Here is a 133,277-nt window from a genome sequence, read left to right as displayed (position 1 = left end):
GTTCCCTAAACTTTCTGCATTTCACCCAACCTTCCACCATCAGTAATGGCTGAACTTAAATTTTGCCTCCTACCTAAGAACAAAGAGTAAAGATTCAGGGTGGGGGGTGAACTTTCTTTTATGAAAAAAGAGTGGCTTGTGCAAGAAGAGAAATGCAATGGGTAGTGTTTCAAGTAAGTTTAGTTATTCTTATGCCATAGTCCTCCAAAGTTCCTAATGTTATTATTACAATTATTAGAGTCCAGTAATTTTCCCGGTAGAGATAGGATGAAGTTGTATATCAAATAGGTAGGCCACTTTGGCAACAAGCTATGTCTATGTCTGTGTCTATATCTAAATGTTTATATTCCCAATTCTATCAGCACCACCATAAAATAATTTATTTCAGTATGGTTATGTCTTGGGGCAATGTCTAGGTTATGTCTCAGGGATTTGAATTTGTCACCCTAACTTATCCAGGGTCTGGTGCACTAAATTATCCAACCTAATGGATGGTGTCAGTGTTATCAGCCCCAAATGACAGCGTTTGTGTTAAATTGGTGGAGGAACAAGTATCTAGTCGCTGTGAGTTTTACTATCAATTTGCTTACATGATTTCATGACCTATTTTACCATTATATACCTATGACTAAAGACTTCCCATTCCATGTCTTTTATTGTTTCTTCCTAATTTTTTTTAAATGTTTTTATTTATTTTTGAGACAGAGAGAGAGCATGAGCAGGGAAGGGGCAGAGAGACCAGATCGTGACCTGGCTGAAGTCGGACGCTTAACCGACTGCGCCACCCAGGCACCCTTTTATTGTTTCTTAATAACCAATTCTGAATACTGCACTTTTCTTAGGTAAATCTTGTCAAAACCCAGTCTAGTACCAACTTTGATGCTGATTAGGATTCTTTGATTGTGATCAATAAAATCTGACTCACAATTTATCAAATAATTTAAAAATTAAAAAAAAAAACTATCATGTTATGGACAGTATACTGGGTAGTGCCCAGAACCAAGAAAATGAGAAAAAAAATGTTTGATTCAGACATAAAATAAACCACAGTAACTCTGGCTATCTTAGAAATAGAGACTTTTTGGCAGTGTTTAATGTGCCATCATCTGACTGACACAGCTTCAAAATTGTTGGGATACTGCATTTCCAAACAAGATTCCAGCTGCGTAGATGAGAGCAAGGTTATAATACTACTACATTTGCCATTAATTGATTTGGCAGGAATTAACCAAATAAGATAATATGGGCCCCAAAACACTGTAAGCATTTTATACATCTTATCTCATTTAATATTCAAAATAACCTTAAGAGGCAAGTATCATTAATATCTTTATGTGACAGAAGAGTAAATTGGCCCAGGTCACAGAACTAGGAAGTAGTGAACAAAGATTCACACAAAAAGGGTCTCATTCAGCTTTGGGTTCCACCAGTCTTCTGTGTGACAAATTCACAGACCAGAACTGTACTTATGATTTTACAACTTTTATTTTTCTGCAGTAAAATAATTTTTCTCATTATTTAGGTTGAATCTTTCTTTTACAAAATTATAGATCTTTTCTTGTACCTACAAGAGTGTCAATTTTGCAAACACAACACTTTGAAAATTATGATAATTAAAGCAACAGATCCAAATTATAGGAACTCATTCAAAGCAAAGAAGTAAGTCTTTTACTTATCCGTTTCAAAGTTAGTGGTTTTATTGTGGGTCCTTAGATTATGATTTTCTAGTTTTTCACATTGAGGCTTGAAGGTGTTTCTTAAATGCTTAATTTTTGCAATTTATTAAAAATTTTTGTGACCTAAATTGTAAGAAACATATGAATTCCCCAAAGATATTTAGTTGGAAATAAAATTTCTCACATTGTAGGACAAGTCTTTCACATGGATCTGCTGAAAAAATTATGTATTAAACAAATCCTTTATATTTATTTATTTATGCTCTGACAAAGAGTAGGAAACGTCTCCACAATTATACAATTTCTGCTAATTTTTTTCATTATATATTTTGGCACTGTGCTTCTTACTATGTTTTTATATTCTTCGATATGTCTTGTGTGCTATTCAGATAACCCCTATTAGTCACTCACAGACATTTTTCACAAAAAAATCTTACTTTTCAGTTGCTATTTCTGTTCAACCCAGTTTCTTTATTTTTGAATTTTCCTGATAAAACTTTCTAAAATTGGAATTTAATTTTTCATTGTGTCTGTGTGTGTGTGTGTGTCTGTTTGTGTATGTATAAAATACTGAACTTGAAGTTGTAAAGCCTTGGAATATAATACAGAATTTCTAGATGAGTTGATATGGATGCTCATACTTATTTGATTTCATGCTTTCTATTTCTGAACCTTGATTTCTGTGGGTTTATTTTACTTTATTTTAATACAGATTTCATTTGCTTTTATTAATTTATTTTTGTAGTATTATTGGGAAGTATACATCCTTTAAAAATTCTTATCATTCTAAAAATAATTTTTAAATTAATTATAAAAGTCAATAATAAAATATTTTACCATGTACCACCAACATACATCATTCCTATAAAATGTTAAGATTAGTAATTTATATCCTTCCATATTCTTCTATATTATTCTGATTTGTGTAATACGCATTTAAGATTCTTCCATTTCTTTTCAGGGCTTAATAGTTCATTTCTTTTTAGCACTTGATAATATTCCATTGTCAGATATACCATAGTTTATCCATTCACCTACTGAGGGCATCTTCATTGCTTCTAACTTTTGACAGTTGTGAATAAAACTGCTATAAATATCTGTGTACAAGTTTTGTGTGAACATAAATTTTCAACCCCTTTGGGTAAATACCAGGGAGGGTGGTCACTGAATCTTATGGTGAGAAGTGTTTAGTTTTGTAAGAAACCACCAAACTGTCTACCAAAGTGACTGTGCCATTTTGCATTCCCACCAGCACGAATGAGAGTTCTATTGTTCTACATTCTTGCCAGCATTTGGTGTCCACAGTGTTTTGTATATTGACCATTCTAATATATGTGGTCTAATAGACCATTCTAATAGACCATTTTATTTTAATTTGCATTTTACTGAGGACATATGATGTGAAACATCTTTTCATATGTTTATTTGCCATCTGTATATCTTCTTTGGTGACATATCTTCCAAGATACTTGTCTTATTTTTGAATCAAGTTGTTGTCTTTTTTTCTTCACTTTTTATGTGCAGAATAAATATAATTTATTTTTAGAAGTAATGAGTCATTAACATATACTTACTTCAAGAGGTAATTAAAAGTAAATTGATAGGAGTTCACTGTAAGGCTCAGAGATTCCTTTTTTTGAGACATAATTGACATATGTCCTGACTTTACTGTCTCACGCATGAACAACTAACAACTATTTAAAAACAAAGCACCACTGAGAGAATGCTAGGACATGAAGCTGAGGCTGAAGCAATCCCCCATACCACAAAGATGAAGACAGACTGCATTAGGTGAATAAGAGAAGTAGCTACATATTGACTGCATTGCCGCTCCCAGTGCCAGCAGGGTACCACAGGAGAGGTCTTCCTCCAGTGAGAAATGAAAACCTAGGGAGGGCACAGTCAGCCCACCCAGCATTGTGGGTCACTTTGTGGGAGTCCCTATTATGATTTCACACCATGGGGATCTCACATCATAGGGCTCAACCACTGAGAATCTGATTATGACAGAAAAGGGAAGAGATGCTAGCCACAACCTGGATCTTGACAGACCAAACTCACACCTGCGGTGGCCAAGTAGTAACCTCAAACAGAGGTTTTGCTTATCTATAGAACCAAGTCAGAGGCTAATAACAACCAAAGAACTTGGTGAATTACAGATCCTCAAACAAGGAGCTTTGTTGGCCCTAGAGCTCAGTTTGCCCACACACAGGCAAGGAGCTACATAAAGTCCTGCCCACTGTGGAGAGTGTCTTCCAGCCCCATCTGACCAGAAGGACTGGCAGCAAATCCTGGAAACAGTGTGACCCAGCAATGCTTGAGCTAAAAGTTGGGAGACCAGTGATGAATCACCCCCAGAACAAAGCCAGTACGGAGTGTGGAGTATTCTCCTGATTTTCACAATCAGGGCAATTAATTCATAGCCAAGATTGAGGGTAGCTTCCAGCCTGTCCCAATTAGAGACCCTGTTTGGGAAATTGAGAGTAGTCTGAAGCACCCCTCCCACCAAGGCAAGTTTGCTGAGATATAGCCCCACCTGCATTGGAGAGTGTCTTCAAGCCCCCATGTGATCAGGAAGGCTGGCAACAACTTCTGGAAGCTGTGCTGCCCCAGTGGTGCTTGAACCGAGAGGAAGGCAGAGCATAGTTTGAGGCACAAAGACAGTGGTCCTGGTGGTCAGGGAACTTGGGGTGCAGATAGCTTGAATGAATACAGCAAAGAGCTTTGCTGGCTTTAGAACTGCTTCTTGCTCTGTACTTGGGCACGAATCTAATTTGTCGCCCTAATCATCACTGAATACAGCTTTCAGCCTGTCTGAGCAGAGAACCTAACCAGAGTACATGGGAAGCTGCATAGCCCATTTAGTAGCCCTGTGTACACTGGCACTTAAACGGAGGGTATAGCTCATCAGCAGAGCCAAACTGGGGGCATCAGCTGACCAGGGAATTCACTGCTCACTCTGGAATGATTTGGATCCTCAAAAACTGGGCTGTACAGGTTACTGTACCTGTACAGCTACCCTGCTAGGGCAGGTAAGCTAATTCATATCCCCCATGTCCAACTGAATATAATGCTGAGTCCTCACCATCTAGGAAGTCTGACTAGAGAATCCACGTGACTAAGAGCCCATCCTATAGCCTTCAATGGGGTAAGAACCAAGCCAGAAGGCTTATCCAAATGTTCTCAGCTGGTGGCACAACTCCCATCCCTATCCTCAGAGGTTGAACAGTTATCCCACACAAAGTTGATAATAGCAGGCCACACCTGCCCAAAGAGATCAGCAGTGGACCCACCTGGAAACCCCAACTGAGCTGACTGGTGAAAAACTGTCTCTGCCAAACCAAACCTGTAAAGTCTAGAAGAGAAGCCTAAATGACTCAAAGGCACAGATATCACCACAAAGAATCAAAGATTACAGTTTGATATCAGGTAAATATGATCCTGCCAAAGGAATCAAATAAATCTCTAATAACTGATCCTAAGGCAATGAAAATCTATGAACTGTCAAAGAATTCAGAATAACCCCCTTAAGGAAGTCTAGTTAACTTCAAGAAAATACAGACAATTAAACAAAATTAGGAAAACAGTGCAAGAACAAAGCAAACAGTTTGACAAAGAATAACCACCACCACCAATGATAACAACAACAGAAATCCTAGAGTTGAAAAATTCTAGAGTTGGAGAATTCAATAGAAACTTTCAAAAGTCTATTGGACCATGAAGAAGAAAAAATCAGTGACCTAGAGGATAGAACATAGAAAATTACCCAGTCAGAGGAGCAAAAAGAAAAGAAAAAAGAAAAAAAAAAAAGAATGAAAAAGACTAAACAAAACCTGTAGGAATTGTGGTACACAATGAAAAGGAATAATATTACATTACTGTGGGAATTCCAGACAGAAAAGAAAAAGAGAAATGGGTAGAAGTATATTTAAAGAAAATGATGGCTGAAAACTTCTGAAACCTGGGATGAAATGGATATCCATATCCTTAAGGCTGAAAGGACCCAAATTGGTTGAGTATGAGTAGGGCTATCCTGAGATATATTATAATTAAATTATCAAGATTTAAAGACAAAGAAAGAAAGACTTTTAAGAGCATCAAAAGAAAAGGTATATCCAAGAGAAATTCCCTAACACTTTTGGCAGATTTTGAGACAAATTTTTCAGGCCAGGAGAGAATGGGATCACATATTCAAAGTGTTGGCTCTATTTGCAGATGAAATGATTTATATATAGAATAAGACAGATAACTGTTAGATCTAATCAATAAATTCAGTAAAATTGCAGTATACAAAATTAGCATACAAACATCAGTAACATTTCTATACAATAACAGAACAGTTTCTGAGAAAGTAATTGATCACATTTATAATTAAAATAAAATACTAGAAATAAATTTAACTACAAGATGAAGAACCATTACTCTGAAAATTATAAGGCTCTGGTGAAAGAAATTGAAGAAGATACAAATAAACAATGGTACACTGTGCTCATGGATTGGAAGAATTAATATGATTAAAATGTCAGTAATACATGAAGCTCTCTATAGATTTAGTGCAATGCCTAACAAGATCCCAATGGAATTTTTTTACAGAAGTAGAAAAATAATCCTAAAATGTATATGAAACCACAAAACACCCCCCAAAACCAAGGAAATTTTAAAAAAGAACTAGAGGCATCACAATTCCTGATTTCAAGCTATATTATAAAGCTTTAGTCATCAAAAAAGTATGGTATTGGCATAAAAACAGACAACCCAATGGAACAGAACTGAGAGACCAGAAATAAACCGAAGCATATATGGTCAACTACTATTTGACAAGCGAGCCAAGAATACTTCATGGAGAAAAGACAGTCTCTACAATAAGTGGTGCTGGCATAATTGGATAGTCACATATTTTTAAAAAATAAAACTGGACTCAGACCTTACAACACTTACAAAAATTAATGCAAAAGGGACTACAGACTTGAATGTAAGTCCATAAACCATGAAAAACCTAGAAGAAATCATGGGAATAAAGCTCCTTGATCTAGGTATTACTAATGATTATTTGGATTTTCCACCTAAAGCACATGCAGTAAACCGAAAATAAGCTAGTGTGGGATCACATCAAATGAAATGGCTTCAGCATGAGAAAAGAATCCATCAACAAAGTGAAAAGACAACCTACATAATAAGAAAAAATTGCCAACAATATACCTCTTAAGTGGTTAATACCCAAAATATATAAAGAACACATACAACTCAATCAAAAAAACAAAACAAAAAACCCAATTTAAAAAAACAGCAAAGGACCTAAATAGACATTTCTTCAAAGAAGATATATAAAATGTCAACAGGTACATGAACAGAAGCTCAAAATCACTAACTATTAGGGGAATGCAAATTGAACCCAGCAAGAAATATCACTTCATGCCTCTTAGAATGGACATGATCAAAAAGACAAGAGATAATAAATGCTGCCATGGATGAATACAAAGGAGAACCTTTGTCCCACCAACAGAGTGGGACTGTAGATTCATGCAGTCACTATGGAAAACAGTATGGAGGACCGTGAAAAAAATAAAAATAGAACTACCATATGATCTAGCAATTTCATTTCTGGGAAGATACCCGAGGAAAATGAAAACCCTAACTTGATATCTGCACTCCGTGTTCATACCAGTGTTATTTACAATAGCCAAGACATGGAAACAACCTAAGTGTCCATCATTGGATGAATGGAGTAATAACTTTGTGGTTTATATACACAATGCAATGTTATTGAGCCATAAAAAATGAGGAAATCTTACCATTTGCAACAACATGGATAGACCTTTAAGGAATTATGCTAAGTGAAATAGGTCACACAGAGAAGAGAAATACCATATGACTTCATTTATATTGAAAGATAAAAACAAAAACAAAAACACCTCAGCAAAACAGATCAGACTTGTGGTTACCAGTGGGGATGGGGTAATTGGAGGGAGGTGGTCAGAAAGTGTAAACTCCCAGTTATGTGATAAATAAGTCCTAGGGATATAATTAATACACAACATTAGTATAGCTAACACTGCTATACAATATACAAGAAAAATTTTAAGAGTAAATCTTAAGAGTTCTCATGCCAAAATGAATTTTTTTTTTCTTTATGTCTCTTTTTTTATTGTATCTGTAGAAGGTGGATGCTATTGAATCTATCACGGTAATGATTTTACAATGTAAGTAAATCAAGTGCTCATGCTCTATGCCTTATACTTACACGGTGATGTATGTCAATTATTTTTCAGGAAAACTTGGGGGAAGGGGTTAGTCTCTTAAACTTTGAAGTACATAATACAGTTATTATTGACTGTAATAATAATTCTGTGCCTTAGAGCTCCAGAAATTATTCATCTTTTAGTTATAAGTTTGTATCCTTTAATAGCATCTTCCCAATTCCTCCAACTTCAGCCTTTGGTAACTACCATTCTACTCTCAGTTTCTAGGAGTTTAGCTTTTTTAGATGCCACATACTAGTGATAAGATACAGATTTGTCTTTCTTTCTCTGTCCTAACTTAGTGTAATGTCTTCAAGTACTATCCATATTTCACAAGTGGCAGAATTTCCTTCTTTCTCATGACTGAATAATATTGTATCTAAAACACATCTTTATTCATTCATCCACTGGCAGCACATGTTGTTAATGCTGCAATAAACATGAGAGTGCAGATATCTTTCTCATGTCCTGTTTTCATTTTCTTTGAATATATACCTGGAAGTGGGATTGCTGGATCATATGGTACCAGTAGTTTTTAATTAATTAATTAATTAATTAATTACCTTTTTTTTTGGTAATTTTTGAGGGAACTCCATACTGTTCTTCATAATAATGAGCCAATATACATTCCCACTAGCAATAAACAAGGATTACTTTATCTCCATATCCTCAACAATGCTTGTTACCTGGAAGCATCAATCTAAGGAACCTAAGTCCCCTTGTTTTTAGCCAGTCCCTTTGGCACCCCTACATCCAGAGAACACTAACTCCCTCCTTTGTCATTGGGGAAAATCTAACCTTTTAAAGGAACAAAAGATTTCCTCTGATGACATCCTCGTCCGGATGCAACAACCTATTAAGAATGCCCTTATGGTGTTTATAGACACCTCAGGGAAAACTCACAAGGCTTCTTGTCTTTGGAAAACTGGGAACATATATTATACACTGGACTGGCTCTAGCCAACATTCATAACTGCAAGCCATATTATTAGCTATAGAAACATTTTCCCAGCCCTTAAACATTGTCTCCGAAATGTCAAGGAGCAAAAACTACCCACTTTAGATTTCCCTACCAGTATTCCAGGTAAAAATTAACCATGGGGAACAAATAGTCTTAGGTGGACCCAAACGTAAGTTTGTTGGTTTGAAATAGGCCTGTTTATCAAAGGTCAAATAAGCTCATGTTATGATTTAAAGAAATTGTTAGCTTTGTCTCATAGTTTTCATGGGTAATTGTTACGATATCTTCCAAAGACTTTAGTAGCCTAAAAAGTTTTACTTGCGTGATAAATTGGGATTGAATTTATTGGGCATCTAGGCCTTTTCTAAATAGGATGGGATGGTAAAGCATTGCTTACTAAACAAGGCTTATCTGTTTTTGGCTTCTCATTTCAGAGAAACTAAGGATACTAGGGTCTGATGGTAAACATGCTTTGTGCTTTGTAAGTTTCTGAGGTTTTTTAAAACAAATTTCCCAATATTTAAATTGTAAATGAAGTCTTTTTGACCAATTAGGCTTCTTTGGTATGTTAAGTTACTCTGAAAGAACTGTCAAACAAATAACAAGCCTTAGGTTACATTTGAGTAAATGGTATAACTATTCTTGAGATTATATGCAATTTCTAGTTTTAATATTTTTTGGTATAAGGTCATCACTTGATATTCTGATCATTGAAGTGTTTTGTGCCACAGAAATAACTGAATTTCCTTGTCAATTGCATTAAATCTTTTAATCATGTCCATTTTTGAGTCTTTTTGTCATAGTTTTGTGACTCTTGTTGGAAGACTTCTTCATCAGTATAACTTCCAATAGATAGATGATTCTTTCAACTCAAGGAGTCTCCATTTCCCCTGAACTCTGTCTTTCCCTTTTGTAACTCCTCTATACCTACCCCAGCTGAGCAGTATTGACCCATAGGTAAGGACATTTCTATGCCCCTATTCAGCAGGAAGAAATTACAGAAGAGAAGAACATCCACCCTCAGCAACCTTAAAGATTTTAAGGGTCAGAATTGTTCAGGGGAGGATGATGTGGGAAACAAAGGCAAGGCAAGGGAATGGCAGATAAAATTAAATTTCCGTGTAATCCAGGATGCCAAGCAATTGTCGAAAAACCACATAATCAACCTTAAAATATGTTCAAAAAACAAAAAATGGGGAATTACCCATGACTGTCTACATTACAACCTCAACTTCTCCCCAGTTGTGCTATGATCGCTCTTACATTTTCAAATCTTGACCCGCAAGGACTAACTGCAGCTGAGCTACATTCTTCTTAATTAGGTAAACCCTCTTATCTTATGGTGCTGGGTCAAATTTCTCCCCTCGGGTCGAGGATATGCTTGTGTTCTTTCAGATTCCAGACCTCTGAGGATTCCCTTTCAGTTGGTGAAGCCATGACATGTCATGGTGGAGACCCCCAGAATATCTTCCAGTCAACCAGGACTTCCAGAGAATGACTCTGAATGAGTGAACACTGCTCCCATTTTTCAAGATGGAAGGAGCTCCATCATTGATTCCTCATCCTGAAGCCACTCCACAAACCCAAGTCCTTGCCCCTAATATAACATGGGGAATCCTTAAATGCCTATCTAACCAGTGTGACATCCTCTTACAACACAATGGTATTGCATATGCCCCTGATCTTCATCTCATGGTCATGATCTCTATCACTGGTATTCATTAACCAGGCAAAGGTTAATGATTAATAGGCTTTTTAATTGTGGGGATCCTAGTCACGAATCGCCCTCCAAACCACCCAACAGCAAAAAAAAAAAAATGGATCAGAAGCTTGTCATGATGGTCCTCACATGTAAACTTAAGAAGGCAAAGAAAAACAAAAAAGGGGGAACTGTGGGGAAATAGGTTCTACTTACATAAGTGGGTTAGAAAAAAGCTTAGGGTGGAAAGCCACCACCATGGGGTGAACACACCTGAGGTTAGCTAGCAAGACATTGTAATGCGATCATGAGTAACTTGTTATATCATCTGGAGGAAATTACTTTCCTTATGATGCCAATATGTTATCACAAACTCCACTTGCTTCCCAGATGCTTTGCTTCTTGAACACACAAGTTAATGATTACGATCTGATAGTTTTCTTCACGTTCATCACAGGTATAAGATCTTGTTTTCTTCACACTCTCCCTATGGGTAATATCTTGTGAGCTCAATAAATACGAACCTCCTGTTCAGGTCCCTTGTGCCCTTCTGAACATTAGCCTCTCTTGTATTCAGTTCTGCATCTGCTCTCTTGTTGGACAAGAGAGAACTCCAGACTCATGGTCAGTGACAATTGAACATCTTTTAATAATACTAATAATAATAATAATAATAATAATTTTAATATACCTTTTGGCCTTTTTGATGTCCTATTTGAAAAAAAAAAAAGTCTGTTCCTGTTCAGTTCCTCTGCCCATTTTTTAAATCAGACTGTTAGCTGTTGAGTTGAATGAGTTCTTTAATATTTTGGGTATTACCCCCCTATCCAATATATTTGCAAAAATTTTCACCTGTTTGTTACATTGCCTTTTCATTTCTTGAGGTTTTCTTTTGCTGTGCATAAGTTTTTAGTTTGATTTAGTCTCGTTCACTTTTGCTTTTGTTGCTTATGCTTTTTGTGTCATATCTGAAAAATCATTACTAAAGCACATGTCTTCGAACATCTTCCCCATGTTTTTTTGCTTTTTTTTGTTTTTTGTTTTTTGTTTTTTTCTAGAAGTTTTATGCTATCAGGAATTATGTTTAAGTTTTTAATCCATTTCAGGTTAATTTTAGTGAATGGTGTAAGATAGGCATCCAATTTCATTTTTCTGTGTGTGGTTATCCATTTTTTTCAGGTTTTTTATTGTTGTTGAAGAGTCTCCTTTTCATATTGAATATTGTTGACTCCCTTTTCAGATATGAGTTGACCATATATACCAGAGTTTATTTCTGGGCTTTCTCTTCTAATTCCATTGGTCTTGGTGTGCATTTTTAAAAAAAGAATTAATGTTTACTTCTTTTTGAGAATGAGAAAGAGAGCGAGAGAGAGTGGGAGGGAGGGAGGGAGGGAGGGAGAGGCAGAGAGGCAGAGAAAGAGGGAGATACAGATTCTAAAGCAGACTCCAGGCTCTGAGCTGTCAGCACAGAGCCCAATGCAGGGCTCGAACTTATAAACTATGAGATCATGACCTGAGTCAAAGTTGGACACTTAACTGACTGAGGCACCTAAGTGCCCCTCTTGATGTACATTTTAAGCTGGTGCCATACTGTTTTAATTACTATAGCTTTGTAACATAGTTTAAAATCAGGCAGCGTGATGTCTCCAGCTTTGTTTTTTAGTGGGATTTTTTGGATATTCAGGGTCTTATGAGGTTCCATACAAATTTTAGGATTTCTTTTCTATTTCTGTGAAAAATGCTATTGAAAGTTTGTTAGAGATTACATTGAACCTATAGATAGCTTTGGATAGAACATTTTAATATACGTTGGAACATTGATATTTTAGTGTACTTTGGGACATAATAGCTTTGGAATATTTTAATAATATTAATTATTCTAATAATGACCATAGTATATCTTTCCCACTTCTTTCTGTTGTCTTCAATTTCTGTCATTAAATTCTGGTAGTTTTTGGTGTAAAGGTTTTTTTCACATTGTTGGTTAAATGTATTCCTATTTTTTTGTTTTGTTTTGTTTTTGATGCTATGGTGAGTGAATAGTTTATTTCTTTTTCTGAGAAGTCATTGTTAATGTATAGAAATTCTGCATATTCATTTGATACCCTGCAGTTTTACTGAATTCATTGATAACTTCTAACAGTTTTTGGTTGAGTCTTTATGATTTTATATATTCAGTTCATCAACTTATGATGGTTAGACTTACAATTTCTTTCAACTTTATAGTGGTCTGGAAGCAATACACATTCAGTAGAAACCATTGTTCACATTTTGAATTTTCATCTTTTTCGAAGCTAGCAATATGCAGTATAGTACTCTCTCATGATGCTCTGCAGTGACAGTGAGATGCAACTCCCAGTCAACCTTTGCAATCTGGAAGGTTAACAACCAGCGCACTTACAACTGTTATATGCCTATACAACTATTCTCTTTTTCATTTTCAGTGCAATATTCAATGAATTACCTGAAATATTTAACACTTTGCTATATAAAATAGGCTTTACCTTAGATAATGTTGTCATCCATAGACTAATATAAGTTTTCTGAGCACATTTAAGGTCAGCTGGGCTAGTCTATATTATTTAGTAGGTTAGATGTATTAAATGTCTTTTTGACTTAACATTTTCAACTTACAATCAGTTCCTCAGTATGTAACCCCATAATAAGTCAAGGAATATCTGTATAAAATCATATAATCTGCAAATAACAACAATTTTACTTCCTCTTTCAGATCTGAGTATCTTTTATTTATAAATTTATCTTGTCTTATTGAACTAGCTAGTACTTCCAATGCTATGTTGATTAAGGTGCTAACAATGGGCACTCTATTGTATTATTTGTGACCTTAGAAAAATAGCTTTCAATCTTTCATCATTGAGTATAATGTTAGCTTTGAGTTTGTTGCATATAGCTTTTATTGTGTTGAGATATACTCCTTTTATACACAATTTGGTGAAGATTTTTATCATGAAAGCATGTTGTATTTTGTCAAATGTTTTCTGTGCATTTATTAGGATGACCATATGATTTTTTCTTTTATTCTCTTAATGTGGAGTATCACATTAATGTATGTTCAATGATTCTAACATCTCAGAAATGAACCCCATTTGGTCATGGTGTATGATCCTTTCATTGAATTGTTTGCTAATATTTTGTTGAGAATCTTTGCATCTATATCCATCAAGGGTATTGATCTATATATAGGTTTATTTTCTCATAATGTAGTGTTACCTGACTTTGTTATCAAGGTAATTATGGCCACATAAGATATATTTGGAAGTGTTACCCCCTCCTCAATTTTTTGGAACAGTTTGTGAAGGATTGGACTTAGTTATTTTTAAATGTCTGATGGGATTCACCAGTGAAACCACCTTCTGGGTTTTTGTGTGTTCAGAGATTTTTGATTATTGATTCAGTCTCTACTCATTATTGAACTGTTCAGATTTTCTATTTCTTCATGATTAAGTCCTTGTAGTTGTGTGTTTCTAGGATATATCTTCTAGGTTATTTAATTTTTGGCATATAATTGCTAACAGTAGTCTCTTATGATCCTATGTATTTCTGTGGCACCAGCTATAATGCCCCCTATTTCATTTCTTTTTTTATTCATTTGAGTCTTCTCTCTTTTATTCTTGGTCTAGCTAAAGGTTTGTCATTATTTTCTTTTTATCTTTTCAAATCACCAGTTCTTAGTTTCATTGATCTTTGCTATTGTTTTTCTCATCTGTATTTTGTTTTTACTTCTGCTCTGATCTTTATTATTTCTTTTCTTCTATTAATTTCTGGCTTAGTTTGTCCCTTTTTTGTAGCTCATTGAGGTGAAAAGTGATGTTCTTTGAGTTCTGTCTTGTTTCTTAATGCAGGCATTTATTGTTATAAACTTCCCTCTTAGAACTACTTTTGCATTGTTTCATAATGTTTTGATATTGTGTTTGTTCATTTCAAGATATTTCTTGATATTCTTCTAATATCTTCTTTGACCCATTGGTTGTTCAGAAGCATGTTTTTTAATGTACACATATTTGTGAACTTTGCAGTTTTCTCTTTCTTATTGATTTCTAGTTTTATACCATAAAGATTAGAAAAGATACATGGGAATTTGAATCTTCCTAGATCTTCTAAATCTTCTTAAATCTTAGAACTTCTTAAAACTTGTAAGATTTGTTTTGTGGCATATATGATCTCTGTTGGAGAATGTTTTGTTTGCATTTGAGAATAATGTGTATTCTGCTTATGTTGAATGGAACATTCTATAAATTTCTATTATGTCCATTTAGCCTTGTGTTTGATTCAAGGTCAGTTTTTCTGTGCTGATTTTCTATCTGAATGATCTATCCATTGAGGAAAATGGGTTATTGAAGTTTTCTACTAAATTTGTATTATCTATTTATCCCTCTTCAGATCTGTTAATATTTGCTTAATATATATAGGTATCTCAATGTTAGGTGTATATATTTTTGATTTTCATTATGTCTTTTTGATTAACTGACTCCTTTATCATTATATAATAATCTTTTTTGTCTCTCATTTTCATTTTTGGCATAAAGTCTACTTTGTCTGGTATAATTATCAGTATTCACATTTTCTTCTGTTTCCTTTTGTTTTTAAACAATTTTTAACGTTTATTTATTTTTGAGAGTGAGCATGTGAGTGGGGGAGGGGCAGAGAGAGGGAGAGAGAGAAACCCAAGCAGACTGTGTGCTATCAACACAGAGCCAAACATAGGGCAAGATCTTGACTTGAGCTGAAACCAAGGGTTGGATGCTCAATTGACTAAGCCACCCATGTACCCCATCATTTGCTTTTGTTTTCTATTTGCATGGAATATCTTTTTAATCTGTGAGATATTAGAAAAAAATATATTGGTCTTTGCCGCACGTTCTTGACACAGAGCTCCTGAAATCCTTCCAATTTACTGGGTAATTAGAATGTCTTTTGTTCTAATAAGATGATTCTGGATAGACTCCTAGATGGCTCTTGTTTGGGGTTTAGTCACCAGCAAGACTAAGCTTGGAGTTTTTGGTCCCCACTCACCCCCATTCTCTTGAGAAGATAGAAGAACTGAAAATTAAGTTAATGATCAATCTTGCCTATGTGATAAAGGCCCCATAAAAATCCTAATAGTATAAGGTTCAGAAATGTTCTGGATTGGTTAACACATCTATGTACTGGGAGAATGAAGCACCCCAACTCCATGGGGACAGAAGCTCTTGCATTTGGGACCCTCCCAGACTTTATCCTATGTATTTCTTTGTCTGGCTATTCATCTGTATCCTTCAGCATATCCTTCAATAAGATGATAGATGTCAATAAGTGTTTTCCTGAGTTCTGTGAGTTGTTCTACCAAGTTAAAGTAATCCAAAAGGGAAGAAAGTCATGGGAGACTCTATTATATAGCCAAGTCAGACAGAAGTTGTAGGTAGCCTGCAGACCTCCTGTTTGTGATTGGCATCTGAAGTGGGGGACAGTCTCATGGAACTGAGCCTTCCTATGAGACCTGATGGTATCTTCAGGTAGGTAATGTCAGAATTCACTTAATTGTAGGATGTCCAGCTGCTATTGCAGAGAATTGCTTTGTGTGGGAAAATTTCCACACATCTGATGTCAGAGGTATTGTTAGTATAGTAGTGTTCTGCATAAAAGTAGACACATAGGAGGAAGAGAACTGTAGGTCATCCAATACACCAGCCCTTCACTTTGAGTCCATGTGTGTTGTTAAAGCTGAAGCGAGTCTCTTGCAGACAGCATACAGTTGCTTTTTTTTTTAATCCTTTCAGGTATTCTGTGTCTTTTTATTGGTGAAGTCAGCCCATTTACATTTAGAGAAATTATTGGTACATAAGACATACTAATAACATCTTATTAATTACCTTCTGGCTGCTTTGTATTTATATTGATGTTGTTTTCCTTCTGTTTCTACCTACCTTTGTGAATTGGTGATTTTCTGTAGTAATATGATGGTTCATCTTTCTTTATCTTTGTGAATCTACCCTAGGTTTTTGCTTTGTGTTAATGTGAGGCTTACAAAAATCATCTTACAAATACAATAATCCATTTTAAGCATATAGCAACTTGATTGCAAAACCCCTACCCTTTTATTCCTTTCTTCATGTTTTTAATGTTACAATTTACCTCTTTTATATTGTGTATTCAGTAACAAAGTATAGTAGCTATAGTTATTTTCATACTATTTTTCTTAGACTGTTATACTACATATAGTTAAGTGTTTCACACACTTATATTGCAGAATTGGTTTTTAAAATATGACTGTATATTTACCTTTATATCCATGTTACTAATTAGCATCTTTTCATTTTTTCTGAAAAGCTTTGAGCATTTCTTGCAAGGCAGGTGTAGTGGTCATTAACTCTCCCCCCTTTTCTTTCTCTCTCTGTCTCTCTCTCTCTCTCTCTCTTTTCAGTCTAGAAAAGTCTTTATTCTGTATCCTATCTGAATGATAACATTGCTGGATAGAGTATTCTTGATTGGCTTTTTTTATTCTTTTGACACTTTAAATTTATTATTATACTGTCTCCTGGCCTGTGAGGTTTCTGCTGCAAAATTTACTGATAGACCAATGAGACTTCTTTTGTAGGTCACATTCCTTTTATTCTCTAGCTTGTTATTTTGATTCTATCTTTGAGTTTGGTTTTTGAACATTTCATTATAATGTGTCTTGAAAAAAGAGTATTTTTTGTTGTTTATTTTTTTAATGTTTATTTATTTATTTTGAGAGAGTGAGAGAGCATGTGTGCACTCACGTGTCAATGGTGGAGAGTCAGAGATAGAGGGAAAGAGAGAATCCCAAGTAGGCTCCATGGTATCAACACAGAGCCTGCTGTAGGGCTCCATCCCAAGAACCATGAGATTATGACCTGAGACAAAATCAAGAATTGGATGTTTAACTGACTGAGCCTCCCAGGTGCCCCTTGTTGTTTTGAAATGAGATAATAAGGTAATCTATACACTGTGTGAACTTGGGTGTCCAAATCTTTCTCCAGGTTTGGGATGTTATCAGCTATTATTTCTTTACAGAAGCTTTCTAACCTCTTGTCCCTCTATTCTGGAACTCCAGTTAATCTGGTATATGTACCTTTGATCATGTCCCATAGATTAGGTAGGCTTTTTTGTTTGTTTGTTCGTTTTGCTTATTCTTCATTATTTTTTCTTTGTTTTCCCACAACTAGGTTGTTCAGAATTCCTATCTTCTGACTCAATGATTCTGTCTTCTTTTTGGTCTGTTCTCATGTTGATGCTCTCTTGTTGCATTTATGTATGTATGTATGTATGTATGTATGTATGTATGTGTGTGTGTATTTGTTTTTTTATTTATTTATTTATTATTTATATTTCATTCATTGCATTCTTTATCTCCAGAATTTCTATATGGCTATTTTGTATGATTTTTGTATTTTTGATGAATTTCTTATTTTGTTGATGAAGTGTTCTTCTGATTTCATTGAATTATCTTTCTGTCTTTTCTGTAGCTTGTTAAGATTCTTCAAAACAGCTATTTTGAATTCTTTCTTAGCTAGTTTGAAAAGTCATGTCTTTGAGTTTGGGTACTAGAGGATTATTGTTATCTTTTACTGATTACCTATTACCTTCATTCTCCATTTTTCTCTTATTTTTTTATGTTGCAATTTTCACATTTCAAAATTACTCCTCCTATCTTTATTAATTATTAGTAATAATTAGTAATAGTTTACTAATTATTACTCCTCCTATCTGTACTTCTTGTCCTCCAGTGTTAGAGTTTTTTCATTGATCTTATATCTAGGATTTTTTCCAACTTTGTATCAATATACCTGCTCCCCACTTCCTTCTCCCCCTTGTGATTAAATTCTTAAGTCTGTATATTTTCCCTTGTTTTGGCAACTCAATAGGCTGGCTGCTGGAAAACTCTTATTTTCCAGAAAGTGGCACAGTAGTTCAAGTTCGTATTTTCTCCTTTACTTACAGACACTGCTTTGATTTTCTGAGCATATTTGATATGCAGGGAGCACTTTCCTGGTGCTGTATCATAAGCATTCACAAGGAGCCAGCTGCAGAGTGATCAGAGAAGTGTAGGTTTAGCACTAAGGTGTTGGGGGTACCCATGGGTGGGGGTGGGAGTTCTTGGGTGAGGTTCTCCCAGCAGCATTGGGCAGGCTTCTTGTGAGAGTCCTTAACAGTCAGCAGGAACTGCATCCCAGTGTTGCCTTTTGATATTCTTTTATGCCTCTTCCCTGATCCCCTCACTGCTCCCAGCCTTGGACATCCCGCTTCAGTATTCTGGGTGTTGCTGGAAAGCAGTGGGTTTCTCAGAATCCTACATAGCTGGAATATCAGGGTACTTACGCACTACTCTACTTTTCCTCTGTCAGAGAGGTCACTGCTAGCTAGTTCAGCTCTGTACTATGTGGTTCTGAAGGAGAGACAATGCTGGAAAAGTTCCTCCTACCCACTTCAGGATATCCAAACTCATGTTTGTTTATTTATTTTCTTCCAAGGGAGTATTAGAATCTCTCCTCAGGAAGACTAGACTTCTACAAAACCTCTCTTGTGTCTCAGTGGCCAAATCATCACTTTCTGGGTTATACCCTACCACGACCAAGAAGAAATGGTGTTAGTATGTGGCCTCTGCTGATTCCACAGACAGAACTCAGGTCTGTCTGCGTAAAACCCAATGTACAGATGGGCAAGTCTTCTTGTGAATCCTTTGGCATATGGTGCTGGATCCCACAATTCCTAGAGGTACTTTTGTTTGTGAATTTATGCTGATTTTTAGTAGTTGACAAAAGGTAGACAGGTTATATTGCCATGATGCTGACATCACCCTGATTTCTTATTGTTGAGTTTTAAGAGTTATTTGTATATTTTGGATATCAGTCCTTTATCAGAGGTATCTTTTGCAAATACTTTAACAATTAGTCTGTGGCTTGCCTTATTCTCTTGATGTTGTCTGAGCAGATAAGAATTTCTAATATTAATGAAGTCTAGTTTGTCAATGATTTCTTTCCTGGATAATGCCTTTGTTTTATCTAAGAAGTCATTATTGTATCCAAGATCATCTAAGGTTTTTATTTTTAGTTTTATTATTTTACATTAAAGGGTTAAAAAAAGAATATGCAGCGGCTACTTATGTGGCCTGTAATGTCTAAAATATTTACTACATTGCCTTTTATAGAAAATGTTTGCTGACCCTTTAATTACCCAACACTAATATGTAAGTGAAGTGTTCAGAGGTACACAGAAAATATTCAAAGGAAATACATAGTCTTGTATTTTTACATCAAAAGAACTTTATGCCCCAGGTAAAAACAGATAAAATAACATCAATCAATAAATGAAACATTTTAAAGGAAACTTGATATGTAACATTTTCAGTTTGAGGACCCTCAACTTATTTAGGTTTGATCAGTAGCAAGAGTATGTAAGTATGTAGTTATAATTACAATTGAGAAATATTAACTACAATGCAGAATTTTACATTATAGAAATTACACATCCAAAAAAAAACCCCGAGAAATAACACATCCATCTTTTTTATTTACGAGTATTTTGTGGGACATTTTATAAATGTTGGTTAGAACATCTATATGTATCTGTATTTTACTATGAAATTTTTGTCTGAAGGATCACTGGAAAAAGCCATGTCTTTAAACCTATGTTAAAAAGGATAATGATTAGTTTAAACATTTTTAAATCTTTTTAATGTTTATTTTTGAGAGAGAGAGAGAGAGAGAGAGAGAGAGAGAATGAATGAATGGGGGAGGGGCAGAGAGAGAGGGAGATAGAATTTGAAGCAGGCTGCAGACTCCGAGCCATCAGCACAGAGCTCGATGCGGGGTTGAACCCATGGACTGTGAGATCAAGACCTGAGCCGAAGTCGGACACTCAACCGACAGAGCCACACAGGTGCCCCTAAACATTTTTATTCCAAGATTTACCTACGGAAGTTGTTGAGGCTTAATCAGTTAGAATGAATTTTTCTCCAGTTCTCCCTTCTTATTTCATAATGTATCCTCACCTCTGATGATGGAAGATGTAGATGTTAGGCATTGACAATACGTTCTCTGCACAGGTTATAGTACTCTAGTGAGAATACAGATATTAAAGGGCACATTGCTCAAACCAGTAAGTTTAATGTAATTGTCAGAAAAAGCATCAACTTTATGTAAATACTTAATTGTCCTATTATTTGACTTACTTTTAATTCTATATATGTATTGATACCTATAAATGTCTCAGCTCAAATGATAATTAGGATTTTTAGCTTATTAAATTAAAACATTCAGCATATTTTATTGAGTTTTAGTTTTAAAGGGATGATAGAGGAATTCTTTCTTTCATGGAATAAATTAATATGAAATGTAAGTATCATTTAGAGCAAGTCTGGTCTAGGACAAGTTTAAGTGAGATGATACATTCAAGATAAGAGAGCCATGGATGCTAATTGTTTGATATTTTTTTATGTTTTTCTCCCTTCTCCATGTTTGATTTAGTACCAATATTTACCTGATGAGCACAGTATGATTTAATGTTTTAACACTTTTAGAGATTATGAAAAACAGTGGGCATTTTAATTACTGAATCTCCATATTGTTTTTCTTAGTAAAATTGTCTGATATTTAGTTTCTATAAAATCAAGTGGTAATATACCTTGTGACATCATCCTGGCCTTAACTGCATGGAAAATGATTACAGAATCTGAAGCCTTACTATTCTTACTGCTGCTACTAAGTGTATTGGGTTTTCTCTGCATTTGGTCAAAAAATTACCTAATTACTTGAATTATTTAAGGGATTTTCTGTACTTTGCAACTGAAGAAAAACATCAAAACACTAGGTCTTGAAGGCTCCTATGCACCCCCCAGAAATTCCACAATAAGCTGCTTGAAAAAATACAAGAAAGAAACTAATAATTCTAGCACTCTACATTCAGTGATGAATGAATATCTGACATATTCAATCTCCATTTTCATTAATAGATGATCCCACCCTTCCCTGGCTTTGGGGATTTTGAGGTCTTCCTCTCCCCATCCCTGATTGGAGAAGAATTCAGTAGTTCTGGTGAGTAATGGCTTGTCTACTATTTAATTTGTCATTCTTAACCACTTCCTTTATTTCCATTCAAAGAAAGTTTGCACTTATAATTTACTTCATTTTCTTTTTTAATTCACTTACAGTTCAGTTAAATTCATTCAGTTAAGACAATTTTTCTTACTTATGTACACATTACTTTTTTATCTTTTTATTTACCTTCTCTTTCAGTTTTTCTTTAGTTATTCCAAGAAGGTCTTTGTTGACCTATCCCTCTTTTATTTAACCTTTTATATTTATTCCATTTGTGGGTCAAAGAATGATCTCTCTTAAGCACAAAAACACAAAAGAAAGGTAATGGTAAATATATATCAAGGAAAACGAAAGTCATAAAATTTAAGTGAATTTAATCCTAAAGAAAAGCATGTGATGGGAGTGCCTAGGTGGCTCAGTCATTTAAGCATCTGACTTCGGCTCAGGTCATGATCTCGTGGTTTGTGATTTGGATCCCTGCTTTGGGCTCTGTGTTGACAGCTCAGAGCCTGGAGCCTGCTTCAGATTCTGTGTCTCCCTTTCTCTCTGCCCCTCCCCCACTCATACTCTGTCTCTCTCTCTCAAAAATAAATAAACATTAAAATTTTTTTTAAAAGAAACGCATGTGATATTAAACTTGATAAATATTGACATTGCTTAGAATTCCCCATATGGATCTCTTTTACTTCCATCTACCATCTTTTATTCCATCTACCTCTTTTCTGTCTACCTCTTTTATTCTCCTTTAGTGAAAACTCTTTATCCTTCAAGAGTTAGAATTCATATTAACATTTGAATCCCTATTCAATTTTCTGTTTATTTCTGCTATTTTTATATAGAAGACTTACTATACACTGACTTACATTAGAAATCTTAAGTTTCGGAGTGACATGTAATAAAACTGATATTTGTTTACTATACTCTGGAACATAATTAGCATTCAAAATACTGTTTCTATGAGCAGTCTGTTTGACTTTTAGAAAAAGATATTTAGTGAAAGTTGGAACCTCCCATTGTTTTGAAACACTGAATGAATTAACAAGAAACTGAAGTAAAGAGTTTAAAAACAATCTTTAAAATAGGTCAATAAAAAAAGACACCTGAAATTATGTGAGCTCAGTATTTCCATTGGTAGATCTTTTCTTGGGTAATCACCAGTTTGTTCATCAAAGTTAACATTTTACCAGCAGTGAACAAGTTTCCCCCATGATTAGAAGCATCTGAATCTGAGCAGCACTCTTTGGCATAACTCTAAATTATATGCCATTTATTTAGGCAGTTACTGTGTAATTAGTGTGTCTTAATTTGAGCATTAAAAATGTATTGAGTTCTACATGCAGCATTTATAATTACAAGATCAATTTGTGGTTAACTGATTTCACTGCTAAGATTTTTGTATCTGGAATATTTAAATGAATTTCCAAAATTGCCACAGTAGAAAATTTTGTATTGGAGAGTACTTCAGTAACAATAAATCATTTGTATTTTATGGTAGATTAAAATTGAAACATGCAAAGTGCAAAACCAATGAAAGAACCAATAATATAGTAGAAACAAACTATTACACACACACACACACACACACACACACACACACACACACACATACACACACAAAATATACATACAAGTACGGTCATTCCAGGTTAAAATGCCTTATTTAGGAAGAATAAAGCCTTCATTGAAGATTTTTTTCTGTTTTTCTGAAACCAGGCATTTTAACGTGTGTGATACTTTCTTAAATTTTGTTTTATGGCCTCCATAAGCAATGTTCTGAAAATATTCCTATTTGTATTTCTGTATTGCCAGAAAGATTTAGTCTCCTCATATCTATGCAAGTTCTTATGCCACTTAAACATCAAAGTGACACAAGCTTGACTTTCTCCCAAAATCAAGCATAAACATGATTGACTTAGTAGATTGTGTCATGATATAGACACGTTTATTCTTTGACTAAAGTTGATAAACTTATTTTACGAGGGAAAAAATGAAAGTTTCGGAATGCCATTACTTGGAGTTGCAGAACATTAAAGAGCTATTTAAGAGCGTACATCTGGAGCAAAGCACAGTCTGCTGTAGGAAAGCATAATTAGATATTTAGTTTGGTGTGCAAAATTTTGCATGAATGACCCTGTTAATTTTTCCTGTTAAATCAAAACAAAAAATACCCCAAAGGCTCATCTCAAAATTGCAGCTTCAGCAAAGTTGGTGTACAGTGCATTTGGGATTTTAAATGATGCACTGGGTTACCAATTTGGGCATTGAAGGAAGTATAAAAGAACAGAAAACATAAATTGGAAAGGAAAAGGAAGATTTAACTGGACAGTTTGAAAACAAAATCAAAATAATAAAGATATCTATTAAACAATAAAATATTTAATATTTACCACCAGGGGTATATTTTTGGCTTAATATAAAAATTGGAGGGGCACCTGGGTGCCCCAGACAGTTAAGTGTCTGGCTCTTGATTTTGGCTCTGGTCATGATCTCATGGTTCATGGGCCCCACGTCAGGCTCTTTGCTGACAGGGCAGAACCTGCTTGGGATTCTCTCTCTCCCTTTCTCTCTGCCCCTCTCCCACTCACACACCCTGTCTCTCTCTCTCTCTCTCTCTCTCTCTCAAAAAATAAGTAAATAAATAAGCATTTTAAAAAGTGGAAATTAATATCATTAATATATAATTTTGAAAATTAATATATTATACTTAATATAATTAATATACTTTAATATACTAATATAATTAATATAACAGAAAAGAAGTGACAAATCTGGAGAAGGTATTAAAAAAGGGTATAAATTTCACATGGCACTATCATATGTATTTAAGTTCCAGACCAGTTGCTTTGTCTGCAGAGTAGTCCCTTCACTCAATTTCACCCACCTAGTCTTAAAAATGTTACTGATTGGCCTCTACCCAAGGAAGTAGCCACTTCAAATTAAGCAATATTTTCTTTCTGGAATTGTTTCAGCATGGATACCTGCCACAAGCTAAGCTAATCCTATTCCCAATTCTAAGGGTTCCATGGAATGGAGGGAAAGAAAGAATGAGAGGCATGAAGAAAAGGAAGAGAAAAGGGAAAAAAGGAGGGAGGAAGGGAAGAAGAGGCAAGACAGAGGGAAGGGGAGAGATGGAGACAGAGAACCAGATACAGAGAAATGGATGAAAAAAAAGAAGTTTGTCTTTAGTGCCCGCAGTACATTTCATACCTCTGACTATTGTGCTATTTGTATTAACAAGTAGAAGATCCTTTCTGTAGGAAGAGTGAAGAATGAAGCAGAAATGTACCGAGAAAAAAAAATGAAAGAAACAATGTCTTGATGACATCTAAATATGTGGTTCCCAGTAGATTTTAATTTGAGTTATATCTTTGTCAGGTTCTTTGAGAAACACCAAACTCTCTTTTACTTAAGTTGGTTCAATGGACTTCTGTTACTTGCAACATAAAGAATCTTCATTTAGTGAAATACAATTATGAGAGAGAGAGAGAGTGATTGTAGAATAAATGTTTTAATAAGTAACTTAGGATTAAAGACTAAGTGAATAAAGCAACAGTTAATTAGAAAACAACATGTAATTATGGTTTAAATATATTCATGTAAATATTTCATATTAATAAAAGTTTTATCTGTAGAGGAAAACCCAAGGTAGAGTTCTGGACTAAGGCAATAAAGCTACAGCAGACAATTAGGTATGACAATTCAAAAATGTTTAGAATTTACGTTTTTTCATCCATCTATAATTTACCACAGAACACTCTTATGAGTAGAGTCACTGTTGCAAATTATGGCCTGTCAAGAATTGGATTAGTGAGATTCAGCATGTTTCAATCCATTTTCTCATAATGACATCCCATCCACTTCCAATTTCAATCTCTAAGTGCTATCTGTATTTGTTTTATATTAATGGCCTGGCACAATTTCTGTTGCAATAAAATTCTTTATTGATAACTTCTCCCAGAGAGCTTTTGGATAAGAATGCTATTTTGATTAATAAGAGCTCGGCTCTCTGTTAAATGTCCCTATTAATAATACACTAGAGGTGCTCTAAAGATGAATGTCAGTAGCCCTTTGTCAACACTTCATCTTCCAAATATCCCTTGCCTCAACACACAATACACAAACATCAGCTGAGCACCAAGACAGTAGTCAAATACCTGTACTTAGTGACTAGAGAACAATGATAACAAACATAGGCGGTTTTTAAAGACAACAGAGCTTGTCATATGATGAAGAAAACAGTATATCACTGATTAGGGTTTATCAGAAAAGCAATCAAAATAGCTCTTTAGTTTTTGCTGCATTTTTGTGCTTGGTTGGATGGGTAAGAAAAAGGACATCCAGTTTAATCTCTGTGCTGTTTTAAGCTTTTAGAAGGGAAACAGTCTAAATGCAAAATATTATCAGTTGCATTGTTTCTATAATTTAGAAGGAAAGAACAGTAGTCTCCTGTCACATAGTTAATTCCTCTTTCCTCTTGACATCCGTACTTCTTCCTTAGGTTCCATTTATAAAATATATCAGAGGATGAGCTTATCACTAAATGAATCTAAGAAATAGTGTGAGACTTTCATTGTAAGTTTTAAACTATTAACATAAATTGATTATCTCTGCTGTCTGGTTTCCTAACTCAGTTAAACATAATTCATCTTTGTTGAAAACATGTTTTAAGGTGAACTTTATACTCTATCAATGTCAGTAACACTGCATCAAATTAAAAGTATAAATATATTCTTTCCTTTTCTAGTTTTCCCCCATTTTTTTTTCATTCCATAGTGTGAGCATTACTGAATACTAGGCCCATCTACATTCCTTTTGGTATGCTTTCCCCAGAGAACTTATACCAAGCCTCCAACTATGCTATCAGTACGGATGACACAGATCTAGACCTAGAACCTACTTCTGATTTTAGTTTTCATTATAAAATTAGGGACATTCAACTTTCGGAATTACAAAACTATGAAACACCTCAGAGACCATATTCTTCACTTCTCTTATGTTATAAGAGAGTAAATTATGGTAAAATAACATTATGATGTGACAAAAGAGAAGCAGAACCAAACAGAAATTTATGCTTTTACACTGCTCATTTTAATTTTGGACATGATGTTACACTAAATCACAGACTAATCTTTTTTGAGTCTCAAATATTTAAAAGCAGTGAGGTTAAATATTTTTTTTAAGTTTTTAATCAAATGTCACCTCTTTAATTTACTCTTAGTGGTCTAACTTTGATGTAATTTTGTATTGTTATTGCTTAGAAATTATTTGTCAATATATAGGAACTTTCTAATGAAATCGGAACATACAGTTCTTGAGATTAGAAATAAATCTGAGCTTAGAAAAGAGTACTTCAAAAATCCATGGTAACAGCTACCAAAAACTAGATGAAAGAAATACTTTTAGAAAATTAGGGTTTAGGGGCGCCTGGGTGGCGCACTCGGTTAAGCGTCCGACTTCAGCCAGGTCACGATCTCGCGGTCCGTGAATTCGAGCCCCACGTCAGGCTCTGGGTTGATGGCTCGGAGCCTGGAGCCTGTTTCCGATTCTGTGTCTCCCTCTCTCTCTGCCCCTCCCCCTTTCATGCTTTGTCTCTCTCTGTCCCAAAAATAAATAAACGTTGAGAAAATTAGGGTTTAAGAACCCCTGAAAAAATAGAAAATCTAACAGAGAAGTAAGAAGGATGAAAGATACAATAAGCAACTTGAGACTTCCCAGAGAACTCTAGCCTCGGAAAAGTGCAGGGGTGATTTGAAGCTAAAATTTAACCCTTTCAAAGCATAAGCTGTTTTCATAGAGCCAGCAAATCACTAATGCAAAAATGTAACAAAAATAAATATTAAAAAATAAAAAAATGAATCTAATTATGGATGTTCAACTTTATTAAATATTAACAAATGTAATTAAACAACACAGTATAGACAATTGCAGTCACTCCAGAAAGGCAAGAACAGATTGTTCTAATTCCATTAATGCAATTCAACTTATTAATAGAGAGATAGAGAAAATGTAGTATGGAGGAAATTAACAAAGGAAAACAAAAACAATAAACACTATGGGGAAAAAAGGTAGGTAAGTGGACTTCTCTAGAAATCAGTGAAATATATATTTAAACAATAAAATGACATTTCACCCTCAATTTATCAATGATAAAATAAATTATAATTAGTGACATTAAGGACTCAGATAAACAAGTACTTTATTTTGAAATTTTTAGGGTAGTGTGTATTTTTATATTTTTAATAAGCATATTTTATATAGGAATTCTAGTGCTAGAAATACATCCTATGCAAATAATTATTAATATACTCAAATACTTAACTACAGTAATATCCAAAGCTTTTTAAAATACTACAGTGGAAAATTGGTTAAATAAACAAAGTTGATTACATATTTTATATAATTTAATGATGCTATTTAAGAATAATGCACTCATCATTATAATTTACTCACTGAAAAATAAAATCAACTTAGAAAGTAATATGCCTCCTGTCTCTAAGGCAAAGGGCTGTGTAACCCTGCACACACACACACACACACACACACACACACGGGAAAAATTATATATATGTGCATTATTATGGAAAGAAGTTCTATAAATTTCAACACATTTTCAAAGGCAATTATAATCTTCAAAAATTCAAGAAAACACTATGTGCTAATTAGGATGGTCTTGCAATTTAGAGAATACTGGTGATTTTTTCTTTTTACTTTATATTGAGTCAATTTTATTGTATTTACAATAAAATTATAATTATTAGATTGTTTACATAAACAATCCATACTCATTGATACCAAGTGGTTGTAAACTTTAGACTGATGCTAGAGGCCACTATAAAATTTCCCTCAGAATCCTCATGTGCTGTTGGTCGGAATGCAAATTGGTGTAGCCACTATGGAAAACAGAATGGAGGTTCCTCAAAATGTCAAAAATAGAGTTACCCTAAGATCCAGCAATTGCACTACTAAGTATTTACCCAAGGAATACAAAACTACTAATTCGAAGTGATACATGTACTCCAGTGTTTAGATCAGCATTATCTACAATAGCTGAGTTATGGAAAGAGCCCAAATGTCCATCACCTGAGGAAAAGATGAAGAAGATGTGGTGTATATATAATGGAATATTACTTAGTCATCAAAAAGAATGAAATCTTGCCATTTGCAATGATGTGTATAATGCTAGAGAGTATTATGCTAAATGAAGTTAAGTCAGTCAGAAAAAGACAAATACCATATGATTTTACTCATATGTGGAATTTAAGAAATAAAAGCGATGAACATAAGGGAGAAAAAAGAGACACAAGCCAGGAAACAGACTCTTAACTACAGACAGCAAACTGGGGGGGGGGGGGCGGGTACTAGCGGGGAGGTAGGCCAGAGGCTGTATGATGTGTATTTAAGGAGGGCAGTTGTGATGAGCACTGGGTGTTGTATGTAAGTGATGAGTCACTAAATTCTACACCTGAAACTAATATTACACTATATGTACACTTAGTGGAATTTAAATAAAAATCTAGAGAAAAAATTCAGTGCACATTCTTCTTTGCATTAACAAGTAAGTATTTTGAAATGCAATGAAAACTTTATAAAACACATTTGCTAATCTTTTTCTTGTGAATTTCCTTAGAAGTACTTCTGACTAGGCTTTGGTAATGATTAGCATAACTTAGTAGTACATGTGAGATCAAGCAAGTTGTGACCCAGTTTTCCTGAAAAATCAACACTAAGACATGATTAAATATATAAGGATTTTTTTTTAGAAAAAAATGGCTTTATGAGAGAAGGGGTCTGGACAGGCTGAGAAGACAATGCAAGTCTGACCCTGAGTGCAATAGAAAGAGAAACTGTAATACTGTGCAATCTAAGGCAGGTTTGGCGAAGCCTTTGGGAAGCCTTCAAGCCAAAGCCGGTAAGCAGAGAAGTTTGTTTATACCAGAAACAGATCTGTGTTAGTATCCCTGTTGCACTGGAATCTTGGCTGGGAGCAGCCCATCAGCTCTCTGTGCTTTCAAAAATGTTGTTAGGAATATTAAAGTACAGCAGCTGGATCACTCATTTATTATATTTTCAAGGCTGCCCCGATTAGTATATCTTAGTACTAACTTTCAAAAATATTAATACAAGTTTTTATTTTTTTATTTTTATAATTATTTGTTCTATATTTATGTTTATGACCTATGTATATATGTATGATGTATATCACACATACAAATACATAGAAACAATTATATAGTTAGAAATACATATATATATTCTTTTTAAATACATTTATTTCAGTGTTCTGCCTAAAGTTTTGGAAGAGCAATGTAATATTATCTATTAGTAATTAGAGGATTCAAAATATAAATACAGATTTTATATGCTGTATAAAGTTCAAAATAGATAAAAGCGTTTTCATCTCATGTACTTCAGGAATTTAAAGAACCTGTTAAGAAAGTAATGAGTATAAAGATCAACTGTATAAGAAATAGGAAAACACGTCCATTTTAGCATGTAGAAACATGGTAAATTGGGAGGAAAATCCTAAAATTATTTACAAAAATTAGTAGCTTGCAGGTCTGTGCAATATGTAACTTTCTATTATTCTTTCTCTGGTTTTGGCGTTACTTTTATAAGAAATGTATACATTTCAATTAATCAAATTTGTTAACACAAATTTATTAATATTGTATTTTAAACTCGATTGTATCAATAATTTTGACTTTTTTTGTTCTATACTTTTTCTTCATCAGTCTTGTCAAAACACAAAAATCTTGAACAATCTTCTCAACTACTTGTTCTTAAGTTTTTTTTTTAATGTGTTTATTGTTGGAAGGACAGAGAGAGTGCGAGCAGGGTAGGGGCACAGAGAGGGGGAATCTCAAGCAGCCTTTGTGCTGTCAGCCCAGAGCCCAAGGTGGGGCTTAAACTCATGAAACTGTGAGATTGTGACCTGAGCTGAAATTAAGAGTCGGACACTTAACTGACTGATCCACCCATGAGCCCCTCAACTACTTGTTTTCGTTTTTAAATCTTTGCTATTGATTTTTTTAAATTTTGTTATTTCTATCCTTATTTATTCTCTTATTTTTTTTTTATTTTACTCTGTTCTTTTTCCAGTTTCTTCAGGTGTTTTACCTTTCTTTTCTTTTACATTAAAAGCTAAGTTTTGTAAAAATTAACATTTGCAATTTTCATGTAATCAATATGTTTTTATGTTCACAGGCTGAAGTGGTAATAGAAAAATGTGTCTGGCTAAATATTAGGGAACATTTTTTAGTCTTTTAAGTAGACTGATGATAGAATGTGGCCCGTTGAACACTTTTTAGTGTTCTCTTACTGACCCCTCCCAAACTGTAAGCAGCAAGTCAGAGAAGGTGTATGTTTTTTATGGTACATTGGGACTGGATAATTTTTCATCATCATTGATGCAGTTGAGAGGTTAGTCTGTCCAGAGTGGATGCTGGGGTAATTAAGATCATTATCAACAGCAGTTTAGCATGCTCAGCATATACAGTCTAACCAGTGCATTCAGACCATTTCATATTTTCAAGGTGTTCAGATATATTTTCATATATGAATCATAATAATGGAAAAACTCTCCAATCTAGAGTAAAAGAAATATTCAGGTAATGAATTAAAAGTATTCATATTGGGGGTCTGGATCTATATTATATTGTCATAGAATGAAAACCCATTTCATGATTGTGACCTCACATTCTTATTTAGGTAGTAAAGGCAAATGTCTCTAAAATCAAGAGTTTATTGATTCATCTGGTGAAAATGCTACTGGCTCAGAAAAAAAAAAAAACACAACTCAGAGAAATTTTATTACTTATGGCAGTTTTTCCGTAAAACTTATTTCTTGACCTTAGTAATTTTCCTCTCATCCGGTGCTTCAAGGGGTCAATGCAACTGCACATGTGGTTGCCAGGATACTTGTACACATACCGCCTGATGCGAGCACAAAGTAGCGCTTGATTTGTGCTCAAAATGGAGAAATCTTGAGGGAAAAGGGATTTGCTAATGGCAACTAAAATTTCCAAATGCTGATTCTCCTATAAATTAACAAAACAAAGTTTGTAGTGAGTTGCTACCATGCACATGTGTATGAATGTGTTTTTGTATTTGTATACTGAAGTTTAGTTGTGAAGATGCATATTTCTAATGTGAATGCCACATGAAAAGAAATAATTTATAGTTGGTATGTGGTTAAGCGTTTGCATTTCTTGTTTAGGATCCGTAGACAATGAAACTGCATTATTTCTAATATTAGTTTGTCATACCTGCTTCTTCTTACAATGTAGTAACAATTGACTTATTTTTCCTAGTTAATGAACATTACCCTTACAGAATTTCCAGAAGAATCTTCAACCTACTATAACCTACTATAGCTGAATTTGCCATTTGCTATTTCTAAACCATTTCCCAAATAGACATCATTCTGAAAGACTATTAACTAAAGAGTGTCTCTAAATGAATTTCTGTGTTGTGAATGAACCGATTGCAAGGCTATTTGAAATGTCCAGTAGTTAGAGTTCTCAGGGAGATGGAGTTTTCTGTAGTCCTAAAAGATACTTAAATACTTGCATATCATTTCTCTATATAAGCAAGATATTTTAAATTTTTTGAATTGTTTTCAAAGCATTGACACTATACAGAAAAATTGTTTGTAATATACTAAAATATTTTCTCATTAGAACTTGATTAATTTTGTTGCTAGGATCCTTCTTAATTTTATGATTGTATGTAACTTTTTCTAACCTATTGACTTTTAATGGAATGAAAATGGTCAAAGATGACTGATATAAAGAGCTAAAAATGAAAGGGAAAAGAGATTCAACTTTTTTAGTGTACTGGGAAATTAAAATCATAAAGGAGATGTGAAGTGACTTATCTGTCATTTACTGTTAAAAAATCACAAACATTCTATAAATTAAATTCCCTCAGTGCTTCACCCTTTCTATGTTTTCAAAAGGAGCAAATACACAGATCTTATCTTTTCTAAAATAGAAATACTCTTAAAGGAATTTCCAGTTGTAAAGAATTTCTGTGTCAAAATCTTACATAACATATAGACATTTAATTGAGGATATTAATTTCTGTACTCTAGATGCTGACACATAACCATTTAGCATTCATGTCATTGACAGATATTTATTTCAACACCGCAAGCTATAACATATAAAAATTTAATTATGGATATTCATTTCCTTCTTTTAGCCTTGATGTATACCCATTTAACTATCACATCATTGATACAGATATTTTCACCAGTACAAGCTGTGAAATGTTAAACTGCAGGCATCTATTGCCTCGTTCTAGCTTCATACACATAAAAACTAGGCACCAAATTCTAGACAAACAAATATTTTATTGTCAAATACTTTTAATAAAATGTTATTTTCAATTATTAGTAAGTGAATATGTAATCTTTCAAAGAGGAACTGGCACTGTAAATTTGGATATGAGCGATTATCTAACATACAATATGAAACTGAAATAATTCAATACTTCAAAAATAAAACTTAAAATAGTTTGATTGAATTCTTTTGTAAAAATGAAGCATATGTGTTGTAAAATATCAAGCAATAGTGAATAATCACATAAAATTTAAAATTCAGACCAAAATTCTAACACTTGAAGATAGTTTCTGAGAAAATTCATTTACATTATAGAGACACTCTACTGCACATAAAAAGATACAAAGATGAAGATAATATAGGTTGATAAAGGTACACAAAGAGAATACTGTTTTAGAAAAAAATGATTAAAAGGCAACTGCATTTAAACAAAGGAGCTAAAAACAAAGTGCAGAAATTAATGAATTTCAGATAAATCTTGTTTTATCACAAGACATACAATTACCATAAACTCTATTTAAATTTAGGAAACATACTCAGAACTCTGTGGCTACACACTGGGTCGCCAGAGGGAACATTGTAAATCCTGATGCCTGAGCTTTCCCCTATAGGTTCTGATTTAATTGATGCAAGAGGGTGTGGCTGGATTATCAGGAGTTTTAAATATTCCTCTAGCATGAAACTAGAGTTGAGAGTAACTGATCTGAAGCAGGGAAAGTTAGAGTGATAAATCTTGAATTTTGTAATATATAAAGTTATAAAGTTGCTAATTTTAAACAGCTTGTAAGTTATAAAATACTGTAGCTTCATAAAAGAGGAAATAAGCAGATTTACACAGCTATTATTACTCTATTATTATTATTATTATTATTATTATTATTACTCACTTTGCTGACCAGGAATGAAATATATTTTAAGTAATCAAAGAATCCTCACAGTTGTTTAGTCTTAGTTATTTGAATTCATTCAGTGACTACAAATATCCTTTCAGTATGGTTTCCTCTTCCCCTTTGCTTTTAATCATATCTTGAATGGCTGAATTTAATGTTTTTTTTCCATCTATCTATCTATTCATTCAACCATTTATATATTTATTTTATGTATTTATGCTATAGTTTTTTTGGAATGGAGTTCTACGAAATAAAATTCTTTGTTTACATTGTTTTTTTATAAAACATTATAGGTATTACTTTACAGTTTACATTATAGCTCTTAAATATTGCTGTAGAGAAATATGAATTAAAGCAGAATTTTTCCTGCTTTAAATAACTTATTTTTTCCTTTTCATATGTTCATGAATCTTGTTTCTCTTTTACATTCTCTAACTTTAATCTCTTGATTTTTATCATTTTTTTCTGGTAAATGATACTTCATTATGACATATCTCAAGTCTTTATTGTCTTTTTAACTCCTCATGTTATGTGTGTGTTCTGTTTTGTTTTGCTTTCCGATATGACCAGTTATATACATAATGGATCTCATTTGCCTTCAATATCTATCGTATATAATAATGTGATTGTGAATTAAAGGATAAACAAAAAGAACTTACATGAAAAACTGAGAAATAGTGAGCAATAATTTTAAAAATTCTGTATCTTCTACTCAGGCCAATAAGTGGAATATTGTAGAATCTAAGAGGCCCCCTGAGAGCTTCCTTCTTATTCCCCCCACTGCAAAATAATTGTTATTCTGAATATTGTTTTCAATTCATTAAGTCTTTATAGGATTATTGCATATATCATTATTCCTAAGCACTATATAAAATTTTCAATAATATAAATAAATTCATGTCATACATTCATTTGTGACATGTTTCTTTTACTCAATGTTATATTTTTGAAGTGAAGAGAACACTGATAAGTATACCTTACAGTTCATACTTACAGTTCATGTAAGTATACCTTACATGGTGTTGTGCAGCAGTATGCCTCCCATAGTTACATATTTTAACAACACCGTTCCATATTTTTTCTTAGCCAACTGACTTGCTTTGGCCAATGGGATATTATCAAGCAGAGGTTTGATAAACACTTGTACATTGGAACTTGTCCTCTTGCAATGTTTCCTGTTGGATCCCAGCTGCCATACTATAAATTAGCTGGGCCAAGAATGATGAGAGGCCAAGTGGGGAGAGATTCTGATGGATGAACAGCCATCTAGGATGCTTCAGTCCCAGCTGGGCTTCCAACTAAGTCAAATTGCCTGATTGACTTTAGCTATACCATGTAGAACAAAAGAAGATTCCAGCTGAAGCCAGTTAACCCACAAAGTATAAAAAGTAGTACATTCTTGTTTTTCTAAACTAGCTTTAGGATGCTTTGTATGTCTTGGTAGGTTACTAAAATATCAGGTTTGTCTTATCAGACTTTTTATACTGTCTTTTGGTGATCAAATGATCTTAATTTTAATGTAGCTAAATACATCAAACTTTTTCTTCATGGTTTCTATTTTTTGTGTTCTGTTTAAGAAATATTTCAGGGGCGCCTAGGTGGCTCAGTCAGTTAAGCGTCTGACTTCAGCTCAGGTCATGATCTCACAGTCCGTGAGTTCAAGGCCCACATCAGGCTCTATGCTGACAGCTCAGAGCCTGGAGCCTGCTTCGGATTCTGTGTCTCCCTCTCTCTCTGGCCCTCCCCTGCTCATGCTCTGTCTCTCTCTGTCTCAGAAATAAATAAAAACATTAAAAAAAGAAATATTTCGTGAGGTCATAAGGATGCTGCATTATAATTAAAATCAATAATTTTATTTTTAAGTTAACCCGTGAGGAATCTGTGTGGTTTGTGTGGTCGTGCATGTGTATGTATGGTTGTAGTACAATTTTATTTCACTTTTGGGGGGTTACTAATTTTACTAAAATGGTCTTGTTTTATTTTGTTTTAAAAGACTGTTAAAAGACCACAACTTAACTGTTTCCATTGCAAATTAAATGTGTGTGTATGTGTGAGTTTATTTCTGGGTTTTCTATACTGTTGGCTTGGTGACTTTATAGCCCTGCATCAATAACAAATTTGTTAGAGTTATCCTTAGGTATTTATATTTTTAAGCATTTATACAAGTTAAAGGAAATAACCAGACTTGAATAAAATTATAAGGATTCCAGATCATTATTTGAGATGATAGGAATTTATTTGAGGGTTTTGAGGAGAGGAATGATCGTCTGATTTCAATTTTAAAACAAACACTGAGAATAGACTAAATCTCTTTTATCTAACTCACAATGTGAAACAGGAATTAAAGCAAGTCAAGAAAGAATGGAAAGCATGGAGTCTGTTTAAAAGCTTTTAAAATAATTTAGACATAAATATATAATTACCTCATGTTGGTGGAGACTCTGGGAATTTTTGAAAGAAAATAATTGAGGAAAGACTAAATTTTTCACTTATTTTTTCTTTCTCTATTTTTTTTTTTTTGCCCAAGTTATAGTGTTCAGTTACAGGGTGCCTGGGAGGCTCAGTTGGTTGAGCATCAGACTTGATTTCCTCTCAGATGATGATTTCACAGTTGAAGGGTTCAAGCGCCGCCTCAGGCTTCGTGCTGACAGCACAGGGATTCTGTCTCCCTCTCTCTCTGCCCCTCCCCTGCTAATGCTTTCTCTCTCAAAATAAATACACTTAGGAGGTGTGGAGGAGGGGTGGGGGGAGAAAACAAGTGTTCGGTTACCATTTTCTGGGATAAAAGAGAGTGTGTGAAAATAAGGTTGAAGTGGGGGAAATATAAGTTTAGTTTTGGATCTCTTAATTATGCAGTGTTTATTTTATAGACACACCACTATGTTGAGTAAACAGATATTTGATCCTGAAGTCTCTTGGATAAATAATACCCTAAAATATAAGCTAGGGAATCACCAGAAAATGAAAGGTTTTTAATACCCTGGGACAAATGAGATAACTAAAATAGAAAAGAAAATATATTTGAATGCAATTTTGGAACTCTTTTGCACTGATAGTTCAAGATAAGGAATAATCTTGAGTGATTGATTCATTCAGTGGAACTGAGTAGGAATACTCACAAGGCAAGAGAAGAACCAGGAGTATGTGATATCTTGTCTGACAAGAAAAGAAAGGGTTGCAACAGGGAAGGAAGGCTCTACCATGTTCCATATTGTTAAGTAACATTAAATCTGACAAGTGACCTTTGCATTTAACATCATACAGTTCATTGATATCATTATTACAGCTGTATTGGTGGCAGGAAAAGCCTGGTTAGAGTAAGAACAAGAGAAAATTGAAACAGAAAAGACAGAAAACATGCATAGAAAATTCTTGCATAGTAATGGTATGAAGGGGATGTAAGAAGGTGGATGTAAACTGGTGGGAAAATTAGGATCAAAAGAAGCTCTTAATTGTTTTTGTAGTTGTTGTTTATAACATGGTAGAAATGATCACATATTTGCTTGCTTATTGAAAATACAAAGAGAGAATCTGAAGATGCAGGAAATGGAGGGAATTACAAGAATGGTGGCTTGATTAGGCAAGAAGAGATGGAATGTAGTATGTAAGTATAGAGTTTGGCTTTTTCTAGTAATCGTCACCACTCATCCACAGTAACAGGGTACAGGCAGAATATGTGTATAAAGCAAGGAGATGTGAAGGTTAGAATTTGTAGAAATTATGTTCTTTTTATATCCCATTCTCTATCTAAAAGAAATAAATACTTCAGTTATAAGTGACAGTAGGGAAGAATATGTTGCCATAAAGAAAAAAAGTATATCAAACCATCACCTATGACACTAGAATAATTAATATTCCTCTCAAAATACATATGTCTTCTGGGAAACACTCAGGATTGTTTGAATCACCTCCTCTTCATTCTGTTGCCAAGAGAAGGATCCCTGCCCCCAAATAGTGTGAGATGGCTGAACACACAACAGATGACATGGGTTGGATGATATTAATAGCAGTTTTGTGAGGCACACATACTCACAGCCTGGGGAGGACAGGGAGCCATGCAGAGCCACACGGGGTTATACTCAGGAGCAGAGTAGACAAGCAGGGATTATGGGAGGCTGTCTTTATTGTAACTAGAGGGTGGGTGACACCTGGTTTCTGTAGGAGGATGTAACTGGCTTCTGTGAATAATTTCACAGGCTGATAAGTGAAACCTATTAGGTTGAGGACCTGGTGAAGTATAGCTGCTCTGGCTGATAGTGGAACTAGCTGAGTGGAGAGCCTTTTCTAATGGGGCATTTTTGGTGAAAAGTGGTAACTTATGTGTAGGTCATCGGGGTCCTATGATGTTCTAACATGTCAAGGTAGCACTTAATATTAAATCTTAATTTTAAACCTTACACTACAAGGGCCTACTAGTGGTTGGTAGTGAAATTAATATCATACTAGTCAAAATATTTGTGTGCTTTATATTCTGTCATCTATATTTATTTGCTTTATCTTGTCTTCTTTAAATGCCTATGACTATTTTTAAGGCTTTTTAAAACAAAAATTTTATCTATAATATCTGTGAACGTATCTATACCTTTTTCATTATAGTCTTTTTGTGTTTCTATGGATAATTTTTCCTCATTTCTTCCCTAATTCTTCTAACCCTGCCCATTCTCCTAGGCCACAAGGTGCTAGGTTTTGATTGGTATCCTGGAATGAGCTCTGTATACTTCATAAAATAGTGTTAGTTAGGAAGATGGAGAAAGCAGACTGTGATGGTCCACAGCCTCTGCTTTAGCATGTTGTTTCAAACACATACTCACCAAGTTTATTAGTGCTTTAAGGACATAGCTTCCCCTCCGTTTTTATGACTTTGCAAGTTTGTTTTACATCAATGAGCAGTATCTTACAGATCACAACCTTTTATGTAATAATGGCTCTCAATTGCTCATTCACCACATTTTTCACATAGGACAGAAATGAGGTAGAGATATCAGAGAACTCAATATAGTATAGTAAGTGTAGGGGTGCCTTGGTGATTCAGTTGGTTAAGCGTCTAACTCTGGATTTCAGCTCAGGTCATCATCCCAGGGTCATCAGATCAACCCCACATGGGGCTCCATGCTGCATGTGGAGTCTGCTTGAAATTCTCTCTCTCTCTCTCTCTCTCTCTCTCTCTCTCTGTCCCTCTCCCTCTCCCTCTCCCACTTCCTCTCCCTCAGCACCCCCTTCCCCGCTTATGGTCTCGAAAAGAAAACAAAAAAGAAAAGAAAAAAAGAAAAGAAAAGAAAAAAAGAAAAGAAAAAAAAAAGAAAAGAAAAAGAAAAAAGAAAAAAAATATAGTAAGCATAGATTCTCCTTTAGTTCCAACTCTGCTAAGTTGAATATTACTATATAGTGTGAATAGAGCCTATCGGCAGCCATGGAATTCTCATGTCTGGTTGACCTAGAAGTTTTGTACAAATAGGAAGTAAAGGCTAAGGCATAGTTGTCAACTGCCTGGCTGAGCATTAAAGGCATATCACAATACACATGTACAGCCCCTTGGCAGACAAGCATGGGTAGACTTTACTGGTTCTAGAAATTTAAGAAAATATCTGTCCCATCATTAGATGACCACTAAGCTACCCAAGCAGAGGCTTCAGGTCACACACAATAAATACTACAGACTTTACAAAATTAATTTAGAGAATCTGTGGTAATGAAACTACATGGTACTGACATAAAAACGACATACAAGTCAATGGAATAAAATCAAGAGTCTGTAAATAAACCCATAAACTCATGGTCAAGTGATTTTTGGCAATGGTGCCAAGAATATTGGTTGGGAGAAAGTATAGTCTTTCTAACAAATGATGCTGGAACAACAGGATATTCCCATACAAAATAAATAATCTGTACACCTACCTGACACTATAAAAATTTAACTCAAAATAGATAAAAGACCTAAATGTAAGAGATAAAACTATAAAAACCTTATAAGAAAACAAAACTGTAAATCTTCACAGATATAAATCTTCATGACTAAGAATAGGCATTAGTTTCTTAGATATGACACTAAAATACCAGCAACTGAAGAAGAAATAGATAAATTGGACTTCATCAAAATTAAAAAAAAAAAAAGAAACTTTTGTGCTATAGAGAACATTGTCAAGAAAGTAAAAACAAGACAACTCAAAAAATGGGGGAGATATGTGCAAATCTTACATCTGATGAGGGACTAGTATTTTGAAATGTATAAAGAATTGTTACAACACAATAAGATAACAACCTAATGTTTTAAGTACGTACAAAGGATTTGGATGGAAATTTCTCCAAATAAGTTGTACAAATGGTCAGTAAACACATGAAAAGATGCTTAACATCATTAAGAAAGTGCAAATTAGGGGCGCCTGGGTGGCTTAGTCGGTTAAGTGTCCAGCTTCAGCTTAGGTCATGATCTCACATTCCGTGAGTTCAAACCCCATGTCAGGCTCTGTGCTGACAGCTCAGAACGTGGAGCCTGCTCCAGATTCTGCGTCTTCCCCTCTCTCTGCCCCTCCTCTGCTCATGCTTTGTCTTGCTCTGTCTCAAAAATAAATAAAAACATTAAAAAAAATTAAAAAGAAAGTGCAAATCAACAAATAATAAACCAATCACATTCATTAGCATGGCTATGATCAAAAAGATATACAATAACAAGTGTTGAAGAGGATTTGGAGAAATTTGAATCCTGATTTATTATTTGAGATAGTATAAAATTATACAGTCACTTGGAAGTGACTTCTGTAAGTTCTTCAAACAGTTAAACATAGAGCTATCATATGACAAAACAATTCTACAAGTAGGTATATACCCCAAAATTGAAAACATATGCTCATAAAAATTGTATATGAATATACATAGCATTATTCATAACTAAAGAGTAGAAACAACTCAAATGTCTATCAACAGATCAATCAATATACGAAATGTGATATATCCATACAAGAAAATATTTGCCAGCCATAAAAGCGAATGAAGTACTTATACATGTTTCAACATGAATATTGTGCTAAGTGAGGGAGTCAGATGGGACATATTACATGTTTTATGATTCTGCTTTTATGAAATGTTCAGAATAGGCAGATTTATAGAGACTAAAACACATTAGAATAAACTGGAATTAGTGCTGATAGTTGCTCAACCCTGTGAACATACTAAAAACGTTTGGACTTTACACTTGAGAAGGTGAATTTTATGGCATTTGAATTACACCTCAGCACAAATAATGCAATAATGCACCTAGGTAAAAACATCAATGGCTATTAAAACTATTGGGTGAAGAGCTGATGAAAGAACTTCATGATAGATGAATCTGTATGACAACCCCTGAACGTTATTCAGAATGTTACAGACTTACATTAAGTGCTTTCTGATAATGATACACTAGGAAGAACTCATACCATTTAAGAAATATTATTTCTAGAATAATTTAAATTGAATTTATAAAGTCTATAACCACCAGTTTGCAGAAAATATGAAGCACAGAGAAAGGCATGTTAAATGATACTGTAAGAACACAAGAAATCAAATCAAGACTATGGGGAATTTTAGAGGAAAGTAATTCAGTTTTTTTTTTAAGTAAATGAGTTGAAGAAAAGTGGAAGAAATGGAAATATAAATTCAAAGTCACCTAAGACATAAAAGTTATAAAAATTTAAGGGTGCCTTGGTGGCTCAGTCAGTTGAGTGTCCAACTCTTGATATCCACTCAGGTCATGATCTCACAGTTTTGAGTTTGAGCTCCACATTGGACTCTGCACTGACAGCGCAGAGCCTGCTTGAGATTCTCTGTCTCCCTTTTTTTCTATCTCTGTCTCTCTCCAGAGTAAATGAATGAACTTTAAAAATTTTCTAAAAATTTAAACAAGAAAAAAGACAATTTTTAGGAAATCTAGGATAATGTACAGAGATTGGATACTAAAAGATATTAAGAAATTATCATACTACATAAAATTAACAATAACTTCTTAATATCTAATACTAAATTTGTGTAAATTTGCACATATTTTTGACTCTAGGTGATAATGGACACTTGGGATTCATAATACTATTTCTGCCCCTTTTGTGTATGTTTGAAAATTTCCATAATACAAGCATTTTTAAAAATAAAAGCATTCAGCAGCGATGGGTTAGTATTAATAAATTCATCTACGGATCTGGGATTGTTTCACTGGGGAAGGCATTATAGAGTCAATGGGAAGATCTTGGGCCTTGACATCAGAAAGGTCTGGGTTTGAATATAAGTCGGTTACTTTACAAGCATTATTTTTACCTTGGGCAATTACTTACTTTTCTAAATCAGTTTTCCCATCTGTGATAAAGGATAATGTTACCTACTGCAGAAGGTTTTTAGAGGCACGAGTGAGATGTTATAAATAAAGTGGGCATCACTTTATGTATATAGTGCCTGACATAGAATAAAATAAATGTCATAGGATAAAATAAATGCTCTATAAATGTCAGCTACCTAAAAACCTGCTTCTGAAAGTAGTAATTTCGATTGAATAAGATTTCTAAATAGTAAGCTATGTTTGTTTTCAATTCTAAGTTAATTCTCACAAAAGAAAGCCAATCAATATTGATTCCCTAACTCCTCATGCATCTCCATACTGTATTAGGGAAATCAAAATAGCCAACTCATAATATTTGAACATAAATGAATTCATGATGGTTCCTGATTTTGTAAAGAGGCTGCTTGATTAAAAAAAATGCCTATTTAGAACAAAATCATTAAAGTTAAAAAATACCAAGAAACTTATTTCTGAAGAAATAAACCACATATTTTATGATATTTGAGGGGAAATAACACCCAAATTATTATAGTCACTAATAGTAAATTCAATCCAGTTTTTTTCAATTTGGATTGAATTTTTTTCAAAATTTGGATGTCTTTTTTTCTGCATAGGATTAGCCATCTTTAAGCAAAATTCAAGATATTATACATAAATTTTGATTAACATTCTTATTTTACTTCAACTTCCTCATCCCCACCTTTGAATCACTTATCACATTGTTTCCAAGAGCCAGGAGCTATTCAGATAGTTTATATTCCAAAACTATGAGTAATTTTTATGTGTAGATTGTATTCCTCATTGTAGGGGATAAAGAGAAGCAACATGATTCCAAGACTCAAATTGTATAATCCCCTCTTCTTTATGACATGCCCTTATCTTTGTTAATGATTGTCACTCAGCTTTCTTCATGATGAGTGATAAATATAGTTTCGTGTTTCCCAGTTCTTTGCAGTTCTATTTCCATTTATTTTCATGTAATATTTGATAAGAAATTCGAGTGTATTCCTTATGGGGAGGAAAACGGCAGTCTTTGATAATCTATGTGTATACTTTCTTTATCTTTACATATTTGCCACCAATTGTCATGACTTTTGTAATTTCTCCAAGGAAAACTTTTTCCTGCTACTCTTTTGCTTCTCATATTTTGGGATCTTAACTGAATAAATCATAAGAGTTCAGTTCATGAACTGGGGAAACTAAATTGACTTAAGCATTCGATAAGTCCTTATCCCAACCTTGAAACTACTTAGCAATTAAATAGATTTAAATTAAATAAAGTTTTAAATCACCATTTGTATTTTATAAAATTGATAGAAGCTAATAGTAAAAAACGGAATAAAGTACTTTAGACTGAAAAGAAAAAAAGAGAATAAATACTATAATTGCCATATCAACTCACTGACCTTTTTCAATCATAAATTTGTGTATGTATGTATGTTAAAATTTTATTTTATTTTATTTTATTTTATTTTATTTTATTTTATTTTACTTTACTTTACTTTACTTTACTTTACTTTACTTTACTTTACTTTATTTTATTTTATTTTATTTTATTTTATTTTATTTTATTTTATTTTATGTTTATTCATTTTGGGAGGGGAGGAGCAGAGAGAGGATCCCAAGCAGGCTGCACACTGTCAGCATGGAGACTAATCCAGGGCTCATCCCATGAACCATGACATCATGACCTGAGCCAAAACCAAGAGTGAGACATTCAACTCACTGAGCCACCCAGATGCCCATAAAACAAAATACTGTACATGTTCTTGTGTCACCTGATTTCCAGTTAACAACATATTTTATGAAATTTTTATATCAGGAAAGATAGGTGTGAATCATTTGCTTTAAACCTTATATGGTATTTTAATTTAAACCTGTGCCATGGTTAATTTAATTAGTCCTATTTCAATAGATTTATTTTTATTTACAAATTGATGATATTGAAACAATGCTGCCATAAATATCCTTTCATTTACATCATGGCAAAGTAGTGCCCTTTCCTAGATTGGTGGATTACTAGTGTAACTGGTACATTTATTTCCAAATCAGCTTGCAAAATGTTGCCACAGTTGACGTGGACAACGTAAAGAATACCAGTGCCTAATTTCTAAGTAAACACTTGGTTTTACCAAATGTGTACAAAGTTTATTTTTCTCTGATAGGTAAAACATTGTACTTTGTGATTTTATTTCACATATTCTTCAGATTATGAGTAAGACAGCATTTTCCTATATTTAGAATAACTTCATTTTTATTTTGTTTAATTTTAGTATTTTTCTGTGTCCTGCCTATACATATACTTTTCTCATTTTTCCATTTAGTTATTTTTTTTTCTAATGGATTTATATAAAAATAAAATAGAAAGAATTAGTCTTCAGGAGGTATTGCAATTATTTTCTCATGGATCCTAAAAATAGGCACAGGAAAATCATTTGATAAAATCCAATACCCATTCATGATAAAACTGTCAGTAACTATGAATAGACAGGATCTTCCTCAACTTGGTAAAGAATATATACAGAAAATCTACAGCCAACATTATAGGTAATGGTGACAAACTTGAAATTTTCCCAATTAGATCGGGTACAAAACATCCTTGCCTCTTACCACTCATATCACCTCTTTTCAGTATTCCACTGGATGTTCTAGCTAATGCCACAGGAGAAAAAAAGTATATCTATGGGCAATGAAGACATAAAGCTATCATTGTTCATAGATGACATAATCACCTTGTACGTGATCCCCCCAAAAAATGAACAAAGAACTTCTGGTACTAATAAGTGATAGAGCAAGATTGCAGGATACAAAGTTAATATACAAAAGTCAAATATTATCCTATATATCAGTGACCAAGTAAAATTTGAAATTAAAAGCACAATATTGTTTACATTACTACTCCCCATAAATAAATACTTAAGTATAAATCTAACCAAAACGTGCGCAAAGTGTCTATAAGGAAAACTATAATCTTTTGATGAATTAAATCAAATAACTAAATAAATTGTGAGATATTTTATATTCATGGATTGAAAGACTCAACATTGTTAAGATAACATTTCTTCCAAACTTGATCAATAGATTCAGTGCAATCTCAGGAAGTTATTTTGTGGATATTGACAAACTATTGACAAATAGATTCTAAAGTTTATTTGGAGAGGCAAAGACCCAATATAACCAGTTCAGTACTGAGGGAGAAGAACAAAGTTGGGTAACTGACACTTCCCAGCTTCAAGATTTATTTTAAGGCTACAATAATCCATACAGTGCTGTGTTATTGCTAGAGTAAACATACAAATCAATGGAACAGAATAGAGAGCCTAGAAATAATATAGTCAACTGATATTTGACAAAGGGGCAAAAGTAATAAAATGGAACAAAGATAGTTTCTTCAACAAATGGGGGCTGAAACAACTAGATATTCACATGCAAACAATGACTCTAGACACAGACCCTACACCCTTCAGAAGAATTAAGTAAAAGTGGATCCAGACCTGGATTTAAAAGCAAAACTATGAAACCCCTCAAAGATAACATAGGAGAAAATGTACATGATCTTAAATATCATGATGACTATTTAGATACAACACTAAGAAAAATAATTGATAAACTGTACTTAATTAAAATTAAAAATTCCTCTCTGTTCTGCAAAAGCCAGAAACTGTGAAAAAGTATTTGCAAAAGACACTGATAGACTATTACCCAAAATAGGGAACTTTTAAAACTCAACAATAAGAAAACAACCAACCTGCTTTTAAACTAGGATGAAGACCTCAATATACAGCTCATCAAATAAGTTATACAGATGACAAATAAGCATAGGAAAAGATGATCCATATCCTATGTCATCAGGGAAATGTAAAGTGAAACAGCAATGACATACCACCGCACACCTATGAGAATGGCCAAAATTTGAAACGCTGTCTCCATCAAATGCTGGCAAGAATGTGGAGCAACAGGAACTCTCATTCATTGATGGTTAAAATGTAAAAATGATGCAGTCACATCGGAGAATAGTTTGGTGGCTTCTTACAAACCCAAATATACTCTTACCATAGAATCTAGCAGTCCTGCTCCTTGGTTTTTACTCAAAGAAGTTGGAGAATGTTGTTCACATAAGAACTTTACGTTCTTGTTTATAGAAGCTCTATTCATTATCACTGGAAGTGACTAACATGTCCTCCAGTAGGTGAATGGGTAAATATAGAGGGGTACAGCCAGGCAATGGCATATTATTTAATGATAAAAAGAATTGAGTTGTCAAAAAAAAAAAAGAATTGAGTTGTCAGTCAATGAAAAGACAAGGAAAAACCTTAAGTGCATATTACTAAGTGAAAGAAACCAATCTGAAAAGACTACATACTATATTAACTACATAACATTCTGTAAAAGTCAAAACTGTGGAGACAGTAAAAAGGTGAGTGATTACCAGGGATTGGAGGAGGAGTGGGAGTAATGAATAGGCAGAGCCCGGAAGATTTGGGGAGCATTGACTATAATCTTTGATATCATAATAATGGATACATGTCATTCCTCAGTTGTCCAAACACATAGACTGTATAACACCAAGAGTGAATCACAATGTTCTCTGGACTTTGATTATGAACATAAATATAGACTTATCAGTTTTAACAAATATGCTACCCTGGTATAATGGGGAAAGCTATACATGTGTTGGGGCAGAGGTTATATGGGAAATAACTGTACCTTCCCTTCGATTTTGGTGTGAAACTGAAACTGTTTTTTTTTTTTTAAGTGAAGTCTATGTATATCCATACATTATATATGTATACATATGTATGTATTTTTCTTTGACCACAATGTAGCAAAAACAGAGCAAAATTTTAAAACTCTACCTTACTGAAAATTAGAAACCCTAATAACCAAAAGTCAAAAGGAAAATAGCTGCAATTAACCTATAACTGACCAAAAAATGGAAAGTTTTATGTTATGCATGGCTCAAATACTCCTAAGAAGGAATGCCTGAAATATTTAGTTAATTATCATAGAAAGGCTAAAAATAGGGGAATTAAGTATACAATTTAAGAAGGTAAAATGTAAACATTACAAACTAAAAAGAATATACAAGATATAGAGATGGCATGAAATTAGGGAAAGAAAAAGAAACAAAAATAAAGGAAAAAATAGTTACTTGAAAATTATAGGGGCGCCTGGGTGGCTCAGTCGGTTAAACATCTGACTTCAACTCAGGTCATGATCTCACAGCTTGTGGGTTCAAACCCCACATCGGGCTCTGTGCTGATAGCTCAGAGCCTGGAGCGTGCTTTGAATTTTGTGTCTCCCTCTCTATCTGCCCCTCCCCTGTGCTCTCTCTCTCCCTCTCTCTCTTTCAAAGTAAATAAACATGATAAAAATTTTTAAATAAAAAAAGAAAATATCAATTAGACGAATTTTAAAAATGTATTCACATAAAAATACCTACATTTTGTAAAAATAGAATCATATAAAATATGACCTTTTATGTCCAACTTATTTCACTTAGCATATTTTTTCAAAGTTTATCTGTGTTCTGCGTGTTCCACACCTATTAGGTTGTCTATAATTAAGCAGTGAAAAATAACAAATGTTGGGGAAGATGTAGAGAAACTGGATACTTCACATATTTATATTCAGAGTATAAAATAGTGCAGCTACTATGGAAAACAGTTTGACAGTTTCTCAGAAAAATTAAGCATACAGTTACCATATTACCCAGCTGATTCACGCCTAGTGCACACCCAAAAGAATTGAAAAGACAAAATGTTCACACAAAACATACAGATATACGCAGCAGCATTATTTCTAATGCCAAAAAGTGGAAACAATCAAAATGTCCATTAACTGATGAGTGGATAAGCAAAATGTGGTAGGGCCATACAATGGAATATCATTCAGTCATAAAAAGGAACTTAAAAATCTTTTAAAAATGTTTTGTCCTGGAAAAAAATGTTATGTCTTCTTTTTATCAAGATAATTTTTTTCTCCCTTCCTAAAACAAATAATGATAGGATATGGAAAGGTAGAGAGATATTATATTACTATAAGGCATTTATATTATCTATCTGTATGTCTATATCTGGTAGTATTTTTGAGATTGTGTTTGTTGGATTAATTTTGACTGCTGGTAATGAAATACCAAAGTTGAGGTGGCTTATAACACAGAGAAGTTTACTGACTCACATTACAGAGGAATTTTAGAATGAAAAGGTGATCAAGCATATGCAGTCAAGTTTCCAACTCCATTTCACACAGTTTCATAATTTTTTTTTTGTCCTTTTCTATATGTTAACCTCACTCCCAGCTTGAAAGTAAGCTGGACTCATATTTGTTGCATGGAGAATATAGATCAGAGTAAGATTTATTTAATTTAATAAAAGCTTAGGTTAGTTAAGTTGGAAGGTAGGAGTTTATTTTGATAAATTTAGGCAAGCTAAAAAATATTGTGGAGGAGCAGGAAAATAGCAAGGAAGATGCTGAAGAATATTTACATTCTTATGACATTTTTATTATTCCTGTGAGGTGTTCTGAATTTGACCAATTATATAGAGGAAACCTAAATGAGACAGAAGTGTTTTTAGTACTCTTATTTGCCTTGGAAATGGAACTTCTCCTTATGATAATGACAACAGTTAATATGAAATCAAACTATAAAGCCATTAAGATGAAGCAGGAAGGGATCCAGACAGAACTAATTTGGGGGATGTTTAAGGGAAGAATTTGGGAAGAGGTTGTACAGAAAGGAAAAAGTAGATCACTGAGGACATAACTTTGGATTGGTCATAAAAACATTAAAAAAGACATGTATTTGAAATTATTTTTAAATTATAATCTCAGCCCATTGAATCTCCAGCTGTCTGGTTGAAACTGGTGTAAGTAATAAGATAAATATAAATCTAAGCTTATTCAGTGAAACAGATCCTAGATATAATAGAATAGGTAAGTTAGCAGCATCTCCATATGCTGTTGTCCATATGAAAATGGAATTATTTACTGAAGTTCTGTTATAAATACAAGAGAACCCCAAAAATATTTTTTTAATTTTTCTTGTCCTGTATTAGGTCAATGTCCATTCCTCATTCTATTTCTATAGACATAAAATATGCTGTGTTGATAGGCTTAGTTTTTCTAGTATCAAACTCTCTGTGTCATTATGACACAGAAGGTGATTGACTTGAAGAGTTAGCCAGAACTTCTTAGCCCTCAAATCTGGAGTTGTTCCTCCAAGCCTTCGTATAGAATATATGTGGAAGAGATTATAAAATGCCTATATTTTATAAAGTAATTATTGAGCAGTTATCATATATGTGGCAAGGCAACAGAAATGGTGAAACAATGAACTAGAAAAAGTATCAAGTAGGTGACAGGCTAATATGATAAATATAAATATTTAACTCAATTTTATGTAAGAAATAATACTCCACTGAGAGTGGTGTATCAGGCAACATACTGTATACAAGGTGACCTTCATGTCCCTTGAAAATGCATAATGCATAATGAGTCATGAAGAGAATAACAGGAAAGGGGCTGGCATTCTAGGCAAGGAAGAGGAGTATCTGGAAACAAACTAAGATTTACAATTGCTGTGATTGAGTTCTAGGGAAATGAAACTGTGAACAAATCTGTGAACAAATCCAATATGGTTTTGCTGACCAAAATCAGGAATGTAGGGTTTATTGCACAAACTATGGCCAAAATGTTGGTTAATTACATATGTTATTTCCTATCCATTCTAATATCTCTGTGAAGAATTATGTATGGGACAAGGAGAAGGGTGGAATAGAAAATAGGAGGCCTATGAGCAGGCCATTTATGTTAAGTTGAAGATAATTCAGGCATCAAGATGGAGAACATGCAATACTAAAGTTTGGAGAAAAGATATGGACCTTTATATATAGAATTAGAATTCAACTGTTGGTTATTAATTATTGGAGAAATTGTTACACGATATAGTTATACTACTTCATATTATATTCAGATGCACATATACTCACAGTCACATGCAGTATTTGGGTTTATAGATGTTCAGCTGGAATCATTTAGATTTTCAGTGTGAAGAGAAGGAATTCAGAGTCAACGTATCTAATGAATACTTAAATATTCATAGAAATTTTCCCACTGGAATATTTTAAACCAAATTGAAGTTTCAATATTATTGAAATTAAAGCATAATACCCAAGAATATAAGCATTCTGTGTTATTTAAAATATAAAGTGTTCATGCGAGTTTTACATTGGCTCTAGACTTTTGCTATTTGGTTGATAATGGCATTAGGCCCTAGAAGTACTATTTGTGTAGTGTCATCGCATAAAACAATGATTCCTCTGAAAAGTCTGGTGAAGACCATCCTATTTTGATCTATATTTTTGTTACCCTTGGGCCTAGAATTTAAATCTGTTGAATTGCAGTTATCCTCTTTCATTGGGAATAGTTAACCATTTTGGCCAGCTTTTATATACTTTTCATGCCTTAATACAGTTAATTTGCATGTCTATTTCATATTCAATATTAACTCTTTTGGATGTGTGGGATTCTTCCAAAGAATTCATTGATGTATAATTCATTAGTATTCATTTGGAAGCTCCTGCTCGTAAGATTCTTGGGAAGATAATTACTAGAATTGAAAGATAGCTTTTGGTATATTTTCTATATTAGGAAATATGCTTTACATTAAAAGCTCATCAAAAATGCATAATACCTTATTAAGACCATTATCATTATTTACTGAATAAATATATGGACTTCACTGCCTTTGAGTAGTACAATATACGCATATTAAAGGTGTAACGCTTAAGTCCATTGATACCACATTACAGTTAACTGTTTCACTTTATAAAGTGGTTTTGTAAATGATTTTGCTGATTAGGGTTTTAAAGAATATAGAAGGGAATTAGGGGAATAATATAAGAAAAAGAGTAATGGCCTCATTAAAAACTGTTTTGCAGAAACTGCATGCTTAAAATGCACACAGTAGCAACAATTAGTTGAGCGAATGGGCAATGAGTCCTGATTCTCTTACCTCACCAGTAAATTCTGTCAGTACATAATTTGTGAGGCATAACATTACCTGCTAATGACTCTATGATATAGTTCAGATAGATTTTTACAACGGAATCAATAACTTCAGAAAGCATTTAGAAGGTTTTACTTAGATTGCTAATATGATTAAGTGAAGGGGAAAAAGACATCTATAATTTTTTAAACCTTTGTCTTACTGGAACGATGCCTTTTTTAAAAAAATAAATCTTTAGCGTTTTCTACCCTAAAGAGAAGAACAATTTTTTCAATGATTTTTTGTTATGACTGTACATATATTTTTACTTTTTTGTAATAATCATAAATGTATTACTAAGTACATTGCCAAAGGAAATATCTACAGTGAGCAAGCCATGAAAGAAATAACTTCCATTCTGAGTAGGTATACTGTAGTTGTGTAATGCAATTTAAAATAGATATTTCTCCCTGAGTACTCAGTGTTGCACATTATGTTACTGTGAAGGATTAGTCCACACTTCTGTCTGTGGTCTTGTGGAATACCCTTTGCCTAAGTGGTGATAGAGAATCTTAGGTTTCCTCAGGCTTACTTGCTTCTAGACATGGACTTAATTAAGATCCTCTGGAGGAATTTCAGATGGAGCCAGAGAAAACTCAGTGATGTGAATTATGTTTTATCTTTGCATTTGAATTTCTTGACTCTTGCTGGTTTGAGTCATAGCTTTAATACCATTTACATGTAGATTTGGAGGCTGTGTGTGTGATCTCTCTCTTGCTTTATATATATGTGTCTTTAAGTACCTTCAATTGCTGATGATCAGAGTCAAAATTTATTGGGTCCTTTTTAAAATACTCATTTGTATTTTTGCTTACACGTGTAGCAGAAAAGTCATTTTGTATAGACTAGCCATTTTTTTAATGTGTTTTTATAGACTTAATTGGCATTCAAAGATACCAGTATAAATACTATCTTACAAAGTCTTTCTCACAACTTTGTGTTTTGAAGTTTCATCCTTAGGTTTGTCTTGTAATGATTGGTGCTTTCTTCATTTAGTTCCCTGGAAATCATTCAGGGAAGCAGATTGCAAACTTTATAATATATTAGTCTTAGTGGGGTACTTTTTAGACATACAGGAGAAAATGACACATTCCCTTGATTTTGTTTATCTAATTTATATGATTTATTTACTCATTTACATCTTTAAAAATCTGACTCAATCTATGCTCACTGGCTTGATGTTCTGGACACCACAGAGAGAGCATGGCATACTCCTCCCACTTTAGCAGCATGGAATTTTTTTGTACTTCCTTAAAAATAAATCTAAAGCATTTAATTATCTTTAACAAAGGCTAAATACTTTCTTTTTCTCAAAAAGTAAATTATTTGATGCTGCTTTACTAAATCTTTAGAAAATATTAATATCAGTCAATTACTCATTTAGCACTTATTTATTGAACACTTATAATCTTCTGGCACTTTTCTAAGATCAGGTACAACAGTGGTAAATATTCCTATGGATGTTTTCTTAGAATCAAACAAGGAAAATAGATACAGCTAAAATATGGTGTAATGGGTGTAAAAGTATCATTGGAAGGCCTTCCAAATCTAAGCTAGATTTGGCCTAAACTAGGCCAAGATTTTGGATTCTAACTGAGAATAAATGATACCTATTTTAGAATAAATGAAACCTAAATGATGTAATAAATGTATTACAAGTACTAGGTCATCAATGAGTTCAGAGAAAGTGGAGAAGTATTCTAAAGAGAGGAAGCCAGGGTGAAATAGTGGCATGTTTGAATAACTGATAGATGTTAAATATGCAAAAATGGGATGACAATGAGAGATGAGAGTGGAAAGTAAAGAGCAGCCAGATCGTGCCATATGTGGATGTTGTAGATGATGAGCGATGGAGAGCCAGTGAACGTCTTTTGAAATAAAGAATAATCCAATAAATAAATAAGTAGTAATCCAATTGAATGTATGTTTTTTGGAGGCATCACTTTGTACACAGTACAGAATCTGAATTGGAGGGGGGAAGATTGCATTGGAGGGAGACTGCTGAAGTAATCCCAATGAAGGATGACAGTTACCTGAAATGGTAGAGTTGTTGAAAACTGGAGAACTATTTAGCAAAAGAAATTCATAGAGCTTGGTTACTAAAGGGATAGAAAGAGAGATGAAAGTCAAAATTGCTGTCAGCACTTTGTTTTCAACTTAAGTGGACAAGATTACCATCAGTCTGCTAAAGAAACACATTGGAGGAGCAGATTTGTTGGAGAAGATAATGAGTTTTCTTTTAAAGTTTAGGGTGGCACTAGGTAGGCATCCACGTGAAGATGTTTAATATATTTAGCTGAAATGTGTAGTCAAAATGTACTGAAACCATAGGCTTAGGTGAAGTTTGCTGAAGATAGTCTAAATCAAAAGGGAAAACAAAGGGATGAGAGAAAGGGATAGATATCTATCCATGAAGAATAGAAAGAAGGAAAGGCTAAAGAAATGTCAAGTGAAGCAGGAAAACTTAGTTATTATCAAACCTGAGTAAGAGAATATTCCAAAAAGGTGAGTTGTTAATATCACTGAGAAATCAAGACCGATAACAATTCAAATGTGCATTGAACTTAGCAAAAAAATGTTACCTTGCAAGAACATTTTGGGAGTTGTAGTAGGTATAGTAGCCAAATTCTCAAGGATGGTTCAACGAGTGGGAGGTGAGAGCAGGTAGAGAAAGCAAATTTAAGTTAACACAAATCTACCCAAAAGTTTGGCTGTTAAGAGAATTCATATTATAAGAGAAAGTATAAGATAAAGTCACTGGGAGTGAATAGTTTTATGTAAATCCTTTTTCTACTCAGTTTCCTTTTCCCTAGCTGTCTTCTCAGGAGAGATTATTTTTACACATCCTTTTAGTAAGTAATATCAATACTGTAGTAGATCCTCTGCCCCCAGGTAGCCTGAGATACAGTTGCAGTTATATGTGTATTAAATGATAAATAATCAGGTAGGGTTCACCCCAGCAATGTTTAGAACACTACCTCAGCCACTTCCCTTGAATGGGAATGACAAAAGATCCAGATAAAATTTAAAGCATTACTTTACTTTAAAAATCGAACAGACTTTTGGTGCCAGAGCTCTGTTCTGCCATGCAAAGGCACTTCCTTAACATCTAGGCCTTTAGGAGTGATGTGAATGTTTTCTAGGCATTTGGAAGCTTGTCCCTTATGGATGCTTCCCCTTACCTCTAGTTTGTCTTCTACTGCACTTGTTAGGTAAATAATACTCCTCCCCTTATTTCTGATGGTCTTGGTCATTCATCCCTTCCTAGGAATGCCCTAACTCTCTCAACAAAATAATGAAGTTTACCTTTCTCAGTCCTTTCTTTTCTTTTACAATGGCTTAGCCTTAGGTGCCTGCTAATCCAACCAGAAGCAGTACTTACATAACAAAGAGAATATCTTTCCTTGCAGATACTAAGTCCTGGCTTTTCTGAGGGAGGGAAAAATTTCTGGAGACTTCCATGTCCCAGAGAGAATTTTTTTTCTCCATTTTATATATAAAATAAGATGTAGGTTAACATCATTATGAAACATAGCTTCTCGTTTATAGGAAAAATATGTTTCAATATCATAATAGGAAAAAAAAGCATGAGCTAAAAGACTTACACTGTTTCTTATTTATGGTTTCTAATCTAGGTCAGGTTATTTAAACTCTCTGAAAATCAGTTCTCCTGATTAGTAAAATAAGGATAATAATAATGTTTACCCACTAGGATATGGTAAATGAAGAGAGATAGTTAATGCAAAAAATTCCCAGAATTTGGTAAATTCTCAATAAATGTTATTTATAATTATTGATGACTTTCATTTTTAGAAAGTAATAATGTTATATTTAATTTTAATCCTAAAGGGACCTTTACCACATTCTCAACTAGAATAGACTGTCAAGTTTCTTTAGTTCAAAAATGGTCAAATATTGATGATTTCATGTTATTCACCTAATATTAGGTGCCATATGTTTGACCATGAGGTAGAGGTAGGGAGTGTTTTGAAGGGATATGTTCCCATTTTCCTACCATACATAGCAAACAGGAAAACTCCTTCTATTAATAGAGAAAAGAAGAAGATACTTGCTTGTGTGATAAGGGTAGTAGCCAGTTTCTAAAAGGTCATTCAGTGAGTGGTTTAAAATATTGTTCCTTTACAATTTAAATATTGTATCTGTGGTTTTATTTGGGATTGAATTTGTTATAATATTCAGCAATAATAAAATTCTTAGTAAATAGTAAATTTTATTTCTTATGCATATCTTTCATGATTAAAACATCATTATTAGTTAGTGTTAATGAGTTTCCTAAACATCAGTGTAGCTTTTCTTTAGCATGTGGTGATTTTAAATATCCTAAGCCTCATTTTAATAGTGACCCAGATGAAGCTCCCTTTTTTAAGCATTGGTATGTAATAAATATTAAATTGAGTAATTATAGACACCAATTTCTAATTGCTCTCTCTCTAATTACAGAATAGAATAAGCACTCAACTGGGCATAACACTTAGGTACAATTGAATGGAAAATGTAATTTTCAATACATATTTTTCTGTGGTCACAAGGAAGCAAAATGAGGAATAAATGCTCTCTAGTAAATGATTATTTTTTTTACTGTGATTTCCCATAATTAATGTGAAATCTCCAGCTAATATACCTCAGTTATCAAGTACACTTCTGAAATGGTCTTCTCCTGTAGTCCATGAGTTTCAAACTAATGCTAAAAAAGGCCAAGCAAATTTTCAGCCAGAATTTACCATTCTTGGGCTAGAAGAACACATAAAAGAGGGAGGATCCTAGAATTCAAATAAATTCAAACTCAAGTAGAAATTGGGTGGGATTATCAAACATTATGCAGAACATTCTAGCATTCCTTTGACTAAAACACCATATTAAAAAAAAAAACAACATACCTACTCTTTCTCTTTTCTTGACCTTTAGCAAGTTAATTCATCTCTTTGTGCCCTAGTTTTCTCAGTTAACTTTTCTTATAAAAGAATTTGTAGCACCCTTCTGAATCGTGGCTCTGTAAAGGAGGGATTCTTACAACGAAAACTTATCCTGCTGTTCAATTTTGCATAATATAATGCACATTTACTGGGTGCCAATTAGGTAAAGGGAAATATTATATAACACAGAGAAGAGTATATGGAAGACTGGTGGTGGAAGAATGAGTATAATATTTTTTCTCAAACCCTAATTCAAAAGTTTGTCATTTAGTTCAAGGACAAGATGACAAGTCCTAGAAGAAATTTGAATCCACTACTTTTATGGAAAAAAAAAATGTATACCTGTCTCTTATTTAGAAACTTAAGTAAAATCAATCAATCAGTCAATCAATCAGTCAATCACACAGTCTATGAAAGTGTTGGAAAATAATGCCTCATTGAATCAAAATATGGACTAAAAGCTGTAGCATTAATACAGAGCTAGGAGAAACGTCATCCCTGTCTGCTGGATGCAAGGGCAGAAAGGTCTCAGATGTGTCTAACTCTCAGTGGATAAATCAACTCCAATTTTAAAAAGGATTTTTTTAACCTTAAAAGGCCTATTTCTATGCCACAATAAATGGTTTGGGGATTATCTAACACTTTGGATTATCTGCACCATTAGTGAGGATAATAAAGAGCTGACTGCATTTTGCATTGAAATAGCACGGTCTATTACGCTCATGAATAGTCTGAGAATAAAGCATTGGAAAGTCTTGCTGCATTTATGCACACCAGTTTAATTGACTGCAGCGTGGTTGATTGGGTTTTTAGGTTGTTTACAATTGATGGTACATCCATCACTTATTCAATGATTAGTTTCAAAATTATGAAATTAATTATAGTGAATAATTATAAAGATATGTCAAAAACTTTTAATTTCTATTCTTAGAATCTATGTAGTATTTTTTCACAACAGTCTTGTCTTGGGTTTCTGTGTTTCTTTTTTTCAGTGGCATCAAAAGAAATTATCAAAATACTAATAGTTTTGGAAAAATGTATTTCAAGTACTGTAAAGGAACCAATCTCGGTTGCCAGAGTTTAAAACTGTGATAGATTGCCAGAAATTCATTTTCCCTAAAAATATTCCAAGCATTTCTGTTTATGGAAATCATAAAGTATTAAATGAGTTCCCTCACCCCCCCTAAACATTACCACATGTCTGGGACTTAAATATTCCTATCAAACTTATGATAAAGATAAAATTCCTTTGTGGTCCTCTCCAAAGCTGTTTTTGTTATTTTTCTATGGTCCACGAATCATAGTGATGCTGGAGAAAATGGCATTCTTCAGTCAATCAGGCATCAATTTACAATGGTATTTCATCTAGAATGTCTGGTGTAGATCATATTATTCTTCCTAATTAAAAAAAAAAATTAAATAACTATACAGTTTCTTAATTCTTTTAAAGAAAATAACTCAAGTAGAAAATCATGAATGATAATATTAGCTATATTATTTACCTCATAACAATAATATTTAATTAGAAATAACCTCGGGTGTGTTTTTTCTGTATTTCTTTAGTTACACAGGAAACAATAAAAACATAATTTTGATACTTATATCACTAAAGAGATTTATATGAATAGCTTTGGGTAAAATTTTCCCATATAACAAAGTTTATTCATTGATTTTCAGGTTTCTTTCTTTCTTTCTCTCTTTCTTTCTTTCTTTCAGTTCACCATATGGCAAGCTCTGTTATAATTGGTAGGGGTGTGTTGTAGAGAAAGGAGAAAAAAAACTTTGCTACTCATACAACTTACATTCTAGTGGAGTAGATAAACAATAAACAATTAACTACTCTACTTCTGACTTGAGCAATATGGCACAATTTAGAGTAAGGATCTTGATTAGTTAGTAGCTGCCAGATGATACAACCCGGAAGGATGGGAGGAATTAACCCTCAGAAATGAACTTTCTTCGGTGCACAATAGAGATGGTAAAAAGGTAGGCAGAAACTTGCCTCTCATTTCTCCTTTCATAGTATTGTTACCAAAGAAAGCAAAATTACCTTTAGTTTAAGGATAAAAAAAAACGCAGACAAATAAAAACTGAGCTAATTTACTATTAATAAACTCTGACCAAAGAAATTCCCACTGTATGAACAAACACAAAAATAGTACACATAAGGATTCATCTTTAAATTTTTTTTAATATTTATTTTTGACAGAGAGAGGGAGGGAGGGAGGGAGAGAGAGAGAGAGAGAGAGAGAGAGAGACAAAACATGAGTGAATGGAGAGCAGACAGAGAGGGAGACATGGAATTTGAAGCAGGCTCCAGGCTCTGAGCATTCATCACAGAGCACAGTGTGGGGCTTGAACCTGTGAAGGGTAAGATGGTGACCTGAGCCAAAGTCGGACATTCAATCAACTGAGCCACCCAGAGACCCCACGATTGAGCTTTAAAAATAAAAGGCTTTTAATATGAACAACCTTGTACATATTTCAAAATGGAAAAATCTTGTAACAACCTCTTATATACATCTATCATTACTTTTAGCAGTTATCAAAGCATGGCTCATCTTGTATGAACTATTATCTCATCCATTAGAAATTCCCTATTAGATTAATTTGAAGTGAATTCTAGGATCTGTGTCATTTTATAAAAAATATTATATAAGAATTCGGTAAAATAAACTATTATAATGCTTAAAATAGATTAATTATCAGTAAATAGTTAATACATGTCCAAGTTTCCCTGATTAAGTCATACTTTTTAACAGTGTATTTGCTTCAAGAATCAGAGAAGGTTTATACATCCAAACATGTTTATATATCTATTACACATTTAAATTGTAAGTTTGAACTGTGGATTCTGTGTGTGTGTGTGTGTGTGTGTGTGTGTGTGCGCGCATTTGCGTGTAGGTATGCTACAGTTTACTTATTGAATGAATAGGGTCATATGTTTGACAAAATTTCTGAGAATTGGATTTTGCTAATTATATCCCCAAGCTATCATTTAACACATCTAACAGGTTTTTCTGTCATGTGTAATTTCTGTACATTGGTAGAAGGACCTCAAGACTTCAGTAATTTGACTAGATCATTTCAAGGTGCTGTTCTGATTTCAATTAACTGTCTCATTTTTGTGATATTGGCAAACACTTAATATTATTGTTTAGAACCATCCTCTAACTACGGCCTGCAAAATTATGATATTTTTATTTTAAAATTCCTTTTTACATACAAAATTACTTTATGAAGAGAAATTATCTGGTGTAATCAGCTCTTTGGTTCCTTTAAGGTGCCCTTTTAATAGAAAGGCAGAAAAACTTGAATCAGTTTTCAAAATAGTTAAACATTTAGTACCCTCCTACCATTACTGTTTTCTTTTAGTATCATTATAAACTCAAGCATTAACACACATTTCATGTTTTTAATTTCATTTCAAGTGTAATTCTTGTTGATGATCAAATTGTTTGATCTTTGCTCAAAGGGAAGAATCCCCTCATTTTGTTTCCTTAGTCCTTCTGGTATAATTTAGTACTCTTTAAGTGTTCTCTTTCTTTGTGGTATGACAAGAAATTTCAGGATTATCTTTTACCTTTCTGTACCAAATCTAGAATTGGTCTCTTTTTTTTTCCCCTGTGAATCTCTTGTTCAGAGTAAGTATTGATTTATTTTAGGTTATTAGTATAAACATATATATTAAGTTTTTAAATACTATTAGAAAATAAGTAGAATATATGACTTGCAAATTGGTAGAAGTCTGTGAATTATGAAAATGTGCTCCATCAAATCCTAATATGGTGGAAATAAAAAAAATAAGTGAAATAGAAAATATGAAACAAATGGAGACAAAATAAGTCATAGGCAACAAATTTAAATTTGTGAGTAATGACAAGCACCTTAAAGGAGATAAAATAGCTGATAAGTAAACAAATATTTTGAGAGTGGATTTTTAAACTTCTACTCTTTTGCTAATTTCTAGAGACTCATCTAAAATCTAGGAACACTGAAACTTTTGTATTAAAGATTTAAAAAAGAAATAACTGGTTAATACTACCAAATTGAAAGCCTCTCTGTATATATTATTCTATGTGACAAAATAGATACAAGGATTAAAACACCTTATCTAGGTAAATATTGTCGTGATATAAAGGGAAACACTTAAACTTAAGAAGAAAATATAACATTATTAAATTTATATATACCCAATAGGGTAACCTCAAAATTCAGAAATCTAAAATTAGAGGTTTATGATGAAAATTCAATAAATCATAATTATAATAGGTTTCAGCTTGCCTCTCTCAATAAACAGCACATTAAGAAAAAAAAGTCATTGAAGTGAAAAAAGATGAATAATTAACGTAGAGAACACATGCCCATAATGAAGGAAATAATTTTTCAGGTATTATCCCTTTTACATATGTTAAACAAACATATCCCTTTTACACATTTTATACAAAAATACAAAATACTAGTTTCAAATAATTTTATAGACAATATCAACCAGATATTCAACAAAGAGAAAATTATTTTCCACAGAATCTTCCAGAGAATATAGAAGTATTTTTATGAGATTAGAATAGCTGTGAAATCAAATAGAATCCAGTAATTTATAGTATAACAATCTAGAGTGACATATCTAATTGTTAAGTTTCGAGGGAGGCAATGGATATATCAAGCTTTTATCTGTTTCCTCTTCCTCTTTTGAGTAAGTCAGCCATTGGTAGCATACATTCTGTTCTTTATTTCATACTGTTACAAGGGCAGGCTCTATTCCTGAAGATTTGGGGAATAATTTAAATCAGAACAGTGTTAGAAAGGATAGCTATTTGGAGGTGCAAAACATAAAGACTCTTTTCGAGTAGAGGGTATATGGCTTTACCCTTTAAACAGTTGGCTTTTGGCAGTATTTTGTAATCATGAGGCTCACTTAAATTGTTGTGCTGTTTGGTTTTGACTGTTAGAATCTGGACATGTGGCATTAGGCATTAAATGCCAAACAAGCAGCATTTTCAAGTTGGCAAATCAGTGCATTTTATGGCATATTTGGCCATAGCCTAGTAGCTATTTCAGACAGCTATGTGCATCAGATTTTAATTGCTGAACTTAAAAAAGTTGAAGATCTCATGTAAGTAAAATCTAGCATCTCAGAAAACATAAAGAGGCTTTTCTCAGCAGCTACCTATAGGCCATTGCAGAATAAGCATATATACCAGTCACCTTGACCTCAGAAAATGTGTAGTTCATAGTAGCTATCTTAGCCAAATGAAGGAGGCTTTTCTAGAACATTGATGTGGAACAACACAGGTGCAGCTATGTCTGGATAATAAGCTTGGCAGAGATAGTATCATATCTTTTTATGTTTGTTGAGCAGAAAGGTTGCTTGTGTCACATGTACTGATAACACTAGTGCAGTTTTACCTTAAAATTCTCATTGACTGTGATAAGCAGAGTTCACATCTTACATTTCATTGAGTAGGCTGAATAGGAAACAAAGGCACTTCATATAGGCCGTGACAACCAGGACCACCACCACTCCATTACCAAGCACTGAATCCCTCACATAAAATCTTTATGGGACAACTTCTCTAGAAGCCAAGGATTGATATGTTTTCAGAAATGGCAAATATAGGACTAATGATCTGATTTCTGATTATCTTGGGTACCTTTTTAACTTTTTCTACTCTATGCAAACAAAGCAAGGCACAGAGATAGCAAGTTCTAGTTACAGTAAAGTTGCTTAGGAAGAACAGATGAACACAAATGCACAAATGCAAATGGTGTATGTGTGTGTATGTGTGTCTGTGTGTACCTTATCTATATCACAGGTCATATTCACTAGAAATCAGGCTCTGAGACAATTCCTGTGGGAGACTAAAAGAAACATGATTGAACAGAGGAAAAAAGTTGGACTGCTATCAAGTCCCAAATGCCTCAGCCAAAAACCCACAGGGAACTTTGGTGCTGGGATTGCTCTGCAGAGATGTACTGAGTTCTGGCAAGGTTATTTGCCAAGTTTTTGTGTCTTCTGCCTTTACTATGCAACTTTCATTGTAGAATAGGATATTAAAATGATACATATAGTTAATAATGTATTATTCACTTGATCTTAGCCAAAAGGCCAAGAAGCAATAATAATGTATTATTCATATATACAAAGTGTGTGTGTGCAACTGTGCATGTGTGTGTGTTAAAGCATCTAGTACTCTTAAATCAACCAAGAATGAGATAGCAAAAATTCGAGAATTCTAGAAAAAGGAAATACTGCAAAGAACACAGGTAAATAATTTTGTTTCCATTGAAATACTTGCCACTTGTAGTTTAAGAAATCAAGACTAATAGAACATTGGAATATACTCATGCATACATCATGTATATATGGTTGTCCAATTTATGGCAAATATGTCACTTTAATTCAGAAAGGAAGCTGTGATCTCTTCACTAAATGACACTGAGACAAATGGACATAAATCTGGGCAGAATGAATGAATACGGACTGATCTCACTTTTATTCTGCAAAGAAACTATCAATTTCATATGGATTAAAAATCTAAACAGGAAAGGTAAAAATATAAATATTTTTGAGTAAAATGTTGAAAAATATCTCTGTTTTCATGAACTTTTGGTAGACAAGTATTTCTTAAAAGGATAGAGAATTCTGACCATAAAAAGTTAATTGGACTGTAAGTTGAAGAAAGTCTATGTGAAAAAGTAACACATTAACATGCTGAGAAGGCAAATCAAAATTTCAGGGATCATAATGGCAATATACCAACAGTGGAATTGTGTCAGAATACATTAAGAAAACTTCTACAAAAACAGTGAGGAGGTTCCTCAAAAAATTAAAAATAGATCTACCCTATGACCCAGCAATAGCACTGCTAGGAATTTACCCAAGGGATACAGGAGTGTTGATGCATAGGGGCACTTGTACCCCAATGTTTATAGCAGTACTCTCAACAATAGCCAAATTATGGAAAGAGCCTAAATGTCCATCAACTGATGAATGAAATGTCCATCAAATTATGGAAAGAGCCTAAATGTCCATCAACTGTGGTTTATATACACAATGGAGTACTACGTGGCAATGAGAAAGAATGAAATATGGCCCTTTGTAGCAACGTGGATGGAACTGGAGAGTGTGGTGCTAAGTGAAATAAGTCATACAGAGAAAGACAGATACCGTATGTTTTCACTCTTATGTGGATCCTGAGAAACTTAACAGAAACCCATGGGGGAGGGGAAGGAAAAAAAAGAGGTTAGAGTGGGAAAGAGCCAAAGCATAAGAGACTCTTAAAAACTGAGAACAAACTGAGCGTTGATGGGGGGTGGGAGGGAGGGAAGGGTGGGTGATGGGTATTGAGGAGGGCACCTTTTGGGATGAGCACTGGGTGTTGTATGGAAACCAATTTGACAATAAATTTCATATATTGAAAAAAAAATAAAACAAAATAAAAAATAATCTGCCAAAAAAAAATTCTACAAATAAATAAGAAAATGGCTGACAACCCATGGGAAAAGAAGTCTTGAACTTTACACAGGATGGTTTTCAGTGGCCACTTAACATGAGAAAGTACTTTGTTTCAAAGGGCAGATGAAAGGGCATACTTTGAGAATGAAGTCAAACACAAAAGAACATACTCTGTATGGTCCCAGTTACGTGAATTTCAAAATATAGGCAAATCTAAACTATGATGTTAAATATCAATATGGTGTTTCTCTGGTGTTAGAGGGGAAGATATCGTGACCAGGAAAGACATGATGGGGGTTTATGGTGTGAGTGATGTCTCCTTTTCTTATTCTGGGTGAGTACTGATTATAGAAGATGTTAATGTCATGAAAATTGTGTGTGTGTGTGTGTGTGTCTTTTTCTATATTCCTGTTAAACTTGAATAAAATTTTTACTATAAATGTGAGTAAATAAGAGCAATAGGGACAAAATAATTCACATTATAAAGTCTTGAAATATGCTTTATCTCACAGTGATAGGGTTGCAGCTGCAGAAAGATTTCATAGCTTTGCTTAGGACTCAAGCATTTACCTGGCTAAAGAAGAATAATAAGAATTTGAATATAAATTTAATTACTCTTAACCTTTAATTCAAAAGAAGAAGGATTTTTATTTCAGGTTTTAATTTTCTGTTTGTGGTGTGTGTGTGTGTGTGTGTGTGTGTGTGTGTGTGTGTGTGTGTTTGGATTGTAACTTGCATCAGAGGGGTTTATATTCTAACTGGAAATATCTGGGTTGAAATTGTATTATGAGAAGATTTATATTATCATATATATAATGTATACTACACACACACACACACACACACACACACACACACACACACGTAAGTGCAGAACCAGGGCTGTGAGTTATGTGACTGGACACATTTGCAAAGGATCAGAGGGGCTTTGGAATTAATTCAGTGAATGTACTGTTTAGATATATTGTAGGGCTTGTGGAGGCAAATGGATAATTTTCCACATCACTCCTAAAACTTCCAAAGAAACATTGATTCATAATTGAGGTATGATCTTATGAAGGTGGGAACATATATCATAGGATTGCTGATCTCCTCGCACAAATGGGATGGCTATGGCCCTGTTGACTATATGCTGAATGGATAAGGATGGAGATTTAATAAAATAAAGTTCTAGGACTATTATAGGGGCATACTTCTTTCCAAATCTTTATTTATATTTTTAAACAGAAGGTACTTAACTTTAGTAAAGCTCACAGTCATGCCAAGGGTGAAAGCAATAATTTATTTGGATTTTTTTGTTATTATTAATATGAATGAATTGTTTCAGACCTCAAAATATGCGTAGATTTATGATAACAAAAATAGAAGCCCATATAATAAAAAAATAATTGCTTTATATTAAAATTAAGAGGTTACACCTATAAAATGATCAATGAAAAGTGAAAAGGCATGAAAAATTGAGAAAATGTTTATAATATATGTAACTAAGAATTGGTGTCTTGGTTATTCAAAGAGCTCTCAAAATTCTGTAACAAATTAAGCTACATAATAATGCAATGGGCAAAGGTAATTGATAGTCATTGCAAAAAAGAGGAAAGATGAATGGCCAATGAAATATTAAAAGATGTCCAAACATCATTTTAGTAATACAGAACTATAAATTAAAATATAATATAATACCATTTGATTAAAATTTAAAAACTTAAAATTCTAATAACTGTTTTACCCAGTTCCAACAATATGGATTAAAGCAAATTAGTAAATGCTACTATGGTGAGATTATTCAATGATGCAACCATTTGAAAAATCACATGGAATTATGCATTTGAAACGTGCACTCCACAAATCCACCAAATTCACTCCTAGATGTACATTATATACATTCTTCTGTATGTGCAACATAACTAAAAGAGTGTCCATATGAGTATAGTTAGTAGTAACAGCACCCAGGACACAATCCAAATGCCAATCAAGACCGCAATAGATAAATGAAGTATAGCATATAATTTACAAGGACTATTATACTGCAGTAAGAATGCATACACTATTACTTATTGTAAGATTTGAAATAATCTTGTAAATGTAGTTTTGATTTCATCAAAAAAAGAAACAGGCTAGGGGTAAATTTAAAATGTTCAGATGGAGAAAACATTTAAAAAATCTCTTGGTCAAATGTCACCTTCTGTAAAACGAAACATAAACCGTATTTTTGGATAGGTTAACAGCATAATTAAATTGTTGATTTTACTTATATTAATTCATAATTTTACTGTTAACATAATTAATGGCACATAAAATATTTAAATTGATATACTGTCTTAAAGTTTTAGGTATACTTCTATGATATTAACATGTATTGATTTGTGTAATCCTCCAAATAATCCCAATATACGATATCACTATTTATAGATATGCAAAGGTATTTAACTCATAACAAGTATACATTTTAGGAAGGAAAAACAAAAAAACCTGGCATAGTGTAAGCATTTCTAAAATACAACACAAAATCTGGAGGTCATAAATTAATGATTGATAAAGGTTACTACATTAAAAATCTAGAAGACAAACTTCTATAAGCAAATGAGAAGATAAATGCTATATTGGAAAAATATTGGCAGCTTTTCGCAGACGAAAGGACTATACTCAAAATTCAATAGAAAGAAAGGAAAGGACATACATGGACATTAATGGACATTACACAGACAAATAAAGAGAAATGGTTTAAAACATATAAAATATACTCTCATTTATAATCAGATAATTGCAAATTAAACTACATTGAGATGCAATTTTTTTATCTAAGACATTGAAAGAAATACAAACAGTGACAATATACTTATTGGCAAGATTGTAGGGATAGTCTTTTCACTAATTTTGGGGGTGACTGTAAAAATGCTACATTGTCTGTGCACATATTTTGCAAAAACGTGTCAAATTTAAAAAGGAATTTATTTGCCCACTCACCCCAATAATCTGATTTCTAGGAGTTTATTGTCCATATATATCTGCAAGTTTATAAAGTAACATTCAAGACCATTTGTTGCAGAAATATTTATAATAATAAATAATAAACAGAGTATTGGAAATAGCAGTCCATCATTTTTATCATTTCCATCAATTCTACTAAATGCACATAATTTCTATAAAATATTTATCTTGTGCAAAATAAAATCACATAAAGCTACCTACATACTGACATGGAAAGAGTCCCAAGGATAACATTGTAGATATAGGCTTGATTATTCCAGAGAGAGAGAGAGGAGTGCAAAGAAGGAGGTGTAAAACATGTGTTAAGACAATGGATTAAATATGTCTGTTTAGATAGACCAATAACCAGAGTAACCAGCCTAGGGGAGGGAAGAGATAAGGAGGAGAATTGGGGGGAGGGTGGTGGTGGGGAGAATATATCTATATATCCAGAATTGACCTAGGGTTAATCCAGGCAATGCTGCATTTCTTGTAGGTAGTAGCTGTCCGCAGGGTCTGTGCCATTCAGGTCGATCTACACTTACCCAGTGCAAGGGGGCGTGGTTTGACTTAATCTGAACCCACCTCTACCATGGGCTCCAGGAGTGATCCCTGAGGCTCTGCCTTGGTGGTGGTGGGGGTGGAGGGTGGGGGAATGGTGATCCCCCAGTCTCTTCTCCATGGAGCCAGACCTGGTGGACTCAGTTTGAGTCGTTCTCACTGTGCCCCGGGCGCAGATGGGGTGGTCCTTCTCTCTCTGCCAACTCCCCTGACCCTGCGCTTGGCTAGGATTCAAGGTCCCACTCTGTGTGCTCTGGCACTGGGAAAGCACCTCTCAGTGCAGGATATGTGGTCCCAGCTGGCTGGCTTTGTCTGTGCCCTGCAGTTCAGGGAGGACAGCCTTCTCCTACTTTGGACATAGCTGCTGCCTTGCCGCCACCCTTGCCACTGTGAGCCCCCAGGGTGGCGGACACAAGCAGCCTTTGTCTTTTCCCACAGCACTCCAGGGACACCGTGGCCTTTTTCTCCTGCAGACTGTGCCCTAGGCCCAGCCACTGTGCCCTGGAAGTGGCAGATGCTGGCAGGTTCTGTGCTATCACGCAGCCCTCCAGGGAGGGAACCACTTTCTCCAGCTACAAACTGAAAGTCTGACCTACCACCACACCCAGGGCTGGCTCCCTTCCTCCCCAGGTGCGCAAACAGGGAGCAGGCCCAAGTTTGAAGAGAGCCCCACAGTTAGAGATCAGATCCCTCTCAGTCTCGGTCCGAGGTCTTTCTCCTGTCCAGATAGGGTCCTGCACTTCCCTAGCCACTCTTTCTCTTCCCTTTGTCTCCCCTCCTTGCCCACATGGACTTTTTAAATCTCTCGCAGTTCACAGTTACCCACCTATCTTTTCTCCAGCTTTCCAATTTTCTTCCTGGTAAATTCAGTCTATTTTCCTCCCAGGCTCTGGTGTTCAAAGTCCTTTGGCTTCTACACTTGTTTGTTTGAGAGACATGGGAAGTATGGATTCCCCCTACTTCTCTGCCATGTTGGCCCCCTCAACTCTAGGCATAAAATAATTATAGAAACTCACTATTCCTTTAAATCAATGGCAAGCTATGAATATTTTGCTGCTTTGATTGGCTAAGGTACTTCTATTAAGTTATTTTACTTAAATCTTGAAGATAAGCTCTAATTTTATTTCAGAATTGAGAGATTTTGTACTGATCACATCACTTATTCTAATGAAATATAGGCATACCAAAGTAAGAAATATTTTCTTGTGTTATTGTTAACATTTGATTATGAATAGATTATTCACATTTCTTACATTACATGTAATACTGGCCTAACTGAAAGCTGGATAATATATATTTTTATGTTCATGTTTTTCATAACATAGTATGTTGTTTTATTGGGGATTTAGTTTGTTTGAAAATGATGCCCTATAATTTTCCAGGTATTTTTGCCAACATCGGTCAGGTGCATTTACATGAGAACTTAAATTAGCAATGGCTGATGCCCAAGAATATCTGTGTTCCTACCAGGATTTTGAAAAGAAAATTATTATATCCTGCCTAATGTTAAAGAAGTTCAGTGTCATTATTTCAATATTAATGTAACCAGGCACTCCAATCAAGACTTTGGCTTGATAGTCATATTTTATACCTAAACATGAACCTGGTATCTTCTCATTTTGTTGATAAAACATAATGTGAAAGTTTGTTCATTAAGTTATGGCTGTGAAAGGGGATGCATTTAGTCTGTCTTATTCCTGTCACAGTGGCAATGCTGACAGCAGTCAGCACCTGTTTTTTGGTAGTCATATCAGTTCTTTCTTTCTTACTATACAGACCCAAATGGTAATCACTTTGAAATTCTAGAATAAAATGGTGATAGATAGACCTTATCATCACCCTGGAAGATTATCTGCCTCTTAGTATTTGCCACTTAATTAAAATAGCATCTGCAATAATGGAAGGAGGGTGCTGAATATACTCTAGGAAACAAACGCTACAGAGAAGCCATGGCGCCTGTGGTTAGACGAGCACTATTATTTATTAATTTATGGATTGCAGAACCCATGTATCAGAGTACTTTATGACAATAGAATCAAAAATATAGCCTTGAAAACAATAAAAATCTGAGAAGGTATGCTCTCCTTAAACAAAGAATAGCAGTAATGCCCTTTTGATTTGATAGAAAACTCTAGAAGCTTTAAGCTTCTTGACAAATACCACATCCAGAATTTTAATTCTCAGGGAAATTAAATTGCCTTAGATGACCTTCGATCAATTTTAAAAGAGGAAAAGTTGTAATGCTTTAAGCCACAGTCCATTTTGGATTAGTACAATTTATTCCAAACCTTAATGTTTTATTTCTTGCATCAGTTTTATAAATATATCTGAAATTTCTATCAGATTTCTGTAAATGTACTCATCATTTTTGTCCACATTAAATATATAAAATTCAATTATTTTTTCAACTCAGAGTAAATTTTATTATCTTAAAATATGAGGTAAATAGAATCTTTTGGGTTTTCTTTTAAAACATGTTGGGTGTATTCAGAGCCTAGGGAAAATGACACAGGAAAGAAAATTATTATGTTTCAAAAATGTTAATGAAATCACTGAAAAATAAATACATTTAATACGAAGGTTAGTTAACTCTGTATAGTAGCTGTATCTGAAAACATTCTGTTCTTGTGAAATGTTGGGGGTTATCGTGATTGTTGTTTCTCCAAAAGCTATTTATGATATGGTGGTATATCTTCTATGGCTTCAAAAACTTCAGTCCAGAAAATATCCAACAGATTTGTTGTTTGCCACTGAAAGTAAAGGCACTATTTCACAGAATAAATTAATATGAAATGTTTTTTCAAATTTTATTTCTATATTTCCTTAGTGAAACTATTAATATTTGGAATGAAAACAACAACTATACCTCAAAAATAGAGAGGATCCAATGTTATGAAGAAGGTGGGGATATGGGAAAATTAAAAACAAAGGAAAATTAAAAACAAAAGAAACTAGCATTGGATATATTAAAATACCAATACCTGAGAAAATATTGATGTTAATTAATAAATGTGTTTTTTAGAAAGTTAGTTCAAGGTATTTTTTGAGACATTTTCTTTTTGAAAAATCTTGCATAATGAAAATATGTTATCTTCTTAAGCATTAAAGTCAAAGTGTTTCTTCAAATGGATAGACAAACTGTATGCCTATGTGTAGCCTTCTAATTTCTGCACCCTGCAAAATGATATTTTATGAACAAATTGGGCATATAACTTGAAAATTTGTAAACAGAAGTTGTATAAATTGTTTTCATTTTTAATTTCATTGTCAGTTTCTTTGGTCTAATTTTTAAAATGAATTAAAATATAAAAGCACTTGATCTGTGTTTTAATTTTACTTCAAATTTGGCAATAAAATAAATTCCTCCTCAAAATTAATATAATTTCATTTAACAAATATTATTGTTTTACTCCAGTGTTTAAGACGTTCTGCTAGAACTGGGGGAAAGGGAAATATCAGTCACATTTGCCACTGACCTTTACCCTGAAGCTCACTAGAAACGTAAAATAACAGCTGTAAAATGATGTAATAATTCAAACTTTAGTTTATCTGCTTACCTTGGCATAATCCATAGTGATAATTGGGCATTCTTTACTTCTGGATAATGATACTTATCTTTAAAGGAGGCAATTCTTGTAGCAAGAAGATAAATCATGTGTAACCAAGTCCTCAGAATGGATTGGAAAGCAAACCTCTAAGGCAGGCGCATTTAAAATCGAAAAATATCAATTTTTCATGAGACTGAAGAAGTGAAAAATGTATCTTCTTTAATTAAAAGTTAAACAAATATTTTATCTAAGGTCAAATTTAGAAAAGTAGAAAGGCCATATATTTACGTAAATAACTCTGAAATATTTTGAAGAATGTTGTGCAGGGGCAAGATCAGGGAATGTTCTGGTAGTCAACAGGCCAGACTTTTATATGAATTATGCACTTGGTATCAGCGTAACCCTGAGCAAGCCTCTCAGATGTCTGATGATCAGTTACCTTAGCTGTAAAATCATAGTTTTGCAATAAATGACCTCTCAAAATCCATTTTACTCTGAAAAAAAAATCTATTCTTATGACTACAATAACCCCCCTCTTCAGAAAAATTAATTTAAAAAAAATCCACATATATTCAGGAAAAGAATGTAGGGAATAAATGGCAATTTACAAGTAACTTATATACAAATTATTCCAATGAAGGTTTCTTGTAATAATTAATAATGGAAATAAAACACAGTCATCATAATAGGACATTGAATTAATAAATTCTGATACATCCACATCATAGAAATAATGTGCAGGTATTTAAATTATAATTTTCAATAATATTTAGGTACAAGGTAAGTTTTTATGATATAATGTTTGATCAAATATATATTTATAATTTTTGTTAATACTCTATGACCTTAATTTAATTAAATGACTATATACACATCTAGTTATAACTGCAGCTAGGTATATGCACACATAGACATGTATTTGTGTCAGTAAAAATATACATGGCTGAACACAAGCATAGCTTCCCTCCAAATAAGCCTAAGATCAAAACATAAAAAATGTTATGTTTATCACTAAGGAAATCATAGATACATATTTTTCATTGCAGCTTTTTGTATTATTCATTTTTCTACAGTTAAGTACATATTTTGAATATTTTTAGATAAAATTATGATTGTTTAATATTTTTGTCAGTATTTAGTGTTTTGAGCATTCACTTTATGCAAATATTATGTGAGGGATATTATATCACTTTTTCACACCTAAATCTATGATATATAAATTAAAAAAAATTTTTTTAATGTTTATTTAGTTTTGAGACTGAGAGAGACAGAGCATGAACAGAGGTGGGTTAGAGAGAAAGGGAGACACAGATTCCAAAGCAGGCTCCAGGCTCCGAGCTGTCAGCATAGAGCTGGACGTGAGGCTTGAAGTCACGGACCGTGAGATCATGACCTGAGCCAGAGTTGGACGCTCAACCGACTGAGCCACCGAGGCGCCCCTATAAATTATCTCTTTATCACATTTTACAACAGAGTGAAGTGAGGCTTAAGGAGATTGTTCAGCTTCACATGGAGTAGTAGTCATCCTTTAAGAATGTTGGGTAAAGTTTCAATGCAAAGTATTTGGTATGTAACAAAAGGTGGCGTAGAATTATATGTAAAATGTTAATCAAGGCTCAAGTTTTTGTTATAAGAATAAGCTTTTCATGAATCAACTGCAAACTGGTATAAAATAATTGGTTATAAATATAGGATAGAGAAAATTAGAGTGAAATGATCATTTGTACAAGAAAGAATAGCAATTGAGGTCCAGTTTTTCTGTTACTGTGTATGATGGATTAGTTAATTCCTCAGACTAATGAACCAAGTCTTTCTTTTGGCTAGGACTAATGAACTAGGATGTTTTGCAGACTTAATATTGTAAGGTAACCACTCCTCTGAAATAGACATGGGCCTTGATGACAGCAATCATATGTTAAATAATGATCATGGGAAAGCTTACCTGAAGTCACTAATTTATTTTTTCCCCTTAAAGGAGTTTGAAAGATCATGCAGGAAGGGGTTAATGGACTAAAGCCAGAAGACAATAGGGAATTACCTAGTTTTGAAAGCAGAGATTTATTTATCATTGAGGAGGATCATAATTATAACCCGGATTGCAGCTTGACAATATTATTTATTAATTTGAATAAACATTCTTCAGCTTTTGCCCATTCTTTACTTATATCATCTCAAATACAAACAATAACCCAATAAGGGTAATATGTGGGGTGCTCTTCTATATAAAGAAGAAAGTAGAATGATGGAGTAATAATGATAAAGAAGTGCCTGACAAATTTGGAAAAGGAAGGGACATCAAGACATCTGATGAATGAGATATTATATCAGTACTTAAAAACGATTCACAAACTTTTCTTAGCACTCTCAGGGGATATTTCAACATCAAAGACACCTGGACTATGGATATTGTTAATATCGTGTTCTATTTTCCATGCATAATCCATCAGCTACAGAACTTACAAAAATGGGAATAACAAAAAGAGGATGAACAATGTGATATGCTATAAAACATTTCTTGACTATTGCTTATTTATACTGTCCAAGATTTCCAGAAAAATGATGCCTACTTTCAATTGTTCCTGAGACTCATGTCAGATTACAAAAGACCAGCCTCCCGTATATATGCATGTGGAACCATATAGTAGGTGGTCAAGAAAAGAAAAAAAAATTCAAATAGAATTTAGTACAATAGAATTTAGTATTTAGATAGTGAATTATATAGAGCAAATATTTTCTGTTTTGCTTTGCAACATATGCAGATATCACTCATGCAGCTAAAAAGATGACAAATTACTTAACAAACATACAGAACTTGCTATACGCCAGGCATTCTTCTTAGTTTTTATAAACGATAACTCAATGGAATCCTCATAAAATTCCCTATGGTATCAGACTCATTATTCCCATTTTACAGATGACAAAATAAGAAACAAACAGCAGTTTGGCAATTTGCCAAGTTATGTAGCTGGAACTGGCTGATATGGGTTGCAACCATGCAGTCCAGCTTCAAAGTCACTGCTTTATCCACAAGGCTTGTCTGTGTCTCTGTGAGTTTAACAACATCTTAGCTGATTGGACTACTAGTAGAACCACCTGGATTTCAGCTACCCATTTACTAGCAAATACTAGCTTAGTCATTTTAGCTCCTATTAGTTCTAGTTTCTGTATGTATGAAATGGAGGTCATAGCATTGGTCTAATTCACTTATCATGGGGGAAAATGGTACAATATAGGAACTATGTTTTCTTTCTCCTCCCTTTTTTCCAGTGTTGAAAAAAAACTGGAAGAAAGGAAAATGGAGTTATGTTTCTTGTAAAAATACATCTTGTCATCTAGGCCTTTTCAATTCCATGTCTATATCTGCCATTGTTCTTTTTCATTAAGATTGTCAAATATATTCCTTAAGGGGATAACTCTCCACATGATGGGCTAGTGAATTTTTCAGTTTACAGGAAAGCATTACTGTAGTTACTGTGACATGGAGTCACTGAAATAAATAAGCACCTCTGCAGAAAACCATTACTCTGGGATCATGGCATATGAAGGGTGTGGCCAAATGGGATTTAGGTGACTTTACTTGCATAGACATTCAAGCTCTAGCACCTGACTCCTACCTGCCTGGGACTGATGTTTGAGTTTTTTTGGATGTCCTCCTAGAAAAGCTGAGGAGGTGCAGCCTACAGTTTTTCAATAGACAGTCTCCCCTGCATTATATACAAAAGAATTATTAAGGTAATCAAGTCACTGATTTCTCACCCCTCCCAGATCTGTCAGGAAGCCTTCCACTGAGCCATTCTTGGACAAATAAGGGGAGAGAAGCTTTGACTTTCTACATCTTTGGCAATTGTCTTTCACTTTTTAGTTTCATCTCAAGATTTCCCTATTTTGTTAATGCTCAGTGAATTCTCTCTCATTACTGAAGCAAGGCCAGGGATTGCTGTCTTAGTTTCATCTTTTATCTATCTTATATTGGCTTTCTGAACCAATTTTCACTTAATTGATTATATATTCTCTACTGTTGATTTAACATTGTGGCTTTTCTTTTAATAAACTAGTTCCTTCCAAATGTTTTTTTTAATAAAAATATGTTGCACTAACTTATCTCAATTGTAACCTGGAATTTTAATAATTTATCTCTTGCTTACATGAAAGATAGTCTTCTTTATGTGTTCTCCTTCCAACTTGTTATGTTTCCTATCACTATTCATCTATTTTATTGATGCATTTTCTTCATTATTTCTTAAAAGGAATGTATTCTTGGTCTGTAACTGATGACATATTTAGGAAATTTATGCTATTGTTTGCTTTATTGACTTCTGTATTTCTTCTTTCATGCTAAATTGGGTAGTTTTAAAAAATTATATTCTTACATTTTCCAGTTCTGGGATGTAATACCATGTTTCAAGAAGCACTAACTCAGCTGATTGATATATTTCATAAGTTCTGTCCTTTTCCTGATTATTCTTTACTTTCCAGGTAAATAAACCACATTAATATACTGTTCAAACAGTCTGTATTCTTGCATTTCCTCTCTTTGTCACTCTCACTTATAACACTATCACGTATGTATCTTTTTTCAGTATATGTACATATTTCAAATATGTATTAACTGCTTTTAATTTCATAATTTACATTTGATTACCACTGTGATTCTTAAAATGAATAGCTTGAAGTGATTAAATCCTCCCTAATTTTTGGGAATGCCTCATTTGCATGTTTTCTGGCATTTTTTTACTACCTTCCATGTGAAATATTCACATATACGATTTCGTAAAGTAAGATTCAAAAACAGCATGACAGAATATAATGCATTTGGCAATTGGCATCTGACATCTGACTCCAGCTGGCTAGATGTGTGCACTTATTCTGGTCCCTCATTACTTACAGACTTTATAGTTTTTGAGTTTCTACTTAAAGTTATTGAATAGACAAAGTTGCTTCAAACCTCAGAACTATTTGCAGAATCTGACCTATGATCCATCTACATAGTCATTGTCTTCTACTCAAGTATGAAGAAAAAAATCTTTGTAATCACTAGAGGACATTTTATTCATTATGCACCTTCTTGATGCACATATGAAGTGTCTCTGAGGAGGACAAATATATGTGGTTTTCCGTATCAGTTATTTAACCACAGTTCTGTAATTAGTAATGTTTTGCATTGGTGTTAATATACGAATGCCCTGTCTTTGAAAAAAAATGTAGCACTGGGAACAATAATGGTTCAAAATTTAAATATTTTGTTTTACTCTTACATTGTATGACATTCTTTGGAGACTTCATAATTTATTCACTAAAGGAGGTAGCACAGCTATAAAAATAGTCCCCCTGGGAGCACTGTGAAGTTTCTGTTGAGATGGAGGAAATAAGTGGGTTTAATTGATCAGTGAATTTATGACTATTCATTTTTGTGTAAAAAAAATGTCTCTGGCAAGGACAAACACAAAAGATAACAACCAGCACAAAAACCATTTGTGGAAATTTTGACTCTGTTTACCTCGCTGTAATGTAGATTTTTTTTTTTTTTTAGACACTAAGATTGCATTAGTTACTAGAGCATCTTAGATATGCTTTGTTCTTTTGATGAGTATTTGTGTTGTATGAAATCCTTATTTTATTCTAGACCAAACAAAACTTAAACTAGAGAAACACAGTCATACCTTTGATTTTCTGAAAAATGTATACTTTCCATTAAAAGAACTTAATCTTCTTTGCACCAGAGTCTTTAAGAGACAGCTAGGTACTTTTCAGGTAGTTTTTCCTTTGCAGCCTTAAATTAAGAGGCATTGCCTCCTTGAGAAGTCTATAGTAAAGTTCTTTCTTAACATGTCTCTTCTCACCTATTCTGGACTTTGGGAGATGTAATCAAAAAAACATCAAAGTGACCATGACAGTAAACATTTCGATCATTTCCTTTATGTCAGGTCTCTTAGGTGCAGATCATACATGTGTGATTAGAAAAAAGGGTATCTGTTCTTCCAGAATGGATGTTTTTGAATATGAACTTTTGCAGTTGTATCAATCCTAAATGATTTTCTCTTTTCCTTAGTGATTAGAATCAAAAAGAATCAACTTATAATGCTACTTTTTTAAAGTAGTTTATGGAAAGAAAATCTGAATTATTTTTTATAATTCCTACTTTTCTAGTGTCCGTACATTGTTGCAAGAACGGTACGGGAAATTCTGGAATAAGAAATTCTCTGAAAACATTAAACAGATTAGAGGAAAGTAAAACCAATAGGATTATAACTTGGAATATAAAGCGAGAGAGAATGTGAAATAATAGAGCGGTAAAAAACTACAAAGAAAGAAATAAAATTGGAATTAATAATTTATAGGAAGAGTAGTAATTTCTATTTCTGGATACAGCATTTCATCATAATTAGGATGAATCAACTATTTAAAATACATAAAAACATCTGAATGGTTTTTTGAAGCTTATCAAATTAGAGACTTGTCAAACTGTAGCCCATCATATATGGTGGTATAGCCTGTAATTTAGAATGATGTTTGCATTATAAATAGTTTAAAAGAACTAGAATATTTTGTCGCAGGTGAAAATTATATGAAATTTAAATCAATTGACCATATATGTTTGGGTTTATTTCTGTATTCTCAGTTGTTTTCAATTGGTCTCTGTGTATGTTTACACCTTGACCACCTGTTTTGAGTAGTACAGCTTAATAATTGAGCATTTGAGTACTCCAACATGTTGTTGTTGTTGTTGTTGAATGTGTTTTTCTTGGCTCTCTGGGGCCCCTTGCAGTTCTATACGTATGTAGGGATTAACTTTTTCATTTTTGGTACAGTTTGCTGGTGCGTCAGTGGAGAATAGGGACCCAATAGGTACAAAATTGTGTTTTGATTTAAGTATTCTATTACTTAACCTAACCACCTAGGTGTAAATAGGAGCATTCATAAATTGCTTCTCTTAACCTAATTTTGTACCCCTAGTTGTTAAACATGCAATATCCAACAATTTTATTGACCCTGTCTCCCAAAAGTATATATTCCCCTTCTACAAATACTTACCTAGAGACTCCAATGGAGTTTCAAGTTGTTTTCTGAACACAGTGTTCAAAAGATTATCCCTCTCCCCTGTATGTCACTATAAAAGAACTTCAGAGCATCTGTCTCTCTCCGCTCACTGTCACATATGGTACTTAGTATTATACCTCTGAATGTTTGGAATGAGACTGGAGCTGATCATGTGCATGGGAGAAGAATAGGAATGGTTTTTCTCCCTTAAACAGTAATTTCCATAGCTGAGAGATGGTCTTTAAAATAGTATATTTTGTGTTTAAATACTGACAGTGAATATGACATAAATTGTTCCTTCCTTTGAGGTAGTTTGCTCAATTTTGTTTCAGATAGAGAATGTGGTAGACTGCTTAAGAAAAGGCGTCTGCCTTGATAATGCATTGATGAAGAGCCTCCACACGTTGCCTGTGGTTTCCACTTGCTTTTCCTTTGCAAATATTTTCTTTTTATAAATAGTTTTTCAAAGTTTTATAAATACTTTTTATAAACAGTATTTTCTTTTTATAAATAGTTTAATATTATTTCATGGGAAAGTTGAGGATGATATACCTTGCAAGCTTTGATTGGTTGCATACTCAATAAAAAGTACATAAATACTTTGTTATTTTTTTTCTCAAGGACAGAATTGTCTTTTTTTCACATGAGACACAACTATTCCTATTTACATAGTTATTACATATATAAAACATGGATTAATGTAATTAATTTGGACTATATATATGTAAGGAAATTTCCGAGTATTATGATGATATAATCAATTTGCTAGCAATATTTTTATGTTGAATTACAACATTGTAGTCTGCTAAAAATTAAACTTAAAACTTTTTAAAAAGGACATCAGTGGGCTTTAGAAATCTTTTTGTGCTTGAGACAATTATGAAGAAATGGGAAGATTACTTCTTTTATTTCATTCCAAGGAATTAGCACTTTAAGAAGCTGAAATGAGGATAGGTAAGAAGAAAGACAGAGGTTGGCTTACATATTACTGAGAAAAATATCTGATTTAAAAATAGAAGTCAGAGAAGTCACAAACTGGTGGTTTAGAGGATTATTCTTGTTTTTCTTATTGACAAAGAGAAGAAGTATAATCAAAGATAAAGTCATCATATTCAAATAATTAGATAAGATTATTCCATCACTCAAAATACCTATTTCTGTCTATAGTTTGAATTATAAGTAATTTTCTTCTTAAATTATATTGAAGAAAAGATTTTATTCAGATGTTACAAATTTGCCTTATTCCATTATAATTTTAAATATTTCAATTCATCCTTGTAGTGATTGCTTATAATTGAAATGTACAGTACTAGCTTTTGATCTGAAAATGGTGTCAAGCATTATGTTCTCCTTTTCCCTGAGTGAACAGAATTGAACAATAGAAAAAATGTAGGTATGAAATTCTTATCCCTTTAAAGCACCCCCACGCATACACACAGACGCGTTGTCTCTTGCATGCGTTCATCTTTTTTTAAAGAATTTTTTTTAATGTTTATTTATTTTTGAGAGAGAGAGCATGAGCAGGACAGGGGCGGAGAGAGAGAGGGAGACAAAGAATCTGAAGCAGCCTCCAGGCTCTGAGCGCTCAGCACAGATGCCTGATGCGGGGCTCGAACTCACCAACCGTGAGATCGACCTGAGCCAAAGTCCGACGCTTAACCAACTGAGCCACGCAGGCGCCCCTGCATGCGTTCATTTTAATCGGACAATTTAATATATTTTGCAACCAAAGGAAGAGTTGGCAAACAGATAATGGCTAAAGATAAATCCTAAATTTTACTCCATCTATTTGATTAAAATACAATTGTTTGGAGAATATACAACATTTTTATTACACACACACACACACACACACACACACACACACACACACACACACCCTGAGTGAAAAAGGTGAGAAGCACTTGGAAAAGAAGCATAAATATAGAATTATAAGTGACTGCTGCTTACAAGGGAGTTAGTAAATCCACAGACAAAATAACTAATATTTCCTATAACTAACAGCCAGATGTACATGTCTCCATTTGTATTTGTAACACTCTCCATCTGTTAATTCCAAGAATTTATTTAGTTAATTTTGATTAACTCTATAATTGTAGATATAGTGACAACTACAGATAAAAAAAAAGGAAGGGAATGGAAAAAGACCAATTAAGATTGGTCCTAATCTAAATAGTGACAGACTTGCTTGTCATTAGACATGTGGAGATAAAAAATTAGGAGATGAAATCATACCCAATAACCATATATATATGTAAGCCTGCAAATTTTACTAGCAAAAAGTCTTACCAGGATTAGTCTTCTTCACCTGTTCTACCGTTTAGCTCTTTAAAAATTGAAGTAGTACAATAAGTAAATTAGGATTTATAATTTTCTAGGAGTCTGAAATGCAGTTTACCAAGTAGTTAGGCATTAGTCTATAAAGAGCCTGTCATTTTTTGGCAGTGTAAGAGGTATTTTCAAGGTATTCTTAGAATAATTGAGCAATCATGTCATATACTGATCCTTAGAATTTCCTAGAACACACATCGTTCCAGTCATACTACTTTTTCTCTGATCTGAACACTTCTACAGATGTATCAGAGGTGCACTTTAACAAACATTTTATCACCTCGAAAAAATCTCTTATATAAGAGAAATTTAGGTTGTCTTAGAAAATTGAGCTTTATCATTTTTTCATTGGCCAAAGGGAGTCTTCCTCTGTGGCATTTAAATGGCTTCTGTCTCATTTCTGCATGCTTGTCCTTTCCCTAGGGTACATCTATCTCTTGTGGTCATTCTATAACTTTAGGTTAGTCTACCAAATCAGGTTTCATGAAAGCACATGATTTTTCATAGGACTTACATATAATCTATAGACTAATATAGGATTAAATTATATTTTCCTATTATTTATAATTCTGTATCCTTGAATATAGTATATATTTCTATTTTCAATGTTTTCTTTACATCTTTGGTGAAGTTTTATAATTTTCTCAATAAATATTATATATATGTATATATATATGTATATATATGTATATATATATGTGTATATATATATTTACATATATCTCCTAGGTACCTTTAATTTCTATTTCTATTTTAATTGTAATTTTAAAAAAACCTTGGCTACGTTATGTTTCTAACATCTGTAATGCTATTGAATTGTCTAGAGATCATATTCTTCAATTGCTTGACATTTTTTTTTTTTTTTGGATATTTGGTTATTTAGGTATTGGATCCCTGAATATTGAAAATCAGTTTTCTTTTAAACTTCAATTTTTTTAATGTTTATTCACTTTTGATAGAAAGATGGACTGTGAGTGAAAGAGGGGTAAACAGAGAGGGAAACACAGAATCTAAAGCAGGTTCCAGGCTCTGAGCTGTGAGCACATAACCTGATGTGGGTCTCGAACTCATGACCTGTGAGACCATGACCAGAGCTGAAGTCAGATGCTTAACCGACTGAGCCACTCAGGTGACCCTTTTCTTTCAACCTTTAAATACCTCTTTTGTGTATCCTATATTATTTTACTCCCCATTATTCTTATGAATACTGAATAGAAATATTGGTAAATGTGAATTTCTATCTTGTTAATTTCTTTAAAGGAACTCTGTCTCACTATTAAACATGAAGCTTGGATAGATTTTTAGAAAGCCACCATTATCTTTTTAAGGAAGTTCTCTTGTAGTTTTAGTGTATTAATTCATATTGTCCTACCATAATATTTGGATTAACAGATTTTTACGTCTTTCAAAAGTTTATTACTACTTTAATTGGGTAACATAATTACTTAAAATCAGATATTTCATTTTAAATTATTTATGCAATTATAGGATCATTTCCCACCTCCCTTTTTTTCCCACCAACTTGCTCTCATTGATAACATGACCAGGTAACATTGCTATATTTTTTACTTGAAATTATCTCCCATACACCCAAGAGTATGTCCTTATATTAAATATTTGGACTTTTTCCTGTTCAACTCCAATATATAAGTCAAAAGAAACAACTGAGTGAAAATGTCTTTGTCTTTGTGGGAGTTCTGCCATTCTTCTATAGTAGACTTGTTCAGTAAAGTCCCATATAGTAAATAATTTAAACTTGGAGGGTCATACGATCCCTGTCTCAAGTATTCAAGTGGATTGTTATAGTACAGAAGCAGTATATTATATTAAATGAGTATGGCTGTTCCAATAACACCTTATTAGGGACACTGAAACAACCACTGACAGAATTGAAGGGAGAAATAGATCGTTCTACAATAATAGTTGTCGATTTCATTACTGCACTTTCAATAATGGATCGAACATTTTGACACAAGTTCAAAAGGAAATATGAGATTTGATCAACAGTATAAACGAACTGTATCTAACAGACATTCTGAACATTCCACACAGCAACAGAAATTATGCATTCGTCTCAAACGCACATACAGTCTTTTCCAGGATAGACCATATGTTAGCCCATAAAACACTTCTCAATGCCTTTTAAAGGATTGAAATAATACAAAGGATGTTTTATGACTACAATAGAATAAAAGTAGAAGTCAACAGCAGAGGGAAACTGGAAAATATGTGGAAATTAAAAAGACTCTTAACATAGCCTTAAAAACAAAAAGTCAAGGGAAAAATCACTAGAGAAATTATAAAATACTTTGAGATGAGTGAAAATAAAATCGAAACATACCAAAATGTATAGGATAAAACAAAATCAGTGCTCAGAGAGAAATGTATAGCCACAAATGCCTACATTTAAAAAAAAAAGAAATATCTCAAATAAATAATCTTATATACTTTAAGGAACTAGAAAAAGAATAGCAAACTAAACCCAAGCAGAAGAAAGGTGATAATAAAGATTAGTATAGAGATAAAATAGAGACTAGAAAAGCAATAGAAAGAATAAAATCAAATGTTGGTTTTTTGAAAAGATAAAAAAAAATTGATAAGTCCTTAGTGAGACTGTAGAAAAAATAAAAAAGAATACACAATAACTAAACTTAAAAAAATTAATGCAGGGGCATTACTGCGGGCTTTATAAAAACAAAAGGATCATAAGATAATGCTATGGCAAGTTGTATGTCAAAAAATTAGATATCTAGATAAAATAGAAAAAAACTCCTAGAAACACACAAATTACCAAATCTGATTCAAATAGTAAATCTAAACATGTCTATAACAAGTAAAGAGATTAAGTAATTAAAATTCTTCCAACAAAGAAAAGTCCAGGACCAAATGGCTTCACTGAGCCATGTATTCTACCAAACTATAAAGAATTAAGGCCAGTCCTACTTAAACTCTTCCAAAAAAGTAAAAGGAGGGGAACACTTCTGACACATTCTCTCAAGCCAGTATTACTCTGATACACAATATGCCAGGAAAAAAGTAAACAACAGTCAGTATTCGTGATTAATATAGATACAACAGTCCTCAACAAAATAACAGCAAGTCAAATTCAATAGTACATTGAAAGAATGATTCATCCTGAAGAAGTATGATTTATCCCACAAACACAAAGGTGATTCAGCACAAGAAACCCAATTAATGTAACACATCACATTAATAGAACAAAGGGAAAAAAGTATCACGTGATCGTCTCAACAGATGGAAAAAAATGATTTGATAAAATCCAACTCTCTTTCATTATAAAAACTTTTCACCAAACTAGGAGTAGAGGGAGCTTCCTTAAAATGATGCAGTGCATTATCAAAAACTCACAGCTAACATCACAATCATTTTTTATAGTTTTTATTATATGTTAATATTTTATTGTATTTTAATTTTTTATTAAAATCCAGGTAGTTACCATTGTAATATTAGTGTCAGGTGTAAGATATAGTGATTCAACCCTTCCATATAACACTTGGTGCTCTTCACAAGTGCATGCCTTAATCCCCATCGCTTAGTTAACCCATCCCCCATCCACCTCTCCTCTGATAACCACCAGATAAAGAGCAAAGGGATAAAAAGAGAGAGAGGCAAACCAGGAAACAGCACCACCCTCAATCGTGAAAGACTGAGAACCTTTCTCCGAAGATCAGGAACAAGAAAAGGGTGACTGCTATTCCGTATTATACTAGAAGTCCTAGCAACAGCAAATAGTCAAGTGAAAGAAATAAAGGGGATGCACACTGAAAAGAGAGAAGTAAAGCTATTTTTGTTCTCAGATGACATGATGCTGTCAGAAAATCATATTGAACTTCCCATTTCCCCTGCAGTACACACCCAAATAACACACAAACTACTTGAGCTAATGATTATATTAAGCACAGTTGCATGGCTAGTTGTTTTTCTATACACTATCAATGAAAAAATGAAAAGGAAATAAAAATTAAAAATTCTATTTATAATGGCATTTGAAGGATATAACACTTAGGAATAAATTTAACCAAGGAGGTAAAATGTATGTTTGTTGAAAGCTACAAATCATTGCTATAAGCAGTTAACAACCTAAATAAATGAAAAGCTATCCTATGTTTATTGAATATAAGTCAGTATTATTAAGATGGAAATATACCCCAAACTGTTTACAAAGTCAGTGCAATCTCTATCAAAATTCTAGTGGTGTATTTTACAGAAATGAGAAAGCTGATCCTTACATTTCTATGAAACTTTAGGGGCCTTGGGTAACCAAAATAATACTGACATGAAAAACAGATAACTCATGCTTCCTGATTTCAAAGCTTACTGCAAAGCTAGTATTATCTAAGTGGTGCGGTATTGGTATGAGCATACATTAAGACTAGTGGAATAAAATTGGCAGTCCAGAAATTAATTTCAGTGTTTACAGTCAATCGATTTGATAAGAGAGCCAAGACTATTTATTGGATAAGGAATTGTCTCTTAACAAGATTGTTTTGATGGTTTCGGAACAACTGAATCATCACATGCAAAAAAAAAAAAATGGAGCTCTCTCTCATTCCTTTAAAAAAATGAATCAATAGCATAATATAAGAACTAAAATTATAAAACTATTTGAAGAAAGCATAGGGATAAGTCTTTATGAGCTAGGATTTGGAAATGGATTTTTAAATATGACACCAAAACTACAAGGAACCAAAGAAAAAAAAAAGATAAATTGGACTTGATAAAAACTAATATTTTTAGTGGCATCTGGGGGTTCAGTGGGTTAAGTGTCCAACTTCAGCTCAGGTCATGATCTCACAGTTGGTGAGTTTGAGCCCACACTGGGCTGTGTGCTGTCTGCACAGAGCCCACTTTAGATCCTGTCTCCTTCTCTGTCTGCTCCTCCCTGCTTATATGGATAAAGAAGATGTGTATATATATTATATATAGTGTAATATGTAATATATATAATATACATTATGGAATATTATATTAGTGTGGAATATATTATTCCATAATATATTATGGAATATTACTCCACCATCAAAAAGAATGAAATCTTGCCATTTGCAACAGTGTGTTTGGAGCTAAAGGGTATTATGCTAAGCAAAATAAGTCAGTCTGAGAAAAACAAATACCATATGATTTAGCTCGTGGAATTTAAGAAACAAAACACATGACCATAGGGCAAGGGTGGGGGGAAGAGAGAAAAAGAAGCAAATCAAAAGAGACTCTTAACTATTGAGAGCAAACTAAGGGTTGATGGAGGGGGATGGGTGGTGGGCATTAAAGAAGGCATTTGTGATGAGCACTGGGTGTTGTATGTAAATGGTGGATAAATGAATTCTACACCTGAAACCAATTTTACTATATATGTTAACTAACTAGAATTTAAATAAAAACTTGATATTAAATCAAATGACATTACAAAGAAAGTTAAAAGATAACTGACAGAATGGGAGAAACTATTTTCTGACAGAATAGGAAAAACTATTTTCAAATTGAATATCTGGTAAAAGTTTAATATCCAGAATATGTAAAGAACTCCAACAACTTGTCAACAAAATAACAACCTATTAAAAAAATGTACAATGGGCTTGGACAGATATTTCTCCAAATAAGGCATACAAATGGCCAATAAGCACATGAAAAATGTGTAAGATCATTGGTTTATGGAATTGAAAATCAAAACTATAATGAGGTAATTACTTTACACCCTTTGGAATGACTTTAATCAAAAAGCATAAAATAATAAGCATTGGCAAAAATGTGGTTAAATACAGTCCCAGTACACTGCTGGTAAGAATGAAAAATGGAACAGCCACTGTAGAAAACATTTTGGTGGTTTCTCAAAAAGTTAAACATAGAAATAACATATGACCCAGCAATTCCATTCCTAGATTTATACCCAAAAGAAATGAAAACATATGTTCATGCTCTTGAAACTTGTACAGAAAGATTTATAGCACCATTGTTCACAGTAGTCAAAATTGAAAACAATGTTCACCAACTGATGACTGGATAAACAAATTGTGTTATACATTTATGATATTCAGACAATGGAATATTATTCTGGCATAACAGGGAACAAAGTATTGATACATGCTACCACAAGAATGAAACATGAAAACATTTTGTTAACTAAAAGAATGTAGACACAAAGGGTCATAGATTTTATTATTTTTTATGTGCTATATCTGGAATAGGCAAATCCATAAAGACTGAGAACAGTTTTGAGATTACCAAGGGTTGGATGGAAGGGGAAAAGACTGATTACATAATGGGTTCAGGATGTTTTTTCTGAGATGATGAAGTTTTGAACCTTGAAGAGATGGAGGCTGCACAACACTGTGAATATACTAAATAGCACTCATTTATCATTTGATTTGTAAATTTCATTTCAATAAAATTACTAATAAAAACAAAAATAAGTAATGAAAATAAAGAGATTAAAACAATATTAGAACAAACCATAAATAAAAAGTACTAATATTTCATGTAAAATCAAATGGAAAGTAAGTAGTATTGGTAAGATTAAAATTTGGGGGAAAGAATAATTAAAATGACTAAGAAAGATTCAATAGTCATCATAGTTTTAAACTTATTGTATCTCAAATGATATATTACCAGAATAAATCACCAGTTTTAAAGAGAACAATAAGTGTACATGTCAATGCAAGAATTATAAGAATATTATATTCCTATAATATAACAGATAATATAAAAATTGTGTTGTCTGTCTTTAAAATGTAAATGAAAAAATAGGGGTGCCTGGGTGGCTCAGTCGGTTAAGCATCTGACTTCAACTTAGGTCATGATCTCATTGGTGAGTTCAAGCCCTGCATCAGGCTCTGTGCTGACAGCTCAGAGCCTGGAGCCCTTATCAGATTCTGTGTCTCCTTCTCTCTCAGCCCCTCCCCTACTCATGCTCTAGCTCTATCTCAAAAATAAATAAAATCATTAAAAAAATTTAAATGTAAATGAAAAAATATTCTGATGTGTTGATAGCTAGTTATTTAAGGAAAAAATAATGAAAAATTATCTCACAGAACTTCTAGACACATATAAATTAGCCAATTATTTTAACACTAACTGACATTTTATTTTTATGTTACTTAAAATTATATATAATTAGGTATAGTTTTTATTTTTTGAGGAACATTTAATACTAATACTAAAACCGTACAGATTCTTAACACATAAATCTATAAGCAAATCTTACCAATAGATTCAAAAAAATTTTATTTCAAAAGTATATTATAACATCCCATAATTTATATAGGGGTTATCATATTTATGCAAGAAATAGTATTAACTCATAAATGAAATTAATTAAATTTGTAATTAAAGTACAGCAAACATATATATTATGCTATACACACCATAGAACATTTTCATTCATTTCTTTCAAATTTGTGTCTTCAATGTGAGCTGTTACTTTCGGATAGTTTACAAAAAATTAAGTATAATTTACAGACTGATAACTAGCAAAGACATTGAGTCAGTAATCAAAAAAATTCCCAATGAACAAAAGTGCAGGACCAGATTGTTTCACAGGTGAATTCTGCCAAACATTTGAGAAAAGTTAATACCTATTCTTCTCAAACTATTCCAAAAAATAGAAAAAGAAGGAAAGCTCCCAAATTTATTCCATGAGGCCACCCTTATCCTGATACCAAAACCAGATAAAGACACCACTAAAAAAAGAGAACTATGGTCCAATTTCCCTGATGAACATAGTTGCAAAAATTCTCAATACCATACTAGCAAACTGAATTCAACAATACATTAAAAAATAAAAAACATTAACCATGATAAATAGGATTTATTCCTGGGTTGCAAGGGTGGTTCAATACTCACAAATCAATCAATGTGATACATCACATCAAAAAGAGAAAGGATATGAATCATGTGATCATTCAATAGATGTAGAAAAAGCATTTGACGAAGTGCAACATCCATTCATGATAAAGACCCTCAACAAGAGGGAACATACTTTAACATAATAAAGGCCATCTATGAAAAACTCAGATATACCATCATTCTATTAGGGAAAAACTGAGAGCTTCTCCCCTAAGGTCAGGAACAAGACAAGGATGTCCACTCTCACCACTTTTGTTCAACATCATACTGGAAGTTCCATCCTCAGCAATCAGCATAAATAAATAAAAACATCCAAATTTGTAAGGAAGAAGTAAAACTTGCACTATTTACATATGATGTAATACTATATATAGAAAACCCTAAAGACCCCACATAATCATACACACGTGTACACACACACACACACACACACACAAATACTGCTAGAACAGATACACAAATTCAGTAAAGTCACAGGATACAAAATCACTGTACATAAATCTATTACATTTCTATATACTAATAATGAAGCAGCAGCATAAGAAATTAAGGAATCAATCCCATTTAAAATCACATACAAAATACTAAGATACCTAGGAATAGACCTAACCAAAGAGGTGAAAGACCTGTACTCTGAAAACTATAGAACACTGATTAAAGACATTGAAGATGACACAAAGAAATGGAAAGATACACTACGATCATGGATTGGAAGGACAAATATTATTAAAATTTCTACACTACACAAAAAAAATCTACACATTCAATGTAATCCCTATCAAAACACCAACAGCATTTTTTACAGAACTAGAACAAACAATGCTCAACTTGTATGGAAGTACAAAACACCCTGTTGAATAGCCAAAACAATCTTAAAAAAAGATGACCAAAGATAGGGGCATCACAATTCTGGACTTCAAGTTATACTACAAGGCTATAGTAATGAAAGCAATATGGTACTGGCACAAAAATAAACACATAGTTCAATAGAACAGAATAGAAAATCCAGAAATTAACCCACAGTCATAAGGTCAATTAATCTTCAGCAAGACAAGAAATAATAATATCCATTGGAAAAAAAGAATGTCTCTTCAACAAATTGTGTTGGGAAAACTGGACAGGAATATGCAAAAGAATGAAACTGGACTACTTTATTACACATACACAAAAATAAATTCAAAATGTATAAAAGACCCTAAATGTGATACAGAAAGTCATCAAAGTTCTAGAAAAGAACACAGGTAGTAATCTCTTTGATACTGGCCATAGCAACATTTTTCTAGATAGGTCTCCTGAGGAAAGGGAAATAAAAGCAAAAATAAACTATTTATTATCAAAATAAAAGACTTCTGCATGGCAAAGGAAACAATCAACAAAATTAAAAGACAATCTATAGAATGGGAGAAGATAGTTGCAAATGACAAATCCAATAAGGGGATAAATAACTGATTATATGTGTATGTATGTATATATACATATATATATATATATGTGTGTGGATATATATATATATCCAAAATATATAAAGAACTGATACAATTCAACACCCCCAAAATAAATAATCCAATTGAAAATGGGCAGAAGAATGAACAGACATTTCTCTAAAGAAGACAGGTGGCAGACACATGAAAAGATGCTCATCATCACTGATCATTAGAGAAATGCAAATCAAAACTGCAATCAGATATCACTTCACACCTGTCAGAATGGCTAAAATGAACAACATAAGAAACAACAGGTGTTGGCAAGAATGGGAAGAAAAGGGGAATCCTCTTGCACTATTGGTGAGGATGTAAATTGGTATAACCACTATGGAAAACACTATGGAGTTTCCTCAAAAAGTTAAAAATAGAACCACCCTATGATCCAGCAATCACACTACTGGGTATTTAGCCCTAAAATACAAAAACACTAATTCAAAAAATACATGCACCCCATGGGGTGCCTGGGTGGCTCAGTCAGTTGAGCTGTCCAACTTTTGGTTCACCTCAGGTCATGATCTGGCAGTCTTGTGGGTTTGAGCCAGGCATCAGGCTCTGCACTGACAGTGTGGAGCTTGCTTATGATTCACTCTCTCTCCCTCTCCCCGCCCCCATTCATGCTGTCTCTGTCTCTCTCAGAACAAATAAACTTAAAAAAATACATGCACCCATGTTTATAGCAGCATTATTTATAATAGATATGGAAGTAGCTCAAATATACATTGATTGATAAATGGATACAGAAGATTTGGGATAATATATGTAAATTTTATTGGGATATAAAAACTAATGAAATAAAAACTAATGAAATCTTGCCATTTGCAAGGATTGGGATGGAACTAGAGAGCATAATGCTAAGCAAAATAAGTAAGTCAAAGCAAGACAAATACCATATAATTTCATTCAGATATGAAATTTAACAAATAAGCCAAGGGGAAGAGAGAGAGAGAGAGAGAGAGAGAGAGAATCTTAATTATAGAAAACAAACTGATGGGAGGGGAGTAGAGGATGTGTTAAATAGGTGATGAGAATTAAGGTGTGCCCCTGTCTTTTTTTTTTTTAGCATTTATTCATTTTTTGAAAGGCAGAGAGAGAGCACAAATGGGGGAGGGGCAGAGAGAGAGAGAGAGGGAGACACTGAATCTGAAGCAGGCTCCAGGCTCCAAGCTGTCAGCACAGAGCCCAACAAGTGGCTCAAACTCACGGACCATGGGATCATGACCTGAGCTGAAGTCGGCTGCTTAACCAACTGAGCCACCCAGGTGCCCCAAGGTGTGCCCCTGTCTTGATGAGCACAGGATGATGTATGGAAGTGTTGAATCACTATATTGTACACCTGAAACTAATATTACACTGTTAACTGACTGGAATTAAAAAGAAAAAAACTTAGAAGAAAAAAACACTGAAAAATTTGAGTGTAATTTTATGATTATTTTCACATAGCTCATCTACATTCGTTACTAATAGTATTCCATAAAACAGTATTGATTTTATTTTCATTGTTTTATTTATTATTGGTTGAATATTAATACTATTAACTTTGTAATATTTGGTGTGTCTGGTCAATTTGCTGAACATTAAATTCATCCTATGTTCTTTGTAATTTAATAATTTCTTTATTATTATTATTATTATTTAATTGTATCACCAACGTAGAATATATCTGCCTCCTTATAATGATTGAATGCTAGAATTCTATTTCCTTATTACCAAATTGTCTTTAATTTCAGAATAATGTCATGTAATATTGGGGTAATATAAATTACAATGCTTGGTGATTATGTGAATGCCTCTAATGTCTCACTATTTAGTTGTAATTTATGATGGACATTCTTCTTTTCTTAGTTTATCAGTGCTCTGTGCAGGAGTTTATTCAATAACTTTTGAGAATGTTCTAAATTAATTTTGTGCTTTATTGAACTTTATGGAAATTGCAGTGGTGTAAGTATGTATGTGATATTTTTTTTTTAATATGCTAGCTGGTGCATGAAACAAAGCTCAGCATTTCAGTTGATTTATGCAATAGAGGCTTTTGTTTTACTCTTGCAGTAATCCAATATGGCTTTCTTAGCAAACAGTTTTTCTCCACATGTGAATCAGGGATCCACTATCCTTCTACCATATGCTTTTACCATTCATTAGGACCTCCTGTAACTGGAAGAATGTTGTATTGCTACAGTTCACTTCAACTCACGTTCTTTTCAAGAGAACTATTGCATAGTCCTGCCTATATTCAAAGAGGTTGGGAATGAGGTACAAATGGAAAATGCAGTCCCTGGATGGTCAGTATTTTTTCAGCAGCAACTCTTTATAGAGAAGTTGGAACATAAATAATTAAGAGTTTACTGGTACAAGAGTAACTACCTATAATTGCTGAAACTACTTAGTTAGGCATCAGACTCATTCCTACCTTAATCATTTTTCTAATGTTTATTTTTGAGAGAGAAAGAGACAGAGCATGAGCAGGGGAGGGGCAGAGAGAGAGATGGAGACAGAAATCGAAGGAGGCTCCAGGCTCTGACCTGTCAGCACAGAGCCCTGTGTGGGGCTCAAACTCATGGATCGTGAGATCATGATCTGAGCCAAAGTTGGATGCTTAACTGACTGAGCCACCCAAGTGCCCCCTTAATCCTTTTTTCAAACAGAACATAATACAGTGGTCCTCAAATACAATATTTATAACCACAATTTGTCTGCTTCTTTTGTATTGATAATATTTTGGAGGCTTTTATTGCCAGAGCAAGGACAAACTGTTAAAAATACAATATTTTTACCTAATATGAAATGAAGTTGATCTTGATAAAATATAGCATACTTGGTTAGTGACTAACATAATGCACTTATTTATTTTATATAAACTATTAGTTCACCATCTCTTTATAATCTTCATGAGATTCAAATTCAAAATGTATTAATTTTTATATAAAAATCAATACCTATTTCTTGTAAAACAAAGTTTTCAATAAGTGAAATCACTTTGTTTCATTTTAGTGGCTTTCTCTGTTGTAATAGACTAGGAAGATAACCCATGTTTTTTTGCATATAGATGAACTAAATAATTTCAGACACCTCTGTTGAGTCATTTGGGAATACAGAAATAAAAGTGATCTGGTTAGACTGGCAGAGGATTTAAGACCTTTGGGGATTTAAGGTTTAAGGATTTAAGACCCACCATAATGATACTTAAACAGAATAAAGGTCTTCAAACTTGTGACACAATCACTGGACAGGGCTGTCAACAACAGGTAATCTGAAAAATATAAACCTAATTGAGATTTATAAATATAAAATTTCCTTTTTTTTAAATATCCCAAAGGAGAGATTTGCCTTGGGTATTATATGTCTTCATTGGTGACCAGTGTAAGATCTGGGTCTTAGATTACTGCTTGTACCTGGTTGTAAGAGCAAATTACTTACATAAAAGGGAGCATGAGGACTGAAGAAAACATAGTATGACAGTTTTGTTAATGCTTGTGGTTGGTCCCAAGCCCTTTGATAGTCGATTATTAATATTTAAACCATTGAATGTAATAGGGACCTAGATTATTTGCTTCTCAGGAGAGAAAAAGGAAAATGAAATAGCTATTTAATTAAATATTTAAGTGACCACTTTGCATTAGAGAAAACTGAAACAAATATGTACTCCAATCTCTTACTTGGCTGAAAGTAATTGGAGAGGCTTTAGGAATTTTATAGAGTCTAATATCAATATTGAAAGATAGCAAGAAGATAGAGAAATGGAACAAAGGCTGTAGTAGTCAATGAAGGCATCATAAAGAAGGATAGAATAGAAAAGTGGGTAAAATTTTTAAAGAAATGGGGAATTCTATGGATTTCCCTTCTCCAAAGACCTAGATGAAAGAATAATCATGACATGTTGCCAGATTACTTTCAGTCTGTATTACTGCTGTTAGGAAAGAAGTCTGGAGGGAATGGAAGATAAATTTAGATTTGTAGAGGACTGTCAGATTTTAGAAAGTCCTTTTTCTTTTTGGATGAATTTTTATTGTGAAAATAACATATTTTAATTGCATATTTTTAAAATGTAAGTAATACAAGTAGTGATAAAATCCTTTATAATCACATCAGAAATAAATAACCAGTGTTCACATTAGTAAATATCATTTTCGGGGCACCTGGGTGGCTCAGTCGGTTGAGCGTCTGACTTCGGCTCAGGTCATGATCTCGCGGTCCGTGAGTTCGAGCCCTGCGTCCGGCTCTGTGCTGTCAGTTCGGAGCCTGGAGGCTGCTTCGGATTCTGTGTTTCCCTCTCTCTGACCCTCCCCCGTTTATGCTCTGTCTCTCCCTATCTCAAAAATAAAAAAACGTTAAGAAATGCATTTTAAAAAATATCATTTCCTAATAGCACTTTATTCTTGCCTATTTACAAAATTGGAATCACATTGTTCATATATGTGTGTGCATGTGAATTATATAGTAACACTTTTTTTGAAAGAACTGATCAATTGACTGATAGCATCATACCTTACAATACATATGTTAAACCAACATTGGTCAAGTTATCCAGAATTAAAAATTTAATAAATCATATTTTTTTTTACCTTCTCTTCATTTCCCTTTTCCTCTGCCTCAGTCCTTCTTTCTCTCCTTCCTTCAGTTTTTCCTCTCTCCCTCCCTCCCTCCCTCTTTTCCTTCTTTTTTTTAAATATACAAATTAGTTGTTTATTTGGCTTTTTATTATGACCAGTCCAAAATTTAATTTGAAGATAAGCTTAGAAACTTAAGTGACATAAAAGGAAAATCACCCACCGGTGCCCTCCATCCCAGCCCTCTTTCCTTCCTTTCCTTCTTTCACATGCTCCCTCTTCCCTCCCTCCATCCCTCTCTCACCTTCTTTCTTCTTTCTCTCCTTTCATTTCCTCCCTCCTTTCCTTCCTCCTTCCTCCCTTGCTTCTTTCCTCCCTTTGTTCCTTCCAGCTATTAGATATAATGTTAAAAGGATTATTCTCCATTTATTTATTTTTCATTTATTTGAAGAGTCTGTGGAAAATAATTATGCAAAAGAGCTTTCACTACAGAGGAGCTTAAGAAACAGTAGAATAACAAAGGCATATGGGATGAATTGAAGGAAGCAAGGGTTCACAGTTAGGGACATAAATTGAGGTCTGAGTGAGCCACAACTAGCGGTAAATTTTGTCCTTGTTCTCCTTCCTCTTTTCCCTACCTAAATTTTCTCTCCCATTTTTCTCTCCTCCTTTGATTTTTTTCTTTTAGTATTTTTTTGAGGATAAGCAGATTTATTGAGAGAAAAAGATCCACTTAAAAAATGATAAATGGCTTTTAGTATTTTTAAGATGATTGTAGGTACGTCTACATAAAGAAAAGTAATATGACAAACTGCAAAAAAAAAAAAAAGGACTGGAGTTCTAAATGTGCTAGAGCAATTTGGGGGATCATAGTATTCTTTATATCCTTATATGTGGTCAAAATATAGAACTGTATCAACTTCTATTATTGCTTGCTTTTTTGAAACTTAGATCACTTCTTAGAACACTTAAATTGAATCATAAAGTTCTCCAAGAGAAAATGAATGTGAAAAAATATCTTAAAAATTATAATTGTACTTTCACAAATGTAAGAATAAAACATCGATTACCTAGACTATGTCTCTAATTAGCTTTATGCTAGTAACTCCATTGAACCCTCTTTTAAGAGTAGAATACAAAATAATATTTGTGAAAGTGTTTTTTCTGATGCCCAGACTCCTGTGATTTTTATTAACTTAACAAGCATCATAGGCTTGAAGGAATCTGTATGTAGAAATTCCACACTTAGATATATTGTATTTGTTGGATCATTTATCTGCATCACTTTCATGCTGTACCATTAATTAATTTTAAAATTTGAGTAATTTTATATAATTCTTTTAACCAAGATTATTATAGGAAGATGTTTTATACAGCCATTCTCAATTCTTTGTCTAGCCTAACTTAATTTCCTGTTTCTTTAGTTTCTATATCAGAGTATCATTCCAGGGAACCAAAATGGATATTCCATTTTGATCAAAAGACTTATGGATAGACAGGAGACTAGACAAATTGTTAGTGTCCCTTTCTTTCTAGGGAACTGACATTTGGAAATATGAATAAGTAATCCTTCTCTTAGTTTCCATATTGGATAGTGATTGTATAGTATCATTTTCCTGAGGCCTTGACACATTTATTTGCATTTGTAAGTCTTGCTTTCACACCCTTTCATTGTTCACCTTTTTCCTCCTATGTATTACAGGTAATACTAAGCTGTCTGGACACAAAAGACACTTTCTTCTTAGAACTTACTCTTTCATCACTCCAGTGTTTGATTCTTACACAATTTGCATTTATTTGAAAGTCTGTAATGTAGAAAAACTTTAATATCTGAAAGCAGTTTTGTTACCTTATGACAAGTCTTCAAATCCAAGCTCATCATTTATCCATTTATTTATTTATTTTTTAGTAGGGTGAAGTCAGCTTAGTACTTGGGGCAAGTACATTTAAAATGTTCAAGTACAGGGGCACCTGGGTGACTCAGTCAGTTAAACATCCTATTCTTGGTTTTGGCTCAGGTCATGATCTCATGGTTTGTTGGTTCGAGTCCCACATTGGGCTCTGCACTGACAGTGTGGAGCCTGTTTGGGATATTCTCATTCTCTCTCTCTCTCTCTCTCTCTCTCTTTCTCTCTCTCTCCTCTCTCTCTCTCTCTCTCTCCCCCCCCCCCTCTGCCCCTTCTCCACTCGCTCTCTCTCAAAAATAAATAAACATTAATTTTTTAAAAAAATAAAATAAATAAAATGATCAAGTACACGGGTGTCTGGGTGGCTCAGTCAGTTAAGCATCCGACATCAGCTCAAGTCATGATCTTGTGGTTTGTGAGTTCTAGCCCCACATCGGGCTCTGTGCTGATAGCTCAGAGCCTGGAGCCTGCTTCAGATTCTTTGTCTCCCTCTGTCTCTGCTCCTTCTTCCTCTCACTGTGTGTGTGTGTGTGTGTGTGTGTGTGTGTGTGTGTGTGTCTCAAAAATAGATAAACATTAAATTTTTTAAACAAATTTAAAAATAAAGTGTTGAAGTACAATGAATTAATTTTTCACTTAGAAGGGCTCTTGTTTTTTTCTTCATAAATAAAATTGTGTATATACATAAGGTATACAACCTATTGATTTAAGATATATTATGTAGTGAAATGATTACCATGGTCAAAATAATTAACATTTCATCTCTTTCTAGTCACCAGTTTTTTGTGTGGTGAGTGCACCTGAAATCTACCCTCTGAAAATATTTCCAGTTTTCAATACAATATTATTAAGTATAGTCATCAAATCTGTACATTAGATCTCTAGACTTAATTATCCCCATAACTGCCAATTTGCACATTTTGACCAACATACCCCTATTACTTTTACACTCCCAGCTCCTGGTACCTCTCCGTTTCTATGAATTTGACTTTTCTTTTTTTTATTTTTTATTTTATATTCCACAGATTGTTGAGATGATACAGAATTTGTTTTTCTCCATCTGACTTTTTTTGTTTATTTCACAGCATAATATCCTAGATGCTTGTTACAAATGTCAGGGTTCTCTTCTTTCTCATGGCTAAACAATATTCCATTGTTTAGCAAGAAAATAAATAAAGGCATACAAATAAAAAAGGAAAAAGTAAAATTGCCTCTGCTTAAGGAGCCGTAATACTTATAGAAATTCCTAAGAATTGCATCAAAAAACTATTGGAACTAATAAATGCAGTAAATTTGTAGTATACAATATCAACTTACAAAAATCAGTTATATATCTATACACTAATAGCAAAATCTAAAAAAAAATCCATTTACAGTAGCCTTAAAAAATAAATAAAATACTTAGAAATACATCTCACTAAGGGTGTAAAATAATCTGTACTTTTGAAAACTATAAAACATTGATGAAAGAAATTGAAGATGACAATATGAATGGAAAGATATCTCATGTTCATGGATTGGAAGAATTAATATTTGTTAAAATGTCCATACTATCCAAAGCAACCTACAGATTCTGTGTAATCCTAACCAAAATTCCAATGGCATTTTTCACAGAAATAGGAAAAGAAATCCTAAAATGCATATGGAACTACAAAAGACCTCAAATAACAAGGCAACAGTGAGAAATAACACAGTGGGAGACATCAAATCACCTGATTTCAAAATATACTACATAGCTATTCTAATCAAAACAGGTAGCATAAAAACAGACAATGTAACAGAATAGAGTCCAGAAATAAATTTATTCATTTATGGCCAATTGATCTTCAACAGAGACTTCAAAAGCACACAATGGAGAAAGGACAGTCTCCTCAAATGATATTGAGTAATGCTGCTTTTTTTTTCATTATATTTGTTTAATGTTGAATGTAAATCTTCTAAGGATATGCTATTTTAGCTGATTCTTCCTTACAATCCAGTTTGTTTCACTAAATACTAAGAAGTATGATTCAGATATTTAGAGTAGCAAATCAGAGTTCACATTCCTGGTTTCCACTAATAAATGTGACTTGGAAAAAAAAACAACTCACTTCATGTTATATCAATATTTCCTATTATAAATTTTGAGAATAAAAAACTTTTTAATGGGATCATAACAATTATTATATTTCAGATTCTGGTGGGAAAGTACCACCTCCAAGTAATCATGTAGCCACTGTTTGACCATGAATGATGCTTAGAAGTTGAACTTGCTTTTTTTCTGACATTTAGAGTCCCACTTTATTTCTTCAATTTGTAATATTTTCAACTAAACAAAACTATTTAAAACTACTTTCTCAGTGCTTCCTGTTTAGATAGTATCTCATCTTGTTTCTTTACCAATCCAATTAAGCAAAAAGTATTGTGTTTGTAATTTGTACAATGCATGTTGTGTGTTTGGGATGCAAACATGAATAAGGAGGTGAAAAAGAAAATAGTAAGAAACAAAATTCAGCCATAAACTCTCACATTTCTACAGTTCCTTTCCCTATCTCTTAATTTTACTATGCACCCTTCCCTCTAAAATTATAATAATAATTAACTCTGCAGACCAATCCTTCACTGGTTCACATTACTTTCAGTATATTTCAAGTTTCTAGGCATAACTATGTAGGGCTCGAGAGGAGCACAGCTCCTGTTTCTGTGTACATCTTCATCTCATAGTTGACACTTCACAATTTCCATGCAAAAATGACAAAGGCTTATAATTTTCCTTTCAGTCTGTTCTGTTTATGCCTCTTTGCTCATGTTCTCTCTTCCCAAGATACTCACTTCCCACCTCTTCTAGTATTATTTTCCTGTTAGGTCAGTAGACTTGTCCCAGGAATCCTTTGTTAAATCCCAGAATGAAATAGTACTTTTTGCCTGTGCTCTTATAGCATTCATGCATATACATCCATCTTAGCATTAGTCACTGTATAGCAGTTGTTTGCTGGTGTTTCTGCCTACCACTCTATACTTAAGCTCCTTGAGGAGTGGAATCATTCCTTCTCCATTTTTTTTCTTCTCACTCCTGTCCTGTGGCCCAATGGCTGGCAAACTGTTTCTAAAGGAACAGACAAGGGCACCTGGGTGGCTCAGTCGGTTAAGGGTCCCACTTCGGCTCAGGTCATGATCTCATGTTTTGTGAATTCAACACCTCTGCCCCCCACCCGCGTTGGGCTCTGTGCTGACAGCTGAGAGCCTGGAGCCTGCTTCGAATCTGTGTCTCCCTCCCTCTTCCTGCCCCTCCCCCGCTCATGCTCTGTCTTCTCTCTGTCTGTCTCAAAAATAAATAAACACTAGAATTAAAAAAAAAACATAAAAGGAACAGACACTTTGCAGTATTTTAGGCCTTGTGGGCCACAAGATCTCTATTACAACTACTCAGACCTGCTGTTGTAGATTCAAAACAGCCATAAGCAATAAGTTAAGAAATGAACATGGTTATATTCCAATAAAACTTTACTTACTGAAACAGGTTTCATGGCCTTTGGTTGCTGACCCTTGCTGTAGCATGGTGCTAATAATACAATGCCAAATAAATGTTGAGTGATTTATGTTCCCAGATTTATCCCTGTGCTTAAGTTCTCAATAGATGAAAGGCTTGGTTTTCTGTTCCCCTGGAAGTGCTCTGTTCTGTAATATTCTGTTGCACTAGTAACTGGTGTCTTGTTTGGAGTCCCAGAGAAGTATTTGGTGCACTTTCACTTGTTAATAGGTTTTCCTAATGTGTGCTCCCTGACTGACAGTTTTCTCCTGTGGTTACTCTGGGGTTTTGTTGTTGTTTATCATCTGTCCATATGCTATGAAATCCCATTGCCTCTCTGTGACCAACATCCTCATTGCCCATCATTTAGCAATGCTTGCATACTTCTCTCTGCCCAGGACTGTGAAACAGAGATGAATCAGACATGGGCTTTCTCTCACCCAAAGCCATGTGCATCAGGGAGAATTACAATCTGGTGTAAGGGATGGAAAATGTATTCTGTTGACTTAAACAATCAAGGAATTTTTTTCTCTCAAACATCAGTAATGTCACAGTCTAGGGTTTGTGGCAACATAATGATGCTTTTAAAGACTAAAATAGTTCCTGTATTCTGTTGTATTCTCTTTAGCTAAGGTTTTTGTCCTCAGTTCAGAAGATAGCTGCTGAATATGTAGGCATCACACCCACTTCTCAGATAGGAGGGAGGAGACTAGAACATCAGCTTATTTCCACCTATGTCATGAACGATAGCATGATCATCCCTAACTGAAATGTTGATTGGGAAATGCTGGTAGTACTGTTCCAACTTCTAGGGTAGAAACCGTCAGGACATAGGGTTAAATGGATATTGAGTGACATTTCCTGAAGTAGGTAGCACATCATGGGAATGATAGAAAATCACCACCCCCCACCAGCTTCGACCTAATCATTTTCAGAATTTTCTTAAGCATCGTGAAATTTAATGTAAATGTAATATTGAACTAGGCTATTGTGTCATCATGTAATTTTAATATTTAGTTAGGATTATTTTGTGTGCAGGTTATCATTTGGTTTATCTACTTCCCTCCTTTAGCATCTTCACTATAAGATCTCTTAATATTGAAACAATTTCTCTTATTATATCTAAATATTAGTATATTTTTGTTATAAAATTATACATGGAGAAAAGTATAATAAGCTGTTTATATTTTCAAGGTATTTTTAAATCACCTAGCCATTAATTTTATTTGAGTTTTATATTGACCCACTTTTTCTTTCATTATGAATAAAAGGCATTTAGTTTAGAACTATAGTAATTGAATGTTATAGTTATGGGGATGAAATATTTCACATTCTTTTTTCCATAGTGAAATCTCTGTGCCTTCATATCTAAAAATGCATACCTGAGGAAAATAATTTGGTTGTAATTCCACACTCCATAGACATATTGCATTAGAATCATCACTAAAGTATTGTCTGCTTTGTGGTAATAATTATTATTAATTGCCAATATTTCAAAATAATGGGAATACAGTAATGAAATATATGTCATTACATAACTCTTTATTGAAAAATAACATGGTAGGGAGAAAATAGAAGAAGCTAAAGAACAAAGTGAAATTTGTTTCTCTTTTGGAACTAGAACGCCATATTTTCTGTGACTATAGATATCTTAAGATTTCTGTCTTAGTGTTTTTACTTTTTACTCTTTAGGGATGTATATATAAATAATTTAATTTTAGTCATTTAATGTTTAGAAAGGATTTATATTAAGAATGATCTATAAATGCTAAGTAATATTACTTTATTTTCAAGAAAGTTATCAAAGATACTTGAGATTTGCTATAACAGCCTCAGTCACAACTTATAATACATTCACTTAACTAGTAAAAATAAAATTATATATTCGGGAGAGATAACAAGTTTTCAGATTGTTTCTGATAGCAACAAAGATAACATTATTTATTATACTCTACTTAAGCTCTTAACCCTACAAATAATATATGTTTATATGCACCTTTTTCAGTGTTCGCTTGTTTGAGGTGATAAGACATTAAAAAAAAAAGATCCCTCTCTTTTTTGAATTTCTAATCTTTTATCCTTCCCAGTTTACCTTTCACTATGGAGTTAACCTGTAACATCCCAAAATTGAACTCTTGCCTAAATGAAAATTAATCACTGCAAATGAGGTCTCAGATTATTCTTTTAGGTTATTACAGCCAACTTTGATAGTGATAAGAGAATAAATATTGATGTAAAACTTACTGGGCTTGAAATCAGCCTCCACTATTTTGATCTCCTTTCTTATCTTTATCTCTTTTCTTAATATAATTTTATACTTATAGAAAATTGCACAAATAGCACAGAGTATTCCCATATTCACTTCACCAGATTTCCCTTATGTTAGCATGGAGGAAAACCATGGTACAATTATTCAAACTAAGAAATTAATATTCAGATAATTCTATTATCTAATTAAGGATGTAATTAGGATTTCTCCAGATGTATCATTGCTGTCCTTTGTTTTTGTTCCAGGAATCATTCCATGAACCTGCATTACACTTAATTGCTGTCCTTAGTCTCCTCTATAGTTTTGCTGTCTTTCCTTCTCTTTAATAGCCTTGACACTTGTGATAAGTATTGGTCAATTCTTTTTTAGAATATCCTTTAATTTCGATTTGTCTAGTATTTTTTCTTTTTATTGAGATATAACTGGCATATAATATTGTATACATTTAAAGTGTACCACTTGTTGATTTGATACAGATATATTGCAATATGATTACCACCATAGAATTAGCTAACAGCTCTATCACGTCACATCATTTATAACTGATCTTTTTTTTACTTTTAAAGTTTATTTATTTTTTATAGAGAGAGTGCACATGTAAGCAAGGGAGGGGCAGAGAGAGAGGGAGAGAGAGAAAACCCCAAGCAGGGCCCATGCTCAGCACATAGACTAATGGAGGGGCTCAATCTCACAACTGTGAGATTATGTCCTGAGCCAAAATCAAGAGTCAGATGCTTAACTGACTGAGCCATCCAGGCACCCCTCTAATTTCTCTTTGGTAATGAGAACACTTAATATCTAGTCTCTTAGCAACTTTGGGGTATATAATACAGTATTGTTGACTATAATCAAAATTCTATGCATTAGAACTTCAGAACTTAATCATTTTTTTAATAGAAAAAGACAAATACTGCAAGATAATTACTTATATGTAGAACCCAAAAGAGGTGTATTTGTGAAAACAGAGAATAGAATGGTGGTTATGAGGGGCTGGTAATGGGGAAAGTGGAGTTGTCTAATTTTTTCTTATGATTAGAATAAGATTATGCATTATTGGACACAACTGCCACAGAAGTGATGTGCCTTTCTCATTGCATCATTTCTGGGGATACAGGATGTTAATGTATCTTATTACTGGTAATATTAACCTTCCTCACTTGATTAAGGGGGTATCTGTTAGAAACTCCATTGTAAAATTAGTATTTTTCCTTTTTGTCATTAGTAAATGTATTGGGAAAGATACTTTGAGACTATGCAAATATCCTATTTTATCCAGTAACTTGAGTATCCATCACTGGGACTTGCCTGCAATAATTATTATCAAAGAAGAACTGTTTTTCTTCTCTCCATTTCTTTATTCAGTCAGTAATTAATTTACATGAGTATGAACTCACAGATTTATATGTTTTCCTATGGGTTATATTCCAATACTGTTGTTATTTTGTTGGTTATAGTTTTCCAACTTTGGCTATTATTTATAGGCCCTATAAGCAACAGGGCTTAAAATATATGTATGTATGCTAACTCTTGTATACATGCATATCTATTTCTGAATCTAACTAGATATATATTTTAAAACCATAGGTTCACATTGATACCTCCATTAAATGCAACATTATTGCATTCATTCTAGCCTTCTTCCTTTCCTGGTCTCTTCTTTCTCTAAGAAACCAGACTTTCACAATCTAAGATGTACTTATTTGTTCAACTGTAGTATATACTTAACAGTTTCACAATTGAATTCTTACTCCAATAAGAACATTTTATCACGTAAGTGCAGTTAATTTACTTTTTGTATTATGACTTCAAAACAATCAGAAAGTTCTCATTAAATGTGTGGGAAAATAAGTGTTTTTTTCTGTTGTTTGTTTTGCTGTTTTCAAATAATGCACTCTATTTTTAGGGCTGCAGTTTCACATAAAGCTAATTGTATTCTTATGTGTTACATATCTTGATATAAGTACAATCCCTCCCGTATAGATTTTCCAGTACAGAGAGGAAAATGGATCTCAAGTATCTCTTTGTATGACTCCTCTGCACATGCTGAATTAGCTACCAAGCTAGAGCAGATATGCCCCTGAAGAATTTAAGTGAACTGCCATGCTCATTCCATGGAAAATTCTGGACAAATGAACATACCTCTAGACTCTCAAGGACAATGGAGAATAGATGTAAAAATTACTGCCATTATTATAATTGCAGTACTAAGCCATACTGAATGACTGCAGTGAATTAGCATTACATTATAAAGGCTATCTTAGAAAGTGTGTGAATCATCTATTACATTTTTTACAGAGTAAATGAAAATGGAAGGAATGGACAATATTAAATTTCAAATGCAGTAGATGCATATATTTAAGTATTATATACTAATATCCAGATAGATGCTGACATGTTTTATTGATTTTTGGCTCATTTTGTTATGAAAGGTCAATTTTATACCAGCTCCTAAAAAAAGAATAGTCGTTGGGACTTTTCTAGGCAAGACAAAGATTAGTGAAAATTCCCCACATGGACAGTGCCTTAATAGCACATTTATTTTACTTGCTGATAAGACACTAGCTTGAAAAACTAGTTTTCAGTCATATTTGTATTTGGTTGAAATTGTAGTTTTCTCACAAAGAAGGGTATATAAGAAGAAAATGAATATATTGGAAGAAAGGCATAGATTCTCAAATATGTAAGAGATGGCAGGAATTAGTGCCCGCTGTAAGAATAAAGATTTGCTGTTTTCTGATAATTTTTTCCTCCATTATTTTTGTACTCAAATATGGGTTTGTTTTGTTTTTGTTTGTTTGGTTTTGGTTGTTGTTTTTTTGAGAGGGAGAGCGAGAGTGAGGGAGAGGGAAGAAGAGAGAAGAATCTCAAGCAGGCTCCATGCTCAGTGCAGAGCCATCACAGGGCTCAATCCCATGACCCTGGAATCATGACCCGACCTGAAATAGAGTGAGGTGCTCAACCCACTGAACCACCCAGGCACCTCTCTACTCTGTTTTAAGCACCATTGCCAATTCTCTTAAAACCGGTAAAAATAACAGAGGGAGGCACCTGGGTGGCTCAGTCGGTTGAGCATCTGACTTGGGTTCAGGCCATGATCTCATGGTTTGTGGGTTTGAGCCCCGCATCGGGTTCTGTGCTGACAGCTTGGAGCCTAGAACCTGCTTTGGATTCTGTGTCTCCCTCTCACTCTGCCCCTCCCCTACTCATGCTCTGTCTCTCTCTCTCTCTCTCTCTCTCTCTCTCTCTCTCTGTCTCTCAAAAATTAATAAACATAAAAAAATTTAAAAATAACAGAGGATACTTCACTGATTATTCAACTCAGACGCAAAAATAGTTCCTGAGAGTATCAAAAACAGGAAAGAAAATGTTATAAAATTCAGTTTATTAATTTAGTTTCAGTCACGTGTAGAGAGACACAAAAATCAGAAAAATGATAATATAAGTTATAATATTAACCTAGTGTATTTGGTTATTAAAATCCTTGGAAAATTATTTAGAAAGCCAATTTTCCAATATTAAAACACATATTTTTTAAAAAAAATTATTGATTTTTGTATTATTTTGAATTAAAATTCTACTCTAAGAGTCTTATCTAAATATTTAGGATTCAAAGATAGGCTATAAAACATTATCTCCATATCATCCCTCCTAATTTTTTAAAAAGTGTATATTAAGTACCTACTCTGTGGCAAGTACTGTGTTTGGTAGGGTTGGAGATAAACTAGGGAGCTTTCCTAGAACAAAATGTGAAATCCAGACACATGCGTCTAAAGTGACTTTAAGCAACACCAGTCTATCAAGAAGCTTGCACAGCCAGAGGGAATGCCTTTGCTGGCTGCATTGAGGCAGATAGTAAATGCTTGAGTTTAGCAAAGGCTATCACATGTGAGGCTACCAGCTTAAGCAGACAATGCCAAATCGGGTAATGGACAAAAACTAGAAGACCCCACTCATGCCATGATGTACACTGAGGCCCTTTGGAGGTAAAGGTTTTGTGACAGAAGGAAGGTAAGCTCAGAAATGGCCAAAACCAAGAGGAGGATTACAGGCAGGTTTAGGGAAGGCTCAAAAGGGAAAAGCAGTACATGTGAGAATGAAGACAAACAGGAGATTTGCTTGTGTCTCAGAATCTGAGGAAAGAAAAATTCTTCAAGCAGACAATACCTAGTTTATAGAGTTTCTATTTGAGTTATTGTTATTTCATTAAAAATAATTGCTAATACTTATATAGTGCATATTCTGTACCAACACTATTCTGAGACAGCTGCAACTCAACACTCACAGCAATTATATACAAAATTAATAATATTATTCCTATTTTGTGGTTGGGGAGATACATAAAGGATTGAGTAACTTGCAAAATTCACATGATTAGCAAGTGTTTGAACTGGGATTCAAACCCACCCAGTCTGGTTCTAGTCTTTTCTGTTTCCCACTGTGATATAATACTTCTCAAATAAATGTTTAATAAATAAATGTTTAAATAAAATACTTCTTAATAAAATGTTACCCTTTTCCTCTTAAGGAAAGATTGCCTAAACTTAATGATGTTCCTTCTATCAAAAGTGCTAAAATAGTTAAAGGTTAGCTATGCTGATTATGAAGGATTTGTTCAATGTGTACAATCTTTGTTAGGAAAAATTTCCCAAAAAACTATTTTCGTGAGACAAATATAGATGTGTATTATGATATTGTCTCTCTTTTTCCATTCTTTTTCCTTCCTTCCTTTTTCTTTCTTCTTCAAATAAGCTTTGCTTTTAGTTTTAACTATCCTTGTGATATTCTGCAAATAATATTAATATAGGAAAGATAAAAATGAGTCAATGATAGAATCTCTTTTTTTAATGTTTATTAATTTTTGAGAGAGAGCGTGAACAGGGGAGTAGCAGACAGATAAGGAGACAGAATCCGAAGCAGGCTCCAGGCTCTGAGCTGTCAGCACAGAGCCCAACGTGGGGCTCGAATCCACAAGTTGCGAGATCATGACCTGAGCTGAAGTCGGACGCCCAACCAACTGAGCCATGCAGGCGCCCCTAGAATCTCTCATTCTTTACTACTGGAGGCCTCCAAAAAATGTTTTTATGTGTGTGACAGGTTCATAATTCTGAATGGTTTACCAATGAACTCTCAATGCCAGAGAAGCAGAGATCTGAAACTACTTCAGTTTGCTTGAAAAATGACCTTTAGATTATTCAGTTCTGGGTCGAGCCCTATTGATGATCCTTTTCACAGTATTTGCCATAATTCCTACTTTTGTTCTGATCTGTTTAAAGATCAGTCTAAATTTGTTTCTCTTTTGAGTTATCCTCATCTTGCTGTTCTTATTGTGTGTATGTGTGTGTCTGTGTTTGCATATAAAATTGATGGATTAAATCTCATCTAAAGATTAGTGTATAAAATGTGATTACCCAAATACTAAGTCAATTTGGAATTTATGATGTTTGATTCATTGAATTCCTGGTTTTCAACTGAGACCAAGTCTTCTCAGTTGATTCATTTTTATTTGCAGCCAAGCTCATGCCTAAGTCTTTGTCAATATCATTTACTAATGATCTATGCAATTCAAGTAAAAAGAATTAAAATACAATTGTATGTAAGAATTCATTCCTACAATGAAATCTCCTCTGCTTGGTGCAGACTAAATATTACCAAAATCCTTCCTACCAGATTGATTCTTCCCTGCCTAGGTGCCACAAAGACATCGGGGAAAGACTTTCTAACAGGGCTGAGACTTTTTGATCCACTTCAGCTGTGCTCGCCTCACCTCATGGTTTCAAAAATCAATGACATATCAGCGTAGTAGTCACTGATCCATGAGGTAATTGCACCTTCTAATATCTTCAGCATAAAGCTTCTGAAATGGGCAGAGCCAATGACCAGAGAGGATAAAACACATTGTGTTTTTTTTTTTTTCAGGTTTGTGATCAAACTGAGAAATAATCATCTCAGCCTATATTTCTGAAAGAAAAATAATATCGCCCCAGAGGTGTAAAGCTACTGTTAAACACATTTTTATCATATTAAGATGATTATTCTTCTAAACAGCTGACTGTACTGTGCCACAGATTGTATTTACCTGTAAAATTTGTGTGTAGGCTTCCAACCTAATTTATTAAAAAAGCACTATGGATTTCAGGATGGAGTAGTAGGCACTTCATTTTGTGGTTAAATATGATGGGAAATTATCCCTATTGCTTTGGTCTACTGCTTAGAGACATCTTAACTAACTAGATAAGAATTCTTTAGGAAAGAGATATGGGCTTAAGTAAATACTAAAGAAATTGAGTATTAGCACACAGGGAGAAAGTAAGATTGATGATCTGACAAAACATTAATTAAAAGAAGGAGCATTGCCAAGATTTTCTTGTATAATTCAATTCCACATAATTCAAAGGCAAAATTAATTTACTGTTTCTTATTTGACAACAAAGAAAGTTTTATATTGATTATTTTTTTAATGTATGTACACATGACATGAGAAAGCTCTGTAATCAGAAACATAGTTTTTTAACCTCAGAGGTTTGCATTTAAATTCCAGAAATCTACGGACACAATAAAACATTTCATTGAAATGAAATGAGTTCTCACTGATTTCTGCAGGTTTGTAGGCATACATAAACATCAAATACCAATATCGGTATTAATTGACGGAAATAACCTAAAACATTTGGCAGTTTTTACTTTGAGCAGTTGACAGTTTGCACAGTCCAACATATGCTGAATATTTTATATACAAGTGATTTATTACAGAATTTACCAATGATGACTAACACTATTTTTTATATATTAAATATAATTGATTGTCCAATTGGTTTCCATACAACACCCAGTGCTCATCACAACAGGTGCCCTCCTCAATGCCCATCACCCACTTTCCCCTCTCCCCTACCCCCCATCAACCCTCAGTTTGTTCTCAGTATTTAAGAGTCTCTTATAGTTTGCCTCCTTCCCTCTCTGTAATTTTTCCCTCCCCTCCCCCTATGGTCTTCTGTTAAGTTTCTCAGGATCCACATAAGAGTGAAAACATATGGTATCTGTCTTTCTCTGCCTGACTTATTTCACTTAGCATAATAACCTCCACGTGGCTACAAAAGGCCAGATTTCATTGTTTCTCATTGCCAAGTAGTATTCCATTGTATATATAAACCACATCTTCTTTATCCATTTGTCAGTTAATGGACATTTAGGCTCTTTCCATAATTTGACTGTTGTTGAAGGGCTGCTATAAACATTGGGGTACAAGTGCCCCTATGCATCAGCACTCCTGTATCCCTTGGGTAAATTCCTAGCAGTGCTATTGCTGGGTCATAGGGTAGATCTATTTTTAATTTTTTGAGGAACCTCCACACTGTTTTCCAGAGTGGCTGCACCAGTTTGCATTCCTACCAACAGTGCAAGAGGGTTTCCGTTTCTCCACATCCTCACCAGCATCTATAATCTCCTGATTTGTTCATTTTAGCCACACTGACTGGCATGAGCTGGTATCTCAGTGTGGTTTTGATTTGTATTTCCCTGATGAGGAGTGACGTTGAGCATCTTTTCATGTGTCTGTTGGCCATATGGATGTCTTCTTTAGAAAAGTAACGCTATTTTTAAAGTTTACTTGCCCAAGTATCAGCAGTTTTAAAGATTAAATATCGTTATGTATTGCAATGCTGAATGCACTAATTTAATCCTGAGAAGCTTCTTTAAACTTATTTCATGTCCCTGTTATTTCAAAAATATGATTTCCAAATAATTTTCATTTCTGTTGAAGACTTCATGCAATTATTGTGTTGAAAATATTTAAGTCATCTGTTTAGTGAGGTAGAAGGATGATTTTTTGCTCCAAATGTATAATAAAATGTCTAGCATTACAATGATACCAAAGTGAATACTCCTCAAAATTCTAAATATATAGAAACAGAGATCTGTTTGCAATTGAAATCATAATTTTCAGCAGTAATTGCTTCTAAGATGCCGGTTCTATTAGTGATACAGTGTTGATGTTGCTTAGATGTAACATCAAGGCAAGCCTTGGAACTTTAAATTTTCTACCCTGGGAATACTGTTCCTAGAAAGACAATGTTTGAACAGAAAAAGGACTTTGAGAACCTAATTTATTTGGCTCCACCGGAAATCAGAACTGAAGCATAAACTTAGGTGCTATTATTTTATTACAAAGTATAATACCAGGAAGTCAGAAATAAGAAAGAGTGAAACAAGGGGAGAGTCAATAAGAGGGTGTGGTACTAAGTTACTACCACTGGAAACCAAGTGCAAATGATTGTGTGTTCTCAGGAGACTTTTCTGAAAGGCTACAAAATTCTTGGTCCCAAAGCGTCCATGGTAAGTCAGAGGAGGATGGAAGAGAAAGCGTTCATCCACCAACCATCCTGATCTAAACAGGAGAATGTTCGCCCCCACAGGGTGTTAACTCCATAGGACTTACATTTTTAATTCTTTTTTTTTTTTTTTTTCTCCACAAGCACAGACTGTAACCAGGTCCTGAGAAGTCAGGACCTTCTGGGACAGAAGAAAGCTTTGGGACAAGACTCAGTGGAAGAGCAACATCCTGGGACCCAGAGAAGAAGAGGCTCTGTTGTGCCTGCCTCAAGTTAGGAGAAGCCCATGCATAGTTGGTCCTTACAGTGGTCACTAATGCAGAAACAGTGGCCCAAATTGGAGACAGGTGAGGCCAAGAGAAACCGAAGTGCCATGTCAAAAGTGTTTGAAACAAAAGCGGACTTCCTTATTCACACTTGAATTTAAATTTGCAATATAGGGTTGGTTCATTAATCTGTACTGTACATCTGTACAAAAGTATAGTGCTAGCCAGATGTGTAGCAATTTCTGAGTGAACCTTAAAGTCAAGTATGTACATTTTACTTTATTTTTTATGGTGCTAATGTTTATTTAACTATCAAAGATAATGGTCTACCTTGAAGAATAGTTATATACTTGACTAATAAGATACTTCTGAGCTATTTGACATTTTAAGATTAAAGGAACATTTAATTTCATAATAGATTTCATAATACGCCTAATGTTATAGACCATTTGAAATTAAAAATTTTGAATTTTTTTTTCTGTAGTAGAAAAATTAATTTACTTCTAGTCATGCCAACTAATCATTCATATACATTTCAGAAATGGCAAAGCCATATCATTGACTTTATGATAATTAATATTTCTATTTTATTTTGACTTCTTCCAGAACTTTTTTTTTAATTTCTCCATAATGATTATATATAGCTTCATTCATTTTTGTATGCATATATTTCATATACTTATTATTTGTATTTTATATAATATTTATATTTAAGTTTGGGATTCTAACTCAGCTTCCTTCCTCTTCTTCACAGAATTTGGAACTTAAAATATATAGAGGGCAAATGAAACACAAGTAAAGAATTGTATGAGAATTGCATGATAGTCTTCTAGTATTTTAAATCAAATTTTTCGGCTGGAGTCACTTTTTCTAAGATCTTAGTGAGGACCAATTTTTTTTTCTCTTAGAATATCTCTAGCCATGAGGACTTCTGCTAAATAATTTCAAAGCTCAAGAGGTCAAGACAAAACACACTATTAAAGCAAAACACTATTTGTTAAACTACTTTTAATGCAAAGAAATTGTAAAAATTCAAAATGGAACTTAAACTTGCTAAATATCATATTAGTAAATACTTCAGATTATTTAAAAGTCTTCAAATTGATTGGGAAAAAAGGTTGACAAATGTGGGTCAAATCTCTATAAGACAGAACAAATAAATGGCTTCTGGATGTTAACTGAAATTACTAGTTCATTTATATATTTGGAGAATCTTCAAGTTAAACCATGACTGCATGTACATGTATTTGAATAACCTACTTATGTAAGAAAACTACAAAAATAAGCTGATTTAACTCTAAAAAATACTAAATCTAATAATTTGTCTACATTAAATTTCAAATACTATTTTAGATTATTGTATTTTTTTAATGTTTATGAGAGAGAGGAAGTGTGCAAGCAGGGGTGGGCCAGAGAGAGAGGGAGAGAGAGAATCCCAAGCAGGCTTCATGCTGTCAGCACAGAGCATGATTTGGGGCTTGACCTCACCAATGATGAGATAATGACCTGTTAAAATCAAGAGCTGGACACTTTACCGCCTGAGCCACCCACGTGCCCCAATTTTAGATTATTTTAGGTTACTTCAACCCAAGATGTCAACACTTTATGTAAGAATTTTTCAAGCCTCACGTCATTTGATAACCTTAAAAATATTCAATATCAATAAAATGTAATAATTCTTAAAAACTGATAAAATTGTCAGGACGCCTGGGTGGCTCATTCGATTAAGTTGTTAAGCATCTGACTCTTATTTCCACTAAGGTCATGAGCTCACACTTTGTGAGTTTGAGACCTATGTCAGGCTGTGCACTGCTCTGTTTAGGATTCTGTCTCCCTCTCTCTCTCTGCCCCCCCACCCCTGCCCCACCACTCTCATGTACCTGGGCGTGTGGGTGTGTGCTCTTTCTTGCTCTCAAAACTAAATAAATAGACATCTTTAAAAACCTGATAAAATTGTATTTATTGTTGCTTTTGATTTTATACAATTTCCCCTCACTTGAGATGTTTTAATGCACTTTCCAAACATTTCTTGAAGTATCTTGTTGACTAAATGTTATATGAAATAGACTGATGCTGTATGAAGATACTTAGAACAAAATGGCAATCTGTACATTTTATAGAGTAAAAGACTCCAAAGTAAACTCTTCAATGAAAACAGTGATTAAAGAAAATGATATTATTTATTTGATCCTAACTCTCCAATTTGGTTAAAGTTTTATTTAAAAAAATTTTAATGTTTATTTCTGAAAGAGAGAGAGAAAGAGAGAGAGAAAGAGAGAGAACAAGCAGGAGAGGGGCAGAGAGAGAGGGAGACACAGAATCCAAAGAAAACTCCAGAATCTGAGCAGTCAGCATTGAAGCCCAACACAGGGTCCAAACCCATGCACTGTGAGATCATGACCTGAGCCAAGGTCTGATGCTTTATGCAGCTGAGCTACCCACGTGCCCCTAAAGTTTTATTTTAAACTGAAGATTTCAAATTGTCTTTGTTGAAAAATGAAAACAAATCCAAGCAGATGTATGCTGCTGTATTAGCAAGTTGACTAATGCTTAAGTTTCAGCTTGCTAAAGGAGTACAAAATAATCATTGATATAACCCAAATGAATCACACTATTGGCTTAATCGGGCAGTATGGCTATTTAGAACTGGGGTGAAGTAGATACTTTAGATTGAGTATTATCTGATATTTGAGAAAACCATCTTTTCTAAACACAACCCTGTTGTACTGACAGTAATAATACAAATTCTGATGACAAATTATCTAAATTTGAGAATGCTATTTAAAGGCTACAGGCTTATTTGTTTTCATAAAACAAATACAAACAAATGAAATGTCTTTCTGGATCTGTTGAAAGTCAAATTGAAAGCATTCAAAATATGTTAAGCAATCTGAATTATAACTCATTTTATAAAGCTTATAGTGCTTAGGGGAAAAAATGTACCTGAATTCACAGCTAACATGAGATTTGCAATACAAAATAAGTTAACAAGGAAGCCAATGACATAAGCCCTAGGGTAATGGTACTTGCTGGAACAAAAGAATACTATATAATAATTCCAGAGAAGGACTCTGCAACTACTCAGAAATTATATTTCTTTGAAAATGATAACTTACAGTAATCCTGTCATTTCCCACAAATATTTTTCATCAGATTTGGCACATTTCACCTGTCGTGACATATATGAAAAACAAAGATGTTCATCGTTTCAATAATTTACTGCTCTTCAGTTTGAATAAAAAGAGCTTGAGAATTTTCTACTAGGTCTGTGATTTCTCACACCTAAAATATAACCGTTGGGCATTTATTTTTAATTATCATCTCTTCCACAATTACATTTTTCATTAGTGAGAAATTAATCCTATCAAATCAGTATTAGAATAATGATATTTAATACTTTTCTAGAAATCAGGATTTTTGAATTTGTTTTCAAAATATGATGCCCTCCTTAAATATGTGTTTAAGTTTATATTTGCATGAGTATTATGATAAACCATTTTGCACTGGGCATATTGCTAAGAAGTATGTTTGATTAAAGATTTTATTGAGTACTCAAAGGTACAGGTATAGACTACTAAATGATGCATACAAATATAAAACTGTATAATCACCCTATATCATAACCTTACCACTTCCTCAACAACAGATGAAAACATTAATAATTATTTCATCCTTTTTTCTCACTAATTGCTCAGTGACCTTACTTAGGAGTTTTAAGAGTAATATATTAATATATTTTTTAATTCCTCTGAAAATGTTTATTTATTTATTTTTGAGAGACAGAGAGCATGTGCACGAGCAGGGGAGTTTCAGAAAGAGAGGGAGACAGCGAATCCAAAGCGGGCTCCATGCTGATAGCGTGTATCGTTGGAGCCCAATGATACTCGTGAACTGTGAGTTCTGACCAAGCCACCCAGGTGCCTCAATATATTAGCTTTTCTAAATTTATTTATTTATCTTATTGCTGGAGTTTGTACCTCTTAATTCATTGCACCTATTTCACCCATCCCCACAGCCAATATATTATCAATCTTAATAATATTTATTTGTATCTTAGAATATATTTTGGTTATAAACACCATTTTTATTTGTGCCTATGACCAAATTCATTCTTTCATCAACATCCTGCATAACAGTGGTAAAATATGATATAATAAATATATAACATTTATTAGCTCATTTAAATAAAACATTTAATAATTTTGTGTGGCATTTATTCTGCTTAAGAATTTATATTAAAGTTCTGATTTCATGTAAACTTAAATTAAGCATTGTTAAGCTGTATTATCATTAAGAGGTTTGTTACCAATACTTTGATAAAAATATTTGTAAGCATAACTGTTTAGTTGCCTGTTACGCAGTGGTCAATAGCACAATGAGCCCAACTGAAAGTGACAATTAAGACTTTAATCCTCGGGGTGCTAGGGTGGCTCAGGAAGTTAAGTGTAAGACTCTTGATTTCAGCTCAGGTTATGATCTCAAGGTTTGTGGGTTCAAACCCTGGACAGGGTTCTGCACTGACAGTGGAGAGCCTATTTGGGATTCTCTCTCTCCCTCTCTCTCTGCCCCTCTCTGAATTGTGTGTACACATGCAATCTTTCTCTCCCTCTGTCTCTCTTTCAAAGTAAATCAACTTATAAAAAAGACTTATTTTACAGTGACACAAGCAAGAGGCAAACGAAAAAAACTGCCAGTTTCCCAGTGATCAGGTAACATGCAGTTCAGTTGGGGGAAAAATGTCTCAGTAAAGGCCCCCCCAAGAAGAGGTCCCTGCAAAGACTCAGCCAGTTATGCCTAAAGAGAGTGATGGGATGGAAATTCAAGTAAGTCAGGCTAGCCTAGGCTTACTAAGTCTTTGGCTGCCGTTCCATCCGGAAAATCACATACACTGACTGTACACCAAGGCCAGTGAGGTAATGGCCACTTCCCTTCATGAGGCCTGCGTTGTATTGCCGGTAGCTCAGCCTGAAAGGTTGCATATAAGATTTTGGAATAGAAATGGGCTTATTTAATGGCTTTAAATGACAAACCATGATCCAGTTTACCCATAACATGGACAATTAAAAGCTAAAGTAACAAAGTTTTATGCTAATATTAAGCTGTATTCTTTGATGGCAATTTATAATCCATCTAAAATTTCTGGCTTAGAAGGAACATTATTTATTTTTGTTATTATTATTACCATTCCTATGGTTTAGAAAAATCTCACCTTATAAGTAGCAAATTCATGAGGAAAAAACAGAAACTCACTTCCCCGCTTTTTTTTGCAGTTATCATGTAAGCAAATGACTGATACTCTCCCAGTTTCGATTCATATTTTACTGAAAGGAAAAAGAAAACGCCACTTTTGTCTTCTGTCATTATGGACAGTTACATACATGAGAAAATTATCCTTATAAAAGTAAATAAATTGTTGGATGAAAAATAAAAACATAAATTTAAAATGAATTAACTGGACAAGAAAATAACAAAATCTCAAAAGTCAAAAGTCAATTAATAGTTGAAAATTTAAGAGGTAGGTTGGTATTGAGATGCCTGGATGGCTCCGTTGGTTAAGCGTGCAATTCTTGATTTTGACTCAGGTCATGATCTCAGGACTGGTGAGATCTCTGCGGAATCTGCTTGGGATTCTGGGTCTCCCACTCTCTCTGCCCCTCCCCCCCCCCCCCCCCCGGTGCTTGCTCTCTCTCTCTCTCTCTCCCTCTCTCTCTTTCTCTCTCTTTCAAAATAAATGAACATTAAAAAATGAAAAGAAATAGGCCTCTATTGCTATATACTTCTCCTGTAGGACCTTTTTTGCTGCATCCCGAAGGTTCTGGACTGTTGTGTTTTCATTTTCATTTGTTTCCATGTATTTTTATATCTTCTTTGATTTTCTGGTTGGCCCATTCATTGTTTAGTAATATTTTGGATTTTGTTTTGTTTTTTAAATGTACTTATTTATTTTGAGAGAGAGAGCAAGAAAGAGTAGAGGAGCAGCAGAGAGAGGAAGAGACAGAATCCCAATCAGGCTCCACACTGTCAGCAAGGAGTCTGACATAGGGCTTGAACTCCTGAACCATGAGATCATGACCTGAGCCAAGATCAAGAGTCAGATGTTTCAATGACGAAGCCCCCCAGGTGCCCCATGTTGCATGTTGTTTAACCTCCGTGTATTTTTTTTTTTTTTTGGTCTTCCCACAAATTTTGTTGTTGGTTTCTAACTTCGTAGCATTGTGATGAGAAAAGTTGCATGGTATGATTTCAGTCTTTCTGCATTTGTTGAGGCTTGTTTTGTGACCTTATATATGATCTGTTCTGGAGAATGTTCCATGTACATTTGAAAAGAATGTATTCTGCTGTTTTAGGATGGAATGTTCTGAATATATCTGTTAAGTCCATCTGGTCCAGTATGTCACTCAAAGCCATTGTTTCCTTATTGATTTTCAGTTTAGATGACCTGTCCATTGATGTAAGTGGAGTGTTAAAACCCCCTACTATTATTGTACTATTATCAATTAGTTCCTTTATATTTGTTATTAATTGTTTTATATATTTGAGTGCTTTCATGTTGGGTGTATACATATTTACAATTGTTATATCTTCTTATTGGATTATCCCCTTTATGATTATATAATGCCCTCTTTGCCCCTTTTTACAGTCTTTATTTTAAAGTCTAGTTTGTCCGATATAAGTATTGCTATTCTGGCTTTCTTTGGCATTAATTTGTGTGATAAATGTTTCTCCACCCCTCACTTTCAATCTGCAGGTGTCTTTCAGTCTGAAATGGCTTTCTTGTAGGTAGCATATAGATGAGTCTTTTTTTTTTAATACATTCTTATATCCTACCCTATGTCTTTTGATTGGAGTGTTTAGTCCATTTAATTTCAAAGAAACCCTCTTTTTGCTTTTTTTTTGTTTCAATTTTTTTTTAGTTAGTTAATATATGAGGGTCAAAGGAACCCTCTTACACTATTGGTAGGAATGCAAACTGGTGCAAACATTCAGGAAAACATTATGAACTTTCCTCAGAACGTTAAAAATAGAATTACCATGCAATCCAGCAATGGCACTACTATGTATTCACCCCAAGAATACAAAATACTAATTCAAAGATGTATGCACATACCGATGTTTATAGCAGCATTATTTACAATAGCCAAATTATGGAAAAAGCCCAAGTGTCCATCGACTAATGAATGGATAAAGAAGTGTTTTGTGTATATGTGTGTGTGTATATGTACGTATATATACATATATACATATATGTATCTGTGTACATATATGTATATATGTACATGTATGTATATGTGTACATATATATATATATATATAATGGAATATTAACTGAGCAATCAAAAAGAATGAAATCTTGACATTTGCAACCATGTGGATTGAGTTAGAGAGTATTATGCTAAGTGAAATAAGTCAGTCAAAGAAAGACAAATACCAAATGATTTCATTCATATGTGGAATTTAAGAAACAAACCAATGAGCAAAGAGCAAGAAAACCAGAAAGAGGTAAACCAAGAAACAGACTCTTAACTATAGAGAACAAACTGATGGTTATCAGAGGGGAGGGGGATGAGGGGATGGGTGAAATAGGTGATGGGGACTAAGGAGTGCACTTGTGATGAGCACTAGGTGTTGTATGAAAATGTTGCATCACTGTATTATACCCCTAAAACTAACATTACACTGTATATTAATTATTAATTTAAATAAAAAATTTTACAAAAGAGAAAGAAAAGTTAAGATAGAAAAAGAGAGAGTGAGAAGAAGGAATGAGGGAGGAAGGGAGAAAGAAAGGAAAGAACAAAGAAAGAAAAAAGAAAGATCCATACCAGTTTTAGCTCTTTGGATAACCACCGAAGTCAAATAAACACTAGTTTCTCTCTCTCTGCCTCTCTCTCTGTCTCTCTGTCTCTCTCTTTTCCTCCCTTTTGTTCATTTTATTAATTACTTAGGCATATGTTAAGTGTTCACAACTTAATGATTTGTATAGGGTGCTCTGATTTTCCACTGTATCATTATCAAATGTCTTTCATTTTAATAATTCTTCTAGACTTAAAGTCTACTCTGTGTGATATTAATATATCTACACTAACTCTTCTTTGTTTGGTGGTAGCCTAATGGACAATATCATTTAAAATTGTATTGGCAAATATCAAATAGCTTGGAATAAGTCTATCATAAAAATAAGACCTCCGCATGAAAACTAAAAAAAACAGCATCGTACAGGGAAATTAAAAAAAAAAAACACACAACTTAATAAATGGATGAGTCTATCATGTTCATGAATTATCAGACTCCATATTATAAAGATGACAATTCTCTTTGCTTTAATATGTTACATATACTATATAATTTCAACATAACCTTTCTTTTTATTTTGCAGTAATTGTTTATCAGATCATAAACCACATAGCCATGAAAAGACTCCAGAAGAGTCAAGAGAATCTTTAAGAAGAAAGCTGGAGGACTTACACCATCATACAGTAAGACATATTATAAAAATACAGTAAATTATAATGTGGCATTTACTTTATTTATTCATAAGAAACTATATTAATATTCCATAAGTAAGAACACGTAAATCTAATTGGCACAAAACAGTAAAGAAATTCAATGACTTACTCTTTTACAAAAAAGTTTGTGCATAATATTCTTAGCAATTGAGAAAATATTTAGTTTGGTGGTATGCTTTAACTATTTTAAATATTGGTCTCGGGACAGTTGCATAAAAGTACATGTATTTTGTTTCATCAGATATTCTCCTTAGAAAATAAAATAATCATTAATCAAATACTGTAAAATAAATTAGTAACAGAATAAATATATATAGTGAACAAATAATATACTGTAAACAAGGAATATGCATCAGGGAGTATAATGATTCCTCAGTTTAGAAACTTAATATAGTTCATCAGTTAAGGTGATTAACGGAAAATAGCATGAAGCATCAGTATACGTTCTAGAAAGCATTGTTAAAATTCCATAGGCAACTATGTTAGAAAAAGAACTTCAACACTATTAAAATATAAATATAGTTTCTCAACCTCGTAAATAAGTACATCTTAGAAACCTAGAGTTCAAAAGGACCCATGGAATTAGGTGTACATAATCTGTGTTTCACAGTCTTAATTGTGTATTCCTTTCTCAAAAGAGGGTGTTCTACATGTGCTGGACTAGAAGAATCAGTAAGAGATATGAGTTTAGCACATCACATTCTCTGCCAACATTATCCTTATAATTGCCCAGTTATTTTATTTATTCTTTTACTAATTTATTCTCATTAGTTCAATGAATACTTATTGAGAACCTACTTTTTGCAATATATTGCATTAAGTATGGGTGCAGATAAAAGACAAATAAGATATAGAACTTGCTTTCTAATATCTTTTAAATTATATTACCTATATATTTGTGTTTCATAAGTACATATTTATATGTGTTATACCTATTTATATGCATTTTCATCAGAATTATCCAATAATTTTGATACTTGTATATATGTGTTTATTGGTAGATAGGGGACAATGGAAATAATTTAACTGAATTGTCATACAAAACTAAAATAAGTTAAAATGTCCCATCCAAAGTCATAAAGGTAAAAGTTTATCTTTAAAAAGTTTACTGAATAATTATCCTCATATGTTTGTAACTAATGAAATTTATTAAGTGGATATATGAAAACATGTTGTAAAACACACTGTGTCAACTTGTTTTGATAATTTTTATTTGAAGCAAACACTTCTAAAGTTGACTAAAATAATTCAATGTTTTCTCATTAAGACAATAAAGATAACATATATGTTAAATTTAATGGTACTTTTAGAATGTAGAAAGTACAAAATTTCCTGGGATGTATGGTTATAATTATTATTTTATCAATCTGTCCCTTTGGGTGAATATTTTAAGTTAATTTTGACCAAATTAAATGCCAGAAACAATATATTATATTTCATATGTTACTACCTACTAAAATCATAATGCTGATTTATTGCTGTGATCTTCTATTTAAAGCATGAACAAGAACTATTAAACTCTCATTCCAGAAGGGAAATTTTTATTATTAACAGATGCATTCTAACTGGGGAGTCTCATGCAGCTATGAAATATGAGTCTTACTTCAAGATGCATTTATTCATTACATGTGTATAGGGACCAAGAGGTAGTTCAGCTCTGGGCCCAGGCTGTATCTTGGCTCCTGTTGTCATCAGCTCCCTAAGTGATTCTGCTCCCCTTGTCCCCAGAGACCTGCCCATTGTTATATTTCTTCCTGTGTAAACAGTATTTTGCCAGTACAGATGAGTACTCTCTCCTCCTTCCTACTTTGCTCTAATAAAATACCCATTTTTCACAAACAGGAGGACATTCATTTTTCCCACATCATTTTTCAAGTACCAAATCATGGCATTTCAAATTTTAAGTAAACAAAAAGTCCAATTTTTCATAGTGACAGCAACTGCATTGATGTATGAACCTGAAACACCAAATGACTTATTCCTGATGATATTTGAAGAAGCCCCTTGTATTTCTAAAACATGTCAAAATGATTTGTTTTGGCATCACAGTACAGCCCTTGTTTATGTAAGCTCTTAATAGCCTATGTTTGATTATCCGGGGTATAGGTCCTTGTTATAAATTAGATTCCATCTGCTAAACTACCCTCATTATAGGTTCGAAGGACAGATAATGCCACATACTCCTTACTTAAATAAATCTCAGAAGCTTGCAGTCTGCCTAATTGACTTACTAAAATCTTGGAAGCAGTAGAAACAATGATAAACATGAAGCTTCTCTTTTTTTTTTTCACCTTTGGAGTGAGCTGCAGTACAAGTGTCTAGGCAATCTCCAAAATGGACAGAACCTGTTTTCTTGTCTGGATATCTCAAGAGAGAAAAATAAATGTCACAGCAATCGCCTTTTTGTTTTGTTCTAGTCACAGAACCATAGGGATGTGTTTTAAGAAGAAAGTACTTGTAGCCGTCAACATAATGCTATGCCCATCCCTGCACTGCCCTGTGTGAGTGGACAGTGATAATTGAAAAGGGCTGTAAAAAAGCAAGTGTTCACTTCAGATCTGAGGTTTCTACCTTTCAAGAGTGATTTGCTAGGCCCCCATGGCTTAAAGGGTGCCAAAAAGTACTCATTATTGTTTTTTTCCCATGACTCTGGTGGAGTATAATGATATAGTTCAGTGATTAGAAGGCTAAGATCTAGAATAAGAATGCAAAATTGTGAAATTCTCATTTAGTTTTTTTTTTTTTTATACTTGTGAGACTTGGGGGAGGGGCAGCTCGGGCCCTAATTTAATGTGTGTGTTGATATAATTGACATACAATAACTGCACATATTTAAAGCATACAATTTCTCATGCTTTGACATATTTAGATACCAGGGAATCTATCACAAGCAATATAATAAACATATTCATCACCCCTAAAGGTTTCCTGATGCTGCTTTGTAATTCTTCCACCCGCCCCTCTCTGCTACTCTCCTGTTCTCATAGGCAACTACTGATCTGCTTTCTGTTAGTACAGATTAGTTTTTATGTTCTGAAATTTTGTATAAATGGAGTTATGCAAAAAGCAAAAGATATACAAAAGAGACAAATGCATATATTTGGGGGGCTCTAATTTTACTAAACATAATTATTTCAAACATTATTCATGCTGTTTTGTTTATTCTTTGTTCCTTACATTGCTGAATAGGATTCCATTCTGTGATTATGCCAAGTTTTGTTTCTGTGTTCCCCTGTTGATAAACATTTGGGTTGTTTCAAGTTTTTAGCTATACTACTAATAAAGCTAGTATGAACATTCCTATACAAACCTTTCTAACAACAAACTTTTCCGTTGTTGTTAATATTAGTTACATATCTAGGATTAGAGTGGCTAGGTTATATGGTAGGTGTCGGCTTTACTTTTTTAGAAGCTGCTAAATTGTTTTCCAAAGTAATTATAATGTTTTACATACCCATTAGGAAAGCCTGAGAGTTCCAGTTTCTCCACACCCTTGCCAACACTTTTATTGTGAGCTATTTAATTGTAATCATACTAACGTGTAATGGAATTCCCAAGGAAATCTGCATTTCCTTAGGATTTTGGTGAAGTGTCTGTTCTAAATTTTGCCCTTAACATTGTGTTTCAAACAATTTTAATTTTTTATATATTGCAACTTATCATGTTTTATGGATCCAAGTTTTAGAGTCATATCTAAGAGTGTCTTGCAAAGAGAATTTTAAAATTTTTGAAAAATGTTTCACTGGAGGCAAAAGAAACAATAACAAACATGAATTATTGGAACTTATGATAAAAAAAGCTTCTGCACACTGAAGGAGATAATCAACAAAACTAAAAGACAGTCTATGGAATGGGGGAAGATATTTGTAAAAGACCTATCAGATAAAGGGTTAGTATCCAAAGTGTATAAAGAGCTTATCAAACTCAACACCCAAAAAACAAATAACCCAGTGAAGAAATGGGCAGAAGATATGAATAGACAATTTTCCAAAGTAGACATCTAGATGGCTAACAGACATGTGAAAAGATGCTCACCATCACTCATCATCAGGGAAATATGTAAGTTAAAACCATGATGAGATACCACCTCACACCTGTCAGAATGGCTAAAATTAACAACACAAGAAACAACAGGTGTTGGAGAGGATGCGGAAAAAGGGGAAACCTCTTGCACTATTGGTGGGAATGCACACTGGTGAAGCCCTCTGGAGAACAATATAAATGTTCCTCAAGAAACTAAAAATAGAACTACTCTACAACCCAGCAATTACAATGTTAGGTATGTGTTTACCCAAAGGATATAAAAATACAGAATCCAAGAGATACATGCACCCTGATGTTTATAGTTGAGTTATTAACAATAACCAAACTATGGAGAGAACCCAAGTATCCATCAATTGATGAGTGGATGAAGAAGATATAGTATGTATATACAATAGAATATTACTCAGCCATCAAAAAGAATGAAATCTTGTCATTTTCAACATCGTGCATGGAGCAAGAACACATTATGGTAAGCAAAATAAGTCAATCAGAGAAAGACAAATACCATATGATTTATCTTATATGTAGAATTTAAGAAACAAAACAGATGAACATATGGGAAGGGAGGAAAAAAGAAAGATGGAAACAAACTACAATTCATTTTTTGATGGATCCTGGTTTTATAATCATATGTAAGAAGGATTTGCCTAACTTGAACTTCTAGAATAATACACATATAAGTTTACATTTATGTCTTTATTTTAAGAAAATTTATCTGTCATCAGCATTGATTTAGTTAATTATTTGCATATGGATATTCAATTATTTCAGTATAGTTTGTTGAAAGATTATGCATCCTGCACTGAATTATGTTAGCAACTTGGTTGAAAATCATATTCCAACCACTGTCAGTATGTGTCCTATGTGTGTGGGTTTTTTTGGGGAAGTTTACATCCAGAGACACTAATCTAATTTGACTCTTTTTATGAAATATAATACTTTACAATAAAATGTATAGAAGTAAAGCTTATATTGTAGCTTCATACTAAGTTTTAAAGTTTGTTAATATTTGCCCTCCCTATTTGTTCTTATTTTTTAAAGTTGTTTTGACTTTTCTAGGTTTTTTGCATTTCTATGTGAATTTCTATGTGAAATGCTGGAAGTATGATTGAGATTATATAGAATCTGTGAGTCAATTTTGGGAGAATTAATATCTTAAAGATTTGATCTTCAGACTCATAAACTGAATATATCTTTCCATTTATTTAGGTCTCTGATTCCTCAGCAATGATTTATAGTTTTCTATGAATAGGTTTTATTTATCCTTTGTCAGATGGATCCCTAAGTATTTTGACTTTTGTTGCTATTAAAAATAATATTGATTTAAAATATATATATATATATATATCTGATTTTTCTTGCTAGTATATAGAAATAAAATTTTGTATTCAGAAATCTTGCTAAACTCATGTATTGGTTCTGTTAGCTTCTTGTGGAGACTCTATCAGTTTTCTACATAAATGATCATATCATCTGTGTATAATTTCACTTTTTCCTTTCTAATACACATGGCTTTCATTTATTTATTTTTTTACTTAAAAAATAATTTGTGCTGTCTTGAATTCCTAGAACAATGTTAAATAGAAGTGGTGACAGTGGACACTCATTCCATATTCCTGATTCTAGAAAGAAAGTATTAAGTTTTCTACAATTAAGTACAATATTAGTTGTAGTTTCTTTTTAGGTATCTTTATCAGATTAACAAAATTCCCTTCTATTCCTAGTTTGCTGAGAGTTTTGAAATGATTTTTGTAGGTATTTTAAGATGGTCTTGTTTTTATATTTTAGTCTGTTAATATGGTGAATTTATTGTTCTAATGTTAAACTAACTTTAAAATTCTGGGATAAATTACATTAGGTCATGATACTTCACCCTTGTTATATATTCTTGGATATAAGATACTAATGTTTATTTAGGATATTTGCATCTAAGTTAATAAAGGATATTGGTTTGTACTATTTTTTCTTCTGCAGTGTGTATGCCTGATTTTAATATCAGGATAATGTTGGATGATAAAATTCTTTAATTTTCTCAAAGGGCTAGGGCAGAAATAGTATTTTTTTTCTTAAATATTTGTTACCAGTTACCAGTGAATCTGTTGGAACCTCGGATTCTTTTAGTAGGATGGTTTCTAACTACACATTTAATTACTTTAAATTAAATAATGTTATTCAGGTTATCTATGTATTATTGAGTGAACTTTGGTAATTTATGGGTTATTTATGAAATGGCATTTGACCATTTCATCTAAGTTGTCCAATTTACTAGCATCAAGTTGCTTATAATATTCTCTTATTATTCTTTTTTTTTTTAATTTTTTTTTCAACATTTATTTTTTGGGACAGAGAGACAGAGCATGAACGGGGGAGGGGCAGAGAGAGAGGGAGACACAGAATCCGAAACAGGCTCCAGGCTCTGAGCCATCAGCCCAGAGCTTGACGCGGGGCTCGAACTCACAGACCGCGAGATCGTGACCTGGCTGAAGTCGGACGCTTAACCAACTGCACCACCCAGGCGCCCCTTTTATTATTCTTTTAATATTCATATTGGTATAGAGATTTCAACACTCCATTCCTGGTTTTGTCAGTATTTGTTTTCTCACTTTTTCCTGATGAGTCTGATTAGCGTAAGGATTGGCAAATGTTTTTCTATATAAAATCAGATAGTAAATATATTAGGCTGAGGCCCACATCAAATCTGTTATATTTCTCTTTTTTTCTTTTTCTTTCTTCTTTTTTCTTTTTTTTTCTCATGGTAAAAAGTGCCTAACAAAAAATCTGCCCTTTTAGGGGGTTCTGGGTGGCTCATTAGGTTGAGCCTGCAATTTCAGCTCAGGTTGTGATCTCATGGCTCCTGAGTTAAAGCCCAACATCAGGCTGTCTGCTGTCAGGGTGGAGCCCTCTTCAGATCCTCTGTCCCCCTCTCCCTCTGCACCTTCCCCATTCATGCTCAGTCTCTCTCAAAAACAAATAAATTTTTTTAAAAGTCCTCCTTTTAGGGGCACCTGGGTGGCTCAGTCAGTTAAATGTGAGACTTTGGCTCAGGTCATGGTCTCACAGTTAGTGAGTTCGAGCCCCACGTCAGGCTGTGCTGTTGGTTCAGAGCCTGGAGCCTGTTTCAGATTCTGTGTCTCCTTCTCTCTCCACCCCTCCCCTGCTTATGTTCTGTCCCTCAAAAAATGAATAAATGTTAAAATATTTTTTTAATGATAAAATAAAAAAAATTAAAAATAAATAAAAAAGAAGTCTCCCTTTTAAATACCTTTTAAGTATATAATACAGTATTATTAATATGTGCACATTTTTATGCAGCAGATATCTAGTACTTTTTTCATCTTTCATGACTAAAACTCTAGATCGATTGAATGGAAGCTGTCTCTTTCCCCTCCTCTCAGCCCCTGGAAACCACCATTTTATTTTCTGCTTCTATAAGTTTGACTAAGTTAGCTATTTCATATATGTGGAATCATGCAGTGTTAGTCTTTGTGTGATGGTTTATTTCACTTAGCATAATGTTCTCATGACTCATCCATGTTGTAGTTCATAGCAGGAACTGATTAACAAAGAAAACAAAAACTCAGCTAAAATCGGGCACAGGACTTGAATAGAGATTTCAGCAAAGAAGACATACAAATGCCGAACAAGTGTATGAAGAGAAGCTTAACATCACTAATTATCAGAGAAATGCAAATCAAAATCACGATACCACTTTACTCCTGTTAAGATGGCCATTATCAGAAAAATAGAAAATAACAGATGCTGTCCAGGGTATGGAGAAATTGAAACACTTATGCACTATTGGTAGGAATATAAAATGGTGTAGCCATTAATGGAAAACAGAATGGAGCTTCTTTGGGAAATTAAAAATTAAATTACCATGTGATCTAGCAATCCCTCATCTGAGTATCATTCAAAAGAATTAAAAACAAGATCTTGAAGAGATTCGAGCAGTCCCATGTTCATTGTAGTATTGTCCACAATAGCCAAGAGGTGGACACAACCTAAATGTCCATCAATGGATAAATGGATAAATTTTGGTACATACATACAAAGCAATATTATTCAACCTTAAAAAGAAATAATCCTTGTTTTTGTTTTCTAACAACCATAAATTTTTTTTTCATAGTACACATTTCATTCAAAAATGGGCTGAGGGCAAAATTTGGCCGCTAGCCAATATTTGTCAATTTGTGGACTAAAGTTTTATTAATTTGTTGATTAATTTGTTGATTTCTCCTTATTTTTCTCTCTTTTATAGTCCATTGATTATTGATTCTGTTCTTTCATGTTTTCCTTTTTCAGTTATTTTCAATTTAGTTTTTGTTACTTTTCTAGTTTCTTATTGTAGCAGCTGAATTTATTTTTAATAAAAATATTATTGGTATAATATTCTTCCTAAGCACTACTCTAGTGGCACTCTAAGTATTTGATATACTGTGAAATACGATCTATCTTTGTAAGTGTTCCATGCACACTTGAAAGAATAATTTATTCTGCTGTTGTGTGCAGTGTTTTAAAATGTGTATTAGATTAAGTGTTGCTCAAATTTTCTATATCCTTACTGACTTTCTGGCTACTTGTTCTATCAATTGGTGAGATAGGGTTTTGCATTGTTTAGGTACAATTACAGATTTCTCTATTCTTGCAATTCTATCAGTTTTTGTTTCATGTATTTTGAAACCCTGTTATTATGTGCATAATTATTTAAAATTGTGCATTCTATTGATGAGTTGATCCCTTTGTCATTATGACATGACCTTCTTTATTCCTTATAATGTCCATTACTCTAAAATGTACTCTGTATAGTATTTATTTTGTATTTATGTTTATGTATTAATATAACCTTCCAAGCTTTCCTTTGTCTCGTGTTGTTTATCATTTCCATCCTTTTCCTTAAACGATTGTGTATTTTCATTTTAAAATAGATTTCTTATAAGTAGCATATAGCTGAGTCTTGCTTTTTTATCTAATCTGGCACACCTTGACTTTTTATTGGACTGTTTTGACCATTTAATTTTATTTTGTAATTAATCTAGGCGGTCTTAAATCTACCATCTTGTTATTGGTTTTTTATTTATCCCCTCTATTGTTTTGTTCCCCTCTTTTCCTACCTTCTTGTATATTGAGCATGGTTTTCTTCTTTTTATGCCATACTAACTATATAACTTTTTTTTTTAATTTTAGTGGTTACTTTAGGGCTTATATTATATTTTCTAAACATCACTGTTTAACTTTCAAGTGATGTATACCACTTCATATAAAGTGTATAAATCTTAAAATAAACTCTAATTTCTCCACTAGCTGTCTTTCAAGTATTACTCTTATATATTTTACCTACATGTTGTAAACACTTACAATACAGTGTTATTTTTATTTAAATAGTTGTATGTTTAAAAGATTTATGTGATTTAAAAAAATTTTTTTAATTTATTTTCAAGACAGAGAGAGACAGAGCGTGAGCAGGGAAGGAGCAGAGAGAGAGGGAGACACAGCCGAAGCAGGCTCCAGGCTCTGAGCTGTGAGCACAGAGGCTGATGCAGGGCCCATACCCACAAACCGTGAGATTATGACCTGAGCTGAAGTCAGACACTCAACCGACTGAGCCACCCAGGCACCCCTGACGTGATTTTTTAAAAGTCACATATTTACAATATGTTTTTCTCTTTTTTTTTTATTCTGGTATTCTTCATCACTCTGTGTATACTCAAATTTCCATCTTGTATTATTTTCCTTCTACCTAAGGGGCTCCCTTTAAATTTTCTTATAGGGAAGATCTACTTAAAATGAGTACTTTCAGGCAGGTCTAGTACTCCCAAGGTCATTTTCTTTGAGGAAATTTTAGATGGTATTGTGTTTTAAACTAAAGTATCCATATGATTCTCATTAGTATGCATTAATACAATTTATTTTCTTTGAAGCTCTTATATCCTGTGACCTTGCTTAGCTCACATATTAATTCTTGGAATATATAAATATAAATATAAATACATAAATAAATTCTGGGGATTTTCTATATACACAATTGCAAATTATGTCATCTTTATTTCCCTGCCTGAATGCCTTTTATTTCTTCTTCTTGCCTTATTGTTCAGGTTAGAAATTCCAATAGACTTGTTGAAAAGAGTGGTAAGAAAGACTATCTTTGCCTCGTTTCCAACCTTAAGAGAAAACATTAGACTTTCACCATTAAATATGATATTAACTGTAGAGTTTTTTTGGAGATATTCTTTATTAGATTAAAGAGGTTCTCTATTCCTACTGTGCTGAGTTTTTTTTTCATAAATGGTTATTGGATTTTGTAAAATGATTTTTATGTGTTAATTTATCATACTGTTATGTCAATTGATCAGTTTCTTTTTAACCTCTTGCTATTGTGGATTATACTGATATTTTAGATTGCTGAATGCTGAACCAGTCTTTCATACATTGAGTAAATTCTACTTATCCTTGTTGTAAAATTAATTATTTTTATATATTCTTGGATTTGACTTGGTAAATTTCTGTTGAGGATTTTTGTATATGCATTCATAATAGAATATGCCTGGAGGGTTTTTTGTCTTCTTTTTTTTTCCCCTTCTGTCGTCGTCTGACTTTCTTCTTTTCTTTGAGAAATATTTAATATTGGTTTAGAATTCTGTGTTCATAGTTTTTGTTTTATTTTGTTGTTGTTTGTCTGTTTTCAGTAGTTTGAACATGTTGCTCAACAATCTTTTTGTTTGCATTATTTCTAATGAAAAATGTGCTGTCATCATTTTGTTTGTTACTGTGTATGCAACTTTTCCCTCCCTTTGGATACTTCTAACGTTATGTCCTTATTTCTGATTGTGAGCAATTTGAATGTGGTATGCTTTGGTTTAGTGTTTTTGTGCTTCTTTGGTTGGGTTCATTGACCTTTTAAAATCTGAGGCTTATTTTTGTCAGCAAATTTGGGAAATTTCAACTGTTATTCTTCCAGTATTTTTCTTTCTCACCTCTTTGTATTCTCCTTTGGGAACTCCAATTACAAGCCTATTATACTGTTCACTGATGCTCTGTTCATTGTTTAAAAATTCTTTTTTTCCCTCTTTGTTCCATGTATGATAATTTACTATATTTCAAGTTTCTTTTTTCTGACATAATCTTCTATTAGTTATATTCAATGTATCCTTCATCTCAGACATTGTATTTTTCATTTCTTTTTTTGTAAGTTTATTTATTTTGAGAGAGAGAGAGAGAGAGAGAGAGAGAGAGCGAGCACACATGTATGCACACAAGTCAGGGACAGAGGGAAAGAAAGAATCCAAGCAGGCTCTGTGCTGTGCCCATTGTGGGTCTCAATCTCACTAACCATGAGACCATGACCTGAGCTGCAGTCAAAAGTCAGATTCTAAACCGACTGAGCCACCCAGTCTCCCCTGTACTTTTATTTCTGAATGTTCACTTTAGATCTTTTTATATCTTGCTTATCTCTACTTACCTGTGTAAACATGTTTAATACAGTTACGGTAGATTTTTACGTCTATATTTCCTAATTGTTATATTTGTGCTAGTTCTGAATCCACTACAATTGATTGATTTTCCTCCTCATCATGGGTCATTCTTTTTTTCTGCTTTTTCACATGCCCCGTAATATTGTATTGACTGTGAAGCATTATGAATTTTACCTCTCTGGGCCCTGGATATCTTTGTATTCCTGTAAAAAGCCTTGAGATTTCTTAAGGGACACAGTTAAATTATTAGAAACAGTGATACTCTTGGATGTGGATGTTAAGATTTGGTTAGTGGAGTCAAAGCAGCAATTATTCTCTCTACTTATGCAAAATGCTTCTGAGTAATATTCTTTGAATTATGAGTATTCTGTTCTGACTGGAAAACATCAGGTATAATTCCCTCTAATCCATCTGATGGTCTTTCCCCAGCCTTAGTTTCTTCATACATAAGCACTGATCAGTGCTTTTTGGACACCTTTTACAGATCTTTAATGTTAGTTATCTCTATGTGCAGCTGTATTCTTTCTGGTTCTGTCCTTCATACTAGTTGTCTCAGTCTCCCTGGACTCAGCTTTTTCTCGGTCTTTCTCTTTCTGGAATTCTGTGCTCTGCCTGGCCTCCCCTCCCTGCATTGCATTTGGTGTAGTCAATCAAAGCCAGAATCTGGTGCAGTTTTAGTGGCCACACCCTTTGCTTTCCATCTTTCAGAGATCACAATCTTTTCCTGAAAACCATCACTTCATATATTTTGTCTGTTTTCTGGTTGTTGCAGAGAGAAGACCAATCCAGTCCTTGTTGTTCCATTTATTGTAGCAGAAGTACTTCTTCACTACCTGTGTGACTTTGTGCAAGTCATATTCCCTCTCTCAGTATAATAATAGTTTCTGCTTCACCACTATTAATGCAATAGTGCAAGCAAGAATATTATATATTAAATCTGTATTACAGAGGGCATAGAATAAGATATAGGCTCCATACTTGATTTAACATTTAATTGTATCAGGAATTTATAAAAAATGTTATTGTTTCCTTGTACATAATACTAATAGAGCAAAAGTCAGAATTAAGAACTTCTTAATTAATTTATTTATTTTTGAGAGAGAGCGAGAACATGCAAGCAGTGGGGAGGACAGAGAGAAAGGGAGAGAGAGAATCCCAAGCAGGCTCTGCGCTGTCAGCACAGAGCCTGACACAGGGCTTGAACTCATGAACTGTGAGATCGTGATGTGAGCTGAAATCAAGAGTCAGACCCTTAACCAACTGACTCAACCAGGTGCTCCCAGGATTAAGAATTTTTGTGAATAATGATAATAATTTAAACATCTGATGTTCTCAAAAAAGTAGTGCATATTTTCTAAAAACTAGGCTAGTAGGCTAGTTAATTTAATAAAACAACTGGAGGGCAATAAATATATAAGCTTAAAATTAAGTTCCTAATTATTGGACAATAACGTGTTAATTTCAGGATACTTCTCCAAAGAAGTAATTAGAAATGAATAAAGATATACCTGGGTAAAAGGTATCAGGTGTTTTTATGTGTAATATAGTGCTTCTACATGTAACTAAGTGCCTAATGTAAGAGTCTATGTAAATAAATTATGATTTAAACACTTTAGCTATTAAAAATAGTATTCTGGGCACCTGGGTGGCTCAGTTACTTGAGCATCTGACTTTAACTCAGGTCATGATCTTGCAGTTCATGAGTTCGAGCCCCACATCTGCTCTCTGCTGTCAACACACAGCCTGCTTCAGATCCTCTGTCTGCTTCTCTCTCTGCTCCTCCCCTGCTCATTCACTCTCTCCCTCTCTTGCTTACAAATAAATAAACATTAAAAAAATTTAAAATTTATATTCAGTGACATGGAATTTCTGCTTATGCAGAAAGTGAAAAACAAGTTACAGGTTTTAAATACAATACAATTTGTCATCACGTGCCTTGAATTTTTTGGAAGTTATATTCAAAACTATTGTATGATTATATCTGAATGGTCAAATTATGGTTAGTTTATTTTTCCTTCATTATATTCTCTATTTTGCAATATTTCAGTAATTCATATGTATTTTCTTTCTGTAATGAGGAACTGGAAGTTAAATTTTATGCCAATGTTTTTATTAAAAAATAGAAGAGCATCAGTGTTCTTAGGGAAAGTATTCTGACATCATATTTGATTTGATAATAAATCTCTACCCAGGGATAGATTTGCTTAAAATTCTTTTACTCTGTTAAATTTATGTTTTATCAATATAAAAACTTGCCCTAAGGGTTCCCGGGTGACTCAGTCATTTAAGCATCTGACCTCAGCTCAGGTCATAATCTCAAAGTTCATGAGTTTGAGGCCCGCATCTGGTGAGCTCTAGTCCTACTTCGGGATTCTGTCTCTCCCTGTCTCTCTGCCCATTGTGGGATTCTTTCTGTCTCTCCTGTTCTCTCTGTTACTCACCCACTCATTCACTCTCTCTCAGAAAGAAAGAAAGAAAGAAACAAAGAAAGAGGAAGAGAAAGAAAGAAAAGAAAGAAAGGAAGAAAGAAAGAAAGGAAGAAATAGTTGCCCTAAAAGGAGGAAACTTGTTAAAGTATCCAGGCAGCTAGTTTTGCACTCTTCGCTTAAAAGTGCTTCGTGGGGTCTCTGTCTAGTTTTGGAATCAAAGTAATGCTGTCTTCATAGAAAGAGTTTGGAAGTTTTCCTTTCGTTTCTATTTTTTGGAACACCTTCAGGAGAATAGGTGTTAGCTCTTCCTTAAATGTTTGGTAGAATTCCCCTGGAAAGCCATCTGGCCCTGGACTCTTGTTTTTTGGCAGATTTTTGATTACTAATTCAATTTCCTTACTAGTTATGGGTCAGTTTAAATTTTCTGTTTCTTCCTGTTTCAGTTATGGTAGTGTATATGTTTCTATGAATTTGTCCATTTCTTCCAGATTGCTCATTTTATTTGCATATAATTGCTCATAATACTCTCTTATTATTGTTTTTATTTTTGTTGTGTTGGGTGTGACCTCTCCTCTTTCATTCTTGATTTTATTTATTTGGGTCCTTTCCTTTT

The 133,277-nt window shown here is 33.5% G+C and overlaps 1 long non-coding RNA gene across 1 annotated transcript; it reads left to right on the top strand.

The window, feature by feature from the left end:
* The first annotated feature begins 29,324 nt into the window (after positions 1-29,324).
* Positions 29,325-118,697, top strand: LOC128316314 (uncharacterized). Its single transcript, XR_008299997.1, has 3 exons — positions 29,325-29,541; positions 110,099-110,296; positions 118,593-118,697. It is a non-coding gene; the product is annotated as an uncharacterized LOC128316314 (long non-coding RNA).
* Positions 118,698-133,277: the final 14,580 nt, after the last annotated feature.

Source organism: Acinonyx jubatus, chromosome A1 (genome assembly GCF_027475565.1).
Source record: "Acinonyx jubatus isolate Ajub_Pintada_27869175 chromosome A1, VMU_Ajub_asm_v1.0, whole genome shotgun sequence".
NCBI classification, from domain to species: domain Eukaryota; kingdom Metazoa; phylum Chordata; class Mammalia; order Carnivora; family Felidae; genus Acinonyx; species Acinonyx jubatus.
Note: the sequence above shows the minus strand (reverse complement) of the source record. Positions and strands in the feature narration are given on the sequence as shown.